Source organism: Megalobrama amblycephala, linkage group LG1 (assembly GCF_018812025.1).
Source record: "Megalobrama amblycephala isolate DHTTF-2021 linkage group LG1, ASM1881202v1, whole genome shotgun sequence".
In the NCBI taxonomy this organism is placed as follows: Eukaryota; Metazoa; Chordata; class Actinopteri; order Cypriniformes; family Xenocyprididae; genus Megalobrama; species Megalobrama amblycephala.
The window spans coordinates 3,526,520-3,670,698 of NC_063044.1; the positions used below are offsets into that span (position 1 = coordinate 3,526,520).

Genomic DNA, 144,179 nt, shown 5'->3' on the forward strand with positions numbered 1-144,179 from the left:
TGTAATAAATATTTACCCTCATGTCGTTCTACATCCGTAAGACTTTTGTTCATCTTCAGAACACAAATTAAGATATTTTTAAGATAAAAAAACGATTGCTCAGTGAGGCCTCCATTGACAGCAAGATAATTAACACTTTCAGATGCCCAGAAAGCTACTAATGATACATTTAAAACAGTTCATGTGAGTACAGTGGTTCAACCTTAACGTTATGAAGCGACGAGAATATAAAATAACGATTTATTCAACAATATCTAGTTATTGTTGATTTCAAAACACTGCTTCATGAAGCTTCAAAGCTTTACGAATCTTTTGTTTTTGAATCAGTGGTTCGGAGCATGTATCAAACTGCCAAAGTCACATGATTTCAGTAAACGAGGCTTTATTACGTCATAAGTGTTTCAAAATTTCAATGTTTCACCACTGGGGGACGTGACTTTGGCAGTTTGATACACGCTCCGAACCAGTGATTCGAAACGAAAGATTCGTAAAGCTTTGAAGTTGCCCATCACTAGATATTGTTGAATAAAGGGTTTTTTTTTGTTTTTTTGGGGGGTGAACTAACCCTTTAACTCAGTCTTCCTTTAAAATTACAAACGTCTCTCTAGTGATGTTTACCAGAGTTCTCCAATCATTTTGTTCTGTTTAAACTCCGCCCCTTTCTTTCAATCAACTACAAGCTCACATTCAAATCTGCCTCCATCCAATCAACAACCGGTGGATTGAACCAAGTCCCCAACATACATTTTTGTCTTTTTCAATAATTTGTTTCTTTTGAATACATGTCACAATATGTAAGAAAAGACTTGTCGCTGCTTCCGTTTCATCGCAACTTTAAGAAGAAACCTTCACTCGCTCTCCATATTACGTCGAGATAGGGGAAACAATCGAGATATTAAACAGATTACAAAGTGATTTTTCTTTCCTATGGGATCCTTTGGATAGAGCCTATCCTCCGATCTCTCTGTGCTGGGAGAAATATTACCATCCTCTTGACTGGAACAGCAACACTGATGGTAATGGAGGATCAGATCAGAGCAAAAGGTCAGTCAGTGCCCTAAGGCAAGCTCATAGTGAATACCCACGCTGCACTGCTCCCCTCTCAACCAGCAAGCCTCCCAAGACCGCCTGCTGTACCTCTTTCTTTTGCTCTCTACCTTTCTGTCTCTCTCCCATCCATCCTTTAGCAGCTGGGACCGCGGGAGAGCCATTGTGCCGAGTGCAGACAGAGGCAAGATCAAAAGAGAGAGGTTGAAAGACAATTTTTTTCTTATTAACAGCTACAAAAGCGAAGGGAAAAAATAGAGACGGTGGAGCCTCCCAGGAGGGGAGCATTTTTTGACCATTAGTAACATGCAGACAGCAGGAGGAAATGCTCTGTGCATACGTCCATGTTTGTTTTCCCTTTTTTACCTCCCAGACTTTGATGCTTTGACTTGCCCGCATGCAAGTGGGCTGTTTTTCTGGTATGGCCGATTTTATTGGTCACTCTCTTCTCTTGTGCCGGTGGCTGTGGGTTTTTGCTGTGCCACAGGAGAGGAGGGTAAATATCAGAGAAGGTCATGGGGAGGAGAGAGGGAGGATGGAGTGATGGCTGGAATAACGAAGGAGAGAGTAGGAAGAGAGAACGAAATGGATGGGAGCTGGGACGAATCAAAGGATGTGCGAACGGCTGCCAAGCTTGATGTTCGACGGGGCTGCTAAAACATGAAATCAAAATTGATGAGCTTTAAAGAACCTCTAAAGTCATCTTGATGATTCATCTTATACTCAGGGGTATTTGTATTTTTTTGTCCAGTCAAAAGCTCTAGAATGAGATTGTCCCTCTCCCTCATACCACCTGCTTGAATAGCATTAGCAATTAGCAAATCATGGTTCACAGCTTAGATCTACACTGTTGTGGGGTCAGTACGATTTTTTTTTAAATGATTATTTAGATGAAACATGACAGTAAAGACACTTATAGGGCCCCATTTTATGGTCATGGTCTAAAGCACACGACACATGTGCACTTAGGGCGTGTCTCAATCCACTTTTGCTAGTTTAAGGACGGGAAAAATGGTCGGCGTGCATGGTTGTCCCTATTCTCTTAATGAGTAATGGGTGTGTTTTGGGAGTAATGTGCAATAAACCAATCAAGTCTCATCTCCCATTCCCTTTAAAAGCCAATTGGGCCCGTGCCATGGCGGATTCGCTATTTACATGGTGAATTTACAAAAGGGAAAAACTGAACGCTTCTTTAGCGAAGAAACGGATGCGGAAAAATGCTTTGGTGGAATCTGGCTTTTCCCGTTTTTATCGTTATGCACACAATAATAATCTTTTACATTTGTAATCCTTTTATTTTTAATATTTGGTATGTTTGTGTGCTATTGCACATCCCTGCGTGTGTAATAAGCAGAGTGTACCCCCGTTATGCACCCCAATATAGGCGCATATTACTAACACGCTCTTTAAATAACAAAACAAATATTGTGCCATTGACTTTAGACCAGGTTTCAGTTGGTCAATGACGCAGTCTATTTCAGTTGCCTCAAAATAGCAACACGCCAACAATGCACCTGAACACACCTTGTTTTCAGACCAGCACGCCCATGGGCGCACAAGCGTGTTCAACCCAACATAGCGCTGGACGTGAAAATGATAACTTGCGTCGGGCTAAAACTAGCAAAAAGCACTTGCGTCACGCCTGACGCCGTATTGCGCAGAGTGTATGATAGGGCACATAATGTTACAAAATATTTCTGTTTTAAATAAATGCTCTTCTTTTGAACTTTCTATTCATCAAAGAATCGTGAAAGAAATGTATCTCGTTTTCCACAAAAATATGAAGCAGCGCAACTGTTTTCAGCATTGATAATAATAATAAATGTTTCTTGAGCATCAAATCAGCATCTTATAGTAATTTCTGAAGGATCATGTGAGACTGAAGACTGGAGTAATGATGCTGAAAATTCAGCTTTGCATCAGAAATAAATTACATTTTAAAATATAGTCAAATAGAAAACAGTTCTTTTAAATTGAAATACAATAGTGTTATACAATATTACTGTTTTTACTGTATTTTTAATCAAATAAATGCAGTCTTGGTGAGCATAAGAGACATTCAAAAATCAAATGTCCTTGGTCTAATTCTGAACGATTCATCAGAGCAATCTTTTTTTTTTTTTTTTTTACTGTAACAGCTTTTACTGTCTCTAAATGGATTTTCTTTTCTGATGTAACCAAGGCCGTGCAGGATAGTAATTAACAAAAATATATTGTTTATCTACTTTCAATGACCCAGTGAAATTCGAATGAATAAAATCAGGTGCCACATCACATTATTTGAATATTCAAAATATTCAATATTCTAAGAATATTCTATTTTACTTTAAAGTTTGTCCGATCATGAAAGTTATATCTTTCAAACTTGGCTCAACCTTGGTTTACAAAGTTTTCTGTGAGGGTTACGTTTAGGGCGATACTAAATATACTTAGCTTAGTATTAAAATCATTTTGCCAATGGGAAGTGATTATAGTGTTTGGAGTACCAATGTGTGTGGACATCCCTGTTTTTATTTTTATTTATTATTGTTATTATTTTTTTTATTATTGGCAATGTATTTTTCACATCTCTGAATAGGGAAGATCAATGAAAAGAGTGGGCACTGGGTTATGAGGATCAAAGCACATCCCCTTGAAGAGACACACAGGCGCGCACACACCGGTTCTCCTCCCAATAAACACGCAGTACGCTCTGTCTGTTCTTTCTGAACGCACAGCAGGGGCAGCATTAGCTCTAATAATTCAATGCATTTCTGTCGTTTTTTCCTTTCAGCCCTGAAGGAAGAGCAGCCTCCAAGAACAAATGAAAGAAACTTCCAGACTGTGATTTATTTCATTAGGCAAATGAGATGTGTGAGCCCTCTGGCAGTACTGACTCGAAACTGTCCACTCTCTCTCGCTCTCTCGCTATTACTTCCTGAGCCTCTTTATACCTTTGCATTTCTCTCTCGTCTAAATGTGCAGAGAATGGCCACTCTTGGTGTTTGCATGGTGCATGTCCTGCGGTGGGCCGTACGTTCACATCCATGCATATGTAGCACGTCACGTCCAATCAAGCTCTGGAATGACTGGAACTGAAGTGTTTGCCAGGGAACAGCTGTTGCCGTGTTAGTGCAGAACAAAATGGCCGCCGTTCAGCTCTAGCTGTCTAACTGTACCTGACCGCCGTCAAGTGTGCGCCGAGAGCTCCTCTCAATTATTTTGACTAAGTGCGATGTGAAATGGGCCGTGTAGAGCCAGAAAACATGTATCTGGTCGGAGAAACAGTGGGCACCTGGCTTTAACAGAATAACTATATTTACACTGCTATTGGTAGTTTACCTGAATGAGAAAAATGAGTTTTTAATGTAACAACATGTGAAATTGATCTTTCCTAGTTAGAAGTGTTTGTTTTCAAGTAATCGTATAGAGTTTGTATGTTTTGAAGCATGGCAGCTGGTTTGAGCTGGTTTATGCTAGTCCTGAGCTGGAGCTAGTTGCTTAGGACTAGCACTTGACCAGCTTAAACCAGTTCATGACCTGCTAAGGACCAGCATAAACCAGCTCAAATCAGCTGCCATGTTTCAAAACATAACTAGCATATGCTGTTTTTTTCAACAGGGGTGATATAAAATGAGCAACAACAGGGCACCTCCTGCTTTTCTGTTTAACTCAGATTCTCTTCAGATGATTGCTCCACCATTACAATAGTCATTCTAAAAGAGAACATTCACACATTTTGGAATGTAACAACAACATTTTGGAATAAAAAATCGAGAATGCATAGCTCATTTTGCATGTTTTTGGCTTCAGTCAGAACTATTCATTTGAGTTCACATAACAGCATATGTTTTGTTTTGTTTATTTGGTTACTGCTAAATTATTGGCAAACAGCAACACAGAATAGTTGTGTTGGACAGGGAACAGCTTTTGCCGTGTTAACGCAAGAACAAAATGGCCGCCATTCAGCTTTAGTCATCTAATTCAAACTGACTGCCGCCAATATTGCACCTAGAGCTCCTCTCAGTTATTTTGAGTAAGAGCGTTATAAAATGGGCCATGCAGGACCAGGAAATATGGATGTGGTCGGAGCAACAGTGGGCACCTCGTCTTGACAGAATGGTCAGAATTACAGGAAACCTGCTGTTTTTCTATTTTACCCAGATTCTCTTCAAAGAATGCTCCACTATGACAAACTTCAACCTAAAAGAGTGAATTGACTGTAGACTGGGATGGGTTACTCTGACGCCTGTAAATGAATTGCATTTGGACACATTTTAAAAAGTAACTACACTTGAATTCGAGCTTGTATTGTATTGTCTGCATGTTTCTGGACAATTCTTTCGAATTTATATTCGAACGGCATGTTTTGCTTTTGTTTACCTGGTTACTACTAAATTAATGGCAAAAAGCAACACAGTATATTTGTGTTGAACAGGGAACAGATGTTGATGTGTTAGTGCAAGAACAAAATGGCCGCCCTTCAGCTCTAGCACGTCCAACTCCACCTGAACTGTGCCAAGTGAACGCCTAGAGCTCCACTCAATTATATTGAATAAGTGCGACATGAAATGGGCTGTGCAGAGCCAGAAAACGTGGATCTGGTTGGAGCAATAGTGGGCATCTCGCTTTGACAGAATGAACAGAATTACAGGCCACTACTGCTTTGTTTATTGAGCCATGGAAGGGAAAGGCCGACAGTAAGAATTTAGGTCCTGCTATTAGTATTGATCTCTCTTTCTCATTTGTCTCTCTGGTTCTCCTCTCACCAGGTTTTCCATCAGTGAGAGGGCGTGAGGGAAGGAGTGCCCCAAATTCAAACGCCCGCTGACCGCACTCCCCCCACCACAGCATGGCTCTCTCTCTCTGGATCCTCTTTACCTGCACCATCGCCCTGAGCAACATCAGCCCCTCTGAACAGGGTTGGTACAATGCCTACTTCTCTTTAGATCATTGCACAGCGTACATGTTTCTTTGGTGTGGACCTCAGTTTGTGACACAACTTTCACGCTATTCCAAAACAAACACCCACACACACACACACACACACATTGACTGGTCTTTTTGAACCACACAAAAACCTCTTAACTCTTAACACACTCTAAAAAATGCTGGGTTAAAAACAACCATTTCTAGGTTATTTGACAACCCAGAGTTGGGTAAATATTGGACAGAGCACATGCTGATTTTTTTTTTTCTTTTTTTCATACATTAACCCATTTTCTGGGTTGGTTTTTTTTTGACGGTGTTGGGTCAGTCAATTTGATATTAATGGTTTTTCATTTTAAATAATAAAAATGCATAAACATTTCTGTTGTAGGACAGAAACAGTTAATGTACAATATTTTTTATTCAATGACAAGTCAGTCTTTTACAATCATAAAACACTCAATAACATTTAGAAACGTTTTAGGATGTGACAGGAGCATAGCAGCCAATGGAAATCTGTTGAACAAAAACGTCTCAGGTTACGTATGTAACCATGGTTCCCTGAGAACAGGGAACATCTCAGGTTACGTATGTAACCATGGTTCCCTGAGAACAGGGAACGAGACGCTGCGTTTTCGAATACAGAGTTGAGTTCCCTTTCGAAAGGGAACTGATATCAGTAGGCTGTTCCAGTTCATTAAATGACAATCTAATATTTTCATTTTTGAAAAGGTACATCAGATAGGCTACAGCTTTACCTTGTGCCATCTCGTCTGTCATTTAAATTTAAACCGTCAAATGCATAGCGCGACCACAGCTGTGCCGGTAGCGCACTAGTTCAGTAGCGGTCCTATTGTAGCATATGGCAACTTGTTGCATATGAATGTGATGTCGCGTCGTGTTTCAGCCCTGGTCACGCATTCGTTTGGCGGCCGTGAAACTTCCATGGTGGCGCCGACTCGTCGTTTGCTTTGAGTTTAGATTCGGTGCAGCATTTGTAGAAGGCTAGCGTTCAAAGCAGACGTTAGCTGCGACTACAAGTAAACAAAAATGGCAAAATGTGAGACTACAGATATTTTCCTCTTTGTACAGCATTGATTTGATAGGAATACAGTGTAATACATACGTTAATTTCATTCAGGAATTTCCCCTCAGCAATTTTTCTCTCAGAACAGAACACAAAATTGTTGTTGACATATGTATGTAGTTTTAACCGGTTTGGCACAGACTACCCAACATTGGCTTGCACTGACCCAGCGCTGGGTAGGTATGTGAGGGGGTTCATCATTTGTTTTGAAAGTAAAAATGACCTAGCCGCTGAGTTATAGAAAAACTACCCAACACTGGGATCAAAATATTAAAAAAATAACCCAATAAAAGCAGGCTGAACCCAACATTTCTAGAGTCAAGTTAACCAGTTAATAAAGCAATAAAATTATTGACTACATATGGATAAACATATGGATAAATTTGAAGTTTCACTGGTACATACTGGTTTCCCCTGGCTCTATAAATGGGCCAGTGTGGTGGATGTAGGGACCCATGTGGCAGTAAAGCTGGTGTGGATGGGATGGGCCTGAGGTCTAGGGATGGGGGGATGTAGCGGGGGTCTGTCCAGCTAGTGCCCTTCTACTCCAACACCACCGCACCATCTGCTGCTCTGCGGGGCCCGTGCCAGGCCCAGAGAGCAGGGAAGCGTGCAGCGTTTGCTTGTCCAGGTGTATTTGGTGGCCGCTGTATTTCCTGTGTTTAATTTGCCTGGTTCTGCTGCTGTGAATTGATGTGATGTACTCAGTGTTCCATTGGACACGTTTTGGCCCCAAGCACAGAGCCGCTTCATCAATGTGTTGTACGTGTGTGTGTGTATGTGTGCATGAGTGCCTCCAGCTGTCTCTGTGACCTGGCTCTGGATTAATAATGCATTAATAATCAATTGAGTGTTATCAAGGTTGTGCTGCTAGTGCAGGCAATTTGGAGAAATAAGGAAGCCTTCGTTCCTCTATGGGCTCATTGATCGCCTTGTGTTGCCATTAAAGTGTGCCACAAATAACACACACTCACACAGAGCACATAATTCTGTTTCTCATTTCTGCTGTTCTCACCTACTTTGTGTGTGTGTGTGTGTGTGTGTGTGTGTGTGTGTGTGTGTGTGTGTGTGTGTGTGTGTGTGTGTGTGTGTGTGTGTGTGATCCTGGTAAACCCCAAGGAGGTTTAGGTGTTCTGTGATGGGTATGGGTTTAGGGTTTGGGGATAGAATATACAGTTTGTACAGTATAAAAAAACATTATGTCAATGGAAAAGCATGGAAAACCAATGTGTGTGTGTGTGTGTGTACTTGTACAGATATATTTGTGAGGACCAGTTTGAGTTTTAGACCAGTGGAGTGAGGACCAAGAGAGTAAAGTGAGGACATTTTGGCTGGTCCTCACTTTTTGAGAGCTCTTTAAATGCCTGTTTATAATGTTACAACAAAAATATTAAATGACACAGCTGTTTTCAACATTGATAATAATAATAAATGCTTCTTGAGAAGCAAATCAGCATATTAGAATGATTTCTAAAGGAATAATGTGACACTGAAGACTGGAAAATTCAGCTTTGCATCACAGGAATAAATGTTACTATAAATTAATTTTACTACAAATATATTTTCACTTTTTTCAAAAAAATTATATACTTTTTTTCAAAAATTTAAAAATCGTACAGACCCAAATTTTTGAATGGCAGTATAGATATAGAAATCATACATTTACACATTTTGGTTTTCTCTTATTGGTACAAGTACTTATTCTCCCCCAATGTCCTAACATTGGTTGAACCAGAGGTTGACACATATAGAGCGCTATGATTGTTTCACTAGATAAGACCCTTATTCCTTGTCTGGGATGGTGTAGAGCCTTTTAAAGCTGCACTGAATCTACAATTTGGACCTTCAACCCGTTGAACCTCAGTGAAGTCCACTATATGGAGAAAAATCCTGGAATGTTTTCCTCAAAAACCTTAAAGGTGCCCTAGAATTAAATATTGAATTTATATTGAGATAGTTGAATAACAAGAGTTCAGTACATGGAAAAGACATACACTGAGTTTCAAACTCCATTGTTTCCTCCTTCTTATGTAAATCTCATTTGTTTAAAAGACCTCAGAAGAACAGGTGAATCTCAACATAACACTGACTGTTACGTAACAGTCGGGATCATTAATATGTACGCCCCCAATATTTGCATATGCCAGCCCATGATCAAGCCATTAGACAAGGGCAGAACGTCTGGATGTGCACAGCTGAATCAACAGACTAGGTAAGCAAGCAAGAACAATAGCGAAAAATGGCAGATGGAGCAATAATAACTGACATGATCCATGATTACATGATATTTTTAGTGATATTTGTAAATTGTCTTTCTAAATGTTTCGTTAGCATGTTGCTAATGTACTGTTAAATGTGGTTAAAGTTACCATCGTTTATTACTGTATTCACGGAGACAAGAGCCGTCGCTGTTTTCATTTTTAAACACTTGCAGTCTGTATAATGCATAAACACAACTTCATTCTTTATAAATCTCTCCAACAGTGTGTAATGTTAGCTTTAGCCACGGAGCACTATCAAACTCATTCAGAATCAAATGTAATACATCCAAATAAAAACTATACTCACATGATCCGATCCATGCATGCAGCATGCATGACGAACATCTTGTAAAGATCCATTTTGAGGGTTATATTAGATGTGTAAACTGTGTTTATGCTGTTCAAGGCAAGTGCGAGCTCCGGGGGAGGGGGAGCACGAGAATTAAAGGGGCCACAACCTATATATCGGTGCATATTTAATGATGGCCCAAAATAGGCAGTTAAAAAAAATGAATTAAAAAAAATCTGTGGGTATTTTGAGCTGAAACTTCACAGACACATTCAGGGGACACCTTAGACTTATATTACATCTTTTAAAAAGAAGATCTAGGGCACCTTTAATTTCTTTCCGACTGAAGAAAGAAAGACATAGACAACTTGGATGACATGGGGGTGAGTAAATTATCAGGAAACTTAATTCAGAAGTGAACTATCTTTAATGACAGATCATGTCAAGAAAAAGGGAAGCAAAACATTCTGCAGATGATATTTAATGTTGCATCTGATGGTTTTATTTCTTCAACAGCTTAAAGTTTAACCCACTTTCGTGTTATATACAGGCTGTTTCATGTTTATTTCACGCACCACTTACTGTGCCTATATTGAGACTTTTCTCTGCGATTCGCAGTCTTTTAATCCATATAATTTGTGCTGTCATTAGTGCTTATAGCTGTACTTATAACAGTATAGAGAGAACACAAAGTAACCCCAGTTTTGCACGGTACATATCTGTGTGGTAGCGCAACAGGTAAAGCGAGTACGCTTGTGTGACAGCGACCCAGGTTCAATTCCTGCCCGTACTGGTTCCTACATTCGATATACATATGTTCCCTTTGTCTCACTGATGTTCACTGGATAAATAAGTTACTGGTATGTTGGCAGTGTCTGTAAAAGACAAATTCTTAAGCTGTGCCATTATTTATAAAGATTACTTTATTGTAGCCTATTTGAAGCACACTATAATGATGCCATTAGCACACTTCAGGTTTACTTGGAATGCCATTGCAATGTGTTTTAAAATCACTAAAAGTTTGTTATATTAATGTATGTTCAACACTCTTACAGTGTAATTGAACTGTAATTCTAATGTCACCAAAATACATTTGAAGTTTATGCGGAGTGAATTCTGCATTTCAAAAGCTAAATACAAGAGTATATTTAAAGTGTACTTAAGTATACTTGGAATAGTTACACTAGCACAAACTAGTATATTTAATACAACTTTAGTTGAACTTCAGCACTGCTGTTTTCGGACAACTAAAATGCATTAGTACAAAATTAGTTGTTCCAATTTAGCAGACTTTTAAGTGTACCAATTGCATGCCACAAATACATTTAATTATACTAAAGTACATACAAATTAATTTTACTTAAAGGTGCCCAAGAACGTTCTTTCACAAGATGTAATACAAGTCTAAGGTGTCCCCTGAATGTGTCTGTGAAGTTTCAGCTCAAAATACCCCATAGATTTTTTTAAATTAATTTTTTTAACTGCCTATTTTGGGGCATCATTAACAATGCACTGATTTACACTCGGCGCCGCCCCCTTAAATCGCGTGCTCCCTGCCACACCAGCTGTCGACTATATTACATCGCATAATCAAAGTTCACACAGCTAATATAACCCTCAAATGGATCTTTACAAGATGTTCGTCATGCATGCTGTATGCATGCTTCGAATTATGTGAGTAAAGTATTTATTTGGATGTTAAAGTTTTATTCTGAGTAAATTTGAGGCTGTCCTCCGTGGCTAACGGCTAATGCTACACTGTTGGAGAGATTTATAAAGAATGAAGTTGTGTTTATGCATTATACAGACTGCAAGTGTTTAAAAATGAAAATAGCGACGACTCTTGTCTCCGTGAATACAGTAAGAAACGATGGTAACTTTAACCTCATTTAACAGTACATTAGCAACACGCTAACGAAACTTTTAGAAAGACAATTTACAAATATCAGTAAAAATATCATGTTATCATGGATCATGTCAGTTATTATTGCTCCATCTGCCATTTTTCGCTGTTGTTCTTGCTTACCTAGTCTGATGATTCGGCTGTGTGCAGCTCCAGATGTTAACTGGCTGCCCTTGTCTAATGCCTTTTATAATGTTGGGAACATCATGGGCTGGCATATGCAAATATTGGGGCGTACACCCCGACTGTTACGTAACAGTCGGTGTTATGTTGAGATTCGCCTGTTCTTCGGAGGTCGTTTAAACAAATGAGATTTATATAAGAAGGAGGAAACAATGGAGTTTGAGACTCACTGTATGTCTACTGAACTCTTGTTATTTAACTATGCCAAGATAAATTCAATTTTTGAATCAAGGGCACCTTTAAGTATACAATTTTTTTCACTAGGAAAGTTAACAAATACACATATATACCATTTTTAAATAACTGTTTACTGTTTACTTTGTCAGAAATAACTTTTCCAAAAATGAGTGTTGACATGCCATTACTAGAAAAAAAAAAGAAAAAAAAATCAACACATACTCGAATTAATTCACACAATCAAAACTTGATTATAGACTAATGAAAGGAAATGAGTGTTTTCTTCTTGTTATTTTTTTCTTGTTTTTGTTTTGCTTGTTTGTTTGTTTTTTTCCCTCAATTTTTTACAGAATATGTGATCTGTCACTTTATATGACAGTTTCAGGGCTTCGCCTAGAAAAATGTGACAAATTAGATTTGAAATTCAAAGAAAAAAAAAAAAAAGATTCCATATATTTCTAAGTAGCCTCAAATGCATGCAGTAGAGTTACATGATTTTTATATTTTGATTTTTTCCCCCAAAGCTTCCAGTGTTTAAATGTCAAAACTAATAATCATAAATTGCTCATAGGCATGCTTTTGGGACTGCGTGTATGTGTGTCTGTTTGGATGCATATATAGACACAGACACACTTCTGAGAAAAAGATCTCACATTCTGATCCCCTTAATACTTCCATTCATCCACATTTTCACAGTCTGATTTCTTCCTTTCATCCAACACCGTCTGGTACTCTAACAGCTCTCTCAAACACTCTCCAGCGTGTCTCATACTCAGTCTAATACTCTGACGCCTCCATGTAACACTCTCACATATCGCATAAAATCACTTCTCAGTCTGACGCTCACCCCTTGATCTCACACTCCTAGTATTGTCGCTCTTCACTCTAATGCTCACTCATTTGTCAAATATTCTCCTTCGAAGACTTAATTTATGGCTTTTCGATTGAGTGAGACCTTGAGATGTTGAGTGACACAAATTAATGTCGAACATCGCTCACCGTTGATGCCGGCGGCCTGGATGGTTTCATGCCTCTCTGAAATGTCTTAGGGTAAGCAGCACTGCTGGTGATTGTCGTACCGTTTGATTGGTTCGCTGAGAGGAAGGATTTTCGAATGGTGTAATCAGTTTGAAGTCAACACAAAGTGCTGTTTACAGCCCATTTTACTTCTGAAATTTGATGCGATTCTGAGTGAAACAGGATGTTCAACAACACCAGCAACAACAAAAATGTAGCATAAAACTTGAAATCCTTCAGTAATGGATTTGATGGTGAAAAATTTGTATTACTTATGTGCCTTCATGAGCAACATGGCAAACTACAGTCCCGACGGAAACATTTTGCCTAGTATCTTTTGCCTAGCTGCCTATAATAGATGTCACAATGGATTTATTGATTTGGCAGTAGTGTTCAAGTATCACTCTCCATGGCTTTTCCACCATCCACTCAAGAAACATACATTAGACTTGGTATTGTAACACCACTGTCCAAAATAATTATTTAGCAGATTTGTACTTTTTAAATCTGCTGTGTGCTTCACTACCATAGTACAATGAATTACCGAACAAATCAACTAGCTAGTCATGACTGTTTCCCGAAACCGTATTGTCGGAAACCTGTCATTCAGCCACATTGGTGAATGCTGTCACGCAGGTGGTGGAGTAATAATTCTTTAAATGAATCCGTTTGAGATCGAATTAGGATTTTTTGCTATAAATTATGGACGTGGCATCTGAGGACTAATTCTAATTTTTCTCAGTTATTTTGCTTTATTTCCAGATTCAATCATGCTTGTTCATATGTACCAGAGCATGTACGCATGCGCACTCTTCAAAAACGGTGCTTAAAATCTCTTGACAAACTAAAATATCTAAATGACATTTGTATATATTCGAAATAAAAGATATACATTGTACTTAAAGGATTAGTCCACTTTTAAATAAACTTTTCCTGATAATTTACTCACCCCCATGTCATTCAAGATGTCCATGTCTTTCTTTCTTTAGTCGAAAAGAAATTAAGGTTTTTGATGAAAACATTCCAGGATTTTTCTCCTTATAGTGGACTTCAATGGGCACCAAACAGTTGAAGGTCAAAATTACAGTTTCAGTGCAGCTTCAAAGGGCTTTAAACGACACCAGATGAGGAATAAGGGTCTTATCTAGCGAAACCATTGCTCATTTTCTAAAAAAAAAATGTTTTGAGCCATAAATGCTCATCTTGAACTAGCTGTCTTCTTCTTCTCCTCTATTAGAATTCTGGCAGTGTAGACACTGCTAAGCATATTATTGCCCTCCACAGGTCAAAGTTTGAACTAATTGTTATATACTATTGAACTAGGATATTGCATATAAAAATTAGTTAAAAACTTTGACCTGTGGAGGGCAGTAATATACTTAGCAGTGTCTACACTGCTGGAATTCTAATAGAGGAGAAGAAGAAGAAGAGAGCAAGTTCAAGATGAGCATTTATGGTTAAAACTTTTATAATTTTCATTTTTTTTTCAGAAAATGAGCGATGGTTTCACTAGATAAGACCCTTATTTCTCATCTGGGATCGTGTTGAACAATTTGAAGCTGCAGTGAAACTAATTTTGACCTTCAACTGTTTGGTGCCCATTGAAGTCCGCTATATGGAGAAAAATCCTGGAATGTTTTTATCAAAAACCTTAATTTCTTTTCGACTGAAGGAAGAAAGACATGGACATCTTTGATGACATCAAAGAAATAAATCGGAAGTCTCACACATTCACAGAAAACACCTTAAAAATAAGGTGGATAGCGTGAGTTTAGGATTGATATACAGTGGGTACGGAAAGTATTCAGACCCTCTTAAATTTTTCACTCTTTGTTATATTGCAGCCATTTGCTAAAATCATTTAAGTTCATTTTTTTCCTCATTAATGTACACACAGCACCCCATATTGACAGAAAAACACAGAATTGTTGACATTTTTGCAGATTTATTAAAAAAGAAAAACTGAAATATCACATGATCCTAAGTATTCAGACCCTTTGCTCAGTATTTAGTAGAAGCACCCTTTTGATCTAATACAGCCTTGAGTCTTTTTGGGAAAGATGCAACAAGTTTTTCACACCTGGATTTGGGGATCCTCTGCCATTCCTCCTTGCAGATCCTCTCCAGTTCTGTCAGGTTGGATGGTAAACGTTGGTGGACAGCCATTTTTAGGTCTCTCCAGAGATGCTCAATTGGGTTTAAGTCAGGGCTCTGGCTGGGCCATTCAAGAACAGTCACGGAGTTGTTGTGAAGCCACTCCTTCATTATTTTAGCTGTGTGCTTAGGGTCATTGTCTTGTTGGAAGACCTTCAGCCCAGTCTGAGGTCCTGAGCACTCTGGAGAAGGTTTTCGTCCAGGATATCCCTGTACTTGGCCGCATTCATCTTTCCCTCGATTGCAACCCGTCGTCTTGTCCCTGCAGCTGAAAAACACCCCCACAGCATGATGCTGCCACCACCATGCTTCACTGTTGGGACTGTATTGAACAGGTGATGAGCAGTGTCTGGTTTTCTCCATGTGATAGGACCATGTGATATTTCAGTTTTTCTTTTTTAATAAATCTGCAAAAATGTCAACAATTCTGTGTTTTTCTGTCAATATGGGGTGCTGTGTGTACATTAATGAGGAAAAAAATGAACTTAAATGATTTTAGCAAATGGCTGCAATATAACAAAGAGTGAAAAATTTAAGGGGGTCTGAATACTTTCTGTACCCACTGCACCTCGCAAAACCAAGGCTGTCAAGGTTTAGCCAGTGATTGATGACCATTCAAAATTAGCTATGTATTCCGACAAAATAAAATGGTTGAAATCTACATATAAATCACAAAAATCTTATTATAATATATAAGATGTTTTACCAGTATTATTATTATTATTGTGGAGGGCTCTTAAAAGTAGACTTGAAATATGATGTTTCACTGGTTATTTCAGCCTGATCTCATGAGAATATGTAACGATTTTACGAGTTGGTAGTTTTATATGAATTTGTACGATTTCGAATGAAAATATACATTATAAATAAAAAAGAAAGAAAGAAACTAAACATGAAGGTCCATCCCTAAATCTAACACTCAGTGAGGCCTAAGCAGATCCTATTGCAACATACAAGTGAGATTATAAAAAAAGCATATGAGTTTGCTACCAAAAAAAACTAAAAACTAAAAAAAAAAAAAAAAAAAACAACAACAAAAAGTCCCAAATTGCCACAAGAGTGTATTGGTTATTGGTGGTGGAAGGACTCAGTGTTCCAAGATTCCTGGAATGTAGCATGACTGAAACGTTTTTATGTCAGATGAGGCAAATTTCAAGTATTTCTCTGGAACCCAGCGTTAGTCATATTGCTTTTATGGCTCAAGTAATTGACTAAAAAAAGCAGAACAGAGCACCCATGAGCAAACATGGCAGATTTCAAATCATATGCTCCTGTGGCACTGTTGTTGAGATACATGTGAATACTAACAGATAGCTTTCTTCAAGTATAATACACCTTTGTCTGAACATTGGAAGACGGCTAAGTGTTTGGGAAGCCTCTTTGGAATCAGTCATTATTTCTGGAATTCCATTTAATGACTTTACACTCTGCAACTTTAAATAACGTCATTCCACTCAGTTAATGCTGTTCAGCACCTTCACACTGCAGCACAGCACTTTGTTGTCAAGAATGTAGTCAAGAGTTGCATTAATGTCTGGAGCATGTTTCAGATTCTGCCTGCAGACTCTCAAAGACAGACAGACACCTTTTGTAAACAGACAGCCAAAGTAGCCCCTTCATGTGCTGCTTGTAAATGTGCAGATAGGCTGTGAAACCGCATTAGTGCTCTTTAATGGGCTGGCGTATTGACCGCTCATGGGCGCATGATGAAGTCTTGACATAGCGGTTTCATTTAGTGTGTGTGTGTGTGTGTGTGTGTGTTTATTTATCTCTCTCTTTCTCTCTCTGTGTGTGTGTGTGTGTGTGTGTGTGTGTGTGTGATTGCAGCAGTGGGCCCTCTGACTGCTCCAATCTGTCCTCATCTTACACACACTTAAGTCCTCACTTCATGGTCGCTCTTGTGGAAAGACCTGCGGTCCTGTAGTGCACACATGCACACTTTTTCTCTCTTTCTCTCTTTTTCCTCCTCTTCTTGAGTTCTCATTCAGCTCTAGAGGACCAGCTGTTTTGCCTTATTTTTCTCCAAGCTCTTTCCTGCCTGAATGTTTAATGAGAGAGGAATTTGTTTGGGCTGCATGGATGCAGCATTCATTGGCTTTTGAAGCAGTGAGGGTTGAATTCATGCATGTATTGGCTGATTTTAATGCATAAATAAAGCCGCAACACTAGTGCTTAATCAGAACCGGGATGCAGTTTGAAGGGGAGTCTTACTGTTTGCTCAAAGTGTGATGCTTTTTATTTATTTATTTATTTATTTTTAAATCTGATGTTAACTGTATGCGTGCTGCTGTTGCTATGATCCACACCACTCTTGGGGTGTCTTTAGCATATATAGCTACAATATTTACCACTCTTTTTCGCTCTTTTCTAATGCCTTCCATCTCTCATCACATTTACATTTATTATATTTGTTTGTTTGTTTGTTTCTCTCACATTGCCCAGTGTTGTCTGTCCTCTTCTTGTAGTACTTCTCTCTTCTCTTCTCCTCATCCTTATCTTGTCATTATGTCTAGTATAGGTTTGCCTCCTCTCTTCCCATCTCTCCTCTTCTCTACCCTCATTTCTTTACTCATCTCATCTCCCCATCTTGTCTCTCCTCTGCTCTCTTGTACTTTCTCTTCTCCTCTCCTCTCCTCTCCTCTCCTCTCCTCTCCTCTCCTCTCCTCTCCTCTCCTCTCCTCTCCTCTCCTCTCCTCTCCTCTCCTCTCCTCTCCTCTGCTGTTGGCTGTGCCATGTTCTTCAAAGCATGAGCTGAGAGCAGTAGATCACAGACAGGTCTGTGCGAGTGAAAGGTTAATGGATGGCCTTTGAATATATATTGGGAGTGTGGGAGGAGGGGGGGGGGGGGTGAGCGAGAGTGGTGGCGGTGTGTTCTTTCAAATGAGCCTTTGAAGATGCTTCTCTCTCCTGTCTGTGTGTGTGGTTGTGTGTCTCCACTGATGAGAGACAGAGGCCGTGTCTGAAGCCCTACATTATCTGCTGTCTGGTCTGGTCTGGTCTGCACATTTTCTTTTATTCATTTTGTGTGTGTGTGTGTGTGTGTGTGTGTGTGTGTGTGTGCTGTGGGATGGGCATTATGGAGACGTCTGGCTTTCACACTGGTGTGTAATTGTGTCATCACTTTGTACTGGTATGTACTGATGTTGCATTTACACATGCGCTTGTGTCAATGTGTGTGTGTATGTTCTCTAACATAATTATCAGCAGTAGCCAAAGGCAGAAAGAGAGACTGATGGGGACATAAAGCATATATAAAAAGAACAACTAGAAAATACATAAATGTGACCAAAATGAGGGGACATAAAAACAGAATAACCTGTCACATCGAAGCACAGCTATTTGGGACAAAAACAAACAAACAAACAAAACCTAGATGCATTTGTGAACATATGTGCATTGCCTAGATTTTTTGTTCTGATTATCTCTGCATCACGGCACCCATTAGTGTTTGGATATATTAGGCAGCAAGTGAACATTTTGTCCTCAAAGTTGATGTGTTAGAAGCAGGAAAAATGGGCAAGCGTAAGGATTTGAGTGAGTTTGACAAGGGCCAAATTGTGATGGTTAGACGACTGGGTCAGAGCATCTCCAAAACTGCAGCTCTTGTGGGGTGTTCCCGGTCTGCAGTGGTCAGTATCTATCAAAAGTGTTTCAAGGAAGGAACAGTGGTGAACCGGCGACAGGGTCATGGGAGGACAAGGCTCATTGATGCACGTGGGGAGCGAAGGCTGGCCTGTGTGGTCTGATCCAACAGATGAGCTTCTGTAGCTCAAACTGATCAAGAAGTTAATGCTGGTTCTGATAGAAAGGTGTTTGAATACACAGTGCATCGTATGGGGCTGCATAGCCGAGACCAGTCAGGGTGCCCATGCTGACCCCTGTCCACTGCCGAAAGCGCCAACAGTGGGCAGGTGAGCATCAGAACTGGACCACGGAGCAATGGAAGAAGGTGACCTGGTCTGATGAATCACGTTTTCTTTTACATCAAATGGATGGCTGGGTGTGTGTCTTACCTGGGAACACATGGCACCAGGATGCACTATGGGAAGAAGGCAAGCCGGCGAAGGCAGCGTGATGCTTTGGGCAATGTTCTGCTGGGAAACCTTGGGTCCTGCCATCCATGTGGATGTTACTTTGACATGTACCACCTACCTAAGCATTGCTGAAGAACATGGAAACGGTATTCCCTGGTGGCTGTGGCCTCTTTCAGCAGGATAATGCGCCCTGCCACAAAGTAAAAATGGTTCAGGAATGGTTTGAGGAGCACAACAACAAGTTTGAGGTGTTGATTTGGCCTCCAAATTCCCCAGATCTCAATCCAATCGAGTATCTGTAGGGTGTGCTGAACAAACAAGTCCGATCCATGAAAGCCCCACCTCACAACTTACAGGACTTAGGCCCAATCCCAATTCTATTTTATACCCCTTCCCCTTCCCCTTACCCCTACCCCTTCCCCTCCCCCTTGCCCCTTGAAACAGAGTGTCAAGGGGTAGGGCTGAAAATATTCCCCTAAGAAATGGGACACCACTACTAGACCGTTACACGTCATCATAAGTCGTCGCTAGCTCCTACGTCATAGATGCGCCGATGTTTATCACACACTTCTAAGATGCCATCGATAGCTGTAGTGATCTCTGTTGACTGGGCGACAGCTACATACAATACTGATGAATAAGCACGCAAACTGAATGCACTTTTTGTTTATATCATGTAACGTACACATATTTATGGACGTAACCACAACAAAACAATACATTAATCAGGTATGCGGCAAAAAGACAAGTTAGCTGCCACCGGATTTGAATTTATGTTGTCAAATCAACGCGGGTTTCAATAAAATATAAAAAAATATGTTGTTGAACTATCATAAAGTAAAAAACATTAGCAAACTTTTTTCATAGCGATTTTAACAAATCTTTTTTCGGAGAACATAACCGTATACATGAACACAAGATTAAAGGCAACATAAAACAAGTGATTATTTATTACTAAAATACTGTTTACCGTAAAAAAATACTTACATTTATGGGTCTCTCTGCTCGCTCGGTCGGCCATGTTGGAAATTTATCATACCCCTTCGTCTGAAGTGTGGTCCCGAAAAATCTTCGTTTGAAGGGCTACCTGGCCCTTCCCCCTACCCCTTCCCCCTACCCCTTCCCCTCCAACCAAATGAGAATTGGGACACCCCTACCCCTTCACGTGAACGCGCGAAACAAAGGGGAAGGGGAAAGGGGAAGGGGTAAGGGGTAGAATTGGGATTGGGCCTTAAAGGGTCTGCTGCTAACATCTTGGTGCAGATACCACAGCACACCTTCAGGGGTCTAGTGGAGTCCATGCCTCGACGGGTCAGGGCTGTTTTGGCAGCAAATGGGGACCAACACAATATTAGGAAGGTGGATAAAATGTTATGCCTGATCGGTGTATCTATACGGTCACCTCTATTGCCAAGTAAGACGTTCCTGGATCAACATCTTTGTTGATGCTGGAACAACATTCCAATCAACCAATCAGATTTAAGGGACAAGTTTACCGTTTATGTCAAATTTAGGCTTACAACCAGGGTTAGGTGCTTCTACATCAGTGTTATTCACCTATCTTTCCCCTCTGATTTTAGGGATAAGTTATGGGTAGGATTAGGTTTAGGGGTAGGACTTGGGTTAAGACTAAATTTTCAGACTGGAATGTTGTTCCAGGATCAACTAAATATGTTGATCCAGAAACATTTCTTACTTGGCAAAATCACAATGACCATATATATATATATATATATATATATATATATATATATATATATATATATATATATATATATTACACTTCATAGGTGCAGGAAGTAAAATGTTTTATACCTAAAGAAATAAATAGTACTTTTAAAAGAGATATTTTAATTTATGTACTCTCTCAAGACCGGAGTCATATCAGTGATCAGTGGCCTAGAAAAGATGTTTTAAAGATGTTTTATTCTGTATACAGCAGGGTTGATCACATAGGATGCTACTGACTTTATCTTTGTAACCCTCTATTGTCAGACACTTGGAATGAATTAGTTATGAGTGACAAGTGCATAGGATATTTATATTTGTATATATTTATTAAAAACCCAAGTATAAAATTCAGTATAAAACCCAAGGCCACCATTGCTTTGGCAAAAATACTTTGTGCTATGTTAAGTATCGTATTTGTGTAAAAATATCTGACGCAGCATCAAAGAACCCTCCAGTGATTTCAATGGGAAAGGTGTTTTACAATCACATAGGCTTCAGATTGGCTTTACATAGCAGGCTACAATTTATTCTTGATTATTCCCCCCCAAATGGGGGAAAGAACATAGAAATTTCAAAAAAGCCCTTGCTCAAAATGAATCTTATATAAACTCCCTTTAAAAGAGCAGATTTATATACATTTTAATCATGAACATGACAAAAACTACTGAATGCCTTTCAGACAACAGACAGAGAGTGTTTTACAAATGGCTTATAGATTTCACTCAACAACAATGGCATCTTGATGAAAACGCAAGTGTCAAATAGGTATCTTGGCATCGCACTTCTGCTTTCAGTGTTAGAAAGTAGTGAAACAACTCTATTTAAAGACAGGGATTTGATGAATCCAACTTTATTTCTCCTTGACTTACGCACTCCACTCTCCCCTCTTGGCCTACTTGCTCCCTCCCTCTCCTCTTTTTGATTAGGGAAGGCAGTATTGAGTTTCCATTTATATCCGTTTATAATGCGGCTGCCATTAGCTTATGACAGGCCGGACTAACCAAAGTCTCTGGTGGCATTATGCCGCTGGTTTTATCCTTTGCCCTATGAAGTAGTTTTATTACCTCTACGCAAATGAAATCACAGGACTCAGAGACTGCAGCGTGCCCTAAATTACTCTCTCTCTCTCACTGGCTATATTTCACAATAAGGGGGCAGAAAAAACACTGAAGGAAATGGTCTAAGGAAGGCTTTAGTCTCAAGGTGAGACATTGTTTGGGGTATTTTAACACAAGGTTAGTACAGGAAAGAGTGTTGCATCAGTCATGTTGCGCGAGTCACATCCTGTCCTCCATGGGAAATGCATGGCGCTTTGTGTGGTCAGCCCCTTCATATTAGTCTCTCGCTCTGACCGAGTCCTAATCTTAATCCTAGCAGTTCCAGTCGTCGCTCTCTCTCAGCCTGGCCATGAGGCTGATGGAGGGTGCAGAGACGCTGAGTGTGGGGTGTGATGTGTCGCGCCGGGAGAGGCGTGTGGTGTGATGTGGACACATGGGTGTGTGAGTGAGACATGGGATGCAGTGCTGGGCTGTAATTGGGTTCGGTGCGGGTGGTTGTGATAGCCGGAGAGCTGGGGAGAGGCTGTAGAGAAAGAAACAGACGTCGATCGGGGAGGAGAGACACAAAGTGACCTTCAGCGTTTTCTGCTCAAAGTATTTTCTTTTGAAATCTGCTTTCTCAGCCTCTATCCCTTAGTTTCACTATGTGCATATATAGGCCTCTGCTACTCTTTGACTTTCTTTTCACGTGTTTTTGGGCATTTGCCATTTTTATTGATAAAAGAGAGGAGAGAGGACACTAAGTTTTTTACGTTTTCTTAAGAAAATATGAATGGTTAATCTCAGAGACAGGGAGTTGCTAAGGTGGTTTCTTTCTAGCTCCTCTATACAAAAATATTTTCACCCTTTGAGATGTACAAAGTTCAGTCTGTCACATGAACTGCTGGATTAAAATCTGCTTTCGCACTTGGCACTGAGCCAGAGATGAATGTGGTCAGTGTTTGGCAAATACCACAAAGGTCACCGTGATTTTGCCAAGTAAGACATCTTCCTGGATCAACATATTTTGTTCGAATATGTAGTCCTAAACCTATCCCTACCCCTAAACCTAACTCTACCCATAACTGATCCCTAAAATCAGAGGAAAATGATAGGCGAATAACACTGATGTAGAAGCACCTAACCCTGGTTTTGAGCCTAAACTTGACATTAACTGTTAACTTGTTGCTCAAATGGAGTTGTTCCAGCATCAACAAAGATGTTGATTCAGGAACATGTTGTACTTGGTGAAATCATGTTTATCAAGTCGAGTCAAGTCATCTTCATTTATATAGCGCTTTTCACAATACAGATTGTTTCGAAGCAGCTTCACAGTGATAATAGGAGAATCAATGGACAGAGATTGTTTTGGCTTTACAGCAGCTCTAGGAAAACGCCTTTTTTAACAGAAAACCGAATACTTTTAATGCATTCTTGTCGTTCGTTTACGTGTTTAGTCTATAAGTATGCGCGTTTTCATATGTATATGCGCAGACGCTTAGTCTTTCTTTACAAAGTGACATTGCCAAATGACTTGTCTGGCCCGCATAATACAGAATTATTAGTTGTTTCCGTGGATCCATGTGAACTGGTATCATTTTTTCTATCATCACAACACTTTATCTATACACAGGGAAAGGAAAGGGAAGGAGGCCTTCACAGGGGATAGTTTACTTGACACTTCAGGGCTGTGTTGTCGTCATGTCAAGGTGAAGTTCCTTCATCTCAGCTGAATATGGCCTGGATCTGGAAGACTATGGTAAACCTCGGGATAAACAGAGAGACTAATATTAGCATAGACACCATTCTTCTTATGATGTTGCGAGTACATCAGGTGTTATGGGAAGTGTTCCTGGTTCCCGGCTGACCTAATTTATGCAGCCTGACAATTTACATGATTAGAATTATAGAAGTAGATAATGTATTATGTGTATGCCAGGTTAAAGAGATGTTTTTTAGTCTAGATTTAAACTGACAGAGTGTGTCTGCTTCCCGAACAATGCTAGGAAGACTGTTCCAGAGTTTAGGTGCTAAAAAGGAAAATGATCTACTGCCTGCAGTAGATTTTGATATTTCTCTTATTTTGTTTATCATATCGGTCATGTTCAGTTTTTCTCTATTCTCCTCTGGCCAACTACTTTAATGTCTTTCAGAAGAAGAGGGTGAATTTACATGTTTTAGATCTGACAGCTTGGATTCTCTTTGTTGCAGCACAAACTAACATGTCGATGGCCATTGCACGTTATAACATATAGATCGACTTACATGATTATTATAAAGGTGTTTAAAAGACATTTTTACTTACAAATATCACAGATATTTCTCAATATAGTTAACAAGTTTGTGAATATTTTGAATTAAAAGCAAAAATGACATAAAAGTGATACATCGGTCATACATACTATTGTGTCTGTGAAGTGTCATATAACAAAGTTGATCAGGGTTAAACACCTGTCAAAATAACTGCAAAAATGGCAGGGCATGTTAAAAACATGTTAAGAAAACGTCTCGGGTTACTGATGTAACCCTTGTTCCCTGAGTAAGGGAACGAGACACTACGTCAATGACGTGATGGGAACCCATCACGTCATTGACGTAGCGTCGATAGTTCCCACAAAAGGGAACAAATGTTGCTTAATAAAATAAAGACTTGCTGCGTGATCATGTAGTGAGGTCTGCAGTCAACTCAATTAAATGAGTCAAACTCAATTTAGATTGACAAACTCGATTAAATGTATTGCTGTAGATCAGTGATAGGCTTATGTTCAGTGATATTCAATGGTACAGTGATGTAATGTCTTCAATTATGTTCATGGGACAATTATATTTATACTGATATATGATTAATTGCATATTGTGAATTATTAATCAGCATATTATACAAGTCATTTGTAATTGACTGCCCTAATATTAATGTTTTACTAAAATACATTTGCTTTAGTTACAGTAATTGCTATAGTCTTGGAATAATGCTCAACTGGAAAGTAATGTTGTATACAAAAATGTTTTATTTGGCCATTTAAATAGACTTGCAAGAACTGGACCAATTAGAATTGTTTGGTCATATACAAGTAATTTCCAAGAGGCCAAACTTGCTGACATGTGGGCCCTCTCTGAACTGTTCACATCACTGTAGTAGTGCTGGCGTGGCAGCCATGCCGGCTCTAATGGTGCCATTTCTAAAGCTTGAGCTGTGCGCTAATGAGCAACTGAGTGATTAAGTGGTGCCTGGAGATGCACTGAAAGAGGAAGAAGAAGCTGATGGCATCCACACTCAACCCCGCAGTATCTTTATCCCTCACAACCTGCTTCACAGACCTGCCTCTCACTATTAGAGCTCCTAATTGCTTAATCAGTCATTGCTTCATTCATTGATAGGCAGCTCTGATAATCAGGTATTTTAAGCTCAATTCAGTTGATTGACTAATATTTTTTTGCAGCTTTTTGAGTTCACCGGGCAGATGAATTTTTTAGTGGCAATCGTTCCTTGTCATAGAGGATTCATGTGACACGTGACAAATGAATGATCTGTGCGCTAATGTATCACACACAATTAGAAGACAATTGTATTAAATCTTTTTCTCATTCTTGTATGATTTTGTTTTTAAATTGAAATGCGATTTATATATATATATATATATATATATATATATATATATATATATATTCATGAAATAATATATATATATTGTTTTTGTTTTATTTAAAAAAAAAAAAAAAATCATATAGTGGACCCAGACTTTTCAGGATCTTAATATGCTGACTTCCCTACTATAGTATAGGCAAAAAAAGGGTACATGAAAAGAGTTGTACTGTATGCTTGAATTCAGAGTATTCATAAAACAATAGGTGAAAAGTACCTAGATGACCTACCCGGGGTTGAACGACCTCAGATTTTTCGACATTTATGTGATTAAGTCGACATTTATTTTATGTGATTAAAGTCGAGTCGATGTCGACTAGTCGATGATGACATCATTAATGAACCAATAAGGGTCTGTTCACACAGAACACGCTTTTCCATTCCAGTGTGCTACTTTTCCATTGTTTTTCTATGTAAACTCGCACTAGACAGACATGTATGACTTTTGCGCTCGTGTCTTGCGTCTTTTGCAGCGTCTCATGCATGACACAGCTTTCTAAAAAGGCGGCGATTAAGTTGTCTCGCGTCTTGAGACGTTTCTCGCGTTTTCCCCCCCATTCCACTGCCTGGGTCTTGCGTTTTTGAAAGCAAAAATGCATTCGGTGTGAACGAGCCATAAGTCTGAACCTCAAGCTGAGACTTGGGTTGCCTTGTGCACAGCTATGGCATATGATATGACGCTGCCCACAAATATTGCTCCTACATAACAGCTTATTTTTATCAGTTCTTTTGTCTTTGGGTCATTATATTTCTCACTGATTTCTGCTTGTTCTAGATCAAATACAGATAAAGAAGCACAGTAAAAATTACATTTATATGAATGCATTAGTGAGAGAGCGATTGCATGTGAATTTATTCTACCTGGCAGCTTCTCTCTAGAAATAGTGAAACTGTGGGTTTTAGTTACTAAAAAATATATGCTAGAACTTTTCCGTTTCTCAGCCATTTTATTGGAAAATCGCAGAATCACAGAACAATATATTTGTGTGCTACTGAATGATTCTATGAGCATGCGCAATCTGTGCGCAACTGTCTGTGTGTGCGTAATGTAGCAGCACAGTTTAGAACAGCGATTAACTTATGTGTACAATAAGCTGTTTAAAATGTGCATTCATCCGATCAATATTGAGAATCCAGATGGTATAATCAAACATTTCTTGTGGAGCGCTCTCGGAGTATATGCATTTTTTTGTCATTAACTGTTGGGTACGGAGAGTAAATGTGGACTTCAAAGATTTCTTATCCTGCTGCGCCCCCTTAGGCCATGAGCAGCGACTAGTCAATGTCATACTTAAAGTGCCATGACAGAGCGTGAAAGTCGACTAGTCGATTTGTTGGTGCAACCCATATGACCTACTGCTTCCAATGAGATTCTGAAATATGCATTTGTTGGAAATTGTACTGTCATATGAGGCCATGGGAGAGGAGTCAGGAATGGCAGTGAAGTGACACAACTGATGCCGTAGGTCACATGGTGGATGCAGTATGTCTGTTATTTATTCATACTATGCAAATGCATACTACATATAACATACTTTTGTAATGATCAAATGAAGTAGCTACTCAGACAGTACGCAATTTTTGGAGTTTCTCTCACTCATGATAAAATATCACACTATTTGACCGTTTTGGGACACGCAAGATTAGATCAGGATGTCTACCAGAAAGACTCAGAGGGCAGGTGAACGTTTACATGGTTTTTATTCCATAAAGTATTAACAGATGGTAGTGAGCTACAATGATTCGTGTATAGTTATATAGAAAATTTCTTTGGCGTTGGCCCCGTCCTTAATCCAAATCCTGGTGGATGCAGATTTGGCTGATCCTGCCTAAAGGTGAAGGCAGGGGTGGAGCCTACCTTAGGGTTGGACAGGGACCAACATGGTGGTGGTGGGGAGGATGGAGGGGAACATCAGGGTCATCGACTGCAAATGTAAACAGAGAGTTAAGTGCTTATATACTCCAGGTGTCAAGTAGTGATTGTCCAGACCTATTAGTATGAATGAATGATGTGGCATTAGAGTCTTCCCTGTAGAACATACGCTAAAAGCTCTCATTTCTAGACTAAATGTGAGTATACATTTACTAATCTCACTTGCACAAAAACAGATTCAGTATTCCTCAAAATGAATAAAAACAGTGAAATACGAACTCAGAACATTACCCAAACCTGCAATAATTAAACATAAATTACACAAATATACTTTATGTATTTAATCTCACTTTATTATGTCTTTGCTGCTGACCTTCGATGATCCAACCATACTAATAAGCAAAAATGACTTTAGTTAAATGCCGCCCAGGTGAGGAAAAGTAATGCAAAAGTAACATAACGCATTACTCTCAACAAAAAGTAACTAAGTAATGCAATTAGTTACTTTTTAAAGAGAGTAATACAATATTGTATTGCATTACTTTTAAAAGTAACTTTGCCCAACCATGATGAACACAAAGTGTACATTTCTAAGAACTTGATCCTCTATTTTTAAAGAGATTTTTTAGACGCTGTTATGTGGTTTGCAACCATGGGGTATCTGGAACCCCGGTTCTCTTTTTCTCCTCATTTCGATTGTCTTTTGAGTAATTGTGAAGCTCTTGGAATAGTGTTGGAACCCTGTGGACTTTTAATGAGCCAATCAATGGTATATTTGACCATCTACAACACTAGATACGAGTGTCTCCATTTCTTTTTCCCTGCTGAGTTCATTGCACCCTCCTTTTCAACTGTCTCACCCCATTTGCGTCTTGCCTGTCCTGTCTAGCTCTGTCCGTGTCCTTGTCTGTCTGTGTCAGTGTGTGTGTGTGTGTTCAAGACTGAGGGCACGGCCTCTCTACTCTGCTCTCTAAACCTCCCCCAGGCTTTAATTACTGCATTTGGATAATGAGTCAAATCCAATCACTCTTCTCCACTGTTCTGAATTAGTATACAGCTCCTATTATGGCAGCACCAGCCCCAGTTTCTTCACACCAGCTGCCCCGCAGTGACACGTCTTCATTTCTTGCCCCTCTTTCTTTCAATTCACTTAGAGAAAGACAGGATGGTGGGAGGAAACAAGAGGAAAAGAAATGTGATGGAAAAATCATTCAAGGGGGAAATATATGAATATGGAGCGGAAAGACCTGTTGATGGAGGAAAAAAGGAGGTTACACGCAGTGTCCATGCATAGATGCTTTTTGAATGAAAGATGGTGATATTGAAATGATATTTCCATTCCATGCAGTGTATTATATTTATAAACTCCGAGCAGTGGCTTACAGGCAATGTTGAGGAATGTGCTTTAAAACTGTAGCCTGTCAGACATCCTACTCATCTTTTAAAGTAGTTACTGTAGATTACACAAAGCTTCGGTATATAAAAAGTAGTCAGGTACATGACACGTAAAAAAGAAAAATATAGAAAACCCTTCTAAAAAAGAAGTGCACTTAATTTAATTTAATGTGTGCTTTTAGTGTGTATCTTAAAAGTATGTTTTTAAAAAAAAACTATACTTGCAAATATAATATTGATAAAAAAAGCCCCTTATGTGTATTTAAAGCATAATTTAAAGCACAATTCCATTTCTTAAGTTCTTAAGTAGTGCTATTTGTTATTACAATTATTTTAAATATACTAAATTACAAATTCATCATTACAAATGGGTAATCTCAAATATATGACACAGGTTTCAATAGAAATGATATAAAGGTATATTTTACTTTATCATAAATGCTCGTCAATACCGTACATTTGGCAGTTCAGCCCTATTTCAAACACAATAGAAGTAATTATGAAATTACATTTAAATATGTAAATCCTTGATAAGTGGGTCAAAAAAGCACTCTTAAGTTCAGCTATTTGCAATAAATCTAAAATGTAACCTATTTAAATTTTCATTTAATTGTAAATATTGTAAATTTTGTATCAGAAAACATGCATTTCACATTTTTTTAAGTGTATTGTTTTAAAGTATACTATTTCCGCAATAATTACTCTTTAAAAAGTATAAAATGTATCATTATATTTACATATAGAGTGCAAAAACAAAACTAATTTTGACCCTAAAGCTGGTAATGCTAACTGCAATGCCAGATTACTTAACTAAACTCCATAAAATAAACTAAATAAAATAAAATAAAAATGGTTTGCTGGGAATTTTTTTAACCATTTTATTGAAATCAATCAGCAGAGTAAAATGATCTGCTAAAATGAATCAGACTTTTTAGCGCTACATATGAAAGAGAGAGAGAGAGAGAGAGAGAGAGAGAGAAAGGGAGGAGTGTTTAGAAGAGTGTGTTTGATTTACCTTAGTTCTCTCAGTTATAAAGCTGCCCACGCAATATAATATGACTTTAAAAAACTGTGATATAGCGTTGTGCCATGCTGCGCCACTACTCTGGAAATAGCTTGTTAATGGCTACTTGCTAAAGCGACAGTATTTTAGAAACTGCAAAGCTGCTGTCACACTACAGAAAAATGTGGTTAAGTATTGCTACTTGTAGTTACTCTTCATTATTGATGAGGAATAGTGCTCATGGAGGCAATGCCAATTCGATTCTGGCTAGCCTCATTCCCTTTTCCCTTCCCCACTCGATTCTACCAATCATAAGTTTAGCAATTAAATAAGAGTGCCACAGTCAAAACAGTTAAATTCTGTAAGTACACACATACCTGAAGAAAGAGACTGAATGACAGTCCTTGGTTAAGATAGTTGCAGGGCTTTAGAGGCAAAGGACCAGTGATTAATCTTTTACAGCTACATATACTGTACACTCATTGATAAAAATCACATATCAGACTATGACTATCTGCTCCATTTTGCCCTGCAGTATACGGGGATTGTACTGAGCATTCAGTTAGTTCTAGGACTAGCCGATGCTTGAGTAGTCCAGTCGCACATCACATGCGCTTGTTCAGTGGCACTGATGACAGCAGGAGGAAAATTCCTCTGTCCACAAACTGTGTCCCGGTTTATTTGCTTCTCATTTGTTTTGAATGCCATTCTGTTATGATCAAATATATTCGGAATTATGAGAATCTGAAAATACAGTGAGCAATTTGCATGTTATAAGAAAACTGCAGGGCGAACTTTTAAGATGAACTGTGATTATAAACATAGTGACTAACTTATAGTGTGACAGTTCAGCGTTTTTAAAATGGTATAGCTTTTTTCCTAATTTTTTGTTTAAATCAAAATAGTTCCATTTTCAGTTGTTATTAGTCATTTCATGTCAGTTTTTCTGTTCAGTTTTATTGCTGTCACCCTAATTGAGATCCTCATTGATGATGCACTAGATCAGGGGTTCTAAACTCTGGCCCTCAAGGTCCAATTTCCTGCAGAGTTTACACCAAACACATGTGAACCAGCTAGTCAAGGTCTTCAGGTTTACAAGACAGTTGAGGGTATGTGAGTTTAATCAAGGTTGGGCTAAACTCTGCAGGAAAGTCGATCTCAAGGGCCAGAGTTGAGAACCCCTGCTCTAGATAAAAAGAACATGATGTTTCTATTTCTGCACAGCCATATGCCAATTATCATGACGTTTTGTATTTGATTTCTCCCCCGCATAATTTCAGCTATGCGGGACACACTCTGCCGTCAGTTTTTCCAGTTGTTGTGTATTTCATTAAGAATAATAACCCACCATTCAATCAATTGCCTGACTTCCATAGGAATTCATTGAAAAGGCTCCATTATGCACCATTATGCACATTTTACTTACACTTTCGCATTAGCGATTTAAAAGCGATGTGCAAAAGAGTGAACCCACCCACCTCCCGGTGATACCACATATTGTTTAACTGGTGGGAAAATTTCCTCACCGTCACAACCCTAATTACTAGTCGGCTACTAAAATTACGTAGCTGTGCAAGTCCTAATGCAGGTTTGAGAATACCAACCCTCACACTAGATGAACTTCAATCAATTAGATTAAATAATGCTACGTATCTCAAATACCCCTACTTAGGGTAGGACCCTACCCTAATTTGGGGTAGGATCTAGAAGTTACCCATGGCAGTTATAAAATATGTTAACTCATACATAATCAACATGCTAGAGCATGTACACTACCCAGCAGGCCACATCTCCATCCACTTACACATTCCAATTACACATTCCAAAAACGGACCCTGAACAAAGATTTCCTTGATAATTCTCTTTCAGATATTTACTTACCCAAGGTCATTTTCCTAATCATTTGTAGACCTGCTTATATCAAAAAGACAAAATGAGAATATAACTATCCTATCTTTTAAATGGGTTCCATCCTTTAGCCCTAGACTTTCCACCGTTTTAATTCGGATTACGAAGATTATTCCCTTCAGTCCAATTTCCCCTTCTGATTGGAGATAATGTCTGTGGGAGCAGAATACACTCATAAATGAGAGAATGAGACTATTAATCCAGTAGCCATAGTTGAGTTTACGAGATAACTCCTTAGAGTTGGAGATACGGGCAGATAGAAAGGAGAAATTATTGGGCTGACGCATTTGGCGTAGCTTGCGGGATGGCAACGTGCAGTGTGGGACGGACCAGCTTGCTGAAACTGTACAGTATGAACATGTGGGTGGGTGGGTGATTGGTTGGCTGTGTGATTGGCCTCCTGTGGCGAGGCAGTGCCGAGCTCAGAGTAATGGTTTAATCAGTGACCAGCAGTATGGAGCTATGTGTTTGCTCCATGGGAATGCTGTGGAAACAAGACTGCATGCTGGCACACACTAATCCCATTTTACCTCTTTATATATGTGCGCATGTCATGTGGGCACGAGGGAGTGAATGCACACCGGAACAGCCATGTTTACCTACAGCAAATCTCCCAATCATTCGAACAGGTCTGAGCCCTCAAACCTACACATTTTATGGCAAGATTACACCATCCATCCCAGCAATGACTTGTGAGCTAGTCTGACAGCTACATGGCTGTGTAATGTATGATGCGGTTACATATGTCCACATTCCATGGCAGCCACTAAGTGCTCAGGGTATATAAGAGAACAGGACCGTTGCATGGGAAAACAGCTTAGAGAGACACAAGCTTCTTCAAGTGCGCTGGGATGAATGGTTGACATTTGCAGACAACAGAGCACGCTTTAGATCCTGTGCGGCTCTGCGCAACATCTGACTTTCACATTGACCTCGGCGTGAAAAAGGGTGGCTCAAAACTGGAGAACTTTACATTTTGGTCCTCCGTCTCTTGCGCAAAGCGAAGGCAATTTTGTGTCTGAAGCTGAATGGATGTACTTGTTCTGTTTGTCCGTACAACAGAGTCTGCTGATTACTGTTACTTACAGAAGCATGTATCGACTATGAAAATGTTCCCACTATTTGAATGCAAAGTCTTTGAAGCTGCAAGAGCTGAAGGAATGAATTTCAGGAGTACTGAGCGCTTCATTGATCAGTTTTTCCCTGTGCATGGAACTCTGTGGGTCAGATCCACCCCCTCATCTTTCAGTACAATGGACAGCTCCACAGGTCCCCCCCTCTTTATTTGTCAGCACCACGGAGAGCTCCACTGCCTGGTTTTTGTCCTTCTGTGAGTGGAGGCGGCTGGCGGCCATTTTACGTGGCTGGATCTTCAAACTCTTTGAAAGCTCTTGTTCAGATAAAGTATGCCACTCTGGGCCACTCTCGAGGCCCTCTCAGCCAGGCACAATGATTAACCCTACAGCACCTACAGCCCTCTTAACATGTCTCTCTCTCGCTCTCTTAAATTGAGTGTAAATGGCAGATGCCATGTGTGGGCAGAAAGGGTCGGCGGTGCGTCTGGGGTCGGTTCTCTCCTCTTGGTGCTGGTTCTGCTCAGGTGTTTGGTCATTGGCTCCTGAAACGATTAGTACACATGGGAGCTGCTTTTCTATTCTCGAGCCTTGCATTAGGGTGGCGGGTGGCACCCGGCGGAGAGCTGTGTGAAGGAGTGGGAGGATGTTAACAGAGTGTGTGTATGTAACTCTCACAGTTTGCTTGAGCGAGAGGGTAAATAGCTTTCTCCTCAGGATTATGAAGGCTGGAAATATGATCACTGGCTGTGAAAAACCCTTGTCCATTCCTATGATTACTTTTTGGATATTTATTTTTTGTGCTGTAATAAGCATCTCCATATGCTGTAATGCCAAGAGTTATTCTTAATTAACAGGTAACTTCATGACCTGCTAATTACTTTAATAATCCATGCAAGCATTAGGCTTATTTTAAAATCAACATGAAGTCCATGTTGACCCCATTATGTATGATTTATCAAAAAAAAAAAAAAAAATCTTTCTCTGCCTTCAAAATAATGTATCCTCTTACTTGTAAAACTCTCCTTTCAATCCACTTCAATCCGACTTTTCATGATTCAGTCAATTCAAGTGTATAAAATCAGGTTTTACTCTACACTTGTCCTCACTGAATATACTGTTTCACTCAAAATTACAGAAGTAAAATGGGTTGTGAACAGTGTTAAGTGTTGACTTGAACAGTTCATACTTAATGCGCGTTTCTCTTTCTTCATGTAGCATTAAGTCGCTCTGCAATGCCATTTGGTCTGATGCGGAGGGAGTTGGCATGCGAGGGTTACCCCATCGAGCTCCGCTGCCCCGGCAGTGATGTCATTATGATCGAGACAGCCAACTACGGTCGCACGGACGACAAGATCTGTGATGCCGACCCCTTTCAGATGGAGAATGTACAGTGCTACCTGCCAGACGCCTTCAAGATCATGTCACAAAGGTACATCAGAGGAGTGTTCATTTTTTTACAGTGTCTATATTTTTAGAAATGTTTGATTTTTCAGTTATGCATATATATGTGTGTGTGTGTGTGTGTGTGTGTGTGTGTGTGTGTGTGTGTGTGTGTGTGTGTGTGTGTGACCCGTGCTGGCAAAATGAGTCAGAATGCGGACAGGTTCATTTCGAGCTACAGGCAAAACAAGTGAAAAATGTCTGTTTTGGTCGAAATTGAGGTTTTTACAAAAATGAGTTCATTAAGCCCTCGTCTAGTGATCCCAATGCTCCAAATAGCAATTAAACATCTAAAAGTATCTTTATTTGTATGTTTTCTGGGAGGAGTACCTTTCCGCTGTCCATGAAAAATGCAGTTTTTCTCTGCTCGCTTCTCGACCACTGGCGCTTCCTCTCAGCGCAAGTTTGGTATCGTTGTAAAGCACAGCATTCCAACTTTGTGAATATTCATAGTGAATTCTCGATGGCATGAGTCTGAACAAATGAAATGCGATTTTCAAATTCATGCTGATGTAAACAAAACGATCTTACTCGCGCTGACTGACAGATGCTAAGCATGCGCACAAGGATGCCGTGATCACGATATACACAGAATTACGGAATTAAAAAATACTCTTGCCGAGTATTCACAAAAACATTCTCTGTTTTGTCTTAAGTGAACGTTTGGTTAACTGTTGGGGAAAAACATCTGATGTGTAACATTATATTAGATCTGTGTGATACATAGGTCTTAATATAAAGGCTGTCTGTTTCATTATTGTTAAATCAAACAATTGTGGAATCATGGAAAAAAAGTTGAACATATATTTCTTCTTATAGATATGGGTTTTTGACTTGATTTGTGCCAAATTTGGTGTTATTAACAGGGATTTCAAGGTTTGGTTGCTAGATGATTTTGTTTTGGAACCTTCAGAAAACTTTAACTCGATTTTTCTCAATATTGACTTTGTCGGATTCCAACAAATCATTTTTAATAACTCATTTTTGATAATTTGCTCACTGCGACTCATTTTGCCAGAAATCATCATATTAGAATGATTTCTGAAGGATCATGTGACATTGAAAACTAGAGTAATGATGCTGAAAATTCAGCTTTGATCACAGGAATATATTACATTTTAAAATATATTCAAATAGAAAACATTTGTTTTAATTTGTAATAATATTTCACAATACTGTAATACTGTATTTTAGATAAAATAAATGTAACCTTGAACATAAAACACCCCAACCCCAAACTTTCGAACAGTATATTATCATCAACAGTATGTTGTAATTCAAATAATTTCATTATCATCATGATGCATCTTTTTGGTCATGCAAACATTTTTGTCAGAGACTTTGTTGACGAGATTAACACTGCATAGAAGAGAGAGGGTGGTATAAATGTTACAAATGACTCTGACTGTTCACGTCACTGTTTTGTTTGCATGCTCTGTGTATTCCATAGTGTATTGATATGGTTGAGTGGTTAAGTGACTGTTTAGCGTGTGTGTTTGAATAATGTGAGCATAACCGTTGTGTGTGTGTGTCCGCCTGCAGTTCCAGTCCCTGTCTGTGCTCAGCATTTGCTTCCTCGGAGACGAGATCAATGATTCCCTATTCTAGCTATCCATCAGCCTTGTAATAGAGAGAGAGAGAAGGAGAGAGAGAGAGATATAGAAAGAGAAGGAAAAGAGGAGGCATGTGAGAGGGATGAGTAGATTGAGAGAGGGATTGGAATGATGCTGCACTAGTAGAGAGATGATGAGGGGATATAGAGAGAGGGATTTGAAAAGAGAAGTGTATCTGCATCTGTTTGAGGGAGAATAAATCTTTACTGTGCTATATCTGGGTTTGCATTTTATACCGATAACAGCCCTGCATTTATACATTTATCTGCTTTAGACCGAAGCAATATAGCTCTAAGTAGGTTTGAGCGGGAGGAATAGTCGGCTACCTCTGCATCCCTTCGACTGACACTGTCTGTCATATGATCATGCCTAGTGAGAAATGATTACCGTTGCTTAGGCTCATACTTATGAATAGACATATGAGCAAACCCTTAATCCTAAGTATTACATTTCAACATGTGGCCTATGTCACATGAATGAAACCTCAAATCATGCATCTTGTTGAGGAGAGGTGTGATATTACTTTTCCAAGGTATCAGACTTGTGAAGGAGACTTTGGCCAGTAAGCAATCACAGAGCAACATGATAAAACAAAAAAAAAAACACTCATAACACCTTAGCATTAAACTAGTGGTCAATCAATATATTATTCTATAATAGATTTATTCGACAAACCTTGCAAACTTGCAGTTATTCGATCTCCAAAAGATGTATTCTGTGCATCTCTGACTTATTAATGTTGTGTAATGATGATCTGTCAGTGAAAAGAATGGAGGAGTAAAAATGGTTAGATATTTCTGTTGTTACCGGACTCTCACAAAACAGAAACCTTAAAATCATTGATCTCAAACCCTGCTGTTGTTATATAAAGTAAAAATCAGTTTGTTTGTTTGTTTGTTTTTTTTTAATATGAAATGTCGTTGTTTTTTGACTAATTGATTTTTTAGATTTATTATTTCAAATTATTTAAGTGAATGTTATGTCAAATAAATATTAACTGTATTGCAGCAATGTTGTGTTCGGTTTTGTACACTACTGTTAAAATGTTTGGGGTCTTTAGGATTTTTTTTTAATTATGATATTTCAAATTATTATCATTTTGAAAATTATTATATTTTTCTCTTATGTTCACCAAGACTTCATTTGCTTGATGAAAAAAAAAACAGTATTACAGTAATATTGTGAAATATAATTACAATTTAAATGAACTGTTTTCTATGTGAATATATTTTAAAATGTAATTTATTCCTGTGACAGCAAAGCTGAATTTTCAGCATCATTACATGATCACATGATCCTTCTGAAATCATTTTAATATGCTGAAATTGTGGCTAATTTATTATATTATATTATATTATATTATATTATATTATATTATATTATATTATATTATATTATAGTTTGAGGACCACTGATATAGACAAATTATGCAAATTCAAATGCAGTAGATTAACATTTTAGTTTCTTTGTAGCCAATAATTGAATGCAAAAAAAAAAAAAAAAACACCTACACACAATATGATCATCAAAAACAATCTTAGTGTGATTTCTGTAATTAGTTTTTATATTATATTATATTACAAATAATTATAATTGAACTGTTAAATTGTTCTGCATGAGTTTTTAAAAGTGAGTTACATATATACACACAGTTAAGCCAAAAAAATATCCAGACATGTTTTTATATTTTTGATATATTGTTACTACTGGGTGCACTACATTTAAGTTATGTAAGTGAGGATAGCAAAATAAAGTAAACTGTGGCATATTATACCCAAAAAATTTCATACAGTGGACTACCAGTAAAATTGATAAAAATTTGGAAACAAAAATTCAGACACTTTGACCTGACCATGTTTTGCTTAAGTGTTTTATTTGAATAAGTAATTATCTGACATAATTAAGATAACTCTGAGATTGTGTCATATTTTATTACTTTTTTTTTATTTATTTTTTTAATTTTTTTAACTATAGTGAATAAACTGTATGTTCAAGGTGTCTGAAGAGTTTTTGGTTTATGGTTCATATAAGATGCGAATGCTCTGCATACCCAAGCCATTCGTGGACTCGGCAACTAATATTAACATTATAAATTACTATTAAATTCCTTGTTTGAGGTGTACCATAAAGCCTACATGATTGGTGATGCGTATATGTAACTGTCTGTAATTTATTTGTTTGCCAAACGACTGTAATTGTCTTTAAATCTGCCACTTACGGAGACTTCCTGGTAAGCTGATCTACTGCAGCTTTTGTGCCTTTGCGCTTTTGTTATGGAGCGTCATCATTGTCGTACGTTCCCATTGGTTCGCTGGCCTATGGGAGTTTTCATGGCAGGATAAGCTGTGATCGAATCACTCGCCCAAGAGGAAAAATGAGCTGCTGCCAAATCTCGATCACCGAAAATCACATTGTATTTGATACAAAACTAACTAGACTTAGCCAAATGGGGAAAGAAAATCATAACTAAAACTATTTTCATAGTATTTAATTTTCTCCATAGAGAATTTTTTTTATGAAAACTTGTCAAAACTTGTTTAAAACAGTCCTACTGTAACTAGGCCTATCAGAGGATATTTATATTTATATAATTGACACAATGGTGTTTTTTATTTGTCGTGTCTGATTTAGATCTGTGTCCTAAACCGATACATTTAAAGGTGAAGTATGTTGTTTCTGTGGAATTACAGCGGATTAAAAAAATAAAGCATATTTTGCAAACGCACCTTTCGCATGTCGCGCCTCCATCGACTCAAACATCACAAAAGTTGCTTGCTTGTGAAGGCACGTTTCAACAGGTAAATATGGGCTACTCTCAATAAAAGGTCCAACATATTAGAAATACTTTTCGCTGTGTTGCTATTTGTCATGAGCAAGCAAATGAGTAAACTAACAATGAGAATGCAAGCATCTCGCACATTAGCTATAAACCCATTCAAAGTAACTGCACTCATTTTTTTTACATTAAAAAGTCATCACTCGCCACTGAGATATTTGACATATATATATATATATATATATATATATATATATATATATATATATATATCCCGGACGAGCCCCCAATTTTTTACTGCTGTGAAGATACTTTCCAAAATAGATAGATAGATAGATAGATAGATAGATAGATAGATAGATAGATAGATAGATAGATAGATAGATAGATAGATAGATAGATAGATAGAGATCTGTGGCCTGAAGGAATGATCCTTGACTTTGCTTTTTTTCTCTCTCTCTCTCTCTCTCTCTCTCTGGTCTTCTCAGGTGTAATAATCGGACTCAGTGTGTGGTGGTGGCTGGGTCTGATGTTTTTCCTGACCCCTGTCCAGGAACCTACAAGTACCTGGAGATCCAGTATGAATGTGTGCCATACAGTGAGTAACCATGCAGACACTCCATCCCAACAGCCCCACCCCCTCGCCTCTCCTGTCCCACTCCTTCACCTCCCCAACCCCACCCCACCTAAACCCTGCCCCCTCAACCAGCTGCTGCCACACACACACACACACTCACTCACTCATGCTCAGTCACGCACACACACACACACACACTCACGACTGCGTTTTCTCTCCTTCACGCACTCACACACGCACATCCTCTCCATTCTCTCTCTCTTTCTTACACTCACACACACACACTCTCTCTCACACTTTAAACCGTTTTTTCCATCGACAGTGCGACGTTCCAGAGGCTGAGGGAGATTTTCACATCGGGGAGGTGCTTCGTACACAAACAAACACACAAACCGGGGCAGATAAGCATTCAATATCCCCAGCGCTGTGCAGACTCAGCCTTTATTGGCGATCATAAACACACAAACACACTCGTGCACAGCCTCACACAGTAACAAAATGACCCCGAGGGTGCTTTATCTGGCATTAAACACCTTTACCTCCCCTCTGACAGACAATCAAAATGAAAATTGGGCCGCGGCGAGGCAGCGAGAGAGAGGCGGCTCGCTGTGTGCGTGCGTTGCACAATGGGAATGTTAACACAAACCTCAAATTTATTTCAGACAGCACGACCCAAAGTCGCACACATGCTAATATTCCCATGGCAACGCTCGGCTTTCCGCCGCGCTGCTTCGCTCACGAATGAGAGGCAGGTGTGAATTTCGAGCGAGCGAACGCCGACTCGACCGTGTTCGGGAGCTGGACTCGTGTGAAAATCTCCTGTCAGACGGTACCCCCCTCCTCCCCCTCATGAGCGCTGATTTTACGTGTGCAGGTGGTCCAGACGGGGCCGTGATTCAGCGGAGGGTGGGTCTGTGGGGCTTTAGGTTTGTAGTTTGGTTTTGGGGGGAAGTTAATGGGTTTTACTGTGAGCGGGATGGGGGTTATTAACTCTAATCTATAATCCTGGGGTCAGTTTCTCTGCTCTTCCCACAGGAAATAAAGAGGATGGACTACAACCCGCCAGTTCGCTTTGCCCACTAATCCTCCTTTCTCTTTTTTTTTTTCTCTTTTTCAGTGTTCTGCTTTCTTCGTGTGCTCTTCTCATTCATAAGCACTCTTCTGACATTTTTAATTTTCTATTCCAGTCCTTTGTTTCACTCGCTTTTTTTTTTTCTCTCTCTTCGTTTCTCTTTGGATTCACCTGCTGCATTCTTTTTTGTCTTGTACGCAGACACGCTCTTTAGCCTTCATCTCTTTTCTTTTTTTTATCTTTGATATGCTTTTATTCGATCTCCACCATCACTTCCCCTTTTTCTGTCTCTTTCTCTTTCTTTTGCAGGTTTTGGGAGGCATCCAGAAGAGTTGAGCGTTTATCTTTAAAGCTCTCAGACTCTCTTACACACACACTTGTACAGAATGAACGTGACTCTTCAGCCCACACTCTTTGACCACCTTTGCTCAGCAGCCGTAATCCTCAATCCGCTTCTACACAAACACATCAAAACACAGAGTGCAAATACTCTTCCTCGCTTTCTTCTTTCCGTGCTTAGCGAGACTCAGATTTACTTCAGAGGCAGCGGCTAGTCTCTCCCTCTCTCTCAAAAACTCAATGTCTTTCTTTGTTATTTCATATTTTAACAGTATTCTGGGTAACACTTTGTTTTAAGGTGACATAGTTACACGTTACATGTAATAACAATAAATTATTCATAATTACATGTGCATGTAACTATCCTAAACCAAACTCTGTAACACTTTATTTTAGTGTCATTGTTACATATGTTACATGTAGTTACTGTAGTAATAACTATAAATTATGCATAATTGTATGCAACTAACCCTAAACCAAACAAAACCCTAATCTAAACCCTATAGTAAGTACATGAAGTTACTTAAAATTACTCAGTATTTAAATGTATAATTACAGTGTAACAAAGACGTGATGAGACATATGACATATGTTGGTGAAGTGTAACCCAAAATTATAACCCTACCTAAGTTCATGTATTTAATAATTACTTAAAAAGTACTTATTTATGTAATTGTACCATAACAACGCAAAGTTGTCACAATATTCTTTTTTTTCCATCTTTTGTTATTTGTAGTACTTTTGATTCTTTATTATTTTGACAGTATTTCTTTTTATTTTTTATTTATTTATTTTTTAAAATAGTTTTCTTTTATTTTGTCTTATTTTTAGGGCCCGAGCACCGGTGGTGTGAGGACCCTTTTGTAATTGTTCGGTCAATTATTCTTCTTCTTCGAAATGAATCGCATTTTTGAAAGCCTAAACATGCTTGAAAACTTATAAAACTTTTGTACACACGTCAAAAATTACATCTGATATGGGTTTCAGAATTAGGTGTGTCAAAACGGCTCGATAGCGCCACCTACAATCAATTTAGCACCCTTCATGCTACATTTCACGTAGGGTAAATTCAGGTTGATTGGGACACTTTTTCCAAGTCATTTCAATGTCAAAAAGTGTCCAAATCACCCTGAATTCACCCTACAAGTATGAAATTGATGTTTCATGTACAAATATGAAATTCACGTTTCACATACATGTATGAAATTGCTAGATCCATGCAAAATCTGAAAACCCAACAGGAACTGAGACATTTTGAATTTTCTCTGCAAAATTTTTTGTAAAAAAGTTGTACTTTACCGAACTCCTCCTAGAGCTTTAATCAGATCAACAATATATGGTCAGTCTAATCTAAAGGCCTTTGCCACGTTAAATTACGAACATCTTGAGTTTTCATTGAAGGGCATGTTTGATATTTCACCCTGAAACAGGAAGTTGTTGTAACTCTGGCATATAATGTTCGATCTGCCTCAAACTTCACAGGTTTGATTAGTGCTCTGGCCTGAAGACATCATATCGCTGGTCACATTATTTTATTTGTTAATTATTTTGTCTCATATTTTTTGTTGTTTTGCATTGTCTTGACAGTATTCCATTATTTCCATTTTATATTGTTTATTCCTTGTTTTGACAGAATTTCCTTTCTTAGTTGTTTCAATATTATTTTGTATTCTTCATTTTGTTTCTTCATTATTGTTTAGTGGTGTAACGATATCCTCATGTCACGATTCGATACATATTACAATACTGAACTCACGATACAAAATTATTGCGATACTTAAAAGGAAAACAAAAATGTACTGTTAATTAAAATGCTAAATTTGGTATTACACTGGGGGTGGAAATGAATAGGCTTGGACTTGGTGAAGTACGCACAACACATATTGTCACTATCCACAATACGATATTGTTGCATTTTTGTTATGCTATATATTGTGACACGATATATTGTTACACCCCTATTATTTTTACAGCGCTTTTTTATACATAATATGTTTTTTTTATTCAACAGTTTTAATGATTTCATCTTCGTTCTTTCGGCATTACTTTGTTATTTTATTTCAGTATTATTTAAGCAATGTTTTCCTCTGTGTTTTCATTAGTCTGACAATATTTCTTTTTGTTCTCATGGTTATTTTGTTTCTGCAATATTTCATTAATAAATTGTCTTATTCCTTTCATGCACGAGCGAAAAACAAAACAAAACTTTGGCTTGACTTTGGTATTCTCCTGTTTTCTCTTGTACTCTCTCTATATATTTATAGTAGGTTAGATTCTTTCATTGTTTCTAGTGGAGTAAGTGTGTAGGGCAGGCTAGTTTGAGGCTGCTACGTCGGCGCGTTAGCATGTCATATGTTGGCGAGCGACAAGCAGGTGAGTCACAGCTGAAACGTTAGCACGATTCACCACTCTGCTCACCGCTTCATTTAGCCTGTCACAGTTATTTTCGTCTTTTTTTTTTTCTTCCTCCACAGTTGGCATCTCTAGAATGTTGGTTTGAAATAGCACCGCGCGCAGAGGTGAGAGGATGCGTGATTAACTAGCTGCTGACTTGCATTTTATTTCCTATTTTTAAAAAACTTTGTTTATGGTGTTTGAGGAATAGAAAGGTGAGGTAAATTGGGACCTGATTCCTCCATGATGAAAAGTTCTCGCTGTCTGAAGTGACAAAGAACAGCCAATTATCGGAATCCTCCGTCAGTCTCGTCTCCCCCGAGAGACTGTGGGCACAGAAGGGACGCGCTCCGCTCCTCTCCTCCGCTACTCTCCGGGCTCCACATGTTGTTGGCTAGCGCGGTGGAATAAATAGAAACGCGCCTCAATTATATCCAGACATCACGCCCCTCGAACGCCGAACCAATTCGGCCATTTTTAATTACCGGGGGATGGTAGCATCGCGCGGGCCTCTGTGGAGATTTGTCGAGATTAATTGAATTTTCTGCGCCTAATTGCTCTGATAATGCCCTATCTTTCACGGCTGCTGGAGAACACGTTCCGCGCCGTTATTGGCGTGTTTACCACTGACATATGTCCATTTGTTTGTTTATTTAATATGTAAGGAAGAAGGAATAAGGGCTACTGCGTTTAAGGACGTAGCTTGGCTTGCGGCTGTTCTGACAGACTCCTGTTTGTGTGCGAGCTGCGCAGTCCCCATGATAACAGCCACCCGAGACAGAACGGCGACAGATTCAGCCAAACTGTCTTACAGCCTCGCACACACAAACACAGTTAAGGGCAGAATCAGTATGCCCGCCAACACACACACACACAAAAGCACATGCACAACCGCGACTGTAGCCAGCATGTCAACGTCTGGTGCTGAGTGCCAGCAGGAGTCAAACTTTCTGGCCCTCATATCCACAGAGCTCAATGTCTCCGAGGAAATGACAAACAGGCAGCTCTGCTCCAAACAGCGGCCCATAAAGACGAACAGCAGTGCCTGACTCAGTCAGCGGAGACTCGCTCGAACTCCATACAGCCTGAGGCCATGTTGGCCAAGAAGCATTAATGCATCGACGACCTCTGTAATATGTCCTCATTTGCTCTCGTGGCAGAAATCTGTTTAGTCGAGTCGGTTGGCATCTTTCCTTGGTGTCCGGTGTCATTCTGCATTATATAACAAGACCGCTCGCACTTGATACTTGCGCTAGCTTATCTGATAAACTTAGCCAGGTCAAGAAAAGGCAATTAGATGCATTTAAGGGCATGGTATCTTAGTCTTCACAATAGTCAGCACATGCTCAAAAAGTGCAGCAGCTTTTCAATCTGTCCAGTACATAAGAGTAATGTCGCGGTCACGTCATGTCAGAATTAGGTATCACTTTAGAATACTGTTTCTTACTTACTGCATAACTAATAAGAAATTACTGAAGAACTAATAGGTAATTCTTCATTAACGCTTAAGTCATCACTGTTAACTACTAAGGAAGATGTAACTAATCAGTATGTAATAGAATTGTATGATTATGTTAAGTAACAGTTAGCCAATCAATAACTAACGAATTCTGTCATACCTCCTGAAGAACTATTACTTATCTAGTGATTAATGTTCAAGAAATATAACTATGAAGTAACTACTAATGAACACACACACAATTACATGGAGTTGTGGCTCTTTCTTATTTACTTATGTTATCAGTAGTAGTATTATGAAAATGCAATATTAATAAAATACAATAAATTTTATAGAGGTTTTTGCTTGTGTTCTGTAAGAAATCAACTTCGGAAAGGAACCCAACCCCCACTCTAAATGCCTTGCCATAGCCAACTTACCTCAGATTAACTTTTACATTTCATATACAGTACTGTAAGTGTGTCTGTTTTCCTCAGCATATCACATTACCATTGAGTAAATTCCAGTATGTAAGGCTATGACTGAGGGAAAGTGAAAATACAGATAACCCATTAGTAATTAATAAAAATTATCAAATAATTCTGCAGGAGCTACTTAGAACCTGGAACAGTATTCTAAAGTGGAAATGCAGGGAACCCATTAGTAATTAATAAAGAATTATTAGATAATTCTACAGGAATTAACCTACTTAGAACCTGAAACAGTATTCTTAAGTGAGCATATAGGGAACCCATTAGCAATTCATAAAGAGTTATTAGATAATTCTGCAGTATTTACTTAGAATCTGGAACAGTATTCTAAAGTGTAGAAATAGGGAACCCATTAGTAATTAATAAAGAATTATTAGATAATTCTGCAGGAATTAGCCTACACTGTAAAAATCAATGTGATTTTAATGGTAAAATATTGTAAAAACGCTACGGAAAAAAATTGTAAATCGTTCAACAGTAAGTTCCTGTACTATATACAGGAAAACTGTAAAAGCTCTTACCAGACATTTTATATAATTTTCACAGTAAAATGCTGTAAATTTTAAAATTTTTAGAAGTAAAAAAGAACAAATGTATAATTTACAGTAAACTGATATTCCCACAATTCCCTGTGTGACACACCACATTTGAAAGTACACTGTAAAAAATGACCGTGATTTTAACAGTAAAAGACTGTAAAAATGCTGCGGTGAAAAACTGTCAATTGGTTTACAGAAAGTTTCCGTACTATATACAGTGAATAACTGTAATAGATCTAACGATACATTTAATGTAATTTTATGGTAAAATACCGTTAAATTCACAGTTTTTGGAAGTTAAAATAACAATTCATTGTAAAATTTACAGTGAAAAACCGTAAATTGACATCCCCACAATTCCCTGCGTGACACTTCACATTTGATATATTTTCGTTGAAAAAACTCTTTCTTCTTAGTTTTTCTCATTTTTTTCTAATCAGTTATGTACATTAGGGTTTTATGTTACATCTAATGTTGTAAAATTAATGTTTATTGCATTTTTAAAAATTTAATACATGTTACCATGATGGTGTTTAGTGTGTGTGTGAATGACATTGTGTGCACCTTCTATGTGTTAGTGTTGTCCTTCTCAGCTTGTGGAAAAGCTGCTTGTGATGAACTTTGATTCATCATGTGACTCTCATCACCACTGTGTTTAGTGACTGTCAGTGTATTATAAAGGTACAAAACAGATATTAGCACTTCATTAGGTTGGTAAATTAACGTTATATCAGTTAATGAAATATGTTATTTTACCGTAAATTTAACAGATTTTTTTTTTACGTCGCTACTGTATTTTTTACGGTAAAGTTCTGGCAACCACAGCTGCCGTTTTTTTACCGTAAATTTTACTGGGATTTTTTTTACAGTGTATTTTGTTTAAAAAATCATGTTTTTTGTTATCAGTTGTGTACATTAGGGTTTTATGTTACATCTTCTGTTGTTTAATGAATGTTTATTGCATTATTTAAGTGTTGTGGGTTACCATGATGGAGTTTTGCGTTTGCGTGAATCACTCTTTGCACCTTCTTTATATTAGTATACTTCAGCTAGTGGAAAAGCTTCTTGTGGTGAATTCTGATTCTTCATGTGGCTTTCTCTTTTACCACCTGCATTATTATGGTGGTTGTCAGTATATGTTAAAGGTACAAAGCAGATTTTATTAGTAGTGTGTTGGTTTACATTCAAATTTTCTTGTTTGTAAATTACAGTTTTATACTGTAAAATTTACAGTTTGTTCTGTAAATGTGTTTACAGTTTTTCTGTATTTTTTACAAAATTATTCTGGCAGCCACAGCTGGCAAAATTATTTTGTAAAAACTACAGAATATTTTTTACAGTGTACAGTGTACTTTCAGGTACAGTGTACCTGAAACAGTATTCTAAAGTGAAGAGTTAAGGAACCCATTAGTAATTAATAAATAATTACCACATAATTCTGACTCCAATCAAACTTACACTCTGAAAAAAACACTATTAACGTAACGATCTAAAAACCTCTGTAACACTACACAAACACAAGTTTACACAATATTTTCCTTTATTTCAGATAAAGAGAACATTTCTTAATACAGTTTTAACATGTTTACAATACTACATTTAAACAAACATTTTAGAATCAAAAGTTAAAACATTTAAAAGCAATTCAAGTGTAATCAGCCGGCCCCTCTGTTATCCCGTTTCCAGTTTCAAAAATGCCCACACTGAGTAGGGGGAGGGGCGGGGGGAATAACAACACAAAAACTACCCAACAATGAAAAAATACCGCAAAAATGACTCAACAGCCTCATCCTGGCATTTGGGTGAATAGATAAATAAATAAAACTTGTTATATCTGCGGTAAGTTGTATTATGGCAAGGCAATGGGGGTGGGGTTCCTTTCCGAAGCTGATTTCTTACAGAACATGCGCACAAAGTAGTTTTTTACCATACAGAAAAAAATTCTGAACAATTTGTAGTAATGAGCCTTTTTGGGAGTGCAGCATATTATGCAGCATATACATGGAGATTTAATTTCCATAATAATAATAAGTGGACTGTAACAAAGTAGTTGTAATTTGACTCAAGTAATTTTAAAAATGAATCATTTTCTGTTCATAAGTAGTTACTTCATAGTTATTTTTCTTGAACATTAATCAGTAGATAATTAAAAGTAGTTCTTCAGGAGGTCCGGCAGAATTCATTAGTTATTGATTAGCTAACTGTTACTTAAAAAAATCATAAAATTCTATTACATACTGATTAGTTAACACATCTTCCTTAGTAGTTAACAGTAGTGACTTAAGAGTTAATGAAGTAATTCTTCAGTAATTCCTTATTAGTTATGCAGTAAGTAAGAAACGGTATTCTAAAGTGTTACCCAGAATTACAGTAATTACAAGATGACAATTACTCTCTGCTGTTCACATCCTTGCTAATAGACATTAATCATTTCTTTGGCATTGCTCTTCATGCCAAAAAAAAAAAAAAAAAAAAAATTGAGTGGTTGGCTTGTCATCTGTTATGCTAAGAAAGTAAACCATATTTAATACCTTTGATTTATTTTTTGTAGATCAAGGTCTGCCTTATTGTTGTTATTATTATAATAGTAGTTGAATTATGATAATTAACCCAAATTATTTAGAAAGAACTACATAAACATAGGATTGTGTATTTGTAAGACTGTAAGTTTATAAATGTAAATATGAACAATTACAACTATACATATAATATATATCTCTGCTAATGCTGTAAACTATATACAGGAAACCCTTTCTTGCACATTACTGTAATATTAAAGGTTGCAACTAACAACAGAGCCCAAACTATTAAATTCAATTGCTATTTATTTTTATATATAATAATAAACAACATGTACAAAAAACAAAAACAAATAAAAAAACATGTAAATTGCATGTTTTGCATTAACTTCTAAATCTAATTGTAAAATTACTACTTTAATTCATTTAGGAAATATAATCATTTACATAGTTTCTGTCATAACTTGTTTATAAACATATTTTTAATAATTAAGGCATTACTAACAGGTAAAGTATAAGCTAATATAGTGCATATTTAGTGAAATGCTCCCCTGTAGAGTTCATTTCTGTGTAAACTAACATGCCGTGGACACTAAATGACTTGCCTGAGGTTAATGTAATGCTACGTGAGATATTATTCTCAAGCTGTTTTATTGATATTTCTCCGCAATGTGTATATATATATATATATATGATATTATATATGATTATTCAGCAGCAAATATGATATACATGCCATACATGCCATTTTGTTTGATATATAAAACAATGACATTCATACATTATAAGCGTGGCTAAAGTATCCAAATGCTTTTTGCACATTGTACTGCACATAATGTTACACATAGCATGCCATGCCACTATATGATTGCATTCCTTCACCAGGATCTAAGAAAAGAAAATGAAGTTGTTTATATTCAATACACATCCTGACTGCATTTGCTTGTTTTATTTCGGCCTCATAAATCTTTAGAAGAGATTTTTTTGTAAGGAAGTAAATGTGAGAAAAAATATTTTAGTAGTATTCCAGCCCAAACTCTTCAGGAAGTGTTAAACAGTGGGAGTGTACATGAGCAATAGGTGTTTTGGTGTAATTTGGTCTTTGTGAGAGAGAGAGAGACGGAGAGCTTTGAAACCGCTGCAGCTGAGAGTCATTAATATGTATTAGGCCTACATTATTCGTGAATCTCATGAATGTTCATGGAGCGACATGCGCAAACAGTTTGCTGCTGGATTTGTCTCCAACTCCACCTCTTGATGCCAAAGAAAAATATGAGAAACATCAGTGTGGAGACACTCTCTGGTGGCGATGCGAAGCACACGTCCTCTTCTATCTGCGCTCCTCAGGTGTTTGTTCATTAGCGCCCCTCATTATCACATGAGTAATTGATAGCATTGCGGAGACCGCTGGGCTGAGGGGGCTCAAGGGCCACCGTACTTGTTCACAATGACAGCCAAATAAAGCAGGAGGCCACTGAAACAATCACAATGAACCCGCATGCATAAGCTGTTGACGTGTTTCTAGTGCGCGAGTGTTCATGTTAGTGTGATCATGTGGATGTGTGTGTCTTTTTCTTTACAGGTGGAAGAGGAAACATGATTTAGTCAAGTAACCCTTTCCTTTTCTATTTCTTCCCTCATTTTCATAACAGCATTTTGATGAAATTCTATCTATCTATCTATCTATCTATCTATCTATCTATCTATCTATCTATCTATCTATCTATCTATCTATCTATCTTTGTGCTTCTGTCTTTCTCTCTCTCTCTGGATCAAGGGGAGAAACACTTTTGGTATGACTCAAATCCAGGTCACACAGAGCCTTGGCACATATGCCAATGAAGTCTCACATGAATCACCATTGTTGAGGCATCTGTACAGAGAAGAGAGAGAGAGCTTGTTCCTTCATGCAAAGACCAGTTCATGATGTTCTTGTCAGATTGCATCACGTTCTTAAACAAGATATGAAATCACACACACAGAGGGACGTCTCTGTCGGCTATTTTTTTAATAAAATGAAGCATTGCATTAGTGTTGATATGTCACCTTTAGGGTTTTACAGAAAAAATACTAGAATCAGATGATTTTTATGACATTTGCTTAAGCAGACTCAACACTGTAAAAAAGAATTGTTGGTTTAAGTTACCTGGTTGCCTTAAAATTTTGAGTTCATTTAAATAAAAAAATTGAGTTAATACAATGAAGGCAATTGGTTTAATCAACAGAAACTATAAATATCATGTTATCTGAACAACATTAATTATCTAAGTTGATTTGACAAAAGAAAAAATGTTGTGATAACAAATCATGGAAATAATTTCACTGTAAACCTGAATAAGTTGGCAAAACTCAAGGTAATCAGTTACATCATTTTTTTTTAAGTTAAGAAATTAAAGTTTAAGCAGAACTGGCAGATTTCAATTTTGAACTCATTTACATTTTAAGTAGTCTTAACTTGAAATTTAATTCATACATTAAACTTAATTATCATGTAATGTTGTATATTGGTCAAAGACATTTAGATGTTTGCATCAATAGAAATTTACAAAAGTGATTTGATATATATAGAAAGCACATTAAATGAAAGTAAAACATCTACTTTTAAGGTTTCAAATAAGTTTTGGGAGAATAAAATGTCAAAATGTGGGTGAAATAATGTTCCATTGTTATTCAGTGTAACACTTATATTTATGTAGAAATTGAAACAACATACTTATTCTGACCTACATATTAAAATATATAAAAGAATAAGTGAGCTTGCTAAATTTTATTACATTTTAAATTAGTAAAAAAATCTTGCTGACAAATGGCCAAAACCTAAGATAGTGGTAAAGTTAAAAAATGTAAAAATGTAAATGTAAAGTAATTAGCATTTGGGATAAAAGTAATTAGTCTTTAATATGGCATAAATACTTTTTGTTGTTGTTGTTGTTGTAAATATGCCTGACAAGATTGTTATACTGATTGACATTTTAGTTGGTGTCTTCTATAAATCATGGTAAAAATGTATGATATTTCATTTTTGCTCAGAAAAAAACAAACAAACAAATTAAACAGGACCCATTCTGATGTATTGAAAAACAACAACAACAATTCAAAGCTGCATTACATCCCAGCCCAGTATTGGGTAAATTTAAGTTTGTGTAAATTAAAAGAACAAGTTCGTAAAACTCAAAACAATGAAACAATTCAGATTAATTAAAATGTGTCAGTTTTGTGACTTTTTTTTTTTTTTTTTTTTTAAGTTAATTTGATTTAACATTTTTTTTTTTTTTTTTAATTGAGTTTGCCCTACTCAAACCAATTAATTATTTTGAGCATTAGGGTTTACAATGATGCTCTCAGTATATTTTATGTGACTGAAGTACCACAATTTAATAAATGATTTTGTGGGCTAAATTTAATGAAGCGGTCAAAATGACTTTGATATTGAGTGGTTGCTCATATGACAACATGTAGATAAAAGTTCACATTCAAAACCAGATTTTCCTACCGTTCAAAAGTTTGGGGTTCTTTTTTTTTAAAGAAATCTCTTATGCTCACAAAGGCTGCATTTATTTGATCAAAGCACAGTAAATACAGTAATATTGTGAAATAGTTTTACAATTTAAAATACCTGTTGTCTATTTTAATATCTTTTTAAATGCAATTTATTCCTGTGATACATAACTGAATTTTCAGCATCATAACTCCAGTCTTCAGTGTCACATGATCCTTCAGAAAACACTCTAATATGATGATTTGATGCTCAAGAAACATTTATATTTATTATCAGTGCTGAAAACAGTTGTGCTGCTTAATATTTTTGAGGAAACTGTAATACATTTTTTTTCAAGACTCTTTGATGAGTGGAAAGTTCAACAGCATTTATTTGAAGATAAGGTTTAATAACATAAATTTCATTACTTTCACATTTGATCAATTTTGATCATTTCTGAATAAAATCAATAACTTCCTTCAATAAATAAAATAAAATAAAATCTTACAGACCCCAAGCTTTTGAAAAGTAGTTGGTTTGATGGTCTTAGTTGGTTTAAAAAATGGTCTTTTAACCTGACCAAACTGGTATTTATTAGCATGGCCAGCTGGTCTCCCAGTCTGACAGCTAACAAAAGTGGCGAGATCACCTCTTAAACCAGTTTAAGCTTCTTTTTTTGTTGTTGATTTGTACCAAAAGTACTTAAAGAGCTGCTAATAGAATCATTATGGAACAAGAATCGTTAAGTGGAGTTTGATTCTTTTGATTCCCATTCTTAGTCCCCTTGCTCTTCATTTCTCAAAAAGTGTGAGTTAGACAGTGTCGACTGGCCAGTGCCTTTTATACAGACAGCGTTAGTGTGCCTCTATGTGTGAGATCACTTCAAAGACCTCAACTTCAGAACCTTAAACCCTTACAGGCTCAGAAAAGAGAGTCTCTTCCCATTTCTTTTCTTCGCTGATCGCTCCATCCCTCTCTCCCCTGAGAACGCCTCTTCAGATACTCCACTTTTAGGAGACACAATGGGTCTCTGGGGGGAAGACGCTGAGCTTCACACGCTACTTGCGTGTTGCCGGCTACAGGCAGACACATGTCACTAACACGTTAGCGGTTGCCCGAGCGCTCGTGTGTGTCAGCCACGGGTACAGGCTAACACTGCTAGCACATCCAGATCAGCGAGACAGACAAGCTGTCACTCACTGTCACACGCTGGCTGTCTCTCTGTCATAAACACCAATGCTGTTCTCTTCACATATACAAACACTAACCACCCAGAAAGAGAGAGAATCCATGCAATAGATATCTAGTAATTCTGTATTGTGTACAAACACAAGTAAGGAGGACCACTGGAAAGTACAGCTGGAGATTTCAGCTATAACCAGCATTAGATTGTTTAATGTGTTTGTAATTGGTAATTATGGAAGCCCGTTTCCGCCACTAAATAAAAAAATAAAAACAGTAATTTCGACTTTATATCTCACAATTCTGACTTTTTTTCTCACAATTGCGAGTTATGAAGTCACAATTCTGAGATATAAACTCGCAATTGTGTGATATAATCACAATTCTGACATTTTTTTCTCGGAACTCTGACTTTTTTTTCTCACAATTGTGAGTTATAAAGTCAGAATTCTGATATATAAACTCGCAATTGCGTGATATAGTCATGATTCTGACTTTTTTCTCGCAATTCTAACTTTTTTTTTACAATTGCGTGATAGAAAGTCGGAATTCTAATATATATACTCGCAATTGCGTGATATAAAGTCAGAATTGTGAGATATAAACTTGCAATTGTGAGAAAAAAAGTTAGAATTGCGAGAAAAAAGTCAGAATCGTGACTATCACGCAATTGCGAGATTATATCTCACAATTCTGACTTTATATCACGCAATTGTGAGAAAAAAGTTATATCTCACAATTAAGTTATATCTCACGAGTTTATATCTCACGATTCTGCCTTTTTTTCTCGCAATTTTAACTTTTTTTCTCACAATTGCGTGATATAAAGTCAGAATTGTGAGATATAAACTCGCAATTGCTTGATATAAAGTCACAATTCTGAGATATAAACTCAAAATTGCGTGATATAAAGTCAGAATTGTGAGAAAAAAGTCAGAATTGTGACTTCATATCACGCAGTTGCGAGTTTATATCTCGCGATTCTGACTATAACTCACAATTGAGAAAAAAGTTAGAATTGCGAGAAAAAAAGTCAGATTTGTGACTATATCACGCAATTGTGAGTTTGTATCTCAGAATTGTGACTTTATAACTTGCAATGGTAAGAAAAAAAGTCAGAATTGCGAGAAAAAATGTCAGATTTGTGACTTTATATCACGCAATTGTGAGTTTATATATCAGAATTCTGACTTAACTTGCAATTGTGAGAAAAAAGTTAGAATGCGAGAAATAAAAGTCAGAATCGTGACTATATCACACAATTGTGAGTTTATATATCAGAATTCTGACTTTATAACTCGCAATTGTGAGAGAAAAAAAATCAGAGGAATTTTATATCACGGAATTGTGTATATATATTAGAATTCTGACTTAACTCGCAACTGTGAGAAAAAAGTCAGAATTGCGAGAAAAAATTGTCAGATTTGTGACTTTATATCACAATTGTGAATTTATATATAAGAATTGTGACTTTATATCATGCAATTGTAAGTTTATATCTCGAAATTCTGACTTTATAACTCACAATTCTGAGAAAAAAGTCTGAATTCTGAGATATAAACTCACAATTACCATTTTTATTTTTTTATTTAGTGGCGGAAATGGGCTTCCATAGGTAACTGATGTTCAGTAGGTGATCTAAACTGGACTAGATGGTTGATTAGCTGGCTACAAGCTATAGCGGGTGAGGTTAGCTGAGGTTAGTCTCAAATTGTTGGTCAAGTCTGGCTACACAAGAGTGTAGGAATAACATTGTTGAACTAAATTATAGTACTATCAACAATTTCAGATTAAACCCGGCCCTATTTGGCATGTAAAATGGTTGTTTTATGTATCATTCAAACAATTTTGTCGTTTTTGCTTGTAAACTTTCACTAAAATTTTGCTAATGTGACCGCACCTTAAGTATAGGCGGTGCCTGGTCATAATAAACTGCCAAATGTAGAAGATTTTTGCACTTAAAGTCAAAAATCCTAAATGAGACTTGGATAAGGTCAACCCGGCAGACCATGTTGGGCAAGCTGACCAGATTGGAAATACCATCTAAGCTTAGCTGACCTCTTACCAGCCACAAACCATCTACCATATTCCCCAAACCAGACTGGCCACCTCAAACTTGTTTGACCTGTTTTTTTTTTGTTTTTTTTTCTCCAGCAGGCAGTGGAAACGAAATGTTCCTCTGTTCTGCTCCCCTCTCTCTCTTTCTCCATATTTTTTTCTCTACTATAAGAGACTCTCTCCTCCCAGCCTGTTTCTGGTTCTCAGAAATGCAGCTCTGCCAAGCCGCATGGTCCCACGGACCGCAATCAGTGATTGGCAGCTGGATCTTGATGGATTCAGTGAGTAGAAGCGATAAGTGGTCAAGCTCTATGAGAGAGAAAGAACTGCTCGCTCACCCAATCCCAGCCGAGCCAGAACTAGCCCCTTCAGGTTCAGAGAGAAATCAGCCTTTCCTTTTCCACCATTTTTCCTCTCTTTCTTTCTCTCTTCTTCATCACTGCATCAATCTATCTCTTTTTAACCCTTTTTCCTCCTCACAGCTGCAGAAGACTTCAGAATATGTTCAAAATGGCATACTAGCATACGTACTTCATAGGCCTATATACAAATATAGTATGCAGTATGCAACGATGATCATTTCAAAGCTTAGCACACTAAATTGCTGTCACGATTATGTTACGAGTTGCATCCAATCAGGGATGTGCACAGGAATTTTGAGGGCCAGTTGCTCTGACCTAAAAAAGCCCCTTTTGCCAAACACACATTACAGTTTTGGTTAGTTATCGTTTTTTTGTAATGCTTCGTTTTTATTTTTATTTCAGTTAACAATGATGTTTTTTCCCACCTAGTTTTCGCTTTTTCATTCGTTTTCGTTAACGATTATAACCTTACTCACCTTTCCGACAACGTTAAGTCGTCTCACCCGACAACCGCGACAATCTCCTTCTAGTGCCGCTCATGCAGACTCAGCTCAGGTACCGGTCGCGTGCAGCGCTGCAGCCACGTAAACAGAGTTTGCCCTTCCCCTACTGACTTTCACTTTCGGACGGGTGCCCGAATATGGAAGTGAATGAGGCTTTGCGATTTTTTTTTATGTATTTATTTATTTATTTTTTTATCTAGGCCGACGTGAAATTCTGCATCCATTGTACGATTTTTTGATTTATTTTTTTCCACCTCGGAAGGGCAACGTGAGTCGAGAAGGGCATATGGGCAGTTGCCCGGGCAACCTGAGCAACCCCCCTGTGCACGTCCCTGCATCCAATGATTATCTTTAAAATAATGAATTTTTGATGTGATATGTCCGACAGTCTGATCAAAAATGAGAAGATTGGGTGATATTATTATTATTATTATTTTTAAATAAAGACCACTACTACGCAAGTATAAAAATAAAAAAGAAGACTGTTTACGCCAATGTTCTCTAACACCACCTTGTGGCAATGCTAAGAACTTGCGTTGCTTTATGAAATGTGGCCTGACAGATTTCGCAATGCATTACAAATTAAATAGATTTTGCACACTAGACAGCTCTGCATTTAGGGTCCAAAAAATGTTGCTATAAAACAACCTTGTTGCAGTGCTAAGTACTTATGAATTAGCTTGACACCTTTCACAATGCATGAGAAATGAAATAGAATTTGCATACTAGAAGCATCTGCATTCACATACTTGTTCATTGTACATGTTGGACCTAAAAATGCCCGCTATAAAACAAACTTGTGCCAGCGTTAAGAACTTGGGTTGCGTTATGAATCGCGGCCTGGCACATTTCACAATGTGTGACAAATGAAATAGAACGTGCGCACTGGAAGCAGTTGCATTCGCATACTTGTGCATTTTAGGCCAGTACATTGCATTATTGAATACATTACAGCACGCAATGTGCTCTGTTGCACACATTTTGGCAAATGAGCCAGGACATCCAGGTACTTCAAGTGTAAATGTGCATACTGCGCACGGTGTACATACTGCATACTGCAAAATTAGTATGAGTACTATGCCATTTCGAACATACCTCATGTTCTCTCTCACAGCAACCCAAAGACGCAGAAGCGCGGATAGCGGAATGACAGACGGATGGCGGGGAGAGGGGGCGACGGAGGGGAAGCGAAGGGGGCGGGGTGACTGGGGGAAGTGTACGTGTGTCATGTGACAGAAAGAATGGAAGAGGTTTGGTGAAACTTTGTGAAAGCAGTTGAGGCCATTCTCCCCTCTCATTACTCACTCGAGTCATCCTCTCTGTAAAGAGCCTACATCACACTGACAGAATGACATGATTTGAGAAAGGATAGCCTTTTATTTAATCTCAATTTTCTCTTTTTTCCTGCACCTGTTTTTTCTTTCATTATCTTCACTCTCTTTCTCTCTCTTTCGCTCTTTCTTTTGCTCTCTCTGTCTTCTCTCTCTTTTTTTCCGATGCTTGAATAGAAGTGGACCAAAAAGGTAAAGACCACAATGAACATAAAAACCACAGCTCGCCCCGCCCGCCCTCCTCCTCCCCTTCCTCTTCCTCTTCCGTTTCCTTTCCTTCCCTCATCCCCTTCTCCTAACCCAGCACCTTGTGTAGTGCTCATGTTTGATGTTTATATCCCTCCTTCTCTCTTTCTCTCTCTCTCTTGTTTTCTCACTTTCTCCTTTTCTCTGGTTTATAACCGAACCTCCTTCCAGATTTGGTTCTTGTTTCAGATAACACCGACACGCGCCATCATACGTACTGTACGGTCCTGCATACACGCACTAATCCCTGTGCATAGAAGACCTCATGCATGCATATCGAACGCGCACGCACGCGACTCTCACTTGAGGAAAAACAGCAGATCTCCACCAGCTGTCCTGCTGAAAGTTCCAATTAAGTCTATTTGAGAAATTAATAACCATCCTTTAATCTGATCACTTCTACCCCAAGGGAAACACATTCTCTGACTAAATGCGGCACATGTACGCGTGCACGCGCTCTATTCTTTCTGTCTCGCGCGCACTCGCACGAGCCACTTTACGCCGAGCGCTTCTCCGCTCTACTTTTCTGTTGGACAGGAAGTCATTTCTCCCACTAAACCCATATCCTCCGCCGACACGCGCACCCATCTGTGCAATTCCACCCTCTCTCTCATGCACCATCATTTATTCATTCCTCTATTGTTTGCGATTAATTTTGTATCTGTCCTTCCAGATCCAAAGCGACTCTCCATACTGTTTGAGACCTTTTTGTTTTTTTTTCTTCCAGACCCTTTTTTTTATTTGTTTGTTTATGTCTTCCTTCCTTCCTTCCTTCAGGATAACCCCTATGTTTTCTCTGTACGTTATTTTGGATTAGAGTAACGATTTGTAGAGCTGGTAACTGCCCGACCCCCTGCCAAATGCTCTCTCCCATTTCCAGGTGCTTCAATGTCTCTTTTTACAAGCTTTCTCGTCACGTTCTCTCTCTCTTTTCATCTGTATACTGTTTCCTCTGCTATCGGTTGATATACTTCCAAATTCAGTTCTCATGTGTCTATCACAAGCAGCCAAAGGTTTTCTTAGCCTACCTCAGAGCCCCCCTTTTTTATCCTTCCTTCCTCTGGTCCCTCCTCTCTAATTTGTCATCTGCCAGTGGCGTCATTCTTCTTTTTAATCCCTTCTGTTTTGTTGTCTGCTTTTGGACGCTGCTTAGTGGCGTCTGTAGCAGTCGCTCCCTCCCTGTGGTGTGTCCACACGTGTCCAAAGGGGAGGGTACGGTGACAGTTGGCGTCTCTGTAAGATGGTTGCTTTGTTAGGCAGAGCCGGTTCCACTCACACGGCCTCTCTCTGTGGTGCCAATCAGCTCGCAGCCTGATTCAGTTCAGCCAGCCAATCACGGAGATTTGGGTGCTGCCGTACTTGATCCTCTTTGCCAGTCTCTTGAGTATTCAGTTTTAAACTTTTACAAGACTTGAAGTGAGCTTGAACCAGACATAATTCAGCCTCATATCATCTACAGCTGGCTATACGATTTGAACGATCTGTTCCAAACCCTAGTGAGCTGTCTCGTTGAAACTGTCTACATAGGCGGCTATCTGCTGAGGCTAAGTGACAGATTTGAATTGCTCCCCACATAGGCAGCAACTGTAGTAAAGATGTGGTCATACTTGGCTCAATGCAATGGCTTAAAAACTGCAGTCTTGACAAATTTTGGGCCCTATCATACACCCGGCGCAATGTGGCGCCAGGCACAACGCAAGTGTTTTTGTTATTGTTTTCACGTTCTGCGCCACGTTGTTTAAATAGCAAATGTATTTGCGCCCATTTGTGTGCCCATGGGTGTGCTAGTCTGAAAATGAGGTGTGTTCAGGTGCATTGTTGGCGTGTTGCTATTTTGAGGCAACTGAAATAGACTGCGCCATTGACCAACTGAAACCTGGTCTAAAGTCAATGCCGCAATATTTGTTTTGTTATTTAAAGAGCGCGTCAGTAATATGCGCTTATCGGCGAGTGCACAACATGCGTACACTCTGCTTATTACACACAGGGATGCGCAGCAGGACACAAACATGCCAAATATTAAAAATAAAAGGATTACAATATAAAAGATTATTATTGTGTGCATAAAGATAAAAATGCTTTGGTAAATCTGGCTTGTCCCATAGATGGTCTTTAACCTCGATCCATTTCCTCGCTAGAGAAGCGTTCAGTTTTTCCACTTGCAAATTCCACCCTGTAAATAGCGAATCCGCCATGGTGCAATTGCAACTGGCTTCTAAAGGGAATGGGAGATGAGATTCTGATTGGTTTATTGCACGTTATGACCAAAACACACCCATTACTCATTAAGAGACTAGGGACAACACTTTTAGACCATGCGCCAGACATGCTGACCATTTTTCCCGTCGTTAAACTAGCAGAAGTGGATTCAGACACGCCCAAAGTGCACTTGCGCCGTGCGCTTTAGACCATGCGCTTATATTGTTAAAATAGGGCCCTTCCTGTTGAAACAGGAAGATGGAGCAGGCCATAAATAGTCACTAGCCTTGACATTATATCACATCCTTGAACATGATTTGCTACTTGCTTTTGTAAGTCATTTGCAGGTGGTATTAGGAGGGTATATATCAGGGATGGGCAACGTCGGTCCTGGAGAGCCGCTGTCCTGCAGAGCAGCAACCCTAATCAAACACACCAGAACAAGCTAATCAATGTCTTCAGGATTACTAATGGCTACAGACTGGGGAGTTTTTTATCAGGGTTGGAGCTAAACTCCGCAGGACAGTGGGCATCTACATGTAGGACCAATGACCGATGACCCATCCCTGGGATATATCATTCTAAATAGGAATCCTAACTTTTAAGTCAAGCTCAAATCTAACAAACATAGTTTAAAAGCTACAGAAGTCAATTTTTAAGTATGCAAAATTATTTCAGACTCTACAATGAATACTGCCAACAGGATGTAATGCCATGCTCTAGGGCTTCTAATTTAAATAAGTTATAAATCGCAAACAATATTAAATTCAAAATGTTAAAATCTTCTCCACTTTCACATTACCATTAAATTTTGAAGTTTGTATTCTGTGTATTGAGCCAAGAGGTCAATTAATGACTTTGGAACCTCTATTGGTTAAACGTCTTTTTGTTATACGAAATAGCTGATCAGAGTCATGACATTTGAACTTTAGTTCGCAGCAAACTTCCTTTGCATTTGATTGCATTCCCACTCACCCACATATGCATGGATATGAATGGAAATTAACATGAAGTCCAGTGTGGTCGCACATTAACACTCACTCACACATACTGTACCATGCAAATATCATTTGAGACTTTCACAGTCTTACAAAGTTTACCGTTAGCATTTTTGCTAAGCTAATGACTCAATACTTCAGTGAACAAAAAAATAAAATTTTTAATACTTTTCAGTTTTATAATTGTGTTTATTATTCAGGTATGTGGGTTACTTGCCTCTGATTGGTGAATTGTGATATTCTGTGGTTAACTATTGCTGTGCAGTTATGCTAAACTGAATAATTGACTTGCACCAGGCAACTGATTTGCTACATAGCTATGCTAGTTTTGTCTCTTGTAGCACTTCGCAGTCAATACGTCATGTCCATTTATTGATGTATTTGGTAAGTAGCAGTGTAATAAGCTGAATAATGTACACTTAGCTGGTCATTATCACAAAATTAACTCAGGAGCACCCTGACACAATTGATCTTGAATTTTTCTAGAGCTCATTGCAATGGATTCTGGTATTTCCTTTTGAAATGTGCACTGCCAAAACGATTGAAGTATCACAAAAATAAAGCCTACAAATGTCGTCTAGATAGGCAGCTCACCTAGGGTTTGGAGCAGACCAAATCTGTTACTTCCTGCCCATATATTTTTCTGGCCTTTTACATGTATATTTTCCTGAATGCACCATTCAGAAACGTGTGTGTGTATGTGTGTGCACCCTCTTCTGTCTCAGTTTTTGTGGGAATGAGAACTAAACCTGTTCTGAGACCTGCACCTCAGAGTGAATCTTCCACTCTGCTGACGCTGACATCAGTTTACACATCTTCGATGTCTGCCCTCCATTTTGTTTCCTCCCTATGGTGCTGTTGGATGTTGTGAGAGTTCTGCCCTACATTTCAGAGTGTTCTTACCTGCAATCATGCCACAGCGGACAGCCGGCCCCCCTCCCTTCCCCTCTCCCGCCACTTTATCTGTCCTCTCATTCTGCTGCTAATTATTTTCTCTATCCTCTATCTATTTCATTAACAGTTAACAATTATTTTCATTAACAACATTGTCTTGACCAACCACCCGCCCAGTCTTTGTTTATTAACACTCGTTGGTTTAAGGATCGATTAATTGTCTGATTATGGAGTCTTGGGAAGTGCCTCGATGCTGTTGTGCTCAGGGTTTGTCTTTGTTTGAGACACACACACACACACATTTTTTCTCTAGGCTAGTGTTAAATGGATAGTTCAGCTAAAAAAAGAAAAACAAAGATATATCTAACAAAATGTCCAGTGTCTCTTCTCCATATGAAACTGAATGTTGACCACGGATTCACTTTCATTGTATAGAAAAAAGCAGCACGGACATTCTGCTAAACATCATCTTTTATGTTCCATATATATATATATATATATATATATATATATATATATATATATATATATATATATATTAGTTAAAGATAACAGCACTGAACTATTCTTTTAATACCTGGCATCATATCAAGTATAATCCACGCACACACATTGTCACATAACCTGGACAGCCGCTCAGCTGGGCAGTAAGAGAGATAGGAGATTGTGTGTGTGCGCTTGTGAGGGTGTATTGTTAAAGCTAAAGAGCCAGAGCGTATGCAGGTGGTCACGAATTTCAATGAGGGTGTAATGTGATGTAATTCAGATACAGATAGACTGTTCTGGACAGACAGCACTGCTGGGAGAGCAGACCTTGGGGACAGAATGCAAACCCTACAGAACAAGGACATCCCAACTGTCCCCGTAATTAAAGTTAAAAATATTTTTCAAATTAAAAATGCAAAAGGATTTCTGAGGATTATGTGTAGGGGTTTATATATGGTTGGCGATAGAACATATCATTAGCTCAGTATAAAAACCATTACCTCGTAATGATAGGAGTACCAACATTTGTGTCCTGGCATTGTGGTGATGATCGACAGGCATTCAAATTTAATTAAAATTGACATATAGATGGGCTTTTTATACAGTAAGCCTATGTATTGGTGTGTGTGCTTATGAAGGATGTGGATGTTATTGAGGTGAGTGTATGTTTTAGTATGTATCTGTGTTTTGCGTGTACATGTACATGGAATAAATGTAGCACATGTTTCTGTCTTGCTGCTAACCTCTTGCTGTCCAGGACACAATCTGGGAGCCCTTCTAGCCTTTATCAAATTAACTCAATCCTAATTCTCATTTCACAGGAATAACCTTTGACCCTTCGCCTTTTTTCCATCCCTCTCTCTGCTTCCAAGCACACAGCAACACTTCTTACAACCTTTAACTGTCTTTATCTCTTTCTCGCTCACATTCAGATGCACAAACCAGCAGTATTTTACACCTACCTCTCTACATATGTCTCTCTCTCTCTCTCTCTCTCTCTCTCTCTCTCTCTTCACTCTCTTAAAAACACACTGACACTCATCCACATTCTTAACGCATCGCTGACGTAAATAAGCACACAACGACCCATTCAGTTTTGAAGAGGATGCCCAGTGCCACACAGAGCTCTGCCCCCTGTTGGCAGCACTTTGTACCTGCCAGTAACAGGTGTAGGATTCAATTAAGCAGCATGTTCTCAGCGGTGAGGCCAGACAGTTAGACGCCACGGCGGGAAGGCCTGAAGGAGCCCTCACTCGCACACAAACGCTCACACACCTGACTACACACAGTAGTGGATGTAGTACATTTTCCTCCTTCATTTGTAGATTCTTCCTTCGCCAAAGCTGCTTTTCACTCTCATTTTTATTTTAGGCTCAAATATTGTCTATAAAGATTAGGAATAATTATTTAGAAGCTAAATAATTCATGTATCGGAGGCTGGTCATCCTGCCCAGAATGCTGAGGAGACTTCTGAGTAATTTGTGAGTAAAGTATCAACTTTGCCTCAGATGTTTCTTCTAAATTAAGAAAAAACATTTGAGACAATTATTGACACACAGTAAGAGTTTAGATTTATTTAGATCTAATGTTGAAAGCTTAGCTCAGATATTTTAGTCTTGGAAGAATATTGAGATCACATATCTGAGTTTTGACTTTGCAGACTTGCTGTCTTTCCAGAGGAAACTTTCATTGCTCTTTCATGTCTCAGGAGACTTCATTGAGTTCTCTGATTTGTATTTCCATGTTTGAAATGTTGCTACAAAAATTGGAAGTGGAGGTATTGAGTTGATATTGAGTTCATATCTGATTGCTATATCAGATATTGCAGACATAGGAACGTGTTATTTCTGAGAGGTCACTCTTTCATATGTCACGAGATTTGTTAGGAATAGTTCATCCAAAAATGAAACGCACCCTCATGTCATTCCAAAACTGTATGACTTTCATCTATGTAACATTAAAGAAGATATTTTGAGAATAGACTCAGGATTTTTCCATAAAATGGAAATCACTAGACACCATAACTGTTTGGTATTTTTCAAAATATCTTCTTTTGTGTTCTGCAGAAGAAAGAAAGTCATACAAGTTTGGAACTACATGAAGGTGAGTACATGATGATAGAATTTTCATTTTTGTGTGAGCTATGCTCTTGATGATGTTTTCAGTTGCATATCAATTTTGTTTCTGATGTTTCTTCTAGAAAAGCAGACAGTTGTTCATAAACAGTATCAGTATAAAGCTAAAAATGAATGTGGATAACTTTATTGGATGAGAAATGTTTGAGAAATTCATATTGAATTTTTTGTCTTTTTGACTGATATCTGAGCACTGATTGAGACATTATTGAGATGTATTGGACACCTGTGAGATTTCTGAGGTCTTTTGTTTAAGTGAAAAGTCGAATCTCTTAACAGACGTCTCCATTTCATCTAATTACTTTCTAGGACAGTGTTACTCAATTGGTGGGTCATGTCACTAAAGTGGGTCGTGGAGTGTGCAGTCAAAGAAACAAACACAAAAACAAAACTTTGTTCTGAATCAAGACTTTTATTTTGAAAGATGTGCATGAAAGCTGTTGACTCCGCCGTCAGACGCAGTTTAAAGGTGCCCTAGAACATTCTTTCACAAGATGTAATATAAGTTTAAGGTGTCCCCTGAATGTGTCTGTGAAGTTTCAGCTCAAAATACCAAAAATTTTGGGGCATCATTAAATATGCACCGATTCAGCGCGTGACCCCTTTAAATCTCACACTCCCTGCCCCCCAACTCTCGACTCTATATACAGTGCATAAACAAAGTTCACACAGCTAATATAACCCTCAAATGGATCTTTACAAGATGTTCGTCATGCATGCTGCAGGCATGGATTGGATCATGTGAGTATAGTATTTATTTGGATGTTTACATTTGATTCTGAATGAGTTTGATAGTGCTCCGTGGCTAAAGCTAACATTACACACTGTTGGAGAGATTTATAAAGAATGAAGTTGTGTTTATGAATTATACAGACTGCAAGTGTTTAATAATGAAAATAGCGACGGTTCTTGTCTCCGTGAATACAGTAATAAACTATGGTAACTTTAACCACATTTAACAGTACATTAGCAACAAGCTAACGAAACATTTAGAAAGACAATTTACAAATATCACTAAAAATATCATGTTATCATGGATCATGTCAGTTATTATCGCTCCATCTGCCATTTTTTGCTATTGTTCTTGCTTGCTTACCTTGTCTGATGATTCAGCTGTGCAGCTCCAGACATTAATACTGGCTGCCCTTGTGTAATGCCTTGAACATGGACTGGCATATGCAAATTTGGGGGTGTACATATTAATGATCCTGACTGTTACGTAACAGTCGGTGTTATGTTGAGATTCACCTGTTCTTCAGAGGTCTTTTAAACAAACGAGATTTACATAAGAAGGAGGAAGCAATGGAGTTTGAAACTCACTGTATGTCATTTCCATGTACTGAACTCTTGTTATTCAACTATGCCAAGGTAAATTCAATTTTTGATTCTAGGGCACCTTTAAGTAAAGAAAAACGTGTTGTCCTGATTCAGTATCTGCTGTCAGATGAGATGTTTTCAGGCTATGTGTCAGTATCATTATTCTAACATTATTTTCGTAACTTGTTGCGAAATAAAAATTCTCTCACCTCAGAAAAATGAACTTTTCTGTCCTGTCAGATGTATACTAAGCTCGTAGCTACTATGCTCTTCAATTGTGCAAAAAGTACCAGTAAATTACATAACTGGTACTTTGTGTGTTAGCTGGGAAGGATTTGTATGCAGGTATGATGTTCATTCTTTTCATCAGTAGCAGCTTCCATATGTTTCATTAACAGTTTGTGTTAGTTATTGTGTATTTACCTTGGTAGTTGTTTCCGTAACCCCAAACTTTGTGTTATTTTATGTTTTTAAATGACTCTGGTCATATTTTTAATATTTGTGTGTATTTTATGTAAAGTGGGATGGTCAACCAGTTTTGTGAAATAAATTTTCTTGGTTTTAACTTTATTATTGTTTGAGATGATCAAGTATTTTGTGATGTTTTTTTTTGTTTTGTTTTTCCTAAGGGTGGGTAAATGGAATAGTAAAGGTCTCTATAAAAACACCTATAATTTTAATAATAGTTCAGTTTATAGGTAAAAATCGAAATAACTCTAGCACACTGAACTGCAGCACACAGAAGCCCAGGCCGGGTTGGGTCTTTTAGTGTTTCATAGAGTTGGAGGTGCTAATTCACTTCTTACTCAGGATTTAAAAACAGTAGGGAGTTGGTTTCAGTCCTAGGTAAGTGTGACTTACCAGGACATTGTTTTTGCAGCAAACACCACAAGATATCGAGGTGAGAGCGGTTTAGTGACCTCAGCCTGGTGTAGATTGACAAGGATAATTGCACACTGTATGTTGGTCATTTTTCCAATAGTTTGGTCGGATTGTGTTAAAATTCTTGTTTAAGACAGTGAGCCAGAGCCTAGTATACAGTAGGGAACTGAGCTGCCAGAGAGCACAGGTCAGATTTAATGAATTCTCTCAGGTCACACTGTGTGTGTGGGAGTGTGTTTCTATGGACTGAAAAATCCCACACATACACACTCATTTCTATCTCTAGTCTCTGTAATTATCATATCCAACATAATAAGCCCTTCGTTACATCCCTAATAAAGGAAATAAAGAAGCTCTAGTCTAGAAAGACATTCAGCGAGAGAGAAAGACACAGCCTTTATCTTAAATTAGAGCATGCTGTGCTGTTTGTGGACAGCAATCGCTTGAGCGTTGACAGCGCAGCAGCTGGGGTCGGTGCAGTGTGTGTGTGTGTGTGTGTGTACGTGTGCATGTTTGTGGGTAAGTTGCTTGTATCACCCTCCATGTAGTTGAGCAGACACTTGGACAGGCTTCCGGGAGCTTTTCTCAGTGTAACCTAGATTACAGCCCCTGGCATTAATACTGCATAAAGAAAGCTTTAACCCTGTGACACGGTATGGAGTTTTCAACCCGGCATGCAAGGCTCAAATATTACTTCCTCCATAGACTCTGACTCACAGTGTATAGGAATGACCCTTCTTGGCCTGTTCTGTTGGTGACTGTTTGGGGAAAGTGTGTGCTTGTGTGTGTCTGATAGTGTGTTGCATTTGTCCCAATTTCTTTTAAAACTCAGGGTGCTCGTTCTTTGTTTTATGGGTCACCCATATAGAACGGGTCAATACAGTGCATTTCCGTTCCTCTCAGGAAAGCACTGCCTCCCTACTCTTAGATGAGACTATTAATATGCTTTAGTTCAGAGATGCTGATTTGTTTGTTCCTCTTCATAGTTCCTATTGTAGATTGACATTTTTCAGTGACAATGGTATTAGTAGTCTAAATACCGGAGTATGTAAGAGGATTGTTTCTGTATTTGTTGAGAAATTGTCAGACAGCAGTAGTTTAAATTCCACTGGATTGGACCTGTAGAGAAACAGTGGAATTTAAACCATCTTGCTTCCCAACACAAGCTGCTTTATGCTGGTTAGTGCTGGTTTAGTGTGAGGATAAGCATAGCAAAACTATGCTGGTGAAGCTGGATGACCATTATGATCTTTCCTGTAAAGTTGATTGACCAAGATTTTTTAAGATAGTCTGTTAGGATCACCAGCACGTGTGAATGTTGCAGGTGTCTATTGTACATGACTATAATTGTAATATTTGCCCAGTTTGATAACTTTGTGTTCAAGTAAATTATACCACGTAAGTCATACCAATCTGTTTTCTTGGAACATGAAACCAACTACAAAACCCAGATTGAGCACCATTTTAAGACTGAAGGCCATTTATCATCTTGACCAAGATGGTCTACCAGGGCAAAAGCAGGTTCTCTTAATATCTAAACTAGTGTTCCCTAACCCTATTCCTGGAGGCACACCAACAGTACATATTTTCAAACTATTTCTAATCAACTCCACCTGATTCAACTCATCAGCTACTTAGAAACTCCAAGTCTTGAAATGATTAGACATAATGTGATAAAATGTGTACTGTTGATGTGCCTTCAGGAACAGGGTTGGGAATCACAATCTAAATTACCTTGACTAGCTTGGACCATAGACGTGCAGTTAACAAGTCGGTGAAACTATTCGTACAACATGATCTTTCTGGTTCATCTGACTGACCAGACAGTAATGCTGTCCAAGTTCTTTATGACGCCTGGTGAGATTAGCATCAAAATGGTGCAGCTATACTTGTTTTCTCAGCAGGGCATTTCTAAGAAGAGTTAGTGCTTATTTCGTCTATATTATGATTATGGAATTTTTTTACCGTATCTTCAGGATGAAGACTGCACTATAGGTTCATAATTCATTTATCTTAACCTGAAGGTATTTCTGTAGCTATCGACCAAATTATAACAATTATCTGTATGGTGTGCATGGGTGTGTGTCTCTGTGTGCATGTGTATAATTTACTAATTACAAAACGCCTTTCAGTTTGGCTCTTAGTTTCTCATCTTTGCTGTATATATGTGTGTGAGTGTGTAGCAACAATAAGTACTGGCTGTCTGGGACACACATAGCCTATGGCAGGAAAACCCCACTAGCTTATTGCCCCCCCCCCACCTCCCCACCACCCCATCCTCACTATCCGCACATGCTCACAGCAGTCCCTTGTGACGTCAGTACTGATGATGTCTGCTTTCTTTTTCCATAGACACCCCTAGCTCCCTTTCCCCACACCCCCCAGCAGTAGATATATTCTCTCAGGTCCCATGCTCTCTCAGTCTGGGAGTGAGAAACTGCGTCAGCCAGCTAATTCACACCAATCCCAGGTGAACGACCTCCTTCAGAGTACAGAGATACAGATTGGTGTGTGTATGAGTGTGTGTGTCTTGATCAAGTACCCCTAGCAGATAAAAGTTGAGCACTGCAGTTGTTTTCGTACATGACTGGCATCCCAACATTCGTCCTTATTCAACATTAAACACACACACAGACACAACATTACAGCTGTCCTTTGTGGCAAAGCAAGTACCAACTTTATACAGAGGCCTTGTCTCAAGTGGCACACTTAATGTGGACTTGTAGTAATGGTGCCTACATGAGTTTTCTACAGATAATAGGGTATCCCATTGGTCATTTTAAATATCAAAAGGGTCACAATGCATGTTCCCTTTGGTGCCCTTGGTGCATACATTTGTTCACACGTATACTCAAACGAGGACTGCGGGTACCATTTGGGCCACTGATGTAAGAAAACCCTGCTGGAAATTCAGTTCCATACCAGCTGAAGGTGGTCAGGCTGGTTTGTTGCTGGATTAAGGTGGTCTACTAGGTCTAACTTTCTTGTCCTAGGTGGTCTTCCAAGTTTAAACCAGGTCCATTCATCTGCTAAATCACTGTTTCCCAAAACTGTTCATGGGCTAACCCCAACACTGCACATTTTTTCTTGCTAGTCCAAAACACCTAATTCAAGAATCCAAGACCTGAAATTGGTGTGTTAGATAAAGGTGACATCCAAAATGTGTCCTGTTGTGGATAATCCAGCACTATAGTAGGGAAACACTGTGCTAAAGAATCTAGACCAGATTGGACCAGCTAATGACCATAATTTTCAATTTGGTACAGTTTGAACAATATAAAATCAGAGCCTGTTTTCCATGTTGGTTTGTGGAACAGGGTAACTGGCTTGCTGCAATTCCAAAGTGGTCTACCGGCTCTGACCAAGATGGTTCACCAGCGTGAAACCAGGTACACCAGTCAGAAGTCCAGCTAACAAACTATCTATGCCAGTTTGCTCCTTAATGACCACAAATGATTGGTCAATCTTGAAACAATGTAAAATCAGCTACCATCAGGAGCTGGTGAGTTTCCAGCAGGGAAGATGAAGCAGGGGCAGGGTTTAAAAAATGATTCTAGCAATGTATGAGTACCAGCAGCCAGGATTGTGTCATCTCCCCTCACCAGCCTTTAGTCCATTGTGCAGATACTTGACTAATGAACATTAACACTCTTTCATTAGAAGAATGGTCATTTATCTCATGTCCTCTCTCCCATTTCTCTCTTCCTCTTTCTTGCTGCCTCATTGTCTTTCATATTATCGTCCCTCATGGCCTCACACCAACTCCCCTTTTTTCTTTATCCTCCATCTATCCATTTGTCTTCCCATCAAATTTCTTCTCTTTTTAATCCTATCACCATCATTCTGTGTATTCTTGCTGTCCCCTCCTTGTTATTTCATCTCTCCCTCTCTTTCTCTCCCTTTCTCTCTCACTCCTGCTCTCTCTCTTCCACGTCTCCAGTCTTTGTATGTCCTGGGACTCTATTAAGGGTGCAGGCAGCAAGTTTGCTGCAGGAGGCGGAGCATCAGTCGGGGGCATGGTGTAAGGATCCCCTGCAGTCTGGCGACCGTCTTTACGTCATGCCCTGGACTCCGTACCGCACAGACATGCTGTACGAGTATGCTTCATGGGAGGATTTCAAGCAGAATCGAGCCACAACCACCTACAAGTGAGTGGGGACAACAGCTTGGGTCTACAACCAATGACCATACCTATGTACAGTCTACAAAATAATGATTTTTTTTTTTGTATAGAGTTCTTGATTTATAGAGCTCTTGAGTTCTTAAGAGGGATTCTTGAGTTTATTTTTGTTACATTATAGATTATAGATTAATTACATTTCACATTGTCATATTGATTATACGTATCCTTCCTTGACAAGTTTTTCATTTATAGTAATCCATCTCAAATATCGCACTCTTTTCCCACAGGCTGCCAAATCGTGTGGATGGAACAGGCTTTGTTGTGTATGATGGTGCTGTTTTTTACAACAAGGAACGCACACGAAACATTGTGAAATACGACTTGCGCACACGTATCAAGAGTGGAGAAGCCATAGTTAATAATGCCAACTACCACGACACCTCACCATACCGCTGGGGGGGCAAGTCTGATATTGACCTAGCGGTGGATGAAAATGGTCTATGGGTCATCTACGCTACCGAGACCAACAATGGACGACTGGTGGTCAGCCAGGTCAGTGTCACTGAACAGTGCAATTTAAGATATTGGATTTCAGCTGAGATCAGAATTTCGATTTCATTTTCCAGAACTGTGGAGTAATCAAATTGTTGTATCAGACTTGAAATCTGAACACTTGCCTTTTTGCTGTCTTTCAGGTTAACCCCTACACCCTGCGCTTCGAAGGAACCTGGGAGACCAGCTTCGATAAGCGACTGGCATCCAACGCCTTCATGGCATGTGGTGTTTTGTATGCCGTGCGCTCTGTTTATCAGGATGACGACAGCGAAGCAGGTGGAGATCTGGTTCTGTATGCGTACAACACCAACCGAGCACGGGAAGAGTCTGTCCACATTCCCTTCCCCAACCCCTACCAGTATGTGTCCTCTGTGGACTACAACCCAAGAGACAATCAACTTTACGTCTGGAATAACTACAATGTTCTGCGCTACCCCCTAGAGTTCGGCCCACCGGATCCCACCGCTGGTAAGTGACAGAGAAAGAGCTAGATCAGCGGGAGGCAGAGGCTAACAGACAGTTTGATCTGTTAAGTGTCAGCGTTCTGTTAGTGTTCCCCTCTGTGTCTTCAATACATTGTCTTTATGGTTTAATTAGCAGTGGTCATTAGCGTTTTGTCAGATCAGAAAAAGATTTCTAATCAATTATTCATTCTCATCTTCTCGCCATGAACATTCTCTGCCTGTCTTCTCTCTCTATCTCTCTTTCTTCTCCTGTATTTTGCTCTATCCAGTTCTCAGGGGGACTGCAGGAACATATAGTCATGCATTAAAGACTAACAAATGCTCCTGCTGCTTTAGTTATCTTCTTACCAACTTTCTCATATTCCTTTTGCAAGACACATCAAACGTTTAGGATTTCTTTTCTTCTATTTTGTCTTCTTTTTTCATCTTCATCAAACATGTGCCGACATTCTCGCTGACACTATAGGTGTTCTGAATCTGCTTCTCTGCCTCTTACGCTCTTGTTGCCTCAGTTTCAATTTTCTTTGCATTCCCGTCTGTCGTTCTCTCTTGCTCTCAGGTCCACTAGTCACCACCCAAATGAGCAGCAGCACCACCACCGCAGCAAGACCCGTCACTTCCAGCTCCATCCCCTCAACCATGCGACCTCTGCCCCCAACCGCTCACCCGATAGGGGCCATCAACAAAGCACCAGATCTGCGACCTATCACTGCCACCGTACCGGTGACTCGCAGACCCTTGCGCGTCCCACCCCAGGGCCCTGAGCTTCAAGTGTGCGAAGCCAGAGTATCCAGAGGGGTGCAGTGGCCCGCCACCCAGAGGGGGGAGACCGTAGACAGACCGTGCCCTAAAGGATCACTGGGTGAGTAGTAAATGATGGTGTGACTGTTTATCGATAGATTAAAAGTATAGATGCTTTCACAAATGGCAATCTGAGTCCTTGTTCTTGTCAGTTGTGACCTCTTCATTTGATTTCATTCTAAAAAATTCCCAGCCCCCCTCCCCCCAACTGATAGTTGAACGGATATCTATAAATACTACAGCAGAATGTCTCAGTGCTGCTTGACATTTTAACGTGTTGCACTTGATTACAACATGATGCAGTGGCAGAGGGAATCGGCTTTACAGAAGGAAGGGTGTATGATGCTTATGACATAAAGGTCACGCAATGTTTGTTGAGACAGCTCTTCATATAAGTGTTCGTTTTGTTTGGTCTACCCGTATTGTGTCTCGGTTTATGTACACATCTTTGTGTATACGCCCATTTCTTTGTATGGAGAGCTTGCTTCCTTCTCCTCCACATCTCTATATTCTCTCCAGCTGGCAGGTCCTCTTGGGAGTCATAGATAAAAGGCAGTCCCTTGCAAATGAAGGAGTGATCTTCAAACTCAGCATGGGTTATCCCTGCGAAACTGCCGAATTAAAAAATGAGCTGCTAGACAGAGTACAGACGACAACAACCCCCGTCCCCCTCCTTATTTCATACAACCGCTGCATCAAATGCCTCTTTCTTGTCGTGGGAGAAAAGCATTTCCTCCCTCTGTTAGCATCTCTCTCTCCTAGCCACCGACAAAATGCTGTCTTTCTTCTGTCACCTTTTTTCCATCACTGAAATGACAGACAAGTTAAATTAGCAGCGGCTTTAATTGGTGAATCCTGGCAGATCCTTCAAAGCCAATCTATTGTGGATGAAGGAGTGGAGAGGAGAGAAAAGCAGACAGCGTATGAGGGTGAGCGAGTGAGAAAGCGAGGGAAGGAAAACTCCCGGTGTCTCTGATCTCGCTGTAGCTGCTATAGTGCTGCTTCACTCCTCAATAACATTTCCTCTCTCTTTTTCTCTTTCTCCCTCTCTTCTTTTGAGCTATTTGTGTTGTGGTTGCTGGAAAGGCCTGCCGTTTGTTTGATCCCAGCATGTTGTCCTCTCTGTGAACTCAGCTAACTAAACAACTCAACTTAACTGAAAATGAGGAGTGGCAGAAGGTGTCTCCCTCGAGGTGTTTTCTCAGCATTCAGAGGCGCTGATGGGATGGCCGTGCCTGGTGTGTGATCTTACACAAGTGTGTGCAAGAGTGTGCGATGGCGTTCATGTGTCAGCAAACTCATTTCCACAGGAAAAAAGTGTTTTTTCGTGAAAGGTTTCACAGTGAAGCTCTGAGCAGCACTCTCGCTCTTTCTTACTCTTACTTTCCACACTAACTCAAGATTTGTATTGTATAGATTATAATTATTTCTATATATCTGTAGTCTTATTTTCTCGAAACCATGCTGTTAACCTTTAGTAAATAAAAAGACATTATCTCTCTCCATCCTAACATCTGGTCTTGTGTTTTTTAGGCATTGCCTCCTTCCAGTGTCTAGCTTCTCCTGTGCTGTGGAACCCTCGCGGCCCTGATCTAAGTAACTGCACCTCGCCGTGGGTCAACCAGGTGGCCCAGAAGGTGAGACCACTAAAAAGTTAAGGCTTGCTCTGACCCCCCCATTCCCTGTTCTGCTCTGTCCGCTACCTCAGCTATTATCATTCCGGCCTCAGCTCACATTTCCGCACATAGGTCATTCTTTTGACATGATTTGGAATAAAATCTCTCTATTCTATCTATTTCTAAAAGAGAGTTTAAAAGCATCTCAGGTGAAAGTCACACTGCACGTACACATCAAGGACTGTTTGTTCTGCTTTTCACATATTACAAAGCTTGCAGTTTTATTTTAAAACATTTTTGACATTTTTTTCCCCTGTTGTCTGCTTACTGCATATTAGTCAAAAATGTTTTTGACTGTGTATTAGTCAAAAAACAAAAAACATTTAAAATTTTAAATGTAAAAAATGTCTATTGGTCACTCTTTCTTTGATCCGTCATATTAAATGGACTTATGTTACTTTAAGACTACTAGAATGAAATTAGCTCTAGTTTTTTACTGATGATTTGCTCTTTACTGCAGGTTTGTTCTCAGGTCTAATATAGTTTGCACTGCCTCCTAATAAACTAGTTGCTGTGATGTCCATCATTAATGTTAATCAAAGAACAGAAAATTGTAGCTTTAATAAGGATTAATCTGTATTTAATTTATAAATTATGCAGTGAAGACTGTAAATTGTTTGATAACTTAGACAGGTTAGACAGGTTATTATGGATTTGTGTTAAGATTGTTTAACACTCATGGGTCGGGAAACGCACACGTTTTGCTGGATTTTTTTTTCACACAGCAGCAAAATCAACTTAATAAATACATAATTTTTTTGTCATACAGACAAAAGTAATATATCAATTGAAACTACAGAATGTCTTATTTGTGTACACTCACAATAAAAAACGAAATGTTGTGCTTTTTGCGAAATAAAGAAAACTAACATGATGCGTAAGCTGCTGTCTCTCATTCTGATAGTCTTAAGAAAATGAACTGTAACTTAGTGAATACTAATCACACAAACATGAGACATATGTCTAAAGAAACGTTGAAATTTCAGGTTTTAAATAATGTTAATAAAATCAAAAACAAATATTCTTTGTTTATGTAATCTGTTTGAAAAGAGAAAGATATCAGTCGTTCACGAGTCATCTCATTACCCACTGCGGCCACGGAGAGTGGGCACTATTCAAATGCAAATTCTGAGGCGATCAATGAGTGAGTGAACGCCCGCATCAGCTCGGAAAAATGTATCAAGCTTTGTCAGATTCATGTACATTGTTTTGAGACACAGTGAGGAATAATTCTGGAAGAATTTGCCTCAGAGGAAGAGTACTTTCATTTCGATTGACTTATTTTTTTTTTTAACCCAAATAAATGTTGAAATTGATAGCTTTTAGTTATACTGTAATGTTGAATGTCTATTATTAATGTTTTTTGTTTGTTTGTTTGTTTTTTTCATAGAGACATTAGTACCAGTATTAGTATCAGTGATACTGGCCTTCATTCATAAAAAGATGCTATTAAAAAAAAAAAAAAATTGATATATTAATTTGTTTTTAAAAACAAATACATTAATTTGGAATAAATGTGAAATTATATAAAAATATTAAAAACTCCAATGTTTTTAATCGTGAATAGTTACAGAAAAGAAATGCTATTAATTACTTAAATTTTTAATAGATTGACAGGACTAATAAAAACTAAAAATGAAAATTAAATAAAAAAAATACTACATTTAAATATTTATATTACCAAAACGGTAACACTTTATAATAACTGCACGCTATGAATCATTAGTTAAACATTAGTAAATAGTAAATTAGTCAATTCATCATTTATATAGCATTAATAGACATTAGTAAGCAGTTTATAAATACAGCTGTAAATGCTTTTTTTTTTTTTTTTATTTATATGCATATTTTATTTATATATTTTATTTTATTTATATGCATAATTTCTAAATTAAACCAGTTTTTTTTTTTTTTTGGTAATACCATATTGTACTTTAATGTACTTTCAAGTACCTTAAAAACACAACGGTATATGTTCTTTTTCTTATACTAAACGTTACATGACACATTTGCTTCAAGAAAATTACAGGCATATATGTTTCTGCTGTCATATCAAGTGAGCAATTTTATCACGTTTCATGCTTTCGTTTTATCCTTTTTGTTTTTTTTTGTAATAGCTTGATTTAGAGAGTCATTAAAGATTTGCTGTCTTTTGTCTGTGCGTTCAGCAGAATAAACCCAGAAACCCCCAGCTCACACCCCCACAGCGCACAGCAGGGGTTTGAGCTTTTGAGACCAGACTGTGTATGTGTGTGTGTGTGTGTATTCACTGTGTAGATAAAAAGCGGAGAGAATGCTGCAAACATCGCTGCTGAGCTGGTGAACCACACGCAGGGCCGCATTCACGCTGGTGATGTCAGTTCCTCTGTCAGACTCATCGAGCAGCTATTGGATATATTAGACGCACAGCTGCAAGCACTCAGACCCGGGAATAAGGAATCGGCAGCCAGGAACTATAATAAGGTGACAAATGCACACACGTACTCACACACACACACACACACACACACATTTGCCCTTTAAACAAACCCTTCATGTTCTGTTTGCTGCCACATCAGTGTGCACAGGAATACCCTCTCAACTCATACCCTTGACATGAATGGAGGCTCAGCATATACCTATTTCTGGCTCACTTCTTTCCCCCTTGTAATGCTTTAGTAGCTCATTTTCAATTGAAAATTTGAATTGTAAAAAGTTATTATATTAATGTTAATATTGTTTGAAAATTAATTGAAATTAATGAAATATTAATAATTATTCATAAAAAGAAATATGAATATTTGGATCAGTTAATTGGATTAAATTGCTGTAGCTATAGCTAAATCAATATTACAATCAATTAATCAATTCATCCAACAGACGCTCAGTATTGAATATTAATTCTAAGAAAAGTGTATTTTTCATTACCAAAGAAAAATAATTCTTTCTTAGCATGTAAAAAAACACAGACACACAATCACACATACATTGGTAAAATAGAAAATGACAGTAGGAATGATGCAATGGAAAAGAGTCATTAAACCATGAAAAGAACCACCAGTCTCTGATTTCAAAACACCTCATTAAGAGGATTTTACTGCTTATCCTAAACCTCTGTTTAGTTAAAGTATTCGATAATTGCAGTGGAAGCAGTCTGTTGTTCTGAACAGGGTCTTGTTGATTCCGTGAAACAAAGGTGTTGAAGTTGCGATTGATTTCCTCTGCGTTGAATGATGAAAGCACTCACTTCACTTAATAAACTGAGGTTAAACCACTGGAGTCACATGGAGTACTTAAATGATGTCATTCCTACCTTTCTGGACCTTGAAAATGGTAGTTGCGTTGGATCTCTATGGAGGGACAGAAAGCTCTCAGACTTCATCAAAAATATCTTAATTTGTGTTCCGAAGATGAACGAAGGACTTACGGGTGTGGAACGAGACGAGTGTGAGTAATTGATGAAAGAATTTTCAATTTTTGGGTGAACTAATCGTTTAAATGAGCAATAATTAGGTAGGAGACACGATATGGGTGGGGTTACATTAACTAGTAGTTCATAAAACAAAATACCATACAAAAGACAGTACACAATGTCCTGGGATGTATGTTCATTTATAGATCAGTTCGTCTATAAATTAGTGCAGGAAAAGCTGTTTTAAGGCTGTGGGTCTTTCTTATGGCTGTTGCTTTTCGAATTTTCAAGCAATAAACAGAGTCTTATCTAATGGTAGCCCTGGTAACTGAGGCGTTTGCTGTCCTTTTGGCTCTTTTGGGTGATTGGCCATTAGTAAAAGTGGGCTTTAAAGCCTATTTGTTAAATTTAACAAAACATTATGTGTCTGATTTGTCTCGGTTGTTACAAAAGAATAATTGACCCTTGAATTATTAGAAAAAATAGTGCATACTTGAGGTGGTAATGCAGTCATGATCCGAAGCGGAGTAGTTGTTAAAAAAGCCCAGGGAACACTTCTTTTTCTGAGTTCCACTCCATCTCACACACAGTCGTGTCCGCACAGCATTCAAAGTATACCAAAGTCCCTTTCAAGGAAAGTCTGTTCACTTTGCAATGCCTCCACTATTTCTGGCATCCAAGACTAAGTCCTATCTACTTGAATAGGTGAATCCTGAACTAAAAATCATCAACAAAATATGACATGATCTATCCCATAAATGTTGCTTCTTATGCTCAAAATAGCGTTAAAAAACATATTTTTCAGGCTAGATCCATCAATGCCAATCGCGCATGTCAAAACACTGACTGTTTCTATAGACTTTATGCGCCAGAGAAACAAACGTGCGACCATCTTTAGAATTTTGAGTTTGAACTTCGGTTTTTGTGGTAGCACTGTATGTTTCTATGGCATTGCTATTGAAGAGTAATTAGCTGGTGGATTTATTCACTGTAGAGTTAATGAAAGCTATCATCAGCATTGTAACGTTTAAAGCAGATGTCACAACAAATGTCAGTAGCCCGGGGAGATTTTAAAACAAACAGTTCAATCAAAAATCTGTAAGATCTTACCTTCATGCTGTGGAAATACAAACAGGAAGACAGAACACAACAAGTGCAACGCTGAAAAGGGGCGGGGCTTTAGCAACCGGAGCTTCTGAAGGCAGCTGCAGTGACCAGATGATTTTAACAATCAGCAATTGTCTCTCTTATTTAGAAGGCGGGACTTATCACGCCATATTGCACGTTGCACTTTCTCACATTCATAAGTAATATGAGTGCATATAATTGCTTTTTAAACTCTACAAGACGTCAGAGGGCAGCACTGAGTTATGTCATTTACTCGGAAAGATAGAGGAAGCAAAATAACTTCGACTACTGCACAATACATCAAAACTGTGTATTGCCACCTTGTGGACTTTTCTTTCTCATCATTCACCTTGTGCATGTGTGCCGTACGTGCAGCATTATTCTGCATTACCACGCCTCAAGACGTTATTCAAATGTTTTGTTTCAAGGTTTTTGTCCTTAAAATGTACTTGTGTGTAGGACTAATTTCTTATGCGTTTCATCCCAAGCCTCCATTGCTAATTACAAAATGTAATTTTAGAGCTAGTAATAGAAGCTTGAGTCATTGTTATGCTTATTAAAGGGTTAGTTCACCCAAAAATTAAATTTCTGTCATTAATTACTCACCCTCATGTCGTTCCAAACCCGTAAGACCATTTTTGGAACACAAATTAAGATATTTTTGATGAAATTCAAGAGGGTTTTTTTATTTATTTTTTTATCCCCAATAGAAAGCAACGTAATTACCACATTCAAGGTCCAGAAAAGTAAAGTAGTCAATGTGACATAACATTAAGGTTGAACCACTGTAGTCACATTAAAACTGTCTTGAGTACTTTTCCGGACCTTGAATGACGGTAATTTCGTTGCTTTCAATTAAGGATAAAAAAATAAATAAAAAACTCTTGGATTTCATTAAAAATATCTTAATTTGTTTTTCCGAAGATGACAGAAGGTCTTACAGGTTTGAAATGACATGAAGGTGAGTAATTAATGACAGAAATTTTGTTTTTAGATGAACTAACCCTTTAATGAATTCATTACAGAGAGCAAGAGAGATTAAGCATATGGGAATTATCTGCGTCTGTGCGTCTCTCGACTCAACAGTGTTCAGCAGCAGCATCTCTACTAATAGCGAACTGCTTTAAGAACAGTTTAACTGCTACTACCTCGATACTGAGAAATGTACTATACTGCAGGAGAAGGAAAGCGTGCTTTCCATAGATAATTAAACGTAATTTAATAGGGAAAACATGGAAATAGTTTGTCATTTGTTTCACATAGTTTGTTATATCTGTTTGCTTGGTCGGTGTCTATGTGGGTTCTTTCGCTGTTGTAATCTGTAAGGTCCTGACTGTTATCATTTGGCAAAGTGTATAAATGACAAGTTTTATATTTAATATATATATATATATATATATATATATATATATATATATATATATATATATATATATATATATATATAATCCAAATCAAATCTAAACTTGTCAGCTGAACATCATGCAGATTTAGTTGGATAGTAAACAGTTGGTTGATTTCTACAACGTTTAACACCTTTTTTTTATATATATATATAAAAACAAACAAACAGACTACAAAATAAATATCATAGATGCAAATTATTATTATTATTATTATTATTATTATTATGTAGGCTCCATTAGATCTCGACTCTTGAACATGACTCTTCTGCATGAATATGTGTGTGTAACTGAAAGCTGTTCCATTGTGTCTTGCAGTGGCAGAAGCGAGAGAGGACCTGCCGGGCTTACGTTCAGGTATTGTGCAGCGTTATCTGTATGAGTTCACAGACGCACTTCACCTCTCGTATCTCTTCTTATCCTCCGTTACACTGCGCACATACACTGATACTCGATTCCTATCCCGCGACTGACTGTGAACATTTTATGACAACACTTTCTGCGAAGCCTGTATATAAAACGCTTTTCAAAGATATTAATATACATTCATAAAGTCGTTATGCATCTGGGCTTTCATCACACATCTGGGCTGTTCAGCTGTGGTCCTGAAGGGCTACTGTACTAAAATACTCTAATGAAATAAATAAAATATGTCTAATAGTTTGGTGTAATACTTAACGACCCATGATTTGCTACTTGCTAGTTGGTTGCAGGTGGTAATACTTCTCATTGTGCAACATGTGTCTTCTGTTTTTTATTTATTTATTAATTTTATTATTATTTTGGCTCAGTTTCCTTGAAGAAACTGTACATTTTAAATGCATGTACACCTCCGTTCAAAATATTGGGGTCAGTAAGATTTGTTTAATTCAGCAAGGATATATTACATTGATCAAGTGTGAAAGTAAAGATTTATAATGTTTAAAAAATGTTCTGTTTCTAATACATGCTCTTTTGCACTTTCTATTCATCAAAGACTACTAAAAATGTGTCTGTTTTCACAAAAATATTTAGCAGCACAACTGTTTTCAACATTGATAATATTAAGAAAGATAATAGATGACAATTAAATAATAAAGAGCATCAATCATATCAGAATGATTTCTGAAGGATCACGTGACACTGAAGATTGAAGTAATGATGCTGAAAATTCAACTTTGACATCACAGGAATAAATTACATTTTAAAATATATTCAAATAATATTATTTGAACAAATACAGTTTATAAATACCACTTTGATGAGCATAAGAGTCTTTCAAAAACATTAAAATGTGTTTAATGTTTAAGCAGTGTATCTGCTAAAAGTAAATTTGTGAATGTTTGAGAGTGAAGTCGCTTATAGAGCAGAATGCACATTTTGATTTCATGGGGTCTTTTAACATGGTACCGTGAAGTATTAAAATATTTTATATTGTTGGTTACTTTTAATGAAAAGATATAATGCATTACAGTGTGGCATTATGACCGCATTCATAATGCATAACATATACAGGCTTCCTAGAATGTGACATCCATATTTTTTATTGCATATGCCTACCTCAGATGAATTTTAACTGCGGCTGGTTTGTTTTTGCGCGTGTGAGCGCGAGAGAGAGAGCGAGAGACTTCTAGCAATGATAATGCTGTACGTCTTGCCCAAGGCTTTCTTTTAGCGCTCATGCCATTTATAATGGCCTATAAGATGTTGCTCCTTAGTAGAAATAAATTTCATCCGTTACATAAGATTCACAGAAAGCCGTGTTTAGTGATTTTTGATGTCAAATGTAATTCTAATGAATTGTAACTGTATATTTGTTTATGTATGTGTGCGCAGGCGGTTGTGCAGACCGTAGATAATCTCTTGCGTGCCGAGGCTTTAGAGTCATGGCAGGACATGAACAGTACGGAGCAGGCACACACTGCCACCATGCTACTGGACGTCATGGAGAAGGGCGCCTTCCTGTTGGCCAATAACATGTACAATAATCACTTCTCAGACCATGCTGCCAATGTCGGTGAGTGACTAACTTAAATATTGGGTTCGACTTTATTTTAAGGTGTCTGTATTAAAGTGTAATTATACATTTAAGTACTGTGTAATAATAATTAACTACATGTGTTTACTATAGTGTGAGGATGAGGGTTTGGTTTAGGGTTAATTGCATGTAATTATGCATAGTTTATAGTTATTACTACAGTAATAAAGTGTAAAGTGTTAGCAAATGTTGATGGCTCTTTCAAAAACATGACAATTTTGTGTTTCAAGATTGTGGTTTTTCCATTAGCAAGCTATTTGTTCCCGAGTGATTTAGTAGCAGTGTAGCTCAACTAAATGTTACATCTCTATTTGTTGTTTCGTATCCTGCCCACAGCTGTTCAGTCAAGCAAATTCACTGTCCTAGAATGTTGTCTCACCCTGAGGTAGCATTGGGAAGTCTGATTCATTATAGGGAATTATTCATTCTAATGGTTCATTTAATTGATATGTTTAAAGTATTGATTCAGCAGTCGTTACTCAGTTATGTTCACTGTTATACCTTTTTAATTGTTGTTTATTTTTGTATTTAGTATGACTATGTTCAAGACTTTCATCTTTTCTTTTTCTTTTTCTTTTTCTTTTTTCCCACTGTTAAAAATTTTAAGGCTTGGTACAAATTTGAATGATTTTTGAAAGAATTCCCTTATGCTCACCAAGGGCAAGGCTATATTTATTTGATCAAAAACACAGTAAAAGCTGTAATATTGTGACATATTATAACAATTTAATAAATGTATTCTATGTTAGTATATTGTGAAATTTAATTTATTCCTGTGATGTCAAAGTTGAATTTTCAGCATCATTACTCCAGTCTTCAGTGTCACGTGATCCTTCGGAAATCATTCTAATATGCTGTTTTGATGCTCAAATAACATTTCTTATTATTGTCAATTTTGAAAACAGTTGTGCTGCTTCATATTTTTGTGGAAACCGGCATACACTTGAAGAGTTTGGTTCCAAAACACAATAACTCCATTTTGATTAATTTGAGTAAAAAAGTGTTTTCTTTACCAAGAAAGTGGCAAGATGAAAACCACTATTTTCTGTTTCAAACTTTCACATAGCATCTTTTGGTTATAAATACATTAAAAATTCAAATCTACATTTTGATTTTAAAAAGTTTATTATAAAAACATATATTTTTTTTTCCCAAAATGCAATAAATCCATGACACTTGTTTTTTAAAAAAATGCAATTAATCCATCAATATAAAAGTTATTTTTATATTTTATCAAATTGAAAATACACAACAAAGTAAATTGATTCACATATATGACAAATAAACTTTGCCAATATTTATCTTATATTCAGGCATTTTACTAAAAATACATTCAGTCATTGCTCCCAAAATGAATTCAATGGGTCATCTTGTTAATGTCATAAATTATTCGTCATTACCGATTAAAGAGCATCTGGCGCCATCGTTAAATAAACACATTTGCCGAGTACATTGGTATTAAAAATGGCTTTTTAAAAAAGCCTTCAGTGTTTACAGTGAGTGGAATGGAGCACTGTGATTGGTTGAGCGGATATATCGCGTTCTGCAGAAAAAGGAGACTGCCGTTTGTCGCGTTTTGGAAAGAAAGGGAGAAAACATGACAGAATAACACGACGGATATCACATTTTGCGCAAAATTAATAAATGACTTTTCAATACCGACCAGATACAATACTGATTTTGGCGGAAACTCAATTTTTTTGGAAAATGGCGTTTATCGCGTTTTGGAACCAAACTCTATGCTTCTTTCTTTCAGGATTCTTTGGGCTTGTTTACACCTGGTCACTTCATATTTAGTTGGTCACTTCATATTTCAGTTTTCTCTGATCTGATAGCTATCCAAACATGAAAAGATAAATGTAATGTGTAAATGCCCTCCGAAACGCATTCGAGACGGATTTAAATCCGATCACTCAAACCACTTCTGGTGGTGGTCTGACACTCATTCCAAATTAAACGAAACTGACAGATATGACAGTCGCAGATGAGCAGCTGAGTATCTCTTCAACAAGCCGACACACAAACTGCTGCAAATTAAACTGAAAGCAAGTTGCAGATGCTCAAAACACAATCATCTTTATTAAAAGTAATGAGACTAAATGATCTCAACAGTGCTGATGCCACTGTTTCTCCTATCACGGTCTTTTTTTAGCTGATGATAAATAAAATGCAGCTCATATCTGTTGCTTTTGTTGACGTAAACTCCATTAAATTTGCATATAGCACAGAAATTAAAGATCAGATTTATATTCGCTTTGTGGAGATGAACTGTAAATGAAGTGTAAATTAACTAAGTATAAATGGAACCATTTTAACAAATCAGATCCGCTATCCGATTAGTAAAAACACATGAAGTGACCAGGTGTAAACAGGCCCAAAGATGAATAGAAAGTTCAATACAACAGCATTTATTTGAAAAAAAAAATTAAAATTAAAAATTAAAAAAAGAAAGAAAGAAAGAAAGAAAGAAAGAAAGAAAGAAAGAAAGAAAGAAAGAAAGAAAGAAAGAAAGAAAAAAATAAATTTGTAACATTATAAATGTATTTACTGTGAGTTTTGATCAATTGAATGTGTCCTTGCTGAATAAAAGGATTACACTTTATTTTAGGTCCACTTTAGACATTTGGTAACACTTTATTTTACAGTGTCATTGTTACACATTACATTTAGTTATTGTAGTAATAACTATAAATTATGCATAATTACATGCAATTAACCCTAAACCAAACCCGAATCCTAACCCTAACCCTATAGTAAGTACACGTTGTTAATTATTATTACTCAGTAATTAAATGCATAATTACTTTACAGTGTAACACGGACACCTTAAAATAAAGTGTAACCAGACATTCTATTAACTATAAGCAGTGTTGGGGAAAGTTACTTTTAAAAGTAATGCATTACAATATTGTTACTCCCTAAAAAAGTAACTAATTGCATTACTTAGTTGATTTTTATGGAAAGTCATGTGTTAGGTTACTTTTGTATTACTTTTTCTCATCTGGGCTGGAATGTTTATTTGTTTGTTTTTATAACAACAAAAAAGTTATATTTTTGGGAAATGTAAAGGCCCTTTCACACCAAAAGTGAAACGAATAAACCTCAGGCTGAAGGAAATGCAAATTCATGCCTGTACGGTAGAGGGCGCAGTTCAAACAAACAAGCCTTTCAGCTGTACTGCCATTCTGGATTGCAGAAGAAAAGGATGCAGGAGAAGAAATTAGTAAATGTATGCTCACATTTAGGCTGCGTTCCACTCGCAAACTTCCCTAAGCACTTCCCCTCGGGGGAATCGCTGCCGCCATTTTGAAGTGCGTTCCACTTTGTGAAGTGGATGAGGGAAGTTTATATGAACAGACCCTTGTTCCCTCGATTTTGACTGAGGGAGCGAGTCTACTTCATATGTACACTTCAACCAGTTCCATAACCCACAATGCAACACGATTGTGACATCACCGCATATCGCGTTTGATTTACCCCACCACAAACAACTCTATGATATATTATTTTTTTTAAATATTTAAAACACACATTTATACATATAGAATGCTACAATAAACAATTTTGTAAGGGAAAAAAATTAAACAATAAATCAGCTCCATAGCGGATTCCAAGTGATCTAGGGCTTAGGACGTTCCAATTCAGCCCATTGCAAAGGTTCCGCCAGTAGTGAGCACTCATGCAACGTAAGCAATGATGTTCATCCGAGTCAACGAGAAGTTAGCGAGGGAAGGACATAAAAAAAACCAACTGGAACGCAGCCTCAGTCTAGAACTAGTCTCTAGAATAACCATCATGTTCACACCGCGCACACAACGCCTCTGCACTTACTCCCAATTTACTCTCAACATGGGGACAGGAGATCTGTCAGTTAATAAATGGGAAAACACAGTAACTGGCATTATTTATTTGAAAAAGTAACTCAGATATTTTGTTGTAAATTTAAAAGCAATGCGTTACTTTACTAGTTACTTGAAAAAAGTAATCTGATTATGTAACTCATGTTACTTGTAATGTGTTACCCCCAACACTGACTATTATAAGTAACTTTGCAACTACATGTCAACTAGCGTTCATTAATTTGCAACTAACCCTCATTAGAGTAGTAGGATTGTTAGTGTAACAAATGTAGGCTAGTAAGAGCGGTGCATGTAAACCTCACTCCCCTGAACTCAAGAGGTGCTCTAACGACTGACGCTAGAGACTGCGGTCTTTACCCTCCTTGTTAGAGCGCCCAACGCCCATACGGACAGGCCCGGGTTTGCGCCCCGCTTGGAGCATGTAGGTGCGAACTGGAGGGGCTACATTGGTGCCATGACCCGGCTGGGAGTGAGGTTTAGGGGGGTGAGTGTAACAGACGTAGGCTAGTAAGAGCGGTGCGTGTAAACCTCACTCCCCTGAACTCAAGAGGTGATCTAGCGACTGACGCTAGAGACTGCAGTCTTTAGCCTCCTTGATAGAGTGCCTGACGCCCATGCGGATGGGCCTGGTTCGCATCCTGCTTGGAGCATGCAGGTGCAAACTGGAGGGGCTACATTGGTGCCATGACCTGGATGGGAGTGAGGTTTAGGGGGGGTGAGTGTAACAGATGTAGGCTAGTAAGAGCTGTGCATGTAAAGTCTCTAGCATCAGTCGCTAGATCACCTCTTGAGTTCAGGGGAGTGAGGTTTACATGCACAGCTCTTACTAGCCTACATCTGTTACACTCACCCCCCTAAACCTCACTCCCATCCGGGTCATGGCAGCAATGTAGCCCCTCCAGTTTGCACTGGCATGCTCCAAGCGGGACGCGAACCGGGCCCGTCTGCATGGGCGTCGGCCGCTCTAACAAGGAGGCTAAAGACCACTCACTCCCCTGAACTCAAGAGGTGCTCTAGCGACTGACGCTAGAGACTGCGGTCTTTAGCCTTCTTGTTAGAGCACCCGACTCCCATGTGGACGGGCCTGGGTCCGCGTCCTGCTTAGAGTGGGCAGATGCCAACTGGAGGGGCTACGTTAGGTTAGGGTTAGGTTTAGGAATAACAATAAGTTGACATGTAGTTACTTCTAGTTAGTAGAATGTCCGTTGGGGAGCATCAAAATAAAGTGTTAGCAGATATTGACCAGATACTCTACTAATACTCTAATGACTGCTAGTTGACATGTAGTTGCAAAGTTACTTATAGTTAGTAGAATGTCTAAAGTGGACCATCGAAATAAAGTGTTACCAATAAAAGTGTTAATTTCTTTAATCTTGCTGACCCCAAACTTTTAAAAAGTAGTGTATAATGTACAGTATAATATAAAAATGTATTAAATTTAGAGTGCTCTGTTAAATAGCTGCAGTGTAGTGAGCGACTCTTTCAACAGCTTTTAACTTTTCCAAATGGGTAGCTTTATTGTAACCTTTCAAGGATTTTTACTGTGCTGCAGTTCAGACTCTCAAAGTGTGTATCTTTGTGTGTCTTTAGATCTAGAGGTGCGTGTGCTGAACACAGAGACGGATTCTCAGGATTTGTCGTTCCCTCAGAACGGTCCCAGTGACACCATCATCCAGCTCAGGGCTTCCACCTATAAACAGTACAGCCGCAACGGTCAGTCACAGCTGCGTCTCTCTCTCTTTCTATACCCCATCCATTACCATCCATGGCTCTTCCATGTGCAGTTTCACTGAAGCTTAGCAAAATTTCCACTTTGGTTTACGCGGTTATTGGTTGATAATAATAAACCTAATCAGATTAACAAAAGCGCTGAGACTATTTCTTCCCTGATGGTTTCTTAACGGCGCTCTTAATCGAACAGCCCGAGAGGCGACTAGATTACTATCATTTTCAGGCTGACAGCGCAATCTTGGCTCTCTTTTCTTCTGCTTCTCTCCTTCCTGTCCCCTCCATCTCTTAGCCATCTTATCCCGCCATCATCTCTCCTACTCTTTGCTTTTTTTCCCGCCACTCCTGCGTTTTGCCTCTTTTTGAAGGTGCGCCTTCGTTCGCTGCTTCTCAGCGGAGGCAAGTCGGGCGGGGGAAGTGAGATTAGTATGATTGAAACAAACGCACATGAAATATTCATACGGAAGAAACGGAGTGAGTGAGTGCTGAAGAGATGAATGTTACGTTGCCCTCCATATTAAAATTCCTTCATCCCCTGATCACTCACTCACCCCCTCCCAGTCCAAATCATTTTAACCTTCACTCATTTCGCTCCACCGCTCCCTTTTTCCTCTTAGTTGTTATTCATATCCTTCTGCCACTCAATAACACTCTCTTTCTATTTCTTTTTTTTTGTGCTGCGTTTCTCCATACAGGCCAGGTAAAAGTTGTTTTCGTGCTCTATAAGAATCTGGGCCCGTTCCTCTCCACTGAAAACGCCACTGTGAAGATGGAAATGGAGGCGGGGCCAGGTGGGCGGGGCCTGGCGGTGAATTCACACGTCATCGCGGCATCAATCAATAAAGAGTCCAGTCGTGTGTTTCTGACCGACCCTGTGGTGTTCACACTTAGACATTTACAGGTAATTTAATGCACATAGACATACACATGCAATGAACTGTCAAGCCATCTTATATTAGCTACTCTCAAACATGGGGTCTTATTCATGAGACATCAGCAGAACGAGTTTCGGTGTAAATCATTTTGTAAAAAGAACAAAAAAACAAAACTCAGTGATTATTAATTGATGATCACTATTCCTAAAACTACCTGTTCTCAGACCATAACATAGTACTTCATGTGCACTACCTTTCAAAAGTTTGGTTTGGGGTCTTTTTTTTTTTTAGCAAGGACACATTAAATTGATCAAAAGTGTCAGTAAGGACATTAATAATGTTACAAAATATTTCTATTTCAAAAAATGGTTGAACTTTCTATTCATCAAAGACTCTTGAAAAAAATGTATCACAAAAATATTATGCACAACTGTTTTCAAAATGATTAAAAATTAGAAATTTTTCTTGAGCAGTAAATCAGCATATTGGAGTAATTCAGCTTTGGCATCACAATAATAAATTACATTTGAAAATATATTACAGTAGAAAAAGTTATTAATAATATTTCAATTTTTATCAAATAAATGCAGCCTTGGTAAGCATAAGAGTCTTATTTGAAAAAAAAAAAAAAAATCTTATTGACCCCAAGCTTTTGAATGGTAGTGTAGATTGATCATTTTAAACAAAAACATAAATATGTATGTTTTAAAGAAATATTACTCCCGATTGATGAAAAAAGATTTTAAAAGTCGACCTCTTTTATGAGGTTTCACAGCTCTACTTTTTGTCAATGCCTTCAGATAATTATAAATATTTGATAAAGTTCATTAAAACCACACACCTTTACAGTGTCTATCTTTTTTTTCAATTTAAGTAATTGTGCGTATTGATTAATAGAGTATAATTTCTGTCACAACCATGATATGTGAGCTACTTTATTCAAATTTTAAAGAAACGTTTTTTCAGGTAATATTCATAATTTTAAGTAACTAAATACCAACACAACAAAATAGCCCCTTCATTTAATACACGTTTGCAAAATACTGTACGGGTATTTTATCAGCATAGTAAGCTGAGACCACCACCCTGTAGCCTCAATCCATTCAACAGTGTGACTGCTACACGTGTCTACATATTTATAATGAATATTTGCTGTGACAGAAAAACACACATTTGTGAGAAAATGAAAGCAGCAGGAAATTGCTCCTGCCCCTTAAACATGATTTCTTCTGAACATGTCGAACAGATGGATCCAAACATAATTCCTTTTATCAGTTCTGTAACATGTCTCACTACTCAAGAATCAATACGAAATTTATTGTTTATAATTGAGTCTAATTGTGCTGCCTTTGCAGAGCAGAAACTGCTATTTCAGACAATACAGTGAAAATCAATTTGTAAGAGCTAGATGCATGGTTCCTGACCATGATGGTTTCGCACATGACTCCCATCACAGCCAACATGGCATGCCTAATTGGGTTTGTCCATATGTTTCAAGTCGGCCCTATCTGAATTAGCCCAAGTATGTGCCCTAAATGGTTTTTCAATGGGTTCCATGTCGGCCCTATCTGATTTAGCCTCAGGATGGGCCCTAAATGGGTTTGTTCATGGGTTCCATGTCGGCCATATCTGAATTAGCCTCAGGATGGGCCCTAAATGGGTTTGTCCATGGGTTCCATGTTGGCCATATCTGAATTAGCCTCAGGATGGGCCCTAAATGGGTTTTTCCATGGGTTCCATGTCTGCCATGTCTGAATTAGCCTCAGGATGGGCCCTAAATGGATTTGTTCATGGGTTCCATGTCGGCCATATCTGAATTAGCCTCAGGATGGGCCCTAAATGGATTTGTTCATGGGTTCCATGTCGGCCATATCTGAATTAGCCTCAGGATGGGCCCTAAATGGGTTTGTCCATGGGTTCCATGTCTGCCATATCTGAATTAGCCTCAGGATGGGCCCTAAATGGGTTTGTCCATCGGGTTCCATGTCGGCCATATCTGAATTAGCCTCAGGATGGACCCTAAATGGGTTTTTCCATGGGTTCCATGTCGGCCATATCTGAATTAGCCTCAGGATGGGCCCTAAATGGGTTTGTTCATGGGTTCCATGTCGGCCATATCTGAATTAGCCTCAGGATGGGCCCTAAATGGGTTTGTTCATGGGTTCCATGTCGGCCATATCTGAATTAGCCTCAGGATGGGCCCTAAATGGGTTTGTTCATGGGTTCCATGTCGGCCATATCTGAATTAGCCTCAGGATGGGCCCTAAATGGGTTTGTTCATGGGTTCCATGTCGGCCATATCTGAATTAGCCTCAGGATGGGCCCTAAATGGGTTTGTCCATGGGTTCCATGTCGGCCATATCTGAATTAGCATCAGGATGGGCCCTAAATGGGTTTGTCCATGGGTTCCATGTCGGCCATATCTGAATTAGCCTCAGGATGGACCCTAAATGGGTTTGTTCATGGGTTCCATGTCGGCCATATCTGAATTAGCCTCAGGATGGGCCCTAAATGGGTTTGTTCATGGGTTCCATGTCGGCCATATCTGCATTAGCCCAAATATGTGACCAGTCATGGAAAGTAGGGACACAAGTCGGTTTTGGGGCATTTTGAGTTATTCACAGATTCTGAAAGTGCAGTCTCCAAGCTTTCCAACGATGTGTGACACATGGAAATCTGATAATATTTGGAGAAGTTGTGGCCAATTGAAGGTAGGCAATCAAGAAAGCTCTACAGGGAGAAAAACGCCTCTAAAGTTGCAGTTCTCGCCTGTTCTCACCTGCTGGGAGTGACAATAGGGCTCATTTACATCTCATTTAGATAAGCCATACCCCCTATAAAGCTGCATGGACCGCATACTATTAATAATAAAGGTTAATGTGCATTGTAAATGTCAGTAATTTATCTTTTTTGACTTTTATAAAAATGATTTAGAGGCTGAAATATGTGACTTTTTTGTCAAAACTCTATTTGAACTTGTGCATTGTAGATAACATGTTGCAAGACACTCCTTTAAAATCTGCCCATCATTTTTAATGTTATTATTTTAATGTTTATGTAAAGAAAAAGTACATATTGATGCTAATTTTATTTTTTATTTGCTGGTTTTCCACATAAAACTTGGTGAATTGACTTTTTGAACAGGATTCTGTGATAACCGTGATCATTTTGGTCACTATAATCATGAAATGAAATGTTCTCACCTGAGAAGCCTGTTAAAGAAGAATAGGCAATCCAGGAAATAACTGGACTAACAGAGAGGCCAGAGATCGCTAACTATGGCTATTCAAAACACTTTTCAAGTCAATAAATACACGATTGAGACGATGAATGCATGCATTGACTCAGAATTTGCGTCTGAATAGCGCTGGCTCCGTGGGCGTGGCCGCATTAGCAGATAATGAGCTGAATCACGGACTTCTGACATGGCTCTCTTTTCATACAGATTACATAAACACAGAAGGTTTGTTTTCGATTTGACTTACACATTTTAACACTTGACATTTCAACGTTTTTTCAGACATAGGCTAAGTATAATTTTTTTATGATTAGTATTCACTAAGTTACAGTTCATTTTCTGAGAACTATCAGATTGGACTTCGTTCAGAGGGAGACGAGAGATCACGCATAATGTTAGTTTTCTTTATTTTGTTTAAATATAACATTTTGTTTTTACTCTGAGTGTACACAAATAAAAGAAGACATTCTATAGTTTCAATTGATATATTACTTATGTCTCTATGACAAAAAATGACGGAGTATTTTAAGTCTGTTTTGCTGCAATGTAAAAAAAAAAATCCTGCAAAATGCGCCGACGCGTTACCCGACTCCAGAGAGGTAATGTCTTATTATGCCGCTTTCATCGTCGCTCAGATCGTCTTCAGAATCAGTGAGCGCTTGTTCATAAGCATCCGGCTTGTCGAAGAAGTACTTCAAAACATTCATTGAATTTTGATATCAGCTAGAGCCGGCCAGAGCGCTGCATAGTAAGTAGCCACGCTTCCCAGTATGGAAATACACACAGACAATGACACGCCCCTACTGCGTGCTAGAGTCTCCGAAAAACAAGCCGATTTCAACCTCAAAATGTACGCTTTTAAATATACCAATACTGCTATCTCAAACACGGAAAGGCTTCTTCATGATCTCAACTAACAGATTCTGCAAAAAAACGAAAATCACCAATTTTGAAAAAAAATGCTTCTTTCTCATTTTGCTCGAGAGTTGTGCTGCCGACTTGTGTCCCTGGTTTCCGTGACGGGTCACATATGTGCCCTAAATGGTTTTTCAATGGGTTCCATGTCGGCCCTATCTGATTTAGCCTCAGGATGGGCAATAAATGGGTTTGTTCATGGGTTGCATGTCGGCCATATCTGAATTAGCCTCAGAATGGTCCCTAAATGGGTTTGTTCATGGGTTCCATGTCGGCCATATCAGAATTAGCCCAAGTATGTGCCCTAAATGGTTTTTCAATGGGTTCCATGTCGGCCATATCTGAATTAGCCTCAGGATGGACCCTAAATGGGTTTGTTCATGGGTTCCATGTCGGCCATATCAGAATTAGCCTCAGGATGGGCCCTAAATGGGTTTGTCCATGGGTTCCATGTCGGCCATATCTGAATTAGCCCAAGTATGTGCCCTAAATGGTTTTTCAATGGGTTCCATGTCGGCCATATCTGAATTAGCCTCAGGATGGACCCTAAATGGGTTTGTTCATGGGTTCCATGTCGGCCATATCTGAATTAGCCTCAGGATGGGTCCAAAATGGGTTTGTTCATGGGTTTCATGTCAGCCCTATGGACCCTAAATGGGTTTGTCCATAGGTTCTATGTCGGCCCTATCTGAATTAACCCCAGTATGGTTCTTAAATGGGTTTGTCCATGGTTTCAATGTCGGCCCTATCTGAATTAGCCCAAGTATGGGACCTAATGGGTTTGTTCATTGGTTTCATGTCAACCCTATCTGAATTGGCCCAGGTTGGGCTCTGATAGGTTAGTCCATTAGTTCTATGTCAGCCCTATCTGAATTATCCTGTTAGCTTAGGTATGGGCCTTAGATATTGGCCCTATCTGAATTAGCCCAAATATGGGCCCATTTCATGCCTAGAAAACATTATGTGTGAAAGCTACTGATATTGAGTATTTTCCCGTCTCTCTGTTGTTTCCTCATGTCCCCACATCTTTGCAGCTGGAGAATCATTTCAGCCCAAACTGTTCGTTCTGGAACTACTCGGAGCGTTCGATGACGGGCCAGTGGTCATCCCAGGGCTGCAAGCTGATGGAGACCAACAGCACACACACAACCTGCTCTTGTAGTCATCTAACCAACTTTGCTGTGCTGATGGTACACCACGAACCTGACGTAAGCGCACACACACATTCCTTTACATTTATCACCGGCTGATAAACAAATCTGAATATAGCTCTCAAACACATAAACAACTTTTTCGCTTGCATGCAGTCTGTAAGACAAACACACACACACACACACACACACATCTATTCACACAATAGCAAAATACACAAATAAACACACCGCAATTTCAGCTTGACATTTACTGGGTTTTCATAAGTCACTCTGCCTCAGGCAGCCTATCCGTTTATACCATTTGCCTTATCCATCTCTCACTCTCTCAGTACCCAGGAAGGATGCACGAGTTGATCCTTTTTGTGATCACGTGGGTGGGTATTGTCATTTCGCTGGTGTGTCTCGCTATCTGCATCTCCACCTTCTGCTTCCTGCGAGGCCTGCAGACCGACCGTAACACCATCCACAAGAACCTCTGCATCAACCTCTTCATCGCTGAGCTCCTCTTCCTCATCGGCATCGACAAGACGCAGTACCACGTGAGCAGCCTAATGATCTATGTTAAGAGGAGAATGCACTGAGAATGAATTTCACGCGCTGATTGTGACGTTTATGTGCACCCACTGATACTACGTGCTGTCTGCATTGTTTTTGCATTTGATTAACTAAAGGACTTAAATGCAAACTGCATTAAGTGCAGGTAATTTGCATTCATTTGCATGCCACAATTCCCCATCTTGTAGATGAGTGCTTACTCTGAGTGCTCGGTTGTTAAGGATGTAGCAGACTATCACAATCTGACATACTTTACTGGGACTGGTTTTCCATTCCTCATGTTCTTGCTCACTCCTATATATGCTAAATACACTACTGTTCAAAAGTTTGGGGTCAGTAAGACTTCTTTCATTCAGCATGGATGCATTAAATTGATCAAAAGTGACAGTAAAGAAATGTATAATGTTACAAAAATATTCTATTTCAAATAAATAAACTTTCTATTCATCAAAAAAATTCTGAAAAATCCTAAAAAGCATCTAAGGTCAAAAACACTTTAATATTCTCATTGCATTTCTGAGATTTTCTGAATGCATTGCGATTCTCTCTCAAATCGCTTCTGAGCTTTGTTTTTAACAGCAGATGGCGTTCTAGGCTAGTTTTTAACTGCATGCTCAAATGCTCAAGAAGAAGAGAGCTAAAGAGCGCTTGTGTGTTCGGCTGAGTCTGAGAATGCACTTGCACCTTAGAGTGCTTTTATGACACAATATTAATGTAAATGCCCACTGCAAACACCCTTTTAATTCGCTTTAACCTTTTCGAACTTTATGAATGATTATTTTATAGAAGGTTCAAGTGGTGTGTGTGCATTCGGAATCATCTCAGAATCGATCCAGAATCATTTCTCAGTGCATCGGTTTATTGTCCCAGCCCTAGTGTAAATTTAATAATACATTTTAGAAACACAAACATTAACCGATTATCTTACGTTAGGCACATGATGGAGCAGTCTTGAGAAAACACTTTCAATCCGACTTTCTAAAAAAAATTGCCTCCAGGCAATATTATGCAACTCTGCTTTCACTCTGCACTGCTTACATACTCAAGATTTTTGTAAGAAAGCTGTATTATATGTTGATTATGCATTTTCTGTGCATTTAACCAGCTGCTCCTGTATTTGTTGATTCTTTGGGGTGTAATTTTCATTTTGAACCAAGATAAATTAATTAGGTCATTTTTAAGGTTACTGTTTCTAGTGTACTCTGTATTCCTGCTCTACTGAAGTGCCATGCCTTGTCAGGGATGAAGACAAGGTCCTTTTTTTTTTTTTTGGTTGGCCAATTAATATAGTACCCAGTGTGGTTTTTCGAGCGTGGAACAGAGTGTAACATCGGCCACCTGAAGTATATCTGATGACAGTTGATGTTGATGAAGCTTATGTTTTAACCAGCCAACCAAAAATGAAAACCCTAGTGAAACAACACTTCAGCAGAGCAGAACAACCGATTAAAACATTAACCACTGTGAACAAATTGATGTTGCTGAGTTCAGATCGAAAATTATACGTGCTTGCAAGTATCAGCTCTTAAGTACCAGCTCTTCTGTTTTCAGATTCAAGAGCAGCTGATTAAATGCATAATCAATATATCCTGCAGCTCTGTTCAGAAATGAAAATTAGCATGGACACATTTTAGCCAGCAAGATGATTAAGATATTGTGACATTAGTTTCATGTTCATATAAATTGTGATGACCTTAACATCAGTGTGTTGACACCAAAAGTTTCCTCTTGAAAGCAGTGGTGGTTTAAATACATCTTCAAGTGTTCAGGTTGCATCAGTATGCCGGGAATCAAAATCATTTGACAAGATACCAAGGTTACTTTAATGAACTGTTCAGAAGAAGAACAGGATAATGTTTGCAGGCTTTATGTGATGAGAGTTTTGTTTGAAACACTTAAGTAAATGATTAATCCACGAGCAAAGCTGTATCTTCTGCTTTGCAGGGGCGTACGAACAATATGTAAAGTGTGCGGGGTGCATTATGAATTTCATCAGCCTCTCTTTGCAGATATGGTTGTTTAAATACCTAGTTGCCATGGATGCACTGAGATTGTTTGAAACCTTTTTCCAGATATGTCAGTCACTCTACAATACATGCAAGTCATAAGATTAAATAATGTTGCTTCAACCATGAAAAATATAGATCAGTACACGATTTGAGTAATGAATATTAATATAGTTATGTGACATGATTTGCTGAAAGGTGGACGTTTTTAAGTGAGCGTGCTTGCAATAGTGGGATCACTATTTACCGCCTGCGCATTCGTTCAGCCAGTCAATTGGCAGATGTTTCTGCTTGGGGTCCTACATTTGCTGCATTTTCTTTTCTTTCCCACTGCAGTCCAGCAAAATAAAGCACTTTCAAATGTGTTTATCATCCAGAAAGGGAGGAAGATTCATTTATTTTGTTTTTAAAGTGTTGGGGGACAGAGATATATCCGAAATGTCATATAAAAGCAAACTCCTGTTTCCTTCTTAAGGGGCCATTTACATGACACCATTTTCAACTAAAAACTGAAAACTTTTTCTGCATTTTGGCCATTAATTTTCACAACAATGGCATTTTGGGGGCCCAAAAACAGGTTTCAATGTGAAACTTTTCAAAAATTATACCATTATCATACAAAAATGCAAATTTGTTCAGTCTATAGGCGCGTAATGTTTCTTTACAGATTGACATCGCCAACTACTGGCCTGGTAGCATAATACAGCGTTTTTAATTATTTTCACAAATCCATGTGAATGGGGATCATTTTGACAATGTTGTCATCTGTATGCAAAAAATGCAAAGGAAAAACATTCTACATAAAGTGTAACCCAATGTGGACCAGATTCCAAAAGATAGTTCACCTAGAAATGAACATTCTGTCATCATTTATTCATCCATCATGTTGTTTCAAACCTAGGCTATATAACTTTTTTCTTCTCTGAAACACAAAAGATGATTTTGAAGAATGTTGTTGTTTTTGTTCCCATTGTGTTTTTACCCATACAATGAAAGTCATTGGGAACTGTTTGGATATCAACATTCTTCAAAATATCTTCTTTTGTGTTCTGAAAAAGAAAGAAATCTTTTTAGGTGAACTGTCCCTTTCATAGCCACTAAGCGAGTATCATCAAATTTACTTCTGATATGTTTCTCGCTAACCCCCTTTTCCCTCTCTTTGTCCGAATGCAGATTGCATGCCCCATTTTTGCGGGCCTGCTGCATTTCTTTTTCCTGGCTGCGTTCTCCTGGATGTGTCTGGAGGGAATCCAGTTGTATCTGATGCTGGTGGAGGTCTTCGAGAGCGAGTACTCCCGGAAGAAATACTACTACTTGTGTGGCTACTGCTTTCCCGCCCTGGTGGTGGGCATCTCGGCAGCCATCGACTATCGCAGCTACGGGACTAAAAAAGCGTACGTGTGAAACAGTCTATTTGCACTCATCCATACAAGAGCTGTGGGTTTTTTGAGCAGGGGGCACGACCCCTCTTTAAACCATTTGTTTCATTTAAATGGATTCCAGCAAAATGGCTCTCTGGGAGTTTAAATTCCAGATTGCAGAATCGTCTTTCACAAGGAAACGTATACTGGTATTATGTAGTTTTGGAGTTCAGTTGGAGATTGGTTGCTGTCATGTGATCCTGGCCTAACCAAGGTCATCATGTGAATTATAAATGAATGCAGTTAAAGGTGTTGCAAGCACTTTTTTTTGGAATAGCATGCATAAATCTGACAGATCTTGTTCTGATAAATTACTTCTGATAAAGAACACTTCTCAAGGGAGCATCCCACTTTTTTTAGCAATCAGAAAACTAGCCAATTTAAAAAAAAATTCTGGAAAACCTTGAAATAGTAGGGAGTTTTAAAATAGTAATTCCCAGGGCTAGAAAACTTTTGAAATAATTAAAATGCTAAAAAGTAAAATTTCTAAAGTTTTTTTTTTTTTTTTTTTGGCTTGTGTGTGTATGCATTTTTGCCGGAATCTGTGCTAACAAGGATGCTAAAGACTACAGCCTTTTGTGCACCTCTTGAGGCCAGGGGAGTTTACACACACAGCTCTTACTAGCTTGCCTCCATTACACTCACCTCACTAAACCTCACTCCGATCCGGGTCACGGCACCAAATGTAAGCGGCCCTACTCGGAAGTTAACAAAATCGCTTACAGCACCTTTAACTGAGCTGATTACTGCATGTGCGAGTGTGTGTCGCTCTGCGTGTTTGTGTGCATGCGAGTGTGTGTTGGTCTGTGTTTATGTGTGTGTGCGAGTGTAGAAAAATAGCACAGCTGCAGACTTTTGAATGTTGACTACAGTGCAGAAAATGAGACGCTGACTCAGTGTGCTAATGATTAAAAACTGAGCTTAACCTTCAACTAGACTTTTATTGCTCTTATATTAGCTTGTTTTTATGCCAAAAAATGTATCATGATGTTGATAGTAATAATATTTTAAGACAGTTTGCTTTTATTTCAGGTCAAAATGGTCAATTGGTCAAAAATTAGTTACTTCATATAGTGCAGATGCGATTTTGCCTGTAATGAAGTGATTGTTTTTTTGTTACTAATAAAGTTATTGTGTGTGTTCTGTGTGTAGGTGCTGGTTGAGGGTGGATAACTACTTCATCTGGAGTTTTATCGGCCCTGTGTCCTTCATTATCATGGTATTGTTCTCTCCAAACATTCAGCGCTCTCACTGCTTTGCTCACAGAGTTTGTTATTTTTTCCCTCTGAAAAGTGCTGTGCTAGTCATATCAAACAAAGCACTTTTGTTCACCTATGGATCTGTTGCTGCTGACGGCTATGTTTTGGCTGTAATATGCTTTATATGAGTGTGGAGTTTAGATTAGGTTTAGATACAGAAACTTGCTGACATTTTCGTAATTACAATATATTTTACTAATACGCTAGCTGTTTTTGTTATTAGTTTGTGGGTAAAAAAAAAGTTTTTTTTAATCTTTCTAAAGTTGTTTTCTTTCTTGAATTGGATCTCTCATCTAACACACATATCACTATTCTCATGTAAATAGTTGCATTTAATTGCAGCAATTTAAGCTAGAATGGTATCACAAGCAAATTGCACAGAAATTCTGCTTGTGTTTTGTGAACACAATGAGGTCCATTGTTAGGAAGAAACCAGGGGTTGAAATTGTTTTTCATGTGTAGACATTTTTTAAAGGGTTTGTCCTTCTTTAAATAGCCAACAGGCTTTAATTTGTCACAAAAACTTGGACTTTATTGTCTTTATGAAGTCTTTAAGTTACATTTCTAACACCTTTCTCCTTTCTCTTACCTTTGACCTTTAGATAAACCTGGTGTTCCTCATGATAACACTTCACAAGATGATCCGTAACTCATCTGCTCTCAAACCCGACTCCAGCCGCCTGGACAACATCAAGTGAGTGTCTTCCTGTTATGACCGACTAGAGGTCAGCCGTAACAGAAATTGGGGGCTTGTCCGGGATCTGAACCCGGGATCTCTCAAAAATACATATTATATAATCAGGGTGTTTATAGTTTGCTGTATGTTTATGTATTTGTGAACTTGTTCTTACTCAGATCCTGGGCTCTGGGGGCTATCGCACTGCTCTTCCTCTTAGGCCTGACCTGGGCCTTCGGCCTCCTCTTCATCAATGAGAACACAGTGATCATGGCGTACCTTTTCACCACCTTCAATGCCTTCCAGGGCATGTTCATCTTTATCTTCCACTGTGCTCTGCAGAAAAAGGTCAGTCCGATTAATGTTTCATACCCAGATAGTACTTTGGGGACACATTTGCTGTTAAATTTCCTCAGAAGTTAGCTAAATATGGAAAAAGAAGAAACTTTTTGTGGTCTCATCAGAGGAGAAAGTCAAGTGGTCCAAATAAGTAAATGAATAAAAAGTTTAAAATGGTTTTCTTTTAGGAATAGGGGAAAGCTTTGGATTAGGATTAATTTGTGTCATCATAAGTATCATTATTATAAAGATAATTATTATAATTAGCTTTATTTAAATGGAAGGATGTAATTTCTACTTTAATCGGCATAAACCAAAAATTGCAACCAACTTTATATATATATCTGAGTATATCCGAGTAAAACAGCTCATTGAATGAGAAAAAAAAATGTAGGCCGAGACTTTTGTCAGTGTGATAATAGCTTGAGTCATGTGTAATAGCTTGTTACTGAAAGACAATGCTGTCGCATTACTGCAATATATACTACAAAATGTTGGAAATGACAACCATTGTAAAAAACAAGCAGTGCATATAATTGTATCAAATTTGCACTTGTAGTGTACTTCAGATCTTAAGTATATATATATATATATTTATATATATAAACTGTACTTTCAGGTAATATATAATATCAATTAAGACCTCTGAAGTTAACTTTCATGACTGTTTCTTAACAAATTTAAGTAACACACTTTGCAATACTGTCAAATTAAAAGTTTAGCTTCAAGTAAATTTTTGATTATAATGTTAACTGTAGTGTGTTATTCAATATTACATTTAAAGTTAATATATTTCAAATGTACTAAATTGTAACTTCATCATTACAAATGTGTAATTACAAATATAGTTAAATACATGACATGCTAGTTTTAATGTAAAAGACATTAAAGTGTATTTTAGTTTATCATAAATGCTTGTCAGTACATTCAGCAGTACATTTTTAACCATATTTCAAAGACAAAAGAATTATGAAATTACATATAAAGATATACTACTTAAGTTGGTCAAAAAAGAACTCTAAAAACCACATGAATTTCATCTGCAAAAACGTGGAGCACGTGCAACGCATGTGAAATTCATATGGTTTTGCTGTAAGTTTACAGTTCAACTAATTGCACTTATTATAAACCATAATAATTGTTATTGTTTATTTAATTGTCATTAACATGCAATTAGTTGCCTGTAAGGACACTTCACCTTTATAAACAATACATTTATATAAAATGATTTAGATTACCTGCGTTACTGCATTAGTCAGCATGTGTAAGTGCTAATGCTATGTGTTTCAGGTGCATAAGGAGTACAGTAAGTGCCTGCGTCATTCGTACTGTTGCAGTCGCACCTCTACTACGAGCTCTCACGGATCACTGAAGAATTCTGCCCTGCGTGCCAACAACCGCTACTACACTGGCAGCCAGGCACGTCATGCAGCGGTACACCGACAGGTGACACACATGCACACCGACAGCATTGCTATTTATAGAATGCTGTTCTATTCCATTTAACATTTCCATCACCTCATTCTCCTGTTTCAGAGCCGAATTCGTCGAATGTGGAACGACACGGTGCGAAAGCAGACAGAGTCATCCTTCATGGCTGGAGACATCAACAGCACTCCTACTCTCAATCGTGGTGAGACACTCTTTCAACCTTAAAATTTCCCAGCATGCACCAGAGTCCCTCACTACACATGTCTGTGCATATTTTTTATGAGGTCCACCAAAGTCTCTCTTCACCAAAGCCAGTTCATATTTGCAATGCCTCTATTTCAGGCATGCAAGACCAACTCTTGTCTGCTTGAGTGGGTGAATACTGAAATATAAGCGCTGGACAAACTCACATTTAAATAACGGATTTTGGCAACACTTTAGTATGGGGAACACATATTCATTATTAGCTATGACTATTGCCTCATTAAACTCCTAATTTATTAGTTGTTGTAGCATTTAAGTTTAGGTATTGGGTAGGATTAAGGGATGTAGAATATGGCCATGCAGAATAAGGCATTAATATATGCTTTATATATACTAATAAACAGCCAATATTCTAGTAATATGCAAGCTAATAAGCAACTAGTTAAAAGTGAGAAATGGTGAGATATACACAATGTGCATGTGCAGTTCAAATTCATGTCTCAGGACACTGAATGTGACTGTATCAATAGGTGATTGGCTCTTTTATTTAGCAGGCGGGGCTTATTCCACCATATTGAATGTTGTACTTATTCCTGTTCATATAATACGAGTGAATTATATACAGTCTTTAGATGCATATATAATAATAATAAAGTTTTTATATGCAGCAAAACTGCCAGAATTTAGTTTTGCATGATCATTTTCTTCCCTCTCTTTGGTTTTTAGAATATAATGGACTATTTTTTTTTGCTCTTTTCACATGTGAAATGAGAAAAAGCAATTTACATTGCTCAAACACAGGCTGTGTATTGTTGTCACCATTTTTTCCATAAACAGCTTTGCAATTACTTTGAGACATATTCACCAATATTCTATGCTGAAATGTGCCACACTAAATGTTAAAGACTGAAATGTTTAGTTACTTAGTTACAGCTGCTCTTTTCTAATGTTGTGATCCATGATTTGGATGTTTTTTCATATTTTAATTAGTTAATTATGGTGTTTAACAATTATGGAAACTTAACTTCCTCATTATGTGAATGTGGTTATAGGCCAGCGTTATTGTAGAATTATTTATGTACTATCATGTTTATTAATTATTTGAATTAGCTTTTATTTTTATATTTTCAGTTTTTGTTTTAATTTGAGTTTAATCTTATTACTTCAACTCAGCTTAGTTTCAAAACATGGATTTTTGAGTTCAGAAAGTTGCATGTTTTCATAATGATATATGATTCTTCATGATCTGATCTCTTTAAATATCTATAAAGGAAGACTAAAGGCCCTGATATACAAACAAACTGGTGTGACGTCTTTTTGAACAAAATCATGCCTAAATGAAGTTTGTTTTGTTCGTTTGAAACAGATTGCCAATACAAACTTTCTTGAAAAGTTCACTTTAGCTGGTAAACACCTTCAAATTACCATTTTTCCATGCTGATTATGTAATTGGTAGGTGGCTCTGAGGCTCCACCTTCTTTGACATGGAAATATTCTCTGGTTCATTTCTTCCATCAAGGTCAGACAGATGTTATAATATGTCTTTATGAAGTCTTTAAGGTCAGACAGATGTTATAACATGAACACACTGGAGAGCCGCATTATAGTAGAAAATGAAGTTGTAACTCTAATCGAAAGAGACACTGACACTGTTTTTTTATGTTTAATACTGTAAATCTGCTTGCTTTAAACTAAAGCAATCTATTGTATAAAGTGGTATATTAACAAATGTGATGTAACTGCTGGAGTGTTGAATTGCAGAGCTGGTGCAAACACGTCGCTATGAACAGATGCTTTCTTAACTGCTGTTTTCTCACCGCTGTCATGTTTGTTGTGTGTTTATTTTATTGAAAGGAAATCGCACAGCACGTATTTACATATTCATCTAAACTTCCCTATCAGTGAGCGGCGTTAGGATGTTTGCTAACAGTATATCATTGCTCACGTACTTCAAACCTCTTTTTTCCCTAAACGAAGAACAAAAAAAGAACTTTGCCGTGAGTATATCGGAGCTTTAAGCGATAGTAAGGGGAGAGAATGCCAGAGGTAGACTATTTCCATCACCAGATCTGGATTGTAGCGTCACCACCGTTCTGATCATCCTAGGGATCAGTGTTTGTGGGAGGAGAGGGGTGCGATGACAGAGAAGCCGCAGCTAAATCAACCGCCACTCTTTATGCTAATTCTATCCATTTTGTTTTTAATGAAGTGATTAGCCGCCGAATGAACGGGGGGTAATTACTCTAATTGAGGAGAATGACAGTAGCGTCCTCACTGCAGTGTGCCGATTGTTGCTTTCCGGGGACTTTAATCAAGGCGAGAGAGAGAGAGAGAGAATGTACGAGACAGAAAGGCAGCTCTAAACCATATAGCGGCAAAAAAAGAGAAGAATAGATTCTGGGGAGAGGAAACAGCAGGGTTTTGTGCCGCGGGAGAAAAGTTTTTAGATGTTACAAGACTGAATGGCAGTCAGAAGTAGAGATGGAGGGTAATGAAAGGGCGTGTGTATGTGTACGCCGCTGTTTTTATCAGACTCATCTCCTATCGCTCTCATTTCCCACTTCACCGCTGTGTGAAGTCTATTCTGCGCTTCCAAGAGCCGCCGTCGTACTTCCACCTCCCTCCCGCTGGCCTAGATTCCATCTCACGTTTTACAAGACACTCCTGTGAGATGTTTACAGGAATTAAAAGAATGTTCCGGGTTCAATACAAGTGAAGCTCTATTAACAGGATTGTGGCATAATGTAGATTAAAATCTTGAGACTGCTAGAAGCAGTCTGTTGGTACCAGGAAGGAAATCGTACTCTTTTAGATGGAGCTACTTTTCTAGGTGGATAAACATCTGGTTATGCGTTACCAACATAATTTGTGCGGGTGGAGTTTGAGTTTGTGCCGCGCAAACAGTGCTTGACAGATAGTCTCCTTCTGGTATCTGTATCGCTTACTATAACAAGTTAACAGGTTTTCTGCATACGCTTAAATGGTTTTGTGAGCTTAACCTTTTCGCACGTAAGTTTAAAATATTCTGGCTGACCCCCGCAGCGTGAGTTTTTTAATGCTGCGTTCACACCGAACGTGTCTGGGGCGTCTGAGGCGTCTGATTTACATGTTAAGTCAATGTAAACGCATCGGCCGTTGACGCGCGAATGGCGCGGCGCGAATTGAGCGTTCACGCAGCTGACGCGCGAATTGAGCGTCTGACGCCCAAACGCCCGAGTTGAAAAATCTGAACTTTGGCGTAAATTCGCGGCGCGTTAACCAATCAGGGACTCTGCTTTGGTAGTAACGTGTTTATGATGTGATCAGTGGTGGAGACCAGAACAAAGATGTTGCTGTGTGTGGCCACCCTGAGCTCTATGATGTGTCATTATATTTTTATTGAGACAGGAATAAAAAGGACCTTGCTTGGAAGAGAATAAGCGAAGAAATCGGACAATCTGTTTAGTTGTAAAACTTTTTGCATGATTTTAGCCGTTGATACTAGCCCACCTTCTAGCTAGCAAAAGTCGGCCGGCATAACCGAGTTAAATTGCCGCTTTCCAACTGACGAGATTATGTGTTTATTCAGAGGATCTGTGCAGAAAGAGATGAAAGCCCCTCCCATGACGCGAATTGAACACACTTTGTTTAGATGCGCGAATTGAGCGAATTTTACGCGCGTCTGACTTCAAAATGTTCAAGCGCCCAACTAGACGGCCCAACTAGTTCGGTGTGAACGCAGCATAAGGCGACCGTTATTTAGAACGTATCACTTTATGGTTTCCATGGTGACGCGTCATTGCTTGTTACACCGCAGCACTGTATGAATGATGATTTGCTTTCATTTAATTTTTCCTTTTTTTATTCAAAATATTCACAAATTTGTTAACTATAGCATGAAATATCTAATATTCCGATTGCCAAATATGTGCAAAATGGATGTGTTTTGCTGTTTAAACACCTTTATAACGATCATGTTAGATGAGCCATATGCGCGATGGGCGCCGCCATGTTAGTTTGCACCGCGCAGAGAATCGGATCTGTTGGATTTACAACACGTTAATTTATCCACTTCTCCCGAAATACATGAAAGTAAGTGAGTCGGTGAACTGGGGAAGAATAGAGTAAGCTTTAAAGTTACTTTCATAATGTGTATCTGACATGAATAAAACGTGTCGTCTAATTATAATGGAAAGGGTTGTTATTTCCGCTTCTATAGACATTATTGTGTATTATACACACTCTAAATATATTTTTTTGTTAGTACTCATGTGTATTTAAATGTCTGAAACCTAAAATAAACATTATTTGGTTGAAAAACCCTGCATATATGTTATATGAAAAGCGCTGCGCGCGTCCGTCTCTGGTTTGGCGCCAGACAAAGCGCGCACGCACATTTGAATTTGGCAGTTGATCACGTGACGCGCTGAACGTTCTAATCACACTGGTGTGATCGATCGTACGCGTCAAAGGGTTAAGCGGCATTACATTGTCATGACAGGTTGAATAGGTCACACTAGTCTCATGTGTAAGTCTTTTCTTCATTGTTAATCATTTACTACATTGTATGTTTATTTCTGTTTTTAGTTGTTGTTGTTGTTGTTTTAAGAATAATTCAGAGGAATGAGTCTAAATTATTTTCTGCCATAATTAATTTTATGCCACAAATGCTGGTGGCACAGCTTTACTTTTATTAAACCTGGAACATTCCTGCAAGAGGTACGAAATGTGCGTAGTATGTGTGTAAAAAAGGCGAGCGTGAGCGAGCGCACGTCTAAAATTAATTCTTGAGGCGGTCCTCTCTGATAGATGATAGCGCGAGAGCGCAGGGTTGCACTTTTGCCTCAGTCCACTCGATGTCATACTGGCCTCTTTTTAATTTCATGGCATTTCTGTCTGAAAGCCCCGGGCTGCAGCTCTGTGCCTGCATTATGGGCCATACTGAATGTTCCATTTCTCTGAGTCACATTTGTCTACTGCAAGCGTTCACATTTCACTGGGAAATGAACCCACATTTCAGTGGCTGCTCTGTGAAACTACATAATGGCAAATATTACCATTTTCCTCCCAATGACTCCATCTGACAGTGAGGCATGGAATTACGCTCTGCAACTACTCTTCAAATAAATTTCGGCTTCACTACAAATAAACACTTCATCAAATCAGCCATTACAACATCACACGCCGACATTAAGGATTTTTTTCTTTTTGGTGAAATGTCAAACACAATAAACAAACTGTAGAGTGGCTTCTGCTTAACCTTAATGTGAAGTGCAAACAGCTATTCCATAATGTTCATATTATGTATTATTCCTCTTAAAACTGATAGTTCCTGCTGCTGCATCCTGGATGCTCATGGTCAATACAGAGTTTCAGCACAATATAATAACAGGTTTAATGTAAGCAGCTGATTATATCACTATGAGGCAAAGGCTACCTGTTAGTCTTAATATACATGTCTGCAACTGTATATCCTTAAGCAGAGGTATACCACTATACCACATAAGAGTTTTCTAAACAAAAATAAACATTTAAACATTTTGTGTTAAAAAATGAATTATTAAATGACATTAGCAGTAAGAGCAATACGACTAATTAGGTCTCTAACTACTGTAGGACCAACACTACCCGATCTCATTAATGCAATAACGTAGCTTTTTTGCTAACACTTTATTTTGTGACGTAGTTACACAGTACTACATGTACTTAGTATAGTAATAACAGTAAATTATGCATAATTACAAGTAACTGACCCTAAACCTAACCCTAACTGCAACACATGTACATGTAGTTAATTAATATTACTCAGTACTTATTTGAGTAATTACAATGTAACAATGTCACCTTAAAATAAAGTGTAACCCTATTTTTAGGTGGTGATTTCATATGAATGTGAATCATACGAAAATGTGTAATTTGTAGCATGGGTGGTTGGATGGATAAATCAATTTTTTTTTATTTTTTTTTTAGGCACAATGGGGAACCATCTTCTGACCAACCCTGTGCTGCAAACTCGAACAGGAAGTTCTCCCTACAACACGCTGCTGGCTGAGACGTTTACCCCACCCTCACCTGGAGTCTTCAACTCTACCGGTAAGTGTGCAGATTTCAGTATGTTCCTATTTGAAAGAAAGGATCCCTTTAATATCTAAATTGTTTCCGAAGAGCTCAGTAGAGTTGTCTCAAGCTGTGCGCAAAATTTGCCAAGATGCCATCCAGATTTTATTTATGAAGATTGCTATTTCATAGCTTAAGAGGCTTAATGGAGTTTCCTTTATGTTGCACATACTGTGCTGCGATTATAAACTTGTCTTAGATATTTCTCCTAAACATCTTAGGGAGGAGAAAAAATAAATAAATAAATATATATATATATATATATATATATATATATATATATATATATATATATATATATATATATATATATATATATTAACCCTTAAAAATGGAGTGTGTAGCTTTTCATTTCTTAAACAACCATGTAGGAAAACACATCATGGCCATATTCCAGTATGATAATGTCAAGATTCACCAGGGTTAAATATGTGAAAGAATGGTTGGGATGGAGCATGAAGAATCATTTTCACACATGAATTGGCACCTCTGAGTCCAGACCTTAAATTCATTGAAAGTTTTTGGGATGTGCTGGATTAGACTTTACAGAGTGCTCACCTCTTGCACTGTCAATACAAGATCTTGACCAAAAATTGATGCACCTCTTGATGGAAATAACATGACATAATTTATTTTCATCGAGAAGTGGATAATTTTTTGGTCAAGATCTTGTATTGACAAAGCACTCTGTAAAGTCTACTCCAGCACATCCCAAAAACTTAAACTGAGGTTAAGGTCAGTGCCAATTCAGGTGTGAAAATGTTTCTTCATGCTCCCTCCCAACAGTTCTTTCACAATTTGATCCTGATGAATCTTGACATTGTCATCCTGGAATATGACCATGATACGTCTTAATACATGGTTGTTTAAGAAATGAAAAGCTACACACTACATCTTTAAGTGTTAAAAGAACCATTGCCAAACATATCCATTCACAGACTCTTAAGTATTTGCCTATTAAAATCCAAACAGCAACTTTTCTTTGGCCAGGCAGTGTATAATATTATGAAATAGTATTACAATTTAAAAGAATTGTTATATATATATTTGTGGAATCCATGATGCATTTTTTCCAGGATTCTTTGATGAATAGAAAGATCAAAAGAACAGTATTTTATTGAAATAGCAATCTTTTGTAACATAAATGTCTTTAATGTCACTTTTAATCATTTTAATTCATACATTCTCAATCAGAGTATTAATTTCTTTCCTTTTTAAAAAAAATAAAAATAAAATAAATAACTCTTGCTGACCCTAAACATTTGAATGGTGGGTATATATAATTGAATGGGAAATATTTTAGTTCAGATGTGTCTTTTAGAAAGGTTAATCACAAAAGAGATCTCTTTAAAATCACAATTGTTTCTCTAAGGCAGCAATGAGACTTAATGGAGAGTATTTTGTGTTCATTTTTTAATTTCATTTAGGAAATATCAAGAGAAACATCAGTTGATTATGCAAAAGAACCTTAGTTCCTTGAGCTATGAACGACCGTCCTCTGAGCAATAAAAAATCATCTGTGATGTTTTATTATTATTGTATATGCAGTTTCTGCCACAGTGTGTGTGATTGTCACTGATGAGATTCATGTGTTGTGATCTGTGCACATATGCTGTGTGAGTATAGGTCTGTGCGTCTCCCTCTGCGTGTGAATTTACACCCTGTCGGTCTGTCAGTGTGATTCAGAGGGGTGGACAGGGGCTGACCATCTGGCCAGCGTTTTAATCCCTCCTGCTGGAAAGACAGACCAGAGCATCGATTTAAGCTAGGGTTGAAGTTGAGTGACTGACAACCGAGCGAGAGAAAGCATTCCCTGGAGATTCGCCACAGAGTATCGGCATGGCTCTGCCTGTGCCGCACACACATATGGCCAGGCTAGTCTGTAGGCTTCGCTCTCTTGCCATACCGTTCGCCTCCATGTGCCGATTGAGAGGCAGTGAGAGAGAAAGATAGCTGCGGTTCCCATGTCAGTGGGATGAAATTTAAGACAGCGTCTCTGTTGAATATTTTAAACGTTCCCTCTCTGTGTAATGTGTCAGCCTGACGGTGCGCGGCTCGGCTCAGCTTGGCTGAGAGGACATTTTTAGAATGCTTATGGAGAGGAAGTAGGAGGAGGGCCTCATTAGAATGTCTAATTACTCTCTCTCTGCACAGAGGAGCGTTGATTAAAATCATACCGGGCATTAATATTTAAACCCCCACACGCCTTGGTCTGTGCCGCCACACGCATCTCCTGCGTTCAATACACGCCGACGAGTTAAAAGAATATCACAACATCTCTGGCGTGTGAAAGGGCGCGTGAAATAAACATCGTCTTGACTTTATGAGGTTGAAGTGTGAATAACGTCTCACCGAATAATGATCATGCCACAACCAAACAATAATGCTTTGTTTCTAAACTCCTAACCGCCCCCCACCCCAAAGAATGGGGCTCTGCTCCGAACTTTCCAACTCCTCATACTAAAAGGGTGATGTACTGATTTTAAACTCCTCAGTTCACAGAATCGGACACTACCCCTAACTAACTACTATTAACTACTACAACAATAGTTCCACTCTTTTCATACTTTATCTAGCGAATAGAGGTGCAGTGTGATCAAACACTACATCACTGGTTTTAATTTATAAGCTGAGGGAATAATCACTCACTCATCTAAATTGTGTGAACACTATAAGTGTGCACTTTCTCTCTTTTGTGTCTCTTTTATATGTTGCATTGGAGAGTCCATTCTAGTGGATTCTTAAAATATTTTTGTTGTATTTATTATAAACTAATATATAATAATATATAATTACCCATTGAGATTTTCATTCAAATTGTTAATTCATTCAAATAGTTCACTCAAGTATGAAAAATCTATCATTTACTCAACTTAATATCATTTTGAAGAATGTTCTGTTCTTGGTCATAGAATCAAAGCCACTTTTTGCTTATAACTTTCACTGTGTTGACAAAAAAAAAAAAAAAAAAACATCCTTCAAAGTTTTATTTTTAGCAGTTGTCCACAGGGGAATAAAGGGAAAGCAGCACAGGTTTATAACAACATGAGGGGGAGTAAATAATGACAAAATTGTCATTTTGTATACCATCCCTTTAAATAATTAAATTATAGTTCGCTACTTTTTTTGTAGCTTATATTGTAGCTAACTACATTTTGAAAACAGTAATTTTCTTTTATATACTTCCAATTGTGATTAGCCTGCAGCATGGCAATCTGCAGTTTCAAAGTAGCTTCCCCAACCCTGTAAATGAGGCACTGTTCTTAAACTCCCCAAACCTAAAAATGAGGCATTGCTCACACTGCTGTGTGGGATTTTTTTTTTCTATTGATGTCCATTGTTGTCTCTCAACAATAGAGCTCTTGAGTGTGACATTTGTTTATGCTGACATTAATTTTGTGGGGGTTTCAAGAAAAAGAATGCAGGTCCATGTAAAGCTCAATGTAGAATTATATCATTGATCACTTTTGTTGTTTTTCTTTTGTCTAACTTTGCCCTCACATGGCCTCACCATGGATCCACAGGAACTTTCCGTGACCCAAGTAAGACTCTTTTCACTTTCAGGCTTATGGCTATTTTCAGTATTTTATAGGCTAATTTTGCAGAATGATAACCTCTTCACGTGTGCAATGATGCCTGTGCTTCTATGTACACAATTTACGTCCCTGGTAATAACTTGCCTCTGTCCATAAGCCTATTAATCTTGTGATGGAATTTGCTTTCCCCATTATTGATTTAATCCCGGATTCTGTTGCTGTGAATCCCCGTCTTGATTAAAATAGGTAATGAAGTGCTCACTTCTCCCTCTTCTTTTTCATTTGCTTACCTGCTCTCATTTGCTCCCTCAACAGAGAGCACACTGTCTAAGAACCGAGATCATGGAGGCATGGAGACGCTACCTCTGAACGGGAACTTCAACAACAGCTATTCTTTGCGCAGCGTCGGGGGTTCAGGTGCTCCTGGGGGAAGCTGTGACTTCCTGGGAGGTGGAGGTGGAGATAGCCCCCCTCCCCTTCTCAACCCCCGCAGTTCAGAAACTCTCGGTGGCATACGGAGGAACCTCTCAGATGCTGCGGCATTCGAGAAGATGATCATATCTGAACTCGTGCATAATAATCTACGAGGCACTGGAGGGGCTGGGGGCGGTGACAGAACATGTGGCAGCCTGGTCAGAGGACACGGGCACATGGGCATGGGGCGAGGTGGAGGCGGGCCCGAGCCGGCGATAGGCATGGAGGACGACGAAGACTTTTGTTCGAGAGAAGCGCGTCAGCGCACACCACAGGATGTGGAACTGTTGTACAAGGCTCTAGAGGAGCCTCTGCTGCTTCAGCGTGCTCAGTCTGTGCTCTACCAGAGTGACCCAGAAGAGTCTGAAAGCTACACGGCTGACTTGACCGAGAGTTTGGGCCACAGCGGTCATAGCGGCCAAAGCGCAGCAGGCCACGGCCACAATGGAGCTCCCGATTCGCCTGCGCGGGACTCCCTCTACACCAGCATCACCAACCTACGAGATTCACCCTACCCTGACAGCAGCCCAGAGCCACTAGAAGTGGTTCCGCGCTCAGCCCAGCCTCCGGAGGAGCTGTACTACAGCTCCGGTCGGCCTGCCATAGGCTCCCGCGGAGCCCCCATGCAGACCTTCTACCAGGCTCCACCTAGGAGACCGAGCACTGAAGCCCATCCCGCCCCTGAGCCCCCCCATAGCGAGGGAGATGGACAGATGCAGTTGGTCACAAGCCTGTGACTACAAGGAAGAGGTGAAGGAGTAAGAGCACCACAGGGTCTGAAGCAAAGTGCCGATGATGGACTTCTCTCCTGTCTCTGAAGCCCTCCGTATGTCTGGTTGCCTTTTAGCTCTTTCATTTGTTTTGAAGTAAGAGGTAAGGAAAGCCTAAACAGGGAGAGCGACAGAGAGGTTTGTCTCCATGGCAGCAGGCTCTCTGAAGTGCTGTGTAACCACTCTGCTCTCTCATCAGCATCATTTTTCCTCCCTCCTCACACACACATACAGAAACAGCAAGTCCAACTATCTGCCTTCTCTCAATGGACGTCACCGCCTTCAGCTCTCTCTGCTCCAAAAATATCGTCAAGAATCACACCTGACTTCTATTTCTGTGTTTTATTTCATGTCACATCTTTAAAATGTTATTTTTGCGTAACTCCTTACCTTCACTTACCTTTCTCTGTCTTTCTCCATCATTATTTGATGAGAGCTGTTACGCGAGGAAATGGGGGTATGCCATTACTGCAAGTGACAAAAATCTCTCTGAAAGCTCTTTGGTGTTGCCAAAAATAACTGTTTTTGAGCCAGGACACAAACTGGAATCTACACACACACACACACACACACACTCACAGAAGTGCTTGTTACTGAACATAAAGAGTGTGAACATATGCTCATGAAAAAGGAAAACAAGGACTATTGTTCAGACACAGGTAGCGGGAAGCTGCCTCAGTGGAGTTGCCTTTATTTCTCTCTCTGAACTGACTCTTCTGTACAGAACAACCACAGAGACTAGGAACTTGGGGGGGACGTTTGGACAATAGGACACAACCCATCGTCAACTGGGTCGTTTGAAGCCGCTCGACCATGGGACCTCTCATGAATTAAACTCTGTAGGGTTTTGTCTCAGATCCACGGATGGGGGCGGATTAAGGACTGAAGCTGCTCTCCGAATCACTGATGGATGTTGTAGGTGGACGTGCTGTATCACCTGTGTTATTGTGGCTAGAAGAATTTTTTTGCTACTGCTCCAGCCATCCTTCGAGTCCGACCTCTGTACATACGAAACACACAAAAGCAAACGCAAGTCTTATTCTACTCGTCTCCTGTACATAGATGAACAAAAGCAACAAAAAAGTATCAAATACTATGAAAAACCATTCTTGTACTGCAACAGAAATTGAAAAGAGTCGAAAATAAAGATGTTTTGAAGTTTGTGACCTAAACACTACACCGATCTCTCCCTCTCTCTTTCTTTCGCTCTCTCCGGCCCTAGTTCGGTCCTGCCCTGGAGCACCGTGGTGCCAGGAAATCTAATTGTCTGCCAAGAGACAGCGAGAGAGAGACAGAGAGACGGAAAGAGAAGGATTTTACATACAAACGAGATAAATCCTGGCACAATTTTTGTGTAATATAACCCATTACATTGTTGGTAATGTTTGACCTTCAACATTCCCAGACAGGAAGTGTTTGACATGAATGAAAGGGGAATACACTGTGCCTCTGGGGTACACTGGTGCATTGTGAGTTGATTGACAGCAGCCATAATGTATTGCTGGTTATATTTTATCTGGAGGATGTAATAGATATCAGATGATTAGATGAAATAGAATATAAGACATTTAGGTGAAACAAAAAATGGGGACATATTCGGAAAAGTTTCAGTCGCAAACCCCAGATTGTATTGGACTGTTTTTACATAACAATATCAGCAGTTGTTTCTGAACCTGGTGTGACAGTTGATTTACAGTTTGTATGTGTATGTCTGAACGTGAACATTTGAATGCCTGTGAACCAGAGTGAGTGTGTGTGTGTGTGTCTCAGAGGCTATTTTTACTGGGTAACATGGACCCGCATTAGAAGGACAGGAAGCAGAGTAAATCTATATCTATATAAAAGCTCAGTTAAAGCTTCCATCTAAATGACTTTGTTAAAGGTATTTTAAATGTTATTTTGCCGGTCAGGTACTCTGAGATTTAAAACAAAACAACAAAACATAATTGCATTCATTGAGCGAAAGGAACATCTGACCAGTGAGACATGCTCTGTGGTTTAGAATCCCCATATGCAAATGAGCTGCATAGCCTATTGAACAAAACAGAGGTATTCATGAGTGCTCCACCTCTCTGAAGTCTGCTCAATCTTCAACTCTTTCATGTCTGATGTTTTATTTATTAATATTTATTTGTCTGTTTTGATTATTTATGCACATATTCATTTATTCAGTGTGGTTTTGTGTACAGAGCATATGTGAGGGTGACAAGAGTGTGCTATATTTCTAAGTGCATACTAACATACTATTCTTACTACTACTGCAGTATATACTATGTATTCTCTGCAAAATATGCAGATTTTCTCCCAAATGACCTGGTGCATTTGGCAGAATGAGTGGTAAACAACAGAATTCGGAATGGCGTCTCTTAATATTTCTTCTACCTTATTATGGAAGAAATAATAAGAGTAAAATGCTAGTAAATAGAGGCAGTTTACTGCATAGAATACTTTACCTTGTGCAATGTGGTTTACTTGACCTTTCATTTCCTATGTGATGGATGAGCTGAAAATGTCTGTAAATTTTATTATTATTTGATTGGACTGCCAAAACTAAAGACATTTCATTTGCCAAATAACTTATTTTATTCCCAATGTTATTTAGACATCACTCACTGAATTCAACATGCAACACGGTGAGGTCATGTGACAGTGTAGCATGTTTGAAATGTTTATTGCGGAACATTTGTCTACTGTTCCAGCTGCTATTGTTTTAAACTACAGTGTATACTATGCAGTAAGTAGTAAGCTAGTATGCCATTACAAACATAGCCATGGAGAGAAAGAGAGAGAGCAGGGGTGAGTATCTATGTTTAATGAAAGAGGTGATGTCAGACCTACAGAGAATAGAGAAGGTCTGCTACACTCACTGTCAGAACATTGTGAATCCTGAATGTATGTCCTATCTGCACTCTCTCTTTCTCTATCTCTTACTACTGTAAGTCTTCTAAGGGGACGTGTGCAATTCATTGCATGGTAACTTGTACTGATTGACACAGGGTCAGTATGTTCACCGGTGTGCTGGCCAGAAGGTGGTTAGTACACCCGGTCCTATATTTAGCCCGAGGCATGTATGATCAGCTTTTATTTAAAGCAATGACCTGAACAGATTTTTTTTTTTTTCTTCTTGCTTTTCTTGCAAAAATGTTCCTTGTTGATTAGTAGGACCAGCTTCAACTGGTCAGCAGGTTTGACCGTTTGAATGTATTGTCATACACCATTGTGAACTGGCTCTCTTAGGGCTTAGGATGCCCTCTAAGGAGATCTGCTCCTGACTCATGGCCCTCTGCCCACCTGGCACCATAGCGCTGCTGTTTTACCCTCTTACCCTGCTGCATTGGCCCATGGGAGATGCTGTTTACCTCTCCCCCTCCATCCCTGGAGAAATCTGATGTGCGTCACGTTTTGTGCATCTCTCCGTTTTCTGCCCTTGCTTGCTTTTATTTCCCATCGACCCTTCTTCCGCATTCCCCCTGCCTACACCCTTCTCTCCCTTCCTGCTTAGCTCACCAAATTATTTTTACATGGCTTTCCTAGCTGAGCGTTAATGTGGGAAGATTTGTTATGTTAGTCAAAGGCTTTGTTTACATGGGACTGAAGGGATAATATAGTACAGTGTTGAATATGGTGATAATGACAGTGATTATGCGCTGTAGTAAACTGCTAGACTAAAGCCCGCTCCGAGGGACTGCTACCACCTCCAAAATCCCCATACAACCCCTGATTATCATAATAATACTAAGAGCTATAATCTAGCGAAGTCAACCCACCATGTTCCCGCTCTTTGGGTTTTCTTCTTTTGTCTTTCCCCCCTCTCGCTCTTTGAGAGCACTTGTGTTTGCTGTCCTTTAGATATGAAAGGAATCACCCTGATTTGCTCATCATATCAGCCTCATTTTCATGTCTTCACATTCAAATGGAAGAGTACATGAGCAGGCCAGACGGAATCTGCTGCTTTTCCCAATTTGTTAAAATTAGTTATTGAGTGCAAGGCTCTTATTATTGGCTGAAATGGTAATGAAATTTGCCAAATATGAAAATAACAAGAAGAAATTGCTTGTCAAATATGGTATTCTTTCCTATTTTGATTCATTTTCTTTTGAAACATGAAGTTGGGGCTGGATATGTCAAAGGGTTTGTCCCTTTTTATTTAACCAGTAGCCTTTAGTTTTCATGATCCATGATTTGCTGACAGGTGAAATCAGAGGGAGGAATATTCTGATTCTAGAGTAATTGATTGGATAAAAATGTACACGCCCATGAGTGCAAGATGAGACATAAATATATTTTGGTCTGTTTTCCCAGTAAAGAAAGTACGTTTTAGTAGTGTATATCTTCTAAGAGTTCATTTCGTCAGTGTTTAGGAGTACCAAACTACTTATGAAGTCTCAGTGGGGTTTTAATAATGAAACTCAAGATGGGGGAGGAGGGAGTTGTGTATTCCAATTCTGCTGAAAATCCTGAAGTGCAGATTCAATGTGGGCCTGTGAGAAAGAGAGGAAACATAAAGGTCCTCTTTCCAGACCCCTGTCCCTTGTCCCTCGCCTGCTCTCCTGTGATCTGACAGTCTCTCACCCTGCTGTCATCCCAATCCTCAGCTGGGCCTGGCACCAGAGAGCCAGAGTCATGATCTCTGATCACGAGCCATCCCCTTCACTTTTAAAGCCACATGTTGACTTGATGTCCAGATAGTAGGATATAGATATAAAAAGAGAGAGAGAGAGAGAGAGAGAGAGAGAGTGATGACCAAGTCATTCACTGCTGTCAAAACAACATGAAGCATCAGCCCTGGGCAAAGCACCCCACTTGCTCGGCCGCACTACGCCTGACAGGCACAGAGAACCCCTGGAGTTATCTGACATGTTTTATTGGCATCTCTCAGTCGCTGTAACTTGGCCGTATTTTAACTCCACCACAGCCACCAAAAAAGAGACCATTCAAACAGAGCTTGCTTACCCCCTTACCATCGAAATGGTGATTGTGTTAGAAGAATGCATGAACCTTTCTCACAACTGGTCTGCATTTCCAATGAATTTAGATCTGAACAATGACATAACTATGTTGCTTGCTACATAGCCTCTGTCTTTTAAAGGTGCAGTCACATTTACCTTTGCAAAATCCAGTCATTTCAGTAGGAATCAGTGCAATTGGGTGCAATCCCCCTTTGCAGATTTCCCAAAAAATCGTCACCGCGACCAACAGATAGCTGCTTGGTTTAAAAGTGACTTCTGTGTGAACAGTGTACATGGAACTTCTCAAAATTCTCGGAACATTCTGAAACAAGTAGTAACATTTAGATAACATTAGGTGAACATTCAAAAACATTCCTTGAACAATGTATAAAGGTTTCTGTGTTAACTTTTGAGAACATTATTAAAGACCAGATAACTTTGAATGAATGTTTTATTAAAGAACGTTTGTTCATAACTTTCTCATAGCTTAGCCCTCTGGCTCAATCATAGATGTACAGGAAATTTCCAGTGGAAATTGTGTTAAAATGACCACGCCTTTAGTCTTACAATTTTGAGAATGTGTTTTACCATCTGAAGTAATTTAATTTCATTCAGTCTTTATCTCAAGCTGAATTTGTTGTAAAGGAGGTTAATTTTAATAAAATCTATTAAATAAATCTTTTAAATAATGATTAATAATACCAACTTTAAATTTGTCATTTCATGTACAAGATCTGTAAATTATAGCAATAAGCCACAAGAGACAGAGCATCACATGAGGCAGAGTGCCTAAAACTCCATTAACCGTAGTAAAATCACTGTAAAGCACAGTTTTGAGTGCTTATTGTCGAAAATGATGGCAACAGCAATAAGTTTAAAGATAAATAGTTACATTTATTAATAATAATCAAAATAAATATTTCTTCTGCTAAATAATATCATTCAAATTAATGCCATAATCTGCGATATATGTTGCAGGAATATCAGCATTTGTTGAAACTATCCATTATTGAAAATCATTTTATTTCAGATTGACAAGGAAATTACAATTGTTATAGAGGCTGTTAAGTGCGACAAAAATGACTTTTTTGTTGTTTTTGTTGTTGGTTTGCAATTTAGGGGGGCATTGTGGAGCCTAGAATCTCCTTTTTTTCTTCAAAGGAAATGTGTGGACTGACTGGGCTTTGGCACCAGCACTGTGTCGATGGAAAAGGGGTAACAGTCACAATCATGGAGAGAACAGGCAAGAAGTAGTTTTAAACTGATGTCTACACACTAATAATGTAGTATTAACTTGTCCTTGGTCTCTTGAAGTGTGTCTGTGCTAGAAACAGCACCTGTACTGTAGTTTTGAGACTGTGACATGAACTCACTGGGGAGGCTCATGCCGTTAACTGTTAACCAGCTGTCCGTCAGTCTTTAACAATGGCTCGGTCTAGCAGGGTGACACCAGAACACAGAGCTCTGGGTAATACAGACTCCCAAAACAGTGTTTCTACCATGATCACAAAACACTAACACATGAGCTGGGTAGTTTTTTGTACTCTGTTCAGAAATTTTCAGCAGATATAAAAATCTTAAAGTGAGGGCATTTTTACATATTTAAGTTTGGTCAATCTGAAGCATTTTGTAGCTTCTTTTGGGCATGTCTTTGACTGTGTGTTTGCATATTAACTGGGCCAGCACTCAGAAGATGGGTGGGTGTAAACTGGTCTTCTAGAGGAATCACCACCTTATCATACAGCAAGTTTCTTTAAGAAACACCCAGTCATTGTGTTCATTTCCTGTCAAGGTTTGGTGGTTTTGAGAAAGAGGGCAGGGGACAGAATCACCCTAGAATGTATTAGGCCTTCTTAAGTTGGACTATCATATAAGTACATTGTTGTGTGACCGGGCAGTATTAGGCATTGTATAAAATGAGAAACAAGCATGGGAGGGAAGGGAAGGAGTCATCAAAGTCCATGCTAATGATCCTGTAATTTGAGGTTATGTATCTTTTTCATTCTTTTTTTTTTTTTTTTTTCTGTTCTGATATCATGGTTTTATTTGACCAACTCTTATATTAAATTATAATGCTTGGGTCCCGTGTAACAGGAGGGTTAATGTGATTTACTGTTTTTACTGAAGAATGATATGTGTTTTATTTCTCACCGTCATTGCTTTGACAGCTGTTTGGGCCAAAGGGGATGGTTTTATGTAAGCGTTTGCGTCATTGCAGGTCAGTATGACCCTGTATCAGCACATATTAATAAAAAATTACTAAAACCGAACATTGGTTATTTCATATCTGTGGTAAATCAAAAAGCACACGATCACCGGACAAATTAATGTTCAAGTGTGTTATCTTTCTCCACCAATATTTCCTTAATGGTTGTGCAAATAACTTGAATTAAAGGGATCGTATTCTAAAAATTTTTTACATTTCTTTTTGTTTTTCTTTGCTGTGAAATCCACTTATAATGTCAGTCAAGGTTTCTTGCACAAAAACAAATGTAATTAAATTTTATGTGACTGTTTTCCAATCGTGGTGACCTTTAGAATTACACAGGCAGTTCCAATGCTTTACCTTTGTCACACAGGGTCTTCTGGGAATCTGCTTTTTGCAGTTTTTCACCAGTTTTTACTTGCACAAAACATCATATGACAGTATTTTACAGTAAAAAATAATGTGATGTTAAACCATTTACAATTTTCCACCATATACTGTACAGTCCATTAACGTTTTAACAGGTTTTTACTGTAGCATTTTCACAGTATTTTTAATTTTTTTTCTGCAGTGTAAGGTTGGGATCCTCCATAAAGCTATGCAGAGACATAGTGGCTTCCCCATAACCAGGAACAGCACATTCACATTCACATTCACTGGATGTCTAGATATTAATATGAATAGTAGTATCTTTTTCATCTGGTGCTAAATTATTGAAGCCTCATATCTCCAGTTAAGATCTGACAGGTTTCTAACTGAAATCGGCACGGTGTCAGGATGTTTCTGTAATATGGCCCCTGGTGTTTAGGAATAATAATAGTGTCTTACTTCCTCATTACTTCACCGTGACTAGTGAATATATGTGAAAATGTGGTCCTATGTTAGTGTGCTTGTAGCTCATAGCTGTGACATCACACCTTTTTAGAGATGATTAAAATTACAGTATGCCTATACTGGATCCTTTCGTTGTAAAAGAAAAGGGAAATTGGGTTTTCCATAATATGACCCATTGGTTAAAGATGCAGCAGCCATGTTGTTTTCAGTCAATTACCCGAATTGTAAACGTCATTTGATTAAATCACACTAGAGCCTCATAATTACATTATGACAAAACTTGGCTGATGGCACCACAAAAACACACACAGTATTTAATATTTCACTAGTTATTATACTAGCTATTTTTAACTTGTAAATAAAACAAAGATACATTTTACAAGAAATGATGGTAAAGCAGAGTGTACGTGCATTGTGCACCCGCATATATCCACATGTTACTAATGCGCTCTTTAAATAACAAAACAAATATTGCGCCATTGACTTTAGACCAGGTTTTTGTTGGTCAATTTAGTTGCCTCAAAATAGTAACGCGCCTGAACACACCTCGTTTTCAGACCAGCACACCCATGGACACACAAATGGGCACAAATGCATTTGCTATTTAAACAACGTGGCGCAAGACGTGAAAATGATAACTGCGTCAGGCTGAAACTAGCAAAAAACGCATTGTGCTGGGTGTATGATAGGGCCCTATAGGTGCATAGTGTTTCTTTACAAAGTGACATCGCCAACTACTGGCCTGGAATAAATAACACATTGTTTTTAGTCATTTTCTCAGATTTGTGTGAACAGGGAATTGCCGTCTGTACTCGAAAAACTACGGTAGCCCAGTAGTGCACAACACAACGAAATTAAAAAAGCAAACAAAAGTTCACAACACAACGGAAACAAGCCACAACACAACGAAATAAAGCCACAACACAACAGAATAAAGCCACAACACAACGAAATAAAGCCACAACACAACGGAATAAAGCCACAACGGAATAAAGCCACAACACAACGGAATAAAGCCACAACACAACGAAATAAAGCCACAACACAACGAAATAAAGCCACAACACAACGAAATAAAGCCACAACACAACGGAATAATGCCACAACACAACGGAATAATGCCACAACACAAGGAAATAAAGCCACAACACAACGGAATAAAGCCACAACACAACAGAATAAAGCCACAACACAACGGAATAAAGCCCCAACACAACGGAATAAAGCCCCAACACAACAGAATAAAGCCACAACACAAGGAAATAAAGCCACAACACAACAGAATAAAGCCACAACACAACAGAATAAAGCCACAACACAACGGAATAAAGCCACAACACACAGAATAAAGCCACAACACAACGGAATAAAGCCACAACACAACGGAATAAAGCCACAACACAACGGAATAAAGCCACAACACAATGAAATAAAGCCACAACACAACAGAATAAAGCCACAACACAACAGAATAAAGCCACAACACAACGGAATAAAGCCACAACACAACGGAATAAAGCCACAACACAACAGAATAAAGCCACAACACAACAGAATAAAGCCACAACACAACGAAATAAAGCCACAACACAACGAAATAAAGCCACAACACAACAGAATAAAGCCACAACACAACGGAATAAAGCCACAACACAACAGAATAAAGCCACAACACAACGGAATAAAGCCACAACACAACACAACACAAGGAAATAAAGCCACAACACAACAGAATAAAGCCACAACACAACAGAATAAAGCCACAACACAACGGAATAAAGCCACAACACAAGGAAATAAAGCCACAACACAAGGAAATAAAGCCACAACACAACGGAATAAAGCCACAACACAACGAAATAAAGCCACAACACAACAGAATAAAGCCACAACACAACGAAATAAAGCCACAACACAATGAAATAAAGCCACAACACAACAGAATAAAGCCACAACACAACGCAATAAAGCCACAACACAACGAAATAAAGCCACAATGCAACAGAATAAAGCCACAACACAACGCAATAAAGCCACAACACAACAGAATAAAGCCACAACACAACGCAATAAAGCCACAACACAACAGAATAAAGCCACAACACAACGCAATAAAGCCACAACACAACAGAATAAAGCCACAACACAACAGAATAAAGCCACAACACAACAGAAATGCTCCCGACCACTAGAGGACTCTCAGAGCTCAGTAAAGTTAGATTTCCTTGCCAATGTTCTATAGAGTTGGCAGTGATATCAATACCACGATTATCTTTAACAGTATGTAACCACTGTATATCAACATGAAATATTAATTCAAAATCACCTACGTGCACAATAGCTTCATATTTATACTTGTGAATGTCAATTAGCTAACTGCATTCTCTAAATTGTAATGTTGACATGCATTCTCTGTAAAGCTGCTTTGAAGCGATATGTAACGTGAAAAGCACTATAAAAATAAATGTGAATTGAATTGAATTTGACGTGCTACCATGGCACATGATGAAGGGAACGTCTGCCAATTCCAAGTGGTTAAAATGTATAATTTGTATTCATTATAATTACTTTTAACATTTAAAAGCAGACATGTTCAAATTCCAAAGCTTGCAGTAGGTTTCTATTGGTTCTATTACTGTGATTTTTTCCTGAAAATAATTGTTTATTGTTTATTATACATGAAGGGAGGTATTGACAAAATGTCACCTAAAGTAAGTCAGTCTTACCAACAGGAAGTAACAAGCTTTGGAATTTGAACATGTCTGTTTTTAAATATTAAACAAAGTCATTGTAATGAATACAAATTATACGTTTTAACTACTTGGTGGAAATGGCAGACGTTCCCTTCATCATGTGCCGTGGTAGCACGTCAAATCACTCACAGGTATGAAGCTATTGAGCACGTTAACATTTCACGTTGATATACAATGTTTACATACTTAACTAATCATGGTATTGATCTCTTTGTAAGACTGTCGACTTTATAGAACAGTGCAAGGAAATCTAACTTTACCGAGCTCTGAGAGCCCCCTAGTGGTCAAGAGCATTTCCGTTGTATTGTGGCTATATTTCGTTGTGTTGTGAACTTATGTTTGCTTTTTTTAATTTTGTTGCGTTGTGGCTCGATTTCATTGTGTTGTGGCTTCATTCCGTTGTGTTGTGAACTTATGTTTGCTTTTTTAATTTCGTTGTGTTGTGCACTACTGGGCATCGTAAAAAACACAAAGAAAAAACTTTTCCATTTTAAGCACATCATTGTCGTTTAAATGTACCTTTAGCAGTGCCTTTTATAAAGTGTGTTTGAATGTTTTCCTATTTTATTTCAATATAAAAAATTTTTTTTAAATATTATGTATTATTTATATTTTATAAGAATGGACTTTTAAATGGTCGTCAATGTACAAATACAGTTTTTATTACCAGTTATGGGATCTTCCAGCAGGGTCTAACAGGGCCGTGTTTGTTGATGCAACTGGCACAAACTTTTTATTTGAGGTCATTGCAGCTCAGCAGTAGTAGAATAACAATTGTTTGCTATGTAAGGTTTTCCTGAATTGTTTCATCAGCGGAAGGGAATTTAGGGAATTAGAGTTGACCTGTAGAGAACATCCTCTCCACTATATTACAGTACATCAGAATAAATACCTCAGAGAAAGGCCTTGTGTTATTGCTACCATTCATTTCTTTTACTTTTTCCTCTTTAAAACATTTTAAACTAACAAACAACTTTTAATGTCTGACACTCAGCGGTAAAGTGTTTACTTTGCATCCAAATGTATTCCTCGTTGTAACTCTGGAAATGAATATAACTCTTGAAGCGCTAAAGCCTGTAGTTGATTTGTTCATACGGGTGCCAGCAGGTCATCCTATTTCACAGAATCGCTACATTTAACCTCCTTGGCATACCTACAGAAGACGAGAATGAACTAGCCAAGCAGCCTCTATTCACTCTTACATGCTCCTCTGAACTGTGGAGATGAGGCATCACAATTCTTTTGTGCTTTTCCTGAAAACAGCCCTTTTCTGCCCTAAAAAAAATGCAAACAGCAAAAGAAAAAAAGTGCTTTTGTATGCATCCAGCGCCCACTCAGTGTACATTATGAGCGGCCACCTTGGAGTTGCACCAAATGGGTCCATTTCATGTAGATCGGCTTGTCTGGACGAAGGATCCCACATTTTTGAGGGTTTAAAGGTGTCGTGCATGAAAGGTTTGGCATATTTTGTGGATTGATGGAGAATAAATAAGAGATTTATTTAAAATCTGAGAATGGAGGATGTTCCTCTTCACTGTACAATTGCAGATCCTGTTCTATAGCACAATATAAAGAGGCACGAGGTGAGCAGAGCGCAGTAAATTAATGAAACTAATGGGTTTCGCTTTGGCACTACTGTCTTTTGTCTGAGAGGCTCGATTGGCAGATAAAAAGCAGCACACAGGGACGTCCATTTAAGAGGCCTATGAAAGACGCTGTCAGCGAATAAAGTGATTTTAGAGTTTTTCCACATTGTGTTTTAGCGTGTATGTCAGATTTTTTCTGAGGATGTGTTTTAGAGTATTTTGGGTTGTGTCATTATATTTTCATGGTTCTCCCCTGAGGCCGGTCTCTGCTGAGTCTGGTCATTGTATCTTCTCCGTTACGTTAAGCAAAAAGAGGCCTGAGAGCTTTTTCATTCCGCGTTACAAATGAAGGGTTGATTAACTAAAGGTTTGGATCTATCAATGTAATTAGATGTGCAAAATAGTGTGCATATTGGTGGTTTTTGAGAGTTAATGAATGTGTAATTTGGGACGTACCTCTATACACGTGAAAAATACATGGCAGTGTCAATGCAAATGGATCAAATTGTGCCCACAAAGTGATTTTGCAGGCGTGAAAGTAATTTCAGAAGCGGTAACTGCGTGTGCAAATTAATGCGACTGAATGGCAGGTATTAATCTGATTCTCGTGGTGCATCGTACTGCTATTTTAGCAAAATTGAGATTTGGAGAGCAGATAATAGAACACCCAGTTCTGCTGTACCACTGACACACACATTTATGTGATACGTAATTATTTCCTGTGAGCTTTTTGGTTTGTGCATTAGTGTTGAACCACAATGATGGTTTGAAATTCTTTTTGGTATGTATGTCCTTGGTGCAATTGCTTCGAAAACATTTTAAAATGATTTACATACAGGCTCTTATACATTATAGAAGGCAAAAATCATCATACTTGAAATTGTTGCAATTAAATGAAATGAATGAATGGAATGAATAAATATATAAAATTTGATGTATTATAAGCAATTGGTTAAACTTGCTTTTGGCCCACTTAAAGGGGTACTTCACCCCTGGAAAGATGAATGTGTATTTAAAATTGGTCATTTATGTAGTAGAAATGTGAAATTATTTTTGAATTTGGAGCTTTCTAGACTGAGAAAAGGCAGAAAATGTATTTTTGACTAATGTGGATGAAAGACAACAACTCCCAGAATGCACTTGTTTTGCTGCCCTTGCGATGCCACGCCCAAACCACGCCTATCGGTTACAGGCGGCATTACCAGGGAAAATTCAAACAACTAGGCTTGCTTTGTTACATATTAATTCTATAAATCATGAGTTAGTTCATACATTTACAGCGAAATGGTGCTAAATTGCTTTGTACCTGGATGTACACCCAAAACCAGGAATGGACAAGTAAGTTTCCATCATTTTCCGATTAAGTTAAAGATTTGGAGCGATGTAAACAGTGGCTGCGGGCCATCAAACACCCGAAGTTTGGAGATGACACCGTTATAGAAAACCTAAAAAAACGCAGAATATGTAGTCTCCATTTCAAGCACGAGGACTACGAACCAAATATCCTTGCAATGAAGAGAACCATTCTGAAGGACATTGCGATACCATCGATATTCACTTTCACAGAGGACGAACAGCCTGGGCATCTGGTACTAAGCGTATTCGCCTAGAGGTAAGACTCGCTGATACTAGACTCTATTTCTGATAACACAGTAGCCTATATGTAGGTAGCAGTAAAACTGCAAACTTAGCAAAGTAATGTTAGATAGACAATTACATATTTTGCATATAAGTTGCATATAAGTTGACTGTTATCAAAGTAAAGCCACTGTTCTGTAAAACTGAGTTAATCTATTTATCTATTTATGCTAACGTTAACACAAAAGCCTGTTGCTGTATTGGTTGAGATGACTGCAGAGACCGATAAATTTGCGAGATGAACCACTGATGTAGTGCAGACTATAACAAAATAATGTTAATTACTGTAAGCTTAAAAATATAATTGACACCCACTTTTGATAAAATCTTTGATTTATGTCTGTGAGTAACCTCAAACGCGCATATGTATGGGTGTGGTGAAAAAATGCAGAACTACCTGCTATTACTGGCTGTAGTTTTAAGCCTCTGGCCAAAAAAGCCTCCGATGACGCAAAATGACGATTTTTGCGTCATCGGAGGCTTTTTTACAGAATAAAAATGCATAAATCTCTCATCTCGGGCTGATATGAAGGGGGAAAGCATGGTAATTCGAAAATACTAGTGGTATTCTACTAATACAAAGCTTAATGCTAAATCCTGAAGTATCCCTTTAAGTATGGCTTAAGTACATCTTTACATGTAATTTCATAATTACGTCTATTGTCTTTGAAATATGGTTAACGTGTACTGCTGAATGTACTGTCAAGAATTTATGATAAACTAAAATATACTTTAAATTTAATTTCTATTGAAAGAATATTATGGAATAACACATACAGCTCGAGCAGCTTTACCCACAACAATCTCAAAATCCCGGTGTTCTGTTGTTGGGTGTAAGACTGAACATAGGAGTCTTCATTTTCCCCCAACATCTGAGCCACTGAGGACGCAGTGGATTCATTTTTGAAGATAATGTGCCCAAAAATATACCTAAATTTGTTTATGTCTGCACAAATCATTTCACTCCAGACTGCTTTGTGAACGAGGGTCAATGCAAAGGGACAATACAAAACACACGTTTTGCTAAAAAGTTGTTACAATTGTTCGTGATCCAGCTTATAGTCTCCAGAGTGATACAGGATACGGCAGCAATGAAGGTGAGTGCACACACTTCATTACAGTTCATCGGAGTTGTGTTACGGATATAAAGTTTACAGGTTTCTTAACAAGTTAGCCCCATCGAAAAAAGAATATGGTCTGTATATATGTGTTTAGAGCCACATGGGCCACAGTCACAAAGTACATTTTGGGGATTGATAACAGGTGTGAGTCTCGAAATGTCTCATTCACACAGCAACTTTCAGTAGCGTTTGGAGCACTGTCTGTATGAACGTGCGGCGAGTGTCAAGCCCGTATTCTCTTACTAGTAACCATGAGGACACTGATCACCGTAATATTAAAGATGGCGACGTCCATAAAACTGAAAAGTGTTATCACTTTTCACATGACAAGAGACTAACTGAACCACGAGTTCATCCATCAAAACTTCATTAACCAACAGCAGCATGTAAACTCCGGCACTAGCCGGAGTCTTTAACTGCCGCACACGCGCCACGTCCTTTGCGACATCTCACGCATGACACGGCATTTGAAAAGAAACACAAAACTGACATGAGCCGCTCTGGTGGAGAACAGTGACTGGATCTAACACCTTAAGATGACGCACAGCTCATATCTCTGTCGCAGTAAGTTACTGAAAGTGAAACCACACACAAAACACCTTAGAAGAGCGTCTCTCTCGCACTGTATGACGTGACAGACAACTAGGGTGCTTCTCAGGCCATGTCCACACTAATATGTTTTTGTTTGAAAAAGTATATTTTTCTCTCCATTTTGGCCTTCCGTCCACACTGAGACGGCGTTTTAAGTCAATGAAAACGTAGCTTTTGGAAAACACTCTCCAAAGCGGATAAATTTGAAAACGGCGTCTTCTCGTCGTAGTGTGGACTGTGAAAACGGAGGCTTTTGAATACGATGACGCATTTTTAGTCATGTGATGCAGTCATATGACCAATTCAGCCAAGACACGTCTCCCAGTCTACATTCTCGCTTGCTTTTATACTCCTGTGTTACTCGCAGCAACAACTCCACCTCACTGTCGGTCCATTTAAAAAACTCAGTGCCTTTCCTCGACATTGCCGCAAAGTTTCAAAGAGCCGGAAAGTAAATAACCGCCTAGCGGAAATGATGCAGGTCGAAGCTTTACTCATGTGCAGTAGGGGGATGTAAGCGTTTTCATACATTTCAGTGTGGATGAGCAACTTTTGGAAAACGTTTGAAAATGATAGTGTGGACGCGGAGCGTTTTTAGACGAAAACTCCGGATTAGTGTAGACGTAGCCTCGATATCTCTCCTTGTTTCCTCGCTCCTCCGTCCTCCATCCTACAGTATGACCCGGAAACTGATTGAGCTCAGCCATCTTGAAGGATATCTCAATTCTCTAATTGCACCATAAGGAGGCGAGGAACGAGGAGTGAGGAGGCTTCCCGAGGAGTCATGAGCAAGGATAAAGAGGTGTATCCTTTGCGGAAGTCTTTCTCATCGAGAAACGTGACGCACACATAAATTCTCCTCTCCCTTCATATCTGTCACAATAATTTAAATGTATGCAGTTTAAATTTTACATCTCACATATTTCAACGGGGCGTCTTGCTTTATTAATATTTATAATATATATTTTTTTAAATAACCAAACTTTAACAACATGGGTAGATCCCTCGAGTGCAGCTGATGACGCTTTGAAGTGACACTAAAGGGAGTGAGGATATATCATTTTACTTGATTCATTTCCTCCATCCTCGCCTATTTTCCTTGTTTCCTTCCCTCGCATGAAGGGGTGGAGCTAAGGAAGGAAAGGAAACGAAGAAAGGAAACAAGAAGCACCACTAGTTGTCCAGTGCGGTTCCGTCCACACAGCGAATATTCCGAGAATGCGGTTGTGAGTCCTGAAAATGTACAGGTGTGAGTTCGGTTATAGAATGCGGTTGTGAGTCCTGAAAATGTACAGGTGTGAGTTCGGTTATAGAATGCGGTTGTCACACCCATAAATAACTGTACTGTGTGTGAACGCAACTGTATTAAGGACTCAAATACAGGACTGACAGCCGTATTTTATGTCGTCAAATACAGGACTGACACGTAAAAATCGTGTCGCCGTTTCATCCAGACTGATCCGCCGTTTTGGTAGTTTTGAAACCGGGTCCCGGAGTGGATAAATCTGAAAAGGACACCCTTGCGTTTTCATATATACAGCCAACCCGTATATTTTGTGAAACCATGATGTCATCATCCCACGTCTCGACCCTAGTCAGACACCGCTACGTCACGTAACAGCAATAACAACAACAACAATGGCGGACTACATGCTTGTTTTATTACTAAGCTTTACTAAAGCTTTACTTCAAGCTTTATGCACATGCTCCAAGTCTTCTTCTCCATTTTTACTGTATCCCTGTGGCAGAATTACAGCACCATATACTGGGCTGGTATGTATACTACATTGTTTTGAGACGATTTCAGTGGTTTCGTGTGTACGCAGATATTTATTGAGATGACGCAATGTTTGTGGATTTTTTTTTTTTTTAGATCGAGGGAAAAAAAGATTGGATAGGGAAAGCTCTGGCTTTGTGTGGATGTGGCCTTAGTTTTAACAAGTTTTTTGTGTAATTTGCTGTGTATGTTGATGATAATGCGAGAGAGAAAGAGTTCATGGATAAGACTTTAATGCACACTTATACTGTGTTTTATTCAGCTCTTACAGTGATTTTCTTGAATGAAAATGGACGCTTTATCTTTTGTGTGATGGAAAATAAACGTCACAAAACTCATCAGTAAAGTTTGGCCATCATTTGGACAGGGTCCGCTATAAAAGTTTTGTAGTAATAGTGGATAAAAGCAAAATAACATGCTGTAAAAAAATTTCTTTGGGGTATTTTGAGCTAAAACTTCACATACACACAGTGGAGACATCAGAGACTTTACATCTTGTAAAAAGGGCATAATTGGTGCCCTTCAAAAGTAAAACATTTTTTAAAATTTGACGTTAGTGCACTTCGGTGTGTTAAGAAAGTCAAGAAAGCTTTCTAAGTACATTTCAATTGCAAGTACAGTTTTTAAAAATATGCTTTTAAGATTTGAAGTACACTACAAGTGCACATTTAATGCAAATAAGAGCACTTCTTTTTCACAAGGGTCTAAGTACATCACCTGTAATATGCCCACAACTGCATACACTTTTTGTTAGATTGTACAAGTAAATTACTTTTAGCAAATGTTACAGCCCTGTTTGTGTGTCACGTTGTATTGTGCACATGTTTAATTCATTTTAGCAAATCAGTTTCTACAGGCAATTCATTTTTAATGAACTGGTAAAAAAAAAAAAAAAAGATTCACTATATGAGTCATCACATAGTTTTCCTGTCCCTGAGTACAATTATAATAGAGTTATATAGGTTATACTTAAAGATATCACATGCTTAAGAAATTGACTATTTTATGGTAGTATATTGTAGCAGAGCTTATTCTGTAGCTTGACAAACTGCAGTTTCAAAGTATCCTCCCCAACACTGGTTTACATTTACATACAATTATCTCTAGCCCTGACTGTTCCTGCAAATGTGTCAAGAGGTTACTTTCAGACCCACTGTAACGGTTTGCAGGCTCAGACAACTCACTGCTCACAAATCCACTATTAGAAGAACATGCAAAATGAAATGTATAAGATGACACAGGAGAAAATCACTGCCCTCCACAAGAACACTGAAGCACTGCGCTCAGCCATTCACTGTTGTAATGGACGATCATCAGCACACAGATGTCTCACTGGGAACAGTGAAATCTGGATTAAGCCTGAGAGTCTCACAGGAGAATATCAGGATATGTGCATGCCAAATGTGAGTCATTCAGAATAACATAACCCCAAACACAGCAGTAAATATCCAGCCCAAAGGTTTAAACATTTGAAGAACACCCACCCTTGATCTGACTGAAATGCTGTGGCATGACCCAAACTCAGCAGTTCAGTCAAGACAACCTCCAAAACTGATTTGAGCAGTTTTGCTGAAAGAAATGGTCCAAAATACAAGGGGTATGCAAAAAAAAAAAAAAAAAAAAGGCTATTTTACCTTGCAAAAGTGGATTCAGACACGCCCTATGCACACCATGCGCTTAGATCGTTAAAATAGGGCCCATTGAGTTCCAGTGGATTGCATTTGGAGCACAATATACTGTATGTGCATATACTGGTTAACAAATGTAAAACAATTAAGCACAAAATTCATGATGAGGCAAAATTGGAAAAGGTATCAAACCATTGTTTTTGCCAATAGATAAATTACATTACATAAATATGGAAAAATATGGTAAAACATGCTTTTCTGACATGGTAAACTTGCTCAGTAGCTCACATGGTACAGCATTTGACTTGCAATCAGCCAAGTATTATTTAAACATGAGTCCAAAAACAAATCTCAAAAGACTTTTAAGCTAAAATGACATGGTTGTTAGGACAAATGCATTGTCATATTACCCTTGTTAAAGGATTAGTTCACCCAAAAATGAAATTTATGTCATTAATTACTCACCTTCATGTCGTTCCACACCCGTAAGACTTTTGTTCATCTTTGGAACACAAATTAAGATATTTTTGATGAAATCTGAGAGGTTTCTGATCCCCAAGAGGAAGCAACGTAATAACCACATTCAAGGTTCAGAAAAGTAGTAAAGACATCGTTAAAATAGTCCACGTGACTTCCAGGGTTCAACCTTAATGTTATGAAGTGACGCGAATACTTTCTGTGCGCAAAAACAAAACAACAATAACTTTATTTAACAATTTCTTCTCTTTCCTGTCAATCTCCTATGCTGTTTACGTTGTAAACACAGTGCGGCGCTTCCACGTTCAAAATCAGAACGGTGACTCATTATTATAGTAATAAATTACATAAATTTCATTTTTGGGTGAACTAACTGTTAAAAAATGACAATTAGGTTCAGGGTAGACTTTATTTATATGTTATTTTCAAATAGAGCATTAACCTTTTAGCCCCAATTACTGAACATTTCATTTTCAAACTGCCACGATACGTACAGTACAGCAACCAACGTAATAAAACATTGCCAGAATCACGTTCATCTGTTTCAGATAAAACTGAGTATGCTTTTAGCACCACCGTCGCCACTCACTGGACGTTTCATTTTGAAGGTGTCAAGAAATGTGCAAGAAGCTACAAAACCACTGTTGGAGAAAACAACAAGCATCTATGAAATTGCAGTTATTGAGGAAACTCAACTGCGTCTCCTCAATGTCATTTTTTTTTCTATCGAGTTATGGATAGCTCTAAAGGAGCTTTTACTTGTACAGAACATGTGTCTGTGTTCAGTCTTGTTTCTCCTCCTCACTGTCCTGATCATGGTACTCCCACTGAGAGATGAGTGTTCGGGTCTGACCAGCCGTTCACCCCACACTTCTCTCCTGTTACTGTAAAACACAAACACATTGTCTTACATATCCTTGTGGGAACTTCACATTTGGGGGTCTGTATATATTTTTAGACATGTTTTTTTCCCACCACAAGGAAAACTAAACAAACACTTAATAGCCTTAATATAATTTCTAATGTTTTCTTTTAATGTTGCAATGAAATAAGACCCGGGCATATTCTTGATCCTTTAACTAGTACTATCACGACCACTACTACTTCTATCGTTACCATTACTAAAACACAAACATAAATACATACACTTATGCAGCAAATAACTTCTATTTGTTATGATCTCACACTCATTACTCGTTCATCCCAGCACACATGCACACTTACTGCTGTCCATTCAATCTGAGCAGCAGTGTTGATACAGCAGACAGACAAGCCGTACGGACAAGCCTTTGTGCTGAACATGATAGAGCATCAAGAGCCATGCATCTGCACCACACTGCCCACATGTGTTCACATCTGTCACTGCAGCACACCATAACAACACAAAAAACGCAGGCCTCAAAATCAAAGACACTATGAAATCAATATCAGAGTTTTGTGGTTTTTAGTCTGAGAGTTTAAGCATTAAGGCCATCTATGCTGCTGTTCTCCTAATCACTGACACAATTTTGTTTAAATGTGCAGTCTTTCTCTTCTGGAAAAAAACAAAGAACAAAATGATGACTCATCCTGCACTCAGGGGTGTATACAAATTTTTGTCCAATCAAATGCCCTCTAGACTGAGAATGTCCCACCCCCTAATTCCACTTGAACCGTTATATATAATAGCTATTATCTATTAAAAAATAGCAACAATCACATTTAAATAGGAAAACAAATTTACTATGGGGATTAAATAAATGAATTTTATTTATTTATTTATTTATTTATTTATTTTCATGTTGAAAGAATATGTTTCACTCAAGCAGCTCGATTAAATATAGAAAACAGCATTTCCATTTCCCGTCATGCTTTGCGGGGATGGGGAGACTTGTTAATGTTCTATTATGTTGGTATTTAAAATAGTTCCTGTTATGTTGGGGGTGGTGATGTGCTAACCCACACTGCAAAAGAACTCCGCGGCGAATCGGCCGCGGAGGTATCGCGGCTTCCGGAATGTATCCGCGAACGGACCCATATCGCGTCCACTTGTTTGCAGTGACGGATCCGCAACGAAGGCGGATCGCAGACCCACCGTGGCTCCGCGCTGCATCCGCTCCGTATCCGCGCTTAAAACCTTACCTCCGCGGCTGGTCCGTTTGTGACCCGCAAATTGATACAACCGTTACAGTAAAGGCGTGTGCGCGTCTGCGTCCGTGGATCCAACATGGATCCACTCAGGATCCGCTGATTGACAGTAGAATTTACGGCGCCGCCCGGAGGCGGACCTGATCCTCTGGGCGGCGCCAAAACGAATGTGACAGTCACGCGGGTTTGGCGACTTAAATGCGGATCCGCCTAGGAGTCTCCTGCTGTGTGCTAAGTGTGTGCTTGGGTTGAGGACCTGCTACCAAAAATTCTAATTGCCATAGAAATGGCATGGATGTAACCAGTTCCATCTAATGGTTGCCAAATTGTGTAACTTGTGCAACTTGTGTAAAGAAAAGCTATATTTAGCTTTTTGGCTGATTCAATCAAGTACATTGGTATCACATGAAGGAAATGTGTAGAATGAACTAAACTGAACTGAGTAAACTCAACTAAATTTAGACATGTCCAAATAACTTGATTCAATCAAGTTCATCTTAAATGATGTAGAGTATTTGAGTAGAGATTACATGTTTTCATTATGTGGAAACACTGCCATAAAGGATTGTAGTGATGTGTATGATTCAAATCAATCCATCTACTAAAGAAAACCACAGCAACTGGAGCATCTTCTTATGGAAGCCCGTTTCCGCCACTAAATAAAAAAATCAAAACGGTAATTGCGACTTTTTATCTCATAATTCAGACTTTTTTTCTCGCAACTCTGACTTTATAACTCGCAATTGCGTGATATAAAGTCACAATTCTGAGTTTTTTCATGCAATTCTGACTTTTTTTGTCACAATTGTGAAACTTTTTTTATCTTGCAATTCTGACTTTATATCACGCAATTGCGAGTTTATATCTCAGAATTGTGACTTTATAACTCACAATTGTGAGAAAAAAAGTCAGAATTGTGAGATATAAACTCGCAATTGTGAGATAAAAGTCATAATTCTGAGATAAAAAGTCGCAATTACAGTTTTTTTTTTTTTTTATTTAGTGGCGGAAACGGGCTTCCATATCTTCTAGTACTTTTATCAGAAGAAAATGTACCATCAAAGGTTTATCCCAGCCTGAAGTTGTTTATCTCAAGATACTGAACACACAGCTGTTAAGTGTTTCCTTTTACATATCACAATGCGTCCTCTTGCAAATAAGTGAAACATTGGCACAAATTGATCAGCACATCAATAAATAAAGCAGTGGGTGAAGAAAGTTATTTTACAAATCTAGCTTTAGTTCCCAATAATGTACCCTTTGCATTCAAAACACATCTGAATCATTATTTGGAGAGGAAAATAAACATGTTTGAACTTTCCTTTTTTCATGTTGGGGAAAAAAAAAAAATTAATGCTGTTTTTGAATCATGAATATCATAAATATATATTTTTAGAGAGGGATTCTAACTAACTTGAAAAGAGCAACATTTTTACTACAAAATAAATCAATAAGTCATACTTTAAGTACAAGCTCATGTTCAATTTGTATGGTAGGTTTTCCTTTTTTCCACAAGCCACAATGCTGCGCATGTAAAACTAAGACAAGATGTTCGAAATGATGAGAAAATATTAATGCGTGGCTCAGTTTCTTGATATCTGTTACACCGGCATTCATCCACGTCCATGCCGAGCTGTTGGTGGTCCAGCACGAGTCAAGCTGTAGACTGACTGAGAAAGACTGATGGGATAGAGCGATGTAAAACTGCTTTGTGCCAGAGCTGGAGGAAGGAGGTTAACTGCATTTTCACAATATGTGGGCCTGTTATATAAACCTATTTCACTGATATTAGTCACTCAATTAGGAGGGAGGAGAAAGCTTATTTATATAATGTTTATATAATTGTTATTATTTTTTTTAGGTGCAGGATGAGTTTCTTTTGCGAATATGTTAGTCTGTGGTGTCCTTTAATGTTTTCTGCATGATCAAATGGACAGCATTCTTGTTCATAGACTTTCTACAAGGGACATTAAAATCCCAGCGTGTTGCTTCTAATGTTGTGTGATATTGAGCGAGTCTTTGTCCTTGGGAAGCTTTGTGTGCTAGTGTTGCTCTCACACCTTCACCACGTCTGTCAATTCTGAATGTGTGTAGCTGCATTTTTCATCATGGCATATTCTGTACCATTTCTTTCAAGAATAATACTATATATTACACAAATAATACACAAGAGTGGCGAAACAAATCTTGAGTCTCAGTGGCAAACAAACAAATCAAATAGACTCAGTGAGTAATAACTGTGGAGAGCCTGAAGCGACTCCCTTCACAGTGTTTACTGCTCCTTACACACTATGGCTGTGTCTCAAATCGACCCTATACCCTTAAATAGGTATTTGAGGGGGACAGCCATTTGTAGCGGTGTCCAAAACCATAGTGGACGTTATCGAAAGAACTCGTTCAATCCCATAATCCACCGCAACAAGTGTACAACCAATGTACAGTCAACAGCTAGAAAATATCTTTAATGCACTGTGACGGTCGCGCCGAATGATTTCCCGCGTCTCGCCAGAAGATGGCGCCCACATGTGAACATGTTACATATTACAGCGCAATATCATACAGGTATAAATTCCTTTTTAACTCCCTGAGGTTTTTTTTCACATTGCAGCAAAACAGACTTAAAATACGCCGTCATTTTTTGTCATAGAGACATAAGTAATATATCAATTGAAACTATAGAATATCTTCTTTTATTTGTATACACTCAGAGTAAAAACAAAATGTTGTGCTTTTTGCAAAATAAAGAAAACTAAAATGATGTATGTCCTCTCCCTCTGAACAAAGTTTAATCTGATAGTTCTCAGAAAATGAACTATAACTTAGTGAATACTAATGACAAAAAAAAAAATACTTATGTCTAAAGACACGTTGAAATGTCAGGTTTGAAATCATGTAAGTCATATCGAAAACAAAAATTCTGTGTTTATGTAATCTGTATGAAAAGAGACACATGTCAGAAATCCGTGATTCAGCTCATTATCCGCTAATGCGGCCACGCCCACAGAGCGAGCGCTATTCAGAGGCAAATTCAGAGGCAATACATGCATACATCGTCTCAATCGTGTATTTATTGTCTTGAAAAGTGTTTATCTGTATGTAAAAGCCTGTATGTTAGCGACCTCTGGAAGACATGCCGTTAGTTCCTGATATGTCCTCTTCTTCTTTAGAATAATTTGTGGACTAAATGTGCACAGAGAGCGCCCTCCGGCTGCAAGTATGAATTGAAAACACCATTCCTGAAATGTCATCTTCTTCTTTAAAATAATTTGTGGACTAAATGTGTACAGAGCGCCCCCCGGCTGCAAGTATGAATTGAAAACACCAGCGCTCATAGTGATAACAATGAATATAGAATAAATATAACTCCTCTGTATAGAAAATTGACATAAACATATGAGAATCCATCAGTATTTCTCCAAATGTGAATGCTTTTAAACTAAAAACCTATATTCAGACTCTTTGCATCATAGAAATACATTGTATTTTAAAGAATATAATAGAATACCATTATTTTAAATTGAGCTGAGACATGATTACAGAGGTTTTTTTTCACAGCCTACCTGACTGAAAGGCCTCATTAATATGCAGCACCATTAGAGGTTCTTTATATGATTCTTTTGTCTTCTCAGGTGTAAATGAGCCATTATTCATGATGATTCACGCCTCCACGCATACTGTGTTTCTTGACAAAAAGTGTCTTACAAAAACCAAATCAATTTATTGTTTTATATGAACAAGTAGGCATTATAATTTTTACATAATTTTGAAGCAAAAACTCTAGCCTACAACCCCCAATACCCAGAAGTCTTGTAAACACAGATTTAATATATATTTTTGGCCTTATTATTCCTTATAAGGCCTTAAAAAACACAAACATGTGCATACATATTCCTCACATATTATGGTAGCCTAGTTTGTGCTGAATACAGTGTAATGACACCTTTGTCATTAATATGTTTATGAACAACTGAAAAAAGCACAAATGTCAGGGCATGTCAAAACTTCTCCAGGCCCCAAATCAGCCTCAGACTCCAGAGGGTTAATTGATTATTAAATTGTTTAATTAAGGTGCTAGTTTCCATGACAGAATTCAAGATAAATCTTTTCATTACTACTGGAGCTACCCGTTTGCTAAGTTTCAAATGATTATTAAACAGCAAGCACAAACTAACCTTCCAGTGCACCCAGTGTACGAATTCATTTTCATTCACTCCTTCAAGTGGACTATATTTGTGGAGTAATGTAGGGAATAGTGAATGAGGGTATAGGGGGCGATTTCGAACACAGCTTATGTAGGCTAGAAGTTGACAATATTACTTCATTTGTGTGGAGACCCTAAAGGGACATGGTGATGGAACAAAAATTAGATGAAGGAAAAATTAATGTCAATGTTTTTGCGTTCTCTCGCAAATGTGTTGTTTTTGCCTAAGAATGTGGAATGTAAAGTTTTGCGAGCGTATGCAAAGTTTCTCTGGGGAAGCGCAAATCTTTTGTGAGAGAATGCTAAAGCATTGAAATATATTTTCCTTCCTGTCTCATATTTTTTCCATCACCATGTCCCTTTAGGGGCTCAGTACATTTGCAACACCCTGCAATGAAAAATTCTAATTTACAGTGGCGCGTGCACACTGAAGCTAAATTCTGTTGTCAGTTCACCTTATAGCACTTCATCCTGTTCTGAACACACATGGTTCGGTAATTTACGGTAGTGACAACCGCATTCTACAACCGAATTATAACTCCAGAAAAGTGCGTGTAAACAACCGCATTTTCAAAAATTCTACACAGTGTGTACCTAGTGAACCCAACTGAACAACTAATTGTTAATGACGTATTTTAACGTGCATAAGAAATGTTCTCTCTTCTTTATGTGCAGATAGTGCGGTGCAAGAAATAGGGGAAATGCAGGGTTGCCAGGTTTTCACAACAAAACCCGCCCAATTGCATTCCTGGGGGTAAAATCCGCATTTTTTGCGGGACTCCCCTGGTAAAATTTGCATTCCAGGGGCTAAATATCACATTATTTGGGGTCGATTCAACCCACAGGCATGAAAAACTATCCACGGCAACAGTGTAAAAGTAGCCTAAGTCCGCAGGAAAACCACAGACTTGGCAACACTGGTAAAGTGGTATGGGCCTTGACTCAATCATGTTGCCAGATCTTGCTAGAAAAACAGCGAACAAGCCCACAATAAACCGGAATAAACCTAAATGCTTTATGCTGAAAATAAAATAAAAATATCGTGACCCGCATCTGCTCACTTCAATAACTCCGTAAACTCGATCTCTTTATGAGCCAAACTCAAAAACAACAAGCACAAAAACAATTATAATAAGTGGACATGGCAACACAGCGAGAGCGCGCTCTGTGAAGCAGTGTTGCCAAGTCCGCAGTTTTCCCGCGGAATTGGACTACTTTTACACCGTTTCTGCGGGTTGTTTTTCATGTCCGCGGATTGAATCGACTCCAAATAACGTGATATTTAGCCCTTGAATGTGAATTTTACCGGGGAGCCCCGCCAAAAAGGCAGATTTTATCTCCCGGAACACCCCCTGAAATGTGATTGGGCTAGTTTTGAGGAGCAATTGAGCGGGTTTTGTTGTGAAAACCTGGCAACCCTGCAGTGAAGCAACCAAACATAAGCAAAACAAGACCCCTCCGTCGACAGTGCTTTAGTTAAAATTGCTGAACATAACAACTCTTTTGTCACTATAATATTTATTTGGTCAGATTAGCACAAACACATGAGAATCCAGAGCGTTGCTGCTCCACGGTGTCCGTTCACAGCAGTTTAGGGAGTGAGTCGTGTTGTGTAGGCTACACACGGTTGTCACTCCTGAAACTTTACAGTGTGTAGCTACGTGGCCAGTATGCATACATCTTAAGTAGTAACACATGCTCACCTATTGTATCTGACAATGCCAAGTGTCTATTAACAAGCTGCATGAAGTTTGGTTCAGATGGTTTACTGAGGTGCTGTGAAATGACTAATGTAATCCCTATCTAGCTCCTGTGAAGTATGTTTATGTACACTACTGATGTTTCCTGTGCTGTGTCCTTCAGACCGAGTTCTCTCCCTAGAATGTGGACTCTCAGTCAAGGTGGTCAAAAATCCTGTAAAATCCACTTCGAAGGGCACTATCAGGTTATTAGAACTTACTGTGAGCAAGCGAGGGAGTGAATGATTATGACAGGATGTGCAGTAGATATGAGGGCCACTAGAGGGCCACAGGGGACCATCTGGAAATCAAAGGTGAGTTTGAGGGTATGAAGAAAGGAGGTGAAAACAACCTTCAATGTAAACGGAGCTGATATCTATGTTCAGAATGGAATACTTTTGTACTGCTTAGTGCACACTACTGTATACTGCCTATTTTTAAGTATGTGAAAGAATAGTATGCAACAATGTTGTCATTTGACCTCATTATACTCCATGATTAAATAGCTGAGTCATGTCCAGGTATCATCTTATTTTGAACCAAATTTTGTTTAAAAATGTTTTTTTGGCAAGATAATTCACAGCTGATATTATTTATAATTCATCATTCAAACTGTAAATGTTGGGTTATGTCAAGTGCATTGCATTCTGGGATACAATATTTCACGCTATGTTAATGCACATTTATTAAACAAAGTCATGTTAATGTCTGATTGGACAAGTAACATACTAAGCTGCCGTGAAATAGGCAATAAACACATTCTATAATAAAGCAGTAAGTTGCTCAATTGCTTAGCAACTGTTAATAGCCTTCAGTCGTGCCAGTAAACTATGTTGTTTTGGCAGAAGAATTGTTTATTCCAGTTATTTATATTAATATATTTAACTATTTTAACTCTGTATTTGAACTGAACATTATTTTGTGATTTTTATGAAGACTTTGTGTTGGATAGACATTTTGAGCATGTAAAGTTGATCAAACATAAGCCCTGTTTTATAATGATCACTTAAGTTATGTATAAAGATTCAATTAACATTATTCCTTAATGAAAAAAAGAAATGTGTGTGTGAATAACAAAGCTTAAACAAAATCATTTGAGTCATTTTTTGTTTACTCTCAGATGATCACACGATTTCAGAGTTGTGGATGTACCACTTCATTATCACTTACAAAATATTGTAATAGGACTCAGATCTTGTTTATATTAAACAGGTCTTAAAGGAACTGTAAGTAACCATTCACTTTCATTATATAAAAAAAAGTGCTGCCAGGACCTGTTAAATCAGCGGCAGGAATTCCTCCGTTGCACAAAAATGAAGATCTGCTGCAAGGAGACTGCGTTTCTGACACCTGTACTGAACTGAAATGGGCATTGTAGCTCATTTGATGAGAAAAAAAACAGATACGTTTCAGCATTCTTTCTTTTTTAGGGTCACATCTTGTGACATCACTTCCTGTTTTTGTTTCGTTTAGATGTCTTTGGTCTGTGTTGAGTTATATTTCTGTCGAACCACACCAGAGTTCGCTTTAATCGAACCAAACCTGCCAAGTGTGAGGTGTGAGCACATCCTTAAAAACTTGGTTATGCGAACATTACGGAAAAATTCTATTATAAAACGGATAGTTCCGGTGCTTGATTCTGATTGGTTGAGCTGTGTTCAAAGCCGTTGTAAATTACTCTACAAACATACACCTGTGACCTCTTTATATGTGTTGCTGCAATTCCATGTATTGTGTATTTCACAAAAAGTAACTGTTGTTTATTATTTGTTTATGTATCACTGCACAACACTCTTAGCAATCACTCTTACAACGTAAACATATGTTTGTTCTCAACTGATATTGTTCAGAGTATTGTGAGAGAGATATCGAGTGACCGAGTGATTACCTGCATTCAGATTTAGCATGTTTCCTTCTCAGAACATTCTGAAACAATTTGCGACATTTTTAAAAATGTTAAATGAAAATCCAACTAAAACGTGTCAGAAAAAACCTTCTATGAATGATGTATAACGATTTTATGCTAGCGTTTTGAGAACATTATTACGGAGCCCCAGACATGAAATAGACAAAAAATAGTAGGTATAATTATAATTATAATTATAATAGTATAATTTGATATCCTCCCGCCATTGTCATTGCAGTAAATCTCACAACCAAAACTTTCAGCCAATGCCACGATCCAACAACGTGTGTTCTGTGTCTCTTCCCCATGCATGCACATCTACACAGACACACATCAGTCTCGAATATTATGCAGCAAGCCATATTTTATAATTGTATAAAATAATCGAGCACAAATACGGCTGAGATGCCAAATTCAGCGGCAGCTGAGGTAACATGACGGCTCACAGACAGCAGCGCAATATACACTCAAGTGACCACGCCCTTAATTATGCAGAACTTTAAGGCTTAATATAATTTAAACAGATAAGTTATAAAAAAATTCACCCCCCTCAGAGTTGTCATGAAGGGCAAAAATAGCAGTATAGACCAAAACCACAATCTGAACCAACTTGTAAACATGTTTTTTTCTGCTATAAACTTGGCCAATTTAACATGGGACTCTATGAGATTCTGCTCTCTTTTGGAGCCTGTCCCTAGCGGCCAGTCGATGAATCGCAGTTTAAGTTACTTCCGTATTGGCTTCACGAGAGAAAGGGGGAGGTTGCCGCTTGCTGTAAACAGAAGCTCGCAACGCTTGCCCCGCCTCCGAGTTCTTCTGATTGGTCCACTGTTTTGGAATTGACATTGATGAGCGGCGCTGCGTGTAAAAGTTGAAATTCTTTTAACTTGACACGGCGTCTTAAAAACGCGGCGCTCATGTGAGACACTGCAAAAGACGCGTGCGTAACGGTCATGCATGTCCGTCAAGCGCGTGTTTACATAGAAAAACAATGGGAAAGTAGCGCATTGGAATAGAAAAACCATAGACTGTAAAAAAATATGGACGTAGTGTCCGTGACGTCACCCATAGATTTCTGAACAGCAGTTTTGTCGCGTAAATGAGGCCGCGGCCATCTTAGCTGCACGTGACTGCACGTCACTCACGGATAACTGAAAATGGGCAAAGAGGCGGGACGAAGTTGGAGCCCATGCGACTTGTTGCTGAAACCACGCCCGCCCTAGCTATCTATCTTAGATACTATCTAAAATATTAATAAAGATAGGATAGCAATATCATTAGAAAGTACTAAAGGATTACTGTCAATCTACGGTGATTTTTTTACGATAACGTTATAGATGCTCCAACACCAATAGGCTAATTAATTTGTGTGGGGTGTGCAAATAACACAAATCAAATGGGATTTCATACCTTTATAATGAAATAGAAATCGCGAGATGAATCCAATCCGTTGCACTTGGGTAAAATATATATATATATATATATGTACCAGATGTATATCTCTCAAATGTTCTCTCAAACTAATGAGCACGTATCCAAAGTATAATTTTTCAAAATAGTGCAGCAGTTTTAGTTATATCCAAGCAGTGCTGTCGGAGTTGTATATCCTCCTGGTATTGTCATTGTAGTAAATCTCAGGAACAAAACTTTTAGTCAATGCCACGATCCAACAACGTGTGTTCCGCATGCGAGCACATGTACACAGACTGACATCTGTCTCGAGTATGCAGCAAGCCATATATTGTATAAAATAATACAGAAAAAAGCACAAATACGACTGAGATGCCAAATTCAGCGGCTGAAATGAGCTGCTGAGGTAACATGACGGCTCACAGACAGCAGCGGCATACCTGTCACTCAAGTGGCCACGCCCTTAATTATGCAGAACTTTAAAGCTTAATATAATTTAAACAGATGAGCTATAAAAAAATTCACCCCCCTCAGAGTTGTCATGAAGGGCAAAATTCGCAGTATAGACCAAAACCACAATATGAACCAGACTGTAAACATGTTTTTTTCTGCTGTAAACTTGGCTAATTTAACATGATGGTCAATGAGATTCTGCTCACTTCTGCAGCCTGTCCCTAGCGGCCAGTCGATGAATTGCAGTTTAATTCACTTCCGTATTGGCTTCACGGAAACAGGGGGAGGTTGCCGCTTGAGAAAAACGCGTTCTGTGTGAACGGCCCCTAAGAACGTTCGCTGTTAGCTGTCATTCTGAACATGGTGAAGTTAACAACATCACTTAAAGAACCTTAAAGGGAACCCCTGGTGTTAAGATTGTATGGCTTAATATAACGTAAATTATGCCTCTTACTGAAATATGTAGTAGAAAACCCATGAAAGATTTACGTTATTTAAAAAATCCATGACATATTTGGACAATGGGCAGCGCCATTTTGTCAATGACGTCAAATGGTTGCTCTCGGTGAGCTACTGACACTGTCCTATTGCTATTTTTAACCTAACACAACTCGGAATATAATACACGATGCCACATTGTGCAGCTTTTGGTTGTAATTTTCATTCGATGAGCCACAAGAGAAGTGATATAAG

At 38.4% G+C, this 144,179-nt stretch overlaps 1 protein-coding gene across 2 annotated transcripts; it reads left to right on the forward strand.

The window, feature by feature from the left end:
• The first annotated feature begins 5,774 nt into the window (after window positions 1–5,774).
• adgrl1a (adhesion G protein-coupled receptor L1a) lies at window positions 5,775–119,451 on the forward strand. Of its 2 annotated transcripts, XM_048167280.1 has the most exons (24): window positions 5,775–5,948; window positions 33,942–34,155; window positions 39,044–39,153; window positions 69,936–70,143; window positions 70,406–70,670; window positions 70,814–71,141; window positions 71,697–71,999; window positions 73,472–73,575; window positions 75,892–76,077; window positions 79,855–79,893; window positions 81,352–81,532; window positions 87,004–87,126; window positions 87,837–88,042; window positions 93,204–93,377; window positions 93,653–93,862; window positions 97,058–97,278; window positions 98,458–98,524; window positions 99,167–99,258; window positions 99,420–99,588; window positions 100,870–101,025; window positions 101,116–101,212; window positions 107,164–107,286; window positions 110,835–110,852; window positions 111,162–119,451. In XM_048167280.1, the coding sequence occupies exons 1-24, from the start codon at window positions 5,879–5,881 to the stop codon at window positions 112,055–112,057; spliced, it is 4,560 nt and encodes a 1,519-aa protein (XP_048023237.1). In that variant the 5' UTR covers window positions 5,775–5,878; the 3' UTR covers window positions 112,058–119,451. The 2 variants fall into 2 exon arrangements, with proteins under 2 accessions (XP_048023237.1, XP_048023305.1); XM_048167348.1 differs by lacking the exon at window positions 110,835–110,852.
• Window positions 119,452–144,179: the final 24,728 nt, after the last annotated feature.

What these genes read in the sequence shown, in the direction of transcription:
- adgrl1a (XM_048167280.1), top strand. Translation starts at nt 5,879, where the DNA reads ATGGCTCTCTCTCTCTGGATCCTCTTTACCTGCACCATCGCCCTGAGC. An exon ending in AGACCATGCTGCCAATGTCG is followed by an intron (nt 81,533 to 87,003) that starts GTGAGTGACTAA and finishes GTGTGTCTTTAG; the next exon opens with ATCTAGAGGTGCGTGTGCTG. An exon ending in AGCTACGGGACTAAAAAAGC is followed by an intron (nt 97,279 to 98,457) that starts GTACGTGTGAAA and finishes TTCTGTGTGTAG; the next exon opens with GTGCTGGTTGAGGGTGGATA.